At 39.2% G+C, this 144,179-nt stretch overlaps 3 protein-coding genes and 2 non-coding genes across 10 annotated transcripts; 1 reads left to right on the top strand and 4 right to left on the bottom strand.

Moving 5' to 3' along the window:
• Positions 1 to 41,669: 41,669 nt before the first annotated feature.
• RASL11A (RAS like family 11 member A) lies at positions 41,670 to 47,051 on the bottom strand. Its single transcript, XM_007441210.3, has 5 exons — positions 46,892 to 47,051; positions 44,659 to 45,558; positions 43,999 to 44,055; positions 43,217 to 43,296; positions 41,670 to 42,312 (listed from the first exon to the last, which is right to left on the bottom strand). Exons 2-5 carry the CDS (start codon positions 44,780 to 44,782, stop codon positions 41,860 to 41,862), a joined length of 714 nt encoding a protein of 237 aa, XP_007441272.3. The 5' UTR covers positions 44,783 to 45,558; positions 46,892 to 47,051; the 3' UTR covers positions 41,670 to 41,859.
• An 8,458-nt stretch (positions 47,052 to 55,509) lies between these two features.
• On the bottom strand, positions 55,510 to 60,234 carry RPL21 (ribosomal protein L21). The gene is made up of 6 exons (XM_007441211.3): positions 60,081 to 60,234; positions 58,133 to 58,211; positions 57,769 to 57,830; positions 56,707 to 56,819; positions 56,216 to 56,366; positions 55,510 to 55,642 (listed from the first exon to the last, which is right to left on the bottom strand). The coding sequence occupies exons 2-6, from the start codon at positions 58,197 to 58,199 to the stop codon at positions 55,553 to 55,555; spliced, it is 483 nt and encodes a 160-aa protein (XP_007441273.1). The 5' UTR covers positions 58,200 to 58,211; positions 60,081 to 60,234; the 3' UTR covers positions 55,510 to 55,552.
• Positions 56,507 to 56,638, bottom strand: LOC112542369 (small nucleolar RNA SNORA27). The gene has a single exon (XR_003086146.1). It is a non-coding gene; the product is annotated as a small nucleolar RNA SNORA27 (small nucleolar RNA).
• On the bottom strand, positions 57,255 to 57,336 carry LOC112542368 (small nucleolar RNA SNORD102). The gene has a single exon (XR_003086145.1). It is a non-coding gene; the product is annotated as a small nucleolar RNA SNORD102 (small nucleolar RNA).
• Positions 60,235 to 66,095: 5,861 nt separating the features above from the next.
• Positions 66,096 to 124,880, top strand: USP12 (ubiquitin specific peptidase 12). 6 transcript variants are annotated; one of them, XR_015796109.1, is made up of 13 exons: positions 66,632 to 66,757; positions 73,681 to 73,761; positions 74,747 to 74,960; positions 77,393 to 77,619; positions 78,886 to 78,962; positions 79,258 to 79,341; positions 84,040 to 84,237; positions 87,440 to 87,518; positions 87,815 to 88,044; positions 91,071 to 91,132; positions 94,444 to 94,516; positions 97,722 to 97,784; positions 124,080 to 124,748. XR_015796109.1 is itself a non-coding variant. In XM_088140688.1 (9 exons), the coding sequence occupies exons 1-9, from the start codon at positions 66,468 to 66,470 to the stop codon at positions 87,914 to 87,916; spliced, it is 1,110 nt and encodes a 369-aa protein (XP_087996814.1). In that variant the 5' UTR covers positions 66,096 to 66,467; the 3' UTR covers positions 87,917 to 88,069. The 6 variants fall into 6 exon arrangements, 2 of the variants coding, with proteins under 2 accessions (XP_087996814.1, XP_087996813.1); XR_015796106.1 differs by having other exon boundaries at positions 91,071 to 94,516; positions 124,080 to 124,880; XR_015796107.1 differs by lacking the exon at positions 124,080 to 124,748 and adding an exon at positions 121,701 to 123,216 and having other exon boundaries at positions 91,071 to 94,516.
• The last annotated feature ends 19,299 nt before the right edge of the window (positions 124,881 to 144,179 follow it).

Genomic DNA, 144,179 nt, shown 5'->3' with positions numbered 1-144,179 from the left:
ACCTCTCCTCTCCCATGGATTCCGTCACTCCCCGTGGTTTATGGAGGAGCAGGGGGAGATGAAATGAGAGAAGAGATGTCTAGAGCGTTGCTGGCGCTCACCCAAGGACAAGCTCGACTGGACATGGGTTAGAGCCTCCAATAAGGCCTACCTTGTGGCGGTAAGGGCGGTGAAGCAACTATACATCTTTGACCCGGCAAATTAAGTGATGCTGTGGATGCCTGGAGGCTGTGAGAGTCTGGATGGGGAACAACAGGCTTCAACTGAACCCTGGCAAGCCTGAGTGGCTTTGGGTTTGGGGTCCTGCAGGTTCTGGGACTATGCCATCTCTGGTGCTGGATGAGGTGGCACTGCCCCAGACAGACCCAGCGTACAATTTGGTGGTCGTCCTAGACTCATGACTCCTGCTGAAAGAGCAGGTGGCAGTTGTGGCTAGGAGGTCCTTCACACAGCTTTGTGTTGTGTGCCAATTGTTCCCCTTCCTGAATCGGGAGGCTCTGCTCACAGTCACTCATGCCCTAGTCACCTCCAGATTGGACTACTGTAATGTGCTCTACATGGGGCTGTTCTTGAAGAGTATCCAGAAGCTTCAACTGGTGCAGAATGCAGCGGCACAGGCAGTTGTGTGTGCTCCCAGAACAGCACATGTTACACCTCTGTCTTGTGAGCTGCATTGGCTGCCAGTTTGCTTCCGGGTCCAATTCAAGGTGCTGGTTTTCACCTTTAAAGCCTTTCATGGCATGGGGCTGGGCTATCTGAGGCCTCTCCCCAATTACATCATCCCATTCCATTAGATCTGGGAGGGAAGGTATGCTACATGTTCCAAAGGCCAGGGGCTTGCATTTGGTGGGCCCCAGGAGGCAGGCCTTCGCTGCCATTGTTTCCTCCTTGTGGAACATTCTCCCTCCTGAAGTGAGGCTCGCCCCTTCCCGCTATTGTTTAGGAAGTCCCTCAAGACCTGGTTCTGCCATCAGGCCTGGGGGTCTTTGGGAATGGGAAACATTCTTAGATGGATCCACTATGATTAGCATTCTCTCTCTCCGTGAGGTTTGTATATTTTAAAATGTAAATTTTTAAACTTTTTGATGATGTTGTATTTTAATAATCACTTTTTTATCTTTTGTAATGATTGTTTTTATCTATTTGTTATTTTATTTAATTGTACACCGCCCAGAGTCGTTTTGTGTGAGATGGGTGGCTGTATAAATGTGATTCATAAATAAAAGAAAAAAAGAAAGAAACTGGGAAAGTGGGTAATGTGAAACATTAAGATATTTAAAGAATAACATGAAGAACAGCATCAGATAAATGGTACTGCATAATTATTTCTGAAAGTAGAAGGCTTAAGAAAAATATTTTTATTAAGTGAATCTTTTTCATGCAAACCTCTACCCTTAAGTTCAAATTTTAGCATAATCCTTGTTGTTCCAGAGGTTTTACAGCTATCGATTTGGATCCTGACTGAGTCATACCTACAAATGAACCATTTAACTCAAGGGAATTCAAATTAGTCTTGACTAACTAAAGTCCCGTTGATTTCTGTGTCTATTTTAAAAATGATTAAGGTTGGATTCAATCTCCTAACCATTTATAATATGCACATTCACATGCCTTCCTCACTCAGGCATTGTGAGGTTTCTTTATAATATATGACGTTGTGACATTCTCTCCTAGTGCCAAATCTCTGAAGCGTGCAGAATTTATATGAACAGATGACAATAACTTTCATTATCCAGAAGATGAAAGCCTGGAGAAATCAAAAGTTATACAGTCCTGCCTTGGATTGTCAGGCCACAGGGACATCCAGCTTTCCCCAACCTGATGCCCTTCAAATGTATTGCCCATAATTCCCTGACATGCAGATTTGTGCAAGCTTTCCTGAACTATTGTCTTGGAAAAGGGCATGCAAAATTAAAGTATAGGAGTATGTTTGGATCGTGGGAATAGACTGTAGATGCAGGTTTAACAGTTTCCCAGTTAAAACTATGGTTCAGTCTGTCCATGTGTTGTGAGATTAAGGAGTTTTCATCATGTCTTCTGACTGCTAGTTGGTGTTCATGGATGGGCTCTGCTAGTCTTCTGCCTGTCTGTCCTACATAGTGTTTGTTACAGTCCTTACACTGTATGTTGTAGATGACTCCTGTTTTTTCTTCTTGTGCTACTGGGTCTTTTGGTTTACTTAAGATATTTTGTTGGTTTGTGTGCTACAGAGATGCCATGTGGCTGTAATAGTCTGTTGGTGGTTTCTGAGACGTTTCTGATGTATGGCAGTGTGATCCTTTTCATAGCTTGTGTAGGTTGTGCTGTAGTAGGTTGAGTGGTCAAGCACTTTTTGATAAAGTTGCGTGGATATCCATTTTATTGGAAGATGTTGTATAGGTGTCTTTTTCCTTTTTCTGCTGTTCTGGATTGCTGCAATGCGTTTGTGCTCGTTTGAATAATGTTCTTACACAGCTCCTCTTGTGGGAGGTAGGGTTGTTACTTTGGTAATGGAGTACTTGATTGGTGTGGGTTGTCTTCCAATAAACTTGGGTTTCTAATTTACTGTTGTTTCCTCTGCTGATGAGGATATCCAGGAAGGGTAGTGTGTTGTTTTCTTCCTCTCTGGTGAATTTTATTCTTTTTATTCCTTTGAAGATGTTGTTAATGGTTTCATGTGTCTTCTCTAGTTGTTCCTTTTTTACACAAGGACCATAGTTTTAACTGGGGAACTATCAGCATTTTAGACCAAGCTAAATCCAAAAATGCAAGAGAATTCTTGGAAGCTTGGTATTCAGACAAGGCAGCAGTTAACAGACACATAGAGATAAACAGCATCTACATACTATTCAAAAGAGACAAAAGACCAGAAGATCGGCTCACCAGCAATCATCACCCAGATAAGCAAAGGTTACCACCAGACACACAATCAAGCAGTAAACATATACTAATCAAGGCTACCAGAGGAGCAAAACAAAACCCCCACCCCCACCAGCACTGGCAAGGCATGCCACAGTATATAAATAGAGAGCAAACCCCATCCTGTTTGAGCACTGAATATGTTACCCAGCCAGGTAATGAAATGTTTTTTAAGATCTCTTGGCTGCATTTATATTATATTTAATTTTTGTACTGTTTTTAATGTTGATTGTTTTTATTGTTGTTAGCCGCCCAGAGTCACTGGTCTGAGGTGGGCGGCTATATAAGTTGAATAAATAAATAAATAAATATTCTCTACATTTCAAACATCAACATAAAGCACACTTCTCATAACTGGGGGGGGGGGATAAGGAGGTGCTAGAAAGGCTACCTTGCTATAAATTTCACATGCAGGATTCAGCTGTTGACATGATTGCTTGCTTTTTTAGTTCAATTTTCTTCAAGAATTTGCATAGATTTAAATAATAATTCCTTCATTCCTGCATATCTGATATAATGTTAAAATTTAATTCTTTCTTCTGTATCAGTTCATTGGCTGAAGCAGAGTTCAGATGTCCCTTTTCTTCCCATAGATCCCATGCAGCAATGCTGTTCTCCAGTCTGTTTCATAACCCTAGTTATTTTCATAGCAGAGTCTTCTCAAATAACTCAATTTCACAGTGCAGATAAGTTCCCAATCTGATTCTCCCTTCTTATATGCATGCCACAGTTTTCGTATTAGCGCAGCTTTGAAACATACTAAACTAGCACAAAAAAAAAAAGCTACAATAGCACAAAAGCTAAGCAATCAGTGAAAAAGGTTTGTTTAAGGAAAATTGGTTTTGAGCGTGTATCACCTGTTCCATAAAAGACCAGGATTGTTTGGTCTTTAAGTAATTAGTCCAATACTTAACCACACCATATTGGTTGATCAGTTGAATCAGAGAATAAGTAGTAGGGAAGGGTACTAAACTGTTTTGTCTATATCTTCTGTGTTCTAAATCGTCCATCATTATGCTGGTTTCCCCCCATGGTGTTCAAAATATGTTTTAATTTGTGCAAACCCAGTACTCTGCCACTTCACTTTATATAATTGCATCATTATTATTCTGTACTTGAAACCATTACACTACCCTACTCTGATGTACCTTGTGACAACCCATAAGAACAACCCAAACTGAATTTTAAGTAATAATTTTGGTGTTGCAGCTCTAACATTGTTATTAAAGGCAACATTTAGCCTTGCTTCAAATTCAACTACTCAGTGGCCAGCTTTTATTATTCTAGTTTCCCCCCAATGTGTTGAACTTCAACTTCCAGAAATCTTAGCCCAATGTATCTGAATGGGCCTGGTTAAGGAAGACTGTAATATGGCATGTCAGCTTTTGGAAATTATCCTTGAATCTTGGTCTTGCCCTCATCTTATGGATGTGTTAAGAATAGATAAGTGAGAACTCAGTGCCAACCCCCAGTCAGGCTAAAAAGGTGTCAGCTTGCAAATTGAGATGTTTCTCCAAAGCAATCCTTCAAAACTGTTGCTTTCTGTTTTATTTTTAAAGCAGGCTCCAGAAGCCCTACCAAAATGATTAATGAAGGAAGTAAACTATCTGGTGGCGCCGTCTTGGAGGGGGTATCTGTTAATGAAAGGAAAAGACAAGGTGGAAGGTGTCCTTTGACACCACTCACGACTCTCCTATCAGCTCTGGAAACCAAGGCGGGCCGAGCCGCTTGTTTAGGGTGGGATATTTGCTGACAAAAGTCTATGCAAACAAGAAGCCCTGTGAGAACGTGGAGGGAATAGCTGTTCCCATCTGGCAAAGGTGAATGCCGTTTGCAGAGCAAACTTGTCTCTAATTCAAGCAAATACTGTTACAAGTGCTGCTGTACCTAGAAAAGAAAACACAATTAATGGGAAGTTAGCACAACTTGAAATGAAGATGAGAAATGAGACAGGAACACTCATATCTCATCATAAAAAAAAAGTTGTTTTCTTAGATCACAATTCTCAGGTACCTTACTTCCATTTTCTGCTCCACATATAATACCACATTATTCATCTGCTGTTTCCTAAGTTATCCTCCAAAGGGCAGGCAGCTTGTAAACTAACTGGAAATGTGACAAGATAAAATAAAATTGCAAACAATTAAAAGGCCATAAAATAAAAGGCCATTTTTAAGGCAACTATACCTTATCTAGTCCAAAATATGAAAGCCAGATTTTAGCTATATTGATTTGGAATTCTGAGAGTTGTAGAAGTGAAGATGCTCTTAGATCTCATCTAGATGACCCAGAATTAGGGCAGCATTGCTGTTGATTGTATGCTGTTGTAATTTTAGGCTTGGAAGTATAACCTGTCTTTGTGATCCCAGTGTTGCATTTGTGGATTGGGAAATCCCATTACAGCCCCAAAATGCCACTTCAAAAACATCAGAATTACTGGCTTACAAGTCAAAGGGTTTTCCAATCCAATGGATCTTGCTCCCAGGATAAACAGAAACATTGGAGGCATTATTATTATTATTATTATTATTATTATTATTATTATTATTATTCCAACTGTTTCCTCTCAAACTGCCTTTGCAAATATTTGTGCCAAAGAACAGACAAATGTACATAAATACACATGGAGATGTAAATGGAGCATGTGGAATGCTAGCAATTTCTCTTCTTCTTCTGAAGCAGTTAAAGGAATGTTAATTTCATCCCAGACTCAGGAGAACTAGAGGTGGCCGGATGAGATACAGTACTCAATTATTGGTCATCTCAAAAAGCAGGAAAGGGGCACAGCTGCTGGCCATCAAAAAGATTAGCTTATGATTCTGTGCAAATGGCGGGTTTGCAAACATATAGAGAGGTTCATAGTGTCCTGGTGCCCCAATAGATCTGCAAATAGTTAAAACAGGCTGGATCAATTGCAGCTGTGTTTAAACTGAACTGGGAATGATTAGGAGGTAGAATACTGATCATCTGGAAAATCTCCGTGGTGGAGAAGTCATGACCTCCAGCTTATTTCTCTCCTTTTTTCCTATCCATGCTACACATTCATCTAATTCAACGACCATCTAGTATCTTACAGTCTCTATCTCCCCATTCTGTATCACTGCCATTTTTGCTGGATAATCATACTCCAAGTGGTATTTCTCAATCTGTGTTCTGTAGGATGCCAGATTGCAGTACTGTACCCTATAAAATCTGCACACTTAGAGCTGCATTTGTTCATATTAAATTAAAGTGGGTATCTTGAGGCTAAGGGCCATAGTAGACCTTTCTTCTGAGTGGCAAGTTGGGGTCCACATGCCAAAAACTAGCAAGTGGGACCGGGCAAAAATGAATTTGAGCTGAATGAATTAAAATGGCCAAGGGGAAGGGAAAACCTCATATCCATATTAAGATAATAACTTTATTAGGTCATCTCAGTATCTTCATAATGATGCATGTGCTTGGGGCTGCTCATATGTATGCCATTTTTCCCCTTTGTTCCCTCCCACTCCCCCACCCCCAGGTGTGCTGGCATGGTGTGATAAATGTGCCCCAACGCAAAATTGCTGACATACAGATTGTTTGTAATGCAATGGAGGTTTGCTCCATTGATTAGAATTTGATCCATTATTGCCTTTTATTAGATATTAATAATATCTACATATTTAGATAGCTAAATATTTATTTTAGAATTACTCTCATCAGTAGCATGGTGACTGAGAGACTAAGGTATGAAGCAAAAAGATCCTGGGTAGAATTAGATTTCTGCAGTGAGTTTACTAGCTGCTCTTATGTACAACTCTTTCTGTCTTTCAATCAGCCTCCATCATCTTATACTCCATCTGCAGTGTGGGGGATAAAAATACTGGATTATTTCTTATAAAGGCAAAGTAGTTATTTCCTATACGCCAGCATTCACAAAGACAAGTAAAAGTGAGTTTCACACACAGGGATACAATATCTATGGCAGAGATTTGGAAAACAGGTACAGAAAACTCTAATTTGGTCATTCTTGATTTTTGCAGCTCAGATACGGAAGCCCTATGAACAGCTACAATTATATAAATGTAGTGGGACAGATACTGAGAAAATTTAAAAAAACACATTTACCACATAGCCCATATCCAAAATACAGTACTTACTGAAGAAGAAAGAACATATATTTCAAACGTCATTTTCAAAAAACATAGTAACTATATAACACATTATTTATCAAAATTAAGGAATGATGTAAGAAAAATTGAAACACTGAAATTCATTGAGAAGTCAGTTTAGTTTCCAAATTAAAACAATACTTTAATTATAAATAAAAAGAGCCCCCATATTCTGAACATTTTTGCTCCTCCACTAAAGTCCTCCACAAAGACTTCTGCTTATTGATGGTTATAAATTTTTTGTTACCTTCCCCCTCCACCAGCAAAATATAATTTCCCATTTCTAGCACTTAGATTTCATCTTTATACTACCTATTTGTTGTTCTGTCCAGCCCTTCCTAACGGATATCAGATCCAATATAATGTAGGGCATTGTTGTCACTGACTCCATTATTGATGAATTACTGACATTTTGTTTTCCTAGATTTGGGTTTTTTATAGTGTTAGTCAAGAATTTCATTGCCATCCTGTGCATATAAGTCTTGTTCAAGATGTGCTCAGAGCCTGATAACTTCGGGGACCTATATAGTTTTCTTAACAATAATACAAGAAGGGTTCACTGTTGCCCACTCCAGGATATTGTTTTTAAACTTTCCATTCTATGAGCTGGTATTTCCTGGTGATTCCTATCCAAGTACTAACTGGGATTGATCCTATTTAGCTTTTTATGATCAGTCAAGGTCAGCTAGGGGTTTCCATCAGACCGTACATTTCTTGGGCTCAGCAGAACTAGATTCTGAATAAACATGTGTAGTCTTGTGCTATTAGTTGCATCCAGTCTTGGCTTACTGGATCGGTCCTTTTGCCTGACACTTTTGCATGTCAGCATGCATGTAATTCCCCTATATTTTGTTATAAAAATAACACGGGGAATGACAAATATGGTACGCACTCTTTCCACCATGCTGTCCTTCTACCAAAAATTGTTTCAAGAAGTGGTTTATGAGACTGAGCATGCAGAAAGATGGATATTATTGAACTCAACAACCGTGGCATTTTACAAAAAAAGTCTAATGAAAGAGCACCACCTTGTGATTTCTTAAAGGAGTACGCAGAAGAACATTACTGCTGCAGATATGGCTCAGTTGTCCCATATTTACAGTCTCAGATTCCTTCTCTCATTTAAAAATATTTTAAAAATGCATATACATGCTACTCATTTGCAGCAGCACCTCATGGGTAAACATAAGGAGAAAAATTATGCAATCTGCAGTTCACAGACAAATGTATGGAATCATACAGAAGAGTGCATTTTTCCTTGGAGAGCACACATTCAAAATACTGGCTTTCCCACATATGTGATGCGTCCCCAACCCTTCTGCTATGCTCAGCCACCAAACATATTCTTTGGGAGTATAGTTAATAACTTAAACTGGCTGTCATCACCCTGATATTTTCCAGGTCTGTAAGATTATAATACCCAGAATGTTGAGAGCAGGTTGAAGGAGGTGGGCATAAATGAATAAATGTGATCCATTATCTTAAAATTCCCATAAATAGCATTATACCTGTTCTTAGTCCTTCATACTTCTCCCATTTCTCCAATAAATATTTCAAAGGGTTCTCATTTGTCCTACCCATCGGGGTGTGGGAGAGCCCTTGAGATTGTGGTTATTGAAGGTGGTTGGTGGGACTATAGGACAGTCCCATCTCTTCAGTAGGCCTACCCTACAAAATTACTGTGAGGACAATCTCATGAACAGACCCACTTGATTCCATTAAAGAAGGACAGATAGACATTCGACAGAAAATCTTACAAATTAAACATAAAAGCTTGATTACAATTACAATTTTTGCTTGAGTGGGTTTCCTTTTTTTTTATAAGAACTTTATTAAGTTATAAAAAGCATAAAGATAAAAGCAAAGAAGAACTAATAATGGAGGAGAAAAGTAGAGAACAAGAGAGTTAGAAATAAAGAAAGAATACAAAAGTGATGGAAAGTAAAGAAAAGGGAAGAAAGGAAAAATTACAAGAAGAATGACTTCCGACTTCTTATACAGCAGATACAGATAAATCATGTAATGACCTCTTACTCTAAAACTATATCTTAACATACATATTTTGTATAACCTATTAATTTAACTAATCATCAAATCCATATATCATAATTTCATTTTTATCTGTCTCCTGCAAAAAGTCCAAAAGGGGCTGCTTGAGTGGGTTTCCCGATTGTAACCAGAAAGCTCCATTTTATTTCTCCAGCGAAGCGCTGTCCAGTGAAGTGGAGGATAAAAGGACATATTTTGAGGATTTGGAGTCCCAAGGGCATTCCATTGTACCTCTTCAAATGACATCATTAAATTCAGCTGAATAAGGTTCTTGGTCCTGATAAATAGAGCTTGGCCTAATCTTAGCTATCTTCTCTAAACTTGTTGCATTGAGTGATAAGAGCTGAAAGGTGTGTCGATATGGAGAATCAATGCTAGACACTCAGGGCCTGGACTACACGGTGTTTTGTGTTCAACTTGTTTACAGAAAGGCTGTGCAAACATGATTACTCAGCCCTGCAGCCATTAATAATTAAGCTTAATAGCATTCAATTGATTTGGAGGGTAGTTTCTTTTCTTTTCAAGGAAAAATAGCAATATTTCATGTGTGCAAGATACATATTTTGGCCAGGCAGCGACTGAGACACATAGCACTTCTAGTGAGGTAAGAGTAAATCTACTATCATTACCTTTTATCTGTCTCCTCTCAGATGTATATGGAACTATGTGCAAGAAGCACTCTGACGCACACTTGCTCATGAGCAACAGACATGGTGAACGATTACACATTTGGCTGCCTTGCAGTCTGCAAGCTAGATATGGTGGACTTTATACTGACTGGAGGATTATGGGAGCTGAAGTCTATCACATCTGGAAGGCAGCAGGCTGGGAAAGGCTGAACTAAGGCTGAATATCCATTATCTGGGTCCCAGAATTTGGCCTGAATTTGGACTTGAGGACTAGAAAGTTGCCATAACTGAATTACATCAATGATGGCCAACCATATCTAATCCAAAATATGATAGCCAGCCTTTTGCTATGTTGATGGGGAAATCTGGGAATTGAAGTCTAACAACTCTGGGGAGTACCAGATTAAGATTATCTTTCCCAAGCCTAGACTTCAATCTATTTCTATTATTTTCTGATACATACTGCCCATGATTTATACTCTTCTACCACCTTCCAGTTCCTCACTCTCCCCGACCCTTCTCACCTGCTGCAGCGTAGCCTGGAATCTCTTCTCCCTGCCGCCCCCCCTCCCAAGTCATGTTTTGAATCCTTTTCTCCTTCCGTCTCATTAAAAATTACAATTTCCTAACTGTTTTTGGAGGTTGCAGGAGACATCAGGCTAGACACTTCTGAGCCAAGGTGGTTGCCACTGTTGCTGCTGTTATTGCTATTATTGTTCTCCAGCTCCCGTCTTTCTGCCCAGAAATCTCTCTTCCTCTTCCTTTGTCAGTTCAAATATTCTTTTTTGCTTATGCATATTAACAGTGATGAATCAATGGATTTTTATCATTTAGGAGATACCTGAGTAGGAATTTATGCTGCCATTTTTATGCTGGGATGCTCAAATGTTAGTGCAAAGACCATAGAAAATCTTTTGGACATTCAACCAGAATAGCGCAGAAAAGGATTGGACCAAATGCTGCTCTCCCACAATGTAGGCAATGTCCTTTGCCGATTTGGTGTCCTTCAAATAGTTTGGGCTTCAGCTTCTGTCTTGTAATAAGTATCCTATGGCTGAATCTGAACTTGGATGGGATGACGCAGTTTTCTAATTGCTTCTGTAGTTTTACAGATTTAATGACAACATCATCTCCAGAGCAAATGAGATTAAACAAGCTAAAACAAGCTAAAATGAAGTCGGCTAGGTCATGTGAATCCAAACAATATAATTGATTTATGGTTCAGTGTGCCGTTCAGACCCTTCCTTCCTTCCTTCCTTCCTTCCTTCCTTCCTTCCTTCCTTCCTTCCTTCCTTCCTTCCTTCCTTCCTTCCTTCCCCATCATCTCTCCCTCCCTCCCTCCCTATCTATCTATATATCATCTACTATATCTATCACATTTATATCCTACCACAGCGATACACAGATTGTCAGCCGCTATTTATTAATATTTATTAAGTAAAATGTTTAGAATTTATTAAGTAAAACACAATTTAGCCTATTTTGTAAACACACTTTTTGTGAATCTCAATGGAGCGACAATGACAGCCATCTAACCAATTCTGGGCATTCATAAATTCCATGCATTTCCACAGGAAATAAAATAATTTTGATTATAATGACTATAAAGGTAGACTTGGAGAAATATGTGAAATGCAAGATGAAATATTCATTGGCCAAGCAATTTCTCTTTTAGGCTGATATCCCTATGCTAAAAGGAAAAGCAATTCCCTTTAAAACCAGAATGGCTATAACCTTTCCTCCCTCCTTGACCGTGAATCACTGACTCTTGACTGTGGGCCTTTTAAAAAACATTTACCTAAAATTTACTTCACAAAAGCTTAACCTGCATTTAACTAATGAGATAAATGTAGCATCTTGGTAGGAGCTGAGAGTCATAGTGAGTAGACTCAATGGTTCTTGTTCCTTTTTGCCTGCCAAAAAGTTTTTGCCCAGCAGTGATTTTTGCTCACCACTAGATTATGTCTGCTCATTTTGGCTGTTTGCATCTTTTTTTCCTGCCAAATGGGTTAGAATTAGGGTTATCAATCAATGGTTGACAATTACCTCTGCAAATTTATGTATCAACACCATAATCACAACAAGGATATTGCACCAATCAATTACGTCCATGGTGGGCAAAAATATTTTGGACATGAGATCTGAACTTCAGTGGTGGGCAACAAAGGAACAAGAGCTGACTCATTGACATCAATACAACGTTATTCATGAAAAATTCACACTACTGTGGCTTTACTCAGAAAGTCAATAACTCTGGATGCAATCAATTATCTGCACTATATTTGGAGTAAGTATGTTTTAGATTTAACACATCAGATAACAATTGTATATTTTATACATTATATAACAGTGACACCTACTGGTTGACTTTGTTATGTCTCCGTGTAATTGTGGGTCCAGTATCTAGCTGACTTGATGATCTTCCCCATCTGAAAAAAACCAGTGGAAATATTCCCTCATTAACTCCTTTGGGATTTAATTGAAAATGTGGGAAGCAAGGGAACTGGAGTCTTCTGGAAAGAGTCATGTCAAGAGGACATTTACCTTGACTATCTCATAACCAAATTACTGCAAGGGCACCCCATCCCACCTATCAGAATTGTACAAAATTGTCTTCCCTTTCAAAAGACATTTCAAAAGCAAATTATATGTCATCAAATTGAATGAGAACTGTAAAAAAAAAATGGAGAGGGAATTTTTCTGCATGTCTCTGTTGTGTTACCCTGGTTACTTCTACACCAGCACAGTATCTAGGAAGAATTGTGGGCTGAGTTTCTTGGGCAAACTAAATGACTTGGGTAAACTAAATATCAGTAAACAGATTGGCATTTTATCAATCTCAGGTTGCCATTCATGATGTCAGGAAATTGAGCTGACTTGCAGGGCCACAGAGATAATGACTTTTTTTTTAGATTTTTAAAAATCTGCCTTTATTATTTTTATAAATTAATCAAGGTGGTGAACATACCTAATACTCCTTCCTCTGCCTATTTTCCCCACAACAACAACCCTGTGAGGTGGGTGGGGCTGAGAGAGAGAGAGACTGGCCCAAAGTGACCCAGCTAGCTTTCATGCCCAAGGCGGGATTAGAACTCACAGTCTTCTGGTTTCTAGCCTGGTGCCTTAACCACTAGACCAAATTGGCTCTAACTAAGTCAGATTTGCATCCAAACTTCTCTTCTGTGAGTGGAAAGCGATCATGTTTATAAGTGACAGTTCCTCACTTTCCCTTTGCAACCTCTCAGCATTCTTGAAAACTTGTTCCTGAGATCTGGGAGACTTTTAGGAATTATGTCTAATATTAGAGTTAATATTAGAGTTAACGTGTAGAGTTGAAAGACTGTGAGCACTGGAAATTAGTGCTGGCTAAAAAAAAATGTCCTACAGCGTTCTTCTACAAGGACAAGTTTGTGTGGTCCTGGAATAGCTAATGTACTTCTGCATCATATGTTATCCCATTAGCTCGGGGCAAATTTGGTAAAGGAAATTACTTGGAAGCCACAAGAGGGCGCAAAGGGACTATATTATATATTTTGCCTTCAAATGTTGACCAAATGAATAGAATTAATTTCAAGAGGATGGTGAGTTTTTTTAACCTTCCTTCCTTCCTTCCTTCCTTCCTTCCTTCCTTCCTTCCTTCCTTCCTTCCTTCCTTCCTTCCTTCCTTCCTTCCTTCCTTCCTTCCTTCCTTCCCCTTTTAGCCAATTTTCTCTCCACGTAAAATGATCAAACTGGAGAAAACTTTATATTTGATTTATTTTTAAATAAAAATTAAAACATAAACAGTGATGAAGATGATGGTGATGATGTTCTAACCACACTTAGGTTCACCAATTGTCAAAAATCATAATAGGATTTGTCTGGTTTGGGTTTACCTTGCTGACGGATCACAGACATGCTATAACAGAGATGGGAAACCTAGAGTCTTCCTAATTCCTGGTATTCCAGCTCCCAACAGCTAGTGAAGTCAAAGGAGGTTCATGGGAATTGTAATCCAAAACTTTTGAGGAGCACTAATCAGTTAAGATAAATTGCAATTTAAAAACTGTACTTGTTTATCTATTTATTCCATTTCAAGGCTGCCCAACTCCTCAACAACTCTAGGCAGCTTGCAATTAAAAAGAACAAGAAAAAACAACATAAAATCAACTGGAAGACTAACTCTATATCATAGAATACATAGGGGCTCCATAACCATCCCATCCCAAGGCCTGGGAAAACAACCAGGTTTTTAATAGTTTTTGAAAAATCATTAAGGTAGAAGCAATATGGATCTCTTACTTGGCAATAATCATACAACCAAATCAAGTTGTATTTAGTACATTACTAGTAGTGATGATTTTATTAATCATCAGTAATGACTGATAACTTCACAGTAATACATGTACTACTGTATTTACAAGGCAAGTACAAAGAAAAAGGGGCAGGATATATAGGACAGGCTATATAAATATGATAGATAAATAAATAAATTCCAATCAGATTGGAAACACAATATCAGCAATGAGCATATTTGAGGACATGTGTTATAATATCCCTGAAACAGAGGTGTCAACAGAATGGTAGACTTCAGTGAACAGCAGCAAATGTTGCACCAAAAGCTTTTTACAAATCTTTTTTGCCTGAAGTCTCAAGAAATTGTCATTATTTTAATGACATGTCCAAAACATTTTTCACAATTCTGCAATTTGAATCAAATTAGGACTGATTTGCACAGAATCAAATTAGGACTGATTTGCAGGGTACAGTGTAGTCCTTAATTCGGAGTTTTGTTCCTCAGCTCCCATAGTATTCAACTGAAAGCTTGATCAAGCTCACCATTTGTTTCAGCCAAACACATTTTATCAGTCCTTGTGAACTGCATCTCATCTAAGCCCAGCAGTTCATCACCCAGAACTTTCAGATCATAGTTCCAAAAGTCCCTCCCCCAGTATGATTTCTGAAGCCTACCTTTCACTTGCACCGTCCTTTCACTTTTTAGTCCTCATTTGTGGACCAGAAGAATGAGTGAAAACACTACCTATGTCTTTAGGTGCTAGAACTTCATTTCTATGACTTCAACCATGGTGATACAGCTGTGATTACTTTGGGCAGTAACATTCGTCTCTGTGTAAATTAAGAGGTAAAAGGAATAACTGTCAGTGGATTTGATTAGTCCTGGAAAGTCTGGCCACAGACCTGAACTCTATGCTGGCAGATAGCACACTTCCCAAACTATATAAAGGATATAAAGGGGTATTTGTATATTCACGATATATTTATTTCTCACAAATTTCAGGTTTTGTGCATAAGTAATACAATTACAGTAATTATTTAGGAAGGCAAAAAGCTATGTCAGGCACTCCAAAGTCTCTCAGTGACTAAGGAATGGCTCATTATAGATTACTGAATTAACAGAGTTTCTGAAATGACTCTGAAAATGACCAAACCATCTGGGTTATTTAGGAAATACAACCAAATATTTTGTAAACAAGGCATCTTGAGCAAGCTGTTGAGCACCTTCCTATTCATCCTTTGATCACAAGTTCCAATTTTTAAGCAAAACACATGCAGAAAACTTGGGTCCTTCAGCTCATAGGTAATTTGAGAGACTAGCAGATGTCTGTAATATTTGGGACAAATATTTGACTTTGCCTTCTTAATTTCCCTTCAGAGAGAGAGAGAGAATCTGTATATTTTTCTTGTTTTTAACCCAGTTGTAGTAAAGGCAATCATCTTTGCTTCTTCAAGTACATTGGCTAATTTAGTGAAATTAATTTCAGTGCAATTATTCTCATCTTCTCTTAGTATGGAATGCACTATTTTACTTAAACGAACTGCTTTAATCTTTGTCCCAATGAAGCTGCCATGAAGTGTTTACATCTCATACTCTACAAGCCCAAAATATGTAGTTAGCTAATGTTCTGAAACACAACATGCAAAGTAATTGTAGGTTGTTTTCTTATGTATGGATTTATGTATTTATTTCCAATTTCATAATTACACATCTCTGGTCAATTTACAAATCAAAACATCAAAACAATCAAAACCCTGAACTCTAAAAAAAATTAATAAAAGTAAAAATAGCTCACTGCCAACTGGATAGGAAGCAAAGAGGAGCCTCTTTGATGCTTTCATTGCTTTTGGAAAGATGGCAAAAGTGGAGCCAGCAAGATCTCAAAGGAGCATATTCTAACACATCTAACAAACAACAGCTATTCCAGCAACGGAAAAGCGTTGCATCTGGCCCCACCCCGTTCACCTCCTGGTCTGAGGGAACCTAGAACATCTCCTCTCAAGCAGAATGGCGAGACCGCCAGAGTAGATATCCTGAGCTTTTGCCCCTTATGGTTTAGTAAGTTAAAACTAGCCCCTTGCATTGCACTCAGAAACTTAGTGGAAGGCAGTACAGCCCTGCAAATTGTTATATTAACTAGTACCACACAATCAGGAAGGACCAGAACTGAAATAGTTCTGATCATCTTTGCAGTCATTTAGAATTCACTACAAGGGGTTTTAAAGGGCTAAAGCAAAAGAGAACAGTATAAATCCGTAGAATTATTGGTCACAGTGCTCTGCAAATGAACTTGCCTCTGATTAAAATGATTCCTATCAGGCCAGAGGGAAACAGTTTTAAAAATGTATTTTCTCTTTCCACGTTGGCAGCTTCAATATAAACATCTCTCTCTCTCTCTCTCTCTCTCTCTCTCTCTCTCTCACACACACACACACACACACATACACACACATACATTTTAAATCACCATTTTCAAACATTCTTTAAAACAGTGTTTCTCAAACTTGGCAACTTTAAGATGTGTACACTTCAACTCCCAGAATTTCTTAGCGAGGTTTGCAATAAAATATTGCGACATGTAATATTTAAAGTTCTAGTTAATACTGTACAGAAACAAGGCAGAGAACCTTGGCTCCTGGAATTCTTTCCAATCCCTTTGTTTATTTACTTACTCTTTATTATCAGCACATATAATCTGATTCAATCCTGATGAACTCTGAATGGAGAACAACAGAAAAAAACAAAAATTACACGAACAAAACTTCCCAGAATAGTATAGTACGATCTAGTACGGTCACTTTCCTGGGGTGACACCCCTAGTCAACTCAGGCTAAAAGCAGCATGAAGTAGGACTGATTTGCTTGTGAAATACAAGGAGGATGAGGGCAGATGCCATTCAAGGAGAGAGAGTTCCAAAGAGTAGGGCCTGCCACAAAGGACATCTCTACCCACAGTGGCCCTCTGTTCATGTGTATGTGGGCACTAGGAAGAAGAAGCCATCTCCATATGGTTTGCTTTAGATCGCATGACAAGAATAGAGGTGGGCTTAGAATGGATGAATCCCCAATATTCCATGCCACTATCCACCTGTCTGTCCCAGCGGGATGCATTGGGGGAAATTTGGGGAGAATTTTTTTCTCCTCAGCCCCCAGCCTGATTTGGCCTAGTTGCAAACTTGATCTTGCCTTTCCTGGCTTTCCCCCCCAAACAACACATTTGCTCCCATTTTGTTCAGCTTTTAGACAGCTATTGTGCTGACAGACAGACAGAGTGACAACCCCCTTTATATCATTTCTTTCTAATATTCCATGTGGTTGGAAAGAAGAAAATCTGCATTTTTCCTACCAGTTCTGTTTCAGTCTGATGAAAGCAGATTAGCTTTTAGAATCTTCTTCAAAGAAGATAATTTGGGGAAAAATTTCTACGCTCTCTGCATATGGGTGGAATGTAGGATTCTTGCACTAATTTAACTGCAAGGTGGTCCAGAGAGATGTGTGTGTCTGTGGGCGTGAACATATTTCATTGCATAATCCTGCAGCCTCCCCTGCTTCTCACACGTCAATTAAATCCCAAGGAGAGACATCACAAGAGATCTTCTCCCATTGGGCTTTTGAAATTGGAAGACTGTAAAGTAATAAGTGTAACAGAAAACAGCAGTAGCCCCTTCTATCATCTTCAATAATTAAGGAAGTTCAAAAAACCCAAAACCAAATTCTCAAACAGTTTGAGAATAAGAATTAAAGGCACATTTTAATCTAGTATTTGTTCCGGCTACATTATTCTCACTTCGGTTTTCCACTTTACCTTGAATAATCTGTTCACTTTCTGTGGCCATTTGTTAGCCACATTCCTCATCTCACGTTTTTTTCTCTCTAAAATCTTGCTGAGCTCCTGCAAGTTTGGGATTTCCCAAAGATTGCTGCTATTTCCTGTTAGTGTGTGTGTGTGTTTTAATTATGACATCACAACCTAAACATCAGAAATATAAGTATGCTTACAGTAAAGCAGATACTCAGTGACTTCTGAAATCAAAAAGTGAACTCAGTTTATCTACACGGCTTCCAGAACTTCTGTTGACTTTTCGAAATTGAAACAACACAGATGTACATGCTTTGTTTATATGACCTTTATTAAAAAAAAAATCACCTGAAAAAAGAGACACAAGCAAAATATGAGATACTTGCCAGTTCTAGCTTAAGTATCTTTTCTGAAAGATCTCCCTCTGTTTTCAGTTCCAGTAATTCAGTTTGAGCTATTAACTACTTAATTTTTTTTCTCACAACAAGTTTTATGCAAACATCAGTGCAGGGGCTTAGAATTCCTGTAGGACTGGGGCCAAGTTCAAGATGATACATCTTCATTTGGTTTTGGAAAACAGACAGCCTCTTTAAAAAGCCTGCTGCCTAAGGACAGTGCCAAGCAGCAAAGCCAAAGGCAATCTCTCATCATCCTACTGAGGCTGCAGAGCCCTTATATAGTACAGACGTTACTGTTAGATGTAGCTGTGGTTAGTAGCTCTCCTGCAATCATTCTTAGCAGCAATCTTCCCTAACGCAAGTGCCTTCAGGGTGTTGTGGGATATCATATAATGTCATCATCCATAGGCAGTATTGCTGGCAACAAGGAAGAGACTTTGCCTTACCATTGCAGCCCCTGGTAGTCCAGAAGCTGGGGTGACCCTTTATATTTGAGGTACAAAACTTGCACTCTGCCTGGCCTCAAAGAGCCAGTCATCTCAATTTTTGAAACTCAGGCATGGAAGCTCAAGCATGGAGCCCCAATAGGAGCCATAATCAAAGAGTGGCATGGAAGGAAGGGAAGAGCTACCACTCCCACTCCCAATCAGCTATTACTTCAGCAGCCACAGCATACAGGAGAACCTGAACCTTTGGAGGCCCATCACAGCTTCCTTGGAACCCGCTGCTGGCCATTTCTCACATTCTTCCTTTTCCCTGCTTATGAAGGAACAAGAGGAGAGAGTGAATAGCTGTATCATTTCTGGACTACAAAAATCAAGGAGACCATCAGATTTCAGCAAAGCTGTGCATAAATTTGTAGCTGCTGCTATCTAGAGGTTGTTTGGATTTTTTCAGCCTGGATCTGGAATGCCTAATAGACAAAGACTTTCAGGCAGCCAAGTTGGAGGGGGACAGGTTTTCCAAAGAGAGGAGGCATGAGTGATGCACCTACTGTATTTGAGGCTGTATTTTGAATGGGAAAGAGGAGGTCCTCCTGTATGGTGTAGCGGGAGGGGGTAAGGAGATAGGGGAGATCTTGTAGAGCTCCAGCCCACAACAAGAAACGATGTGACCTTCTTCCCTTTCTTCTGTCTTTCCTCAATAGCCATGGAAGTTAGAGCTTGCATCTGAGCTTATCAAGAATGAGAGGTGCATCTGAAAGGTTTGCCTTTGGGCCTAAAATCCTCGATTTATGCCCCTACAGAAAATAATTATTCACCTAACTCAGCCATATCTATTTTGATTGGAAATCACTCTCCAAAATCTCCTATCTGATGCTGGGCTGTGATACTTTAACTAGAGATAGAGAGAGCGCAGCAAGTATTTTATACATGCAAAGAAGATTATGTTGTTCCATTGATCTCTATCCTCCATGAATAAAGCACACGAAGAGCTGCTTCCTCTATAAATGAGGCTATGTCTAACTTACTATGATCCAGCCCTTCCCAATCTGATTTTTACTGATGTGATCAACTACAACTCTCAGAATTTGGAGTAATAAACCCATTGAGAATGGAAAGCTGGACTAGTCTGTAAGATTCAGATTAAATGTGCTGTTGGTTAATAGCTGGCACAAGAAAGGATCGAATCAATACCATGGTGTTGGGGAGAGTTGTTGTCTTAAAAAAAGCCTTTTCTTCTTATTTTGGTGCTCATGAGAATCAGCCGTGCTGCACTGCTACTTTCAGTGGGAAGAAAGCTCATACTGATGCACACAGAAGGAAATCTGAAAGCAATATAACCAGCGGCAGAGGCAAAAGGTGGCCCAGGAGTATCTGCAGGGTATGGTCAAAAAAGTCAAGATGGCAGCCATGATAGTACAATTGAAGCTCAGCCCATATTTGTGCGCAATACACACAAAAGCAGGCAGAGATTCAATCACACTGTCATGGCTGCCATCTTGACTTTTTTGACCGTACCCTGTGGACATCCCTGGGATGGCCCATTGCTTCCCCACCAGGGTTGTGACTGGGTTCCCGTTCTCCTCTTATTTTTTTTTTTAAACAATCTATGCCAAACAACTGTATGAAAAGTATCATTTTTAGTCTCAGCCCATAGTTTAAATTTATCAAGCGTGTTAGATATTTTTATAAGACCCAACGTTTTCCCCAAAACTAGGGTTGTTCATATTCTGTGTGAAATTTGTATGTGCTGTTGTGCTCTCATGTGTCTCATGTTCTCATCATCTCTGTTTTTATTTTTATTTTTTATTTTTTTTGGCAGTGAAAAGGCAAAAGAGAACATTTCTTAAGAAATATGGGCTCATTGTGTTTTTGTATTTTATTATTGCTTCATTTGTCAGAAGGAAACAAAAACTACAGCTGGGATTGGGGGTTGTCACAAGGGGATTTCGTGCTGAAATCCATTTCTGGCTTCTATTCCTAGAGTTGTTAATAAACTCACAAATTTCTCCTCTGCTTCTTCATTCTACATTAGACTTAATCTCAAGGAAGATGTATATGAAAGTGATATACTGTGCTTTAGAAAAGAAACTTGCTAGAGAATGTTTCTGTTATAATTATTGTACACAGCCAATGAATGATTGCATTTTCCTTCTGCCTTATAAATAACACATTGCATTCCTGTGATACATTTCAGTATTTGAGGTTTTTCAGCCATTCTTATGGCATTATCATGAAACAGATCAATCTTAATGTCGGGAGCTAGAGTTTCCCAGGGCAGAAGTGCCAAATGTGCTAATAACCAATAGCCTCTTCACACCATGAGAAAGACAAAACAAGGTCTACTTTAAGCCATGGAAAAGATGGTAGAAAGAAGCACTGTGGATGATATGAGAAAGGACGGCACCTACATTTTGTCAGAGGACAATCAGTTGCTTTCAATGGCTCTAGTCTAGTATGCTGTAAAATTTCTTCTTATCAAGCATCTGGATGGCTTCAGCCAGCAAGAAGAGAGACTGACAAGTATTATTATTTCTCTAATATGGATACGGGCTAAAGCTTTAGTGGCTTCACTTTTCTCTAGTACTAGGCCAAAGATTCTTCTGCATTGTAAAAATAATTTTACTTCAGGTTGAATGGAAAATTCTTACTTTGTTTTTCTTTTTCCCAAAGAGGAAGAAATTTTAGAGTTTCCTGTTCATTTCCCCTAGTTCTGAGGTGGTTGGATGAGTGTGTGAGTGTCTGTATGTCTCCTGTCCAGGAGGCTGCAGAATGATGGAAAGAGATGTAACAGGAAAGACAAAGATCACTATCATCTGCCATCTTGCATCCATAAACTCAGATTCTAAACTATTCTGAGCATGTGGTAAAAACACAACAACAGCAACAACCAAATCTCTTTTTCAGGGAAAGAATTTTTTTCTGGAAATTGACTATAGGAACACTTGAACTAAGGTACTAGTCAGCAACTTTTTCCTGCCCCTGAACATAATTGTGCAATGTTATGTCATTCATTGTCTGGCATCGATCTCCTTCATTAAAATTTTGCAGGACTGCTGGAGTATCACAAGCTCTTGCACAAGACCACCAAAGTCTTCTGTAATGCATCTGTAAATATCCAAAATAAATGCTTCACCAAGTCTGTCTGCTTTGAAAGCTGTCCCTGGCTGCCTGAGTATGTATATGCCTTCATAGACAATACTTTCACTGGAGCCACTGGGAAAGTAAAGTGGATGTGCTGGTATCTGTATGCAGAGGTAGCCATGGACAACTTTTGAAACAGCCCTGCAGCCCATGCAAAAAATCAGATGGCATAATGCTTCAAAGAGGTGATTTTTTCATTTTTGTGAAGCACTGTTTCAAGGGTTTGGCATAGCCCTAATTCTTAGTCATATTGTATCCCCTCTTTTCTGCCTGGTTTTGGCCTGATCCAGCAAAGGTCTTCTTTGCACTTATACCTATGCATTGCTCAAAGAAGATTACATTCAATAATTGACCACAAAATGACCACATCAATAAAATGCAATAGAGATAGGCATGATACGTCCTGAAGTCCACTCTAATTCAAATTATTGTATCAGTTGTTTGATTGGCCCAACATTACGCTTCTGTTCTATCCTGACACAAAGGCACAGAGATAATGCTCAGACACTGCAAATACCTATACTGAGCAGTGCATCTTATTCTTGGAAATCTAGAGCTCAGGAAGCGGATGACAGATGCAAATGGCTAGGTAAAGTACAGTAACCTGGTCACTTCTCTAGAGAAATTCCATTCTGACACTGCTACTTCCTTTGAGGCAATGTGGTCCACTGAGATTCATACTAAATGAGTTCCCATTATTTTGTCATGCACCCCCTTAAACTGTCTCTTTCCTGGTTTGGTAAGGTCATAGGGCCTTGAAAAGTGTCACAACAAGAAAGAAAGTGGGAAGAAGGAAGGATTGCTCAGAGGTAGACCTGGAAATGCGGCAGGCAAACATCAATGGGCTCAGATGCCTGTGCACCAACTTACAGGGTATGGGGAACAGACAGACAGAACTTAAACTCCTGGTACAGGAGGACAAATGGCACATGGTTGGTATCACTGAAACCTGGTGGGATGGAACTCAAGATTGGAATATAGTAATGGGAGGATATAATAGACTCAACAAAGTCAACAAGAAGGGGTTCACATTATACATACAGAAAACTACACCTATATGGAAATTCATGACACCATAGATGAAAACCCATCTGAAAGTGTCTGGTTGCAAATCACTGGAAATGAAACAAAAATGCCACTGTTGTGGGCATATACTACGTGGAAACTAACAAGCAGAAGCTATACAGTAGATAAAATTGTCACAAATCAGATGGCCAAGGTGGGCAGAAGACACACCACTGTGGTAATGGGGGATTTCAACTACGCCAATATCAACTGGAAATCAAACTCTTCAGCAAGTGGGAGAACCAACCGGTTCTTGGCAGGCCTTGCAGACAACTTTATTGTCCAAAAGGTAGAGGAGGGAACTAAGGGATTGGCTATACTGGATTTAATACTTACTAACAGGGAAGAAATGGTTGAGGAAGTAGAATTTGTAGGAATCTTGGGAGAAAGTTATCATGTCATCCTAGAATTTACCATTCTGCAGGAAGGAAGAACTTGAAGGGCTGTGACAGGAAGACAATGTGGATTTATTCTCCATAGGGTAGGACAAGAACCAGAGGAAGAAAACTCCAGATAAGGAGGAATTTCTTGACTGTGACAGCTATTATTAAACAGTGGAACGGCCTGCTTCCTGGAGTTGTGGGTACTTCAGCCCTGGAAGTTTCCAAGCAAAGATTAGGCAGGAAGTTGGACTAGACAACTTCCAAGGTCTCCCCAACTCTATCATTATAGAAAAGATGAATGGATTCTATGTTACATTAGAGTTGTTCAGATTTTTGCAGCCTAGATCTGGTAGCCCTACTTCTGAGTTACGGATTGGTCAATAGATTCCATAAAAATCAATGTATTTGGTTTATCTTTCCTTCCTCTGCTATTCATTCTTCTCTCATTGCTTTTACCTCTGCTCAAGGAATCCTCTAACACAGTGTTTCTCAACCTTAACAACTTTAAGCATGCTGGCTGGGGAATTCTGGGAGTTAAAGTCCAGACATCTTCAAGTTGCTAACGTTGAGAAACATTGTTTGAACAAATCTCTGTAACACAGCAGTGTCATGAAGCATCTGGTAAATTGGTCCTCAATATATAGAATTCATCTCTTGTTTACCCCAAAGCGTCTCCCATATAATCCTCCTTAAACAGTGGTATAAGCAGTGAAAACTAGTCAGCATCTTTATCATTCTACCACAGAAATGTCTGGAAGCTGGCTCCAGGCATCAGATATTTTTCTGATTGGTACTGTTGTGACCAAAGCATTATCCCTTTGAACATGCATGTGACATTGGCAAAAGGGGCAGGGCTTGGTTGTGATGCTACAACCACCATCTTGCCTGTTTTCACACACATGGGTGAAGGTGAAGTCCTAGGTAGAAGGGTAAGACTTTCCCTGCTGAACAGACTAGGTATGTCAAGAAATTCAGGGTCACTGGAGGCAACCTATCATAATTATATTTTACTGGGAAACTTGGAAGAAGAAATCTGACAGTGAGGTTTTAATTATCTATCCCCCCCCCCATCCCACCTTGTATTAATCTGTATATCTTTCAGTTTGTCCTCCTGTAAATCTTTGTATGGAGGTATTGGTTTAGTGGAGTGCTAATGATTTCTAGCAATGAAATTAGTGGGTTTTCACATATTTGGGTGGTGTGCTGAGTTTTTATTGTTGCTTCTGGTCTTATTATTTGAAATGTCTTTTAAAATTATTTTGAAAGCCCCTTTTCAGGTGTTTTTGTGCCAAGTCACGGAAAAAGACAACTAGATTTAAACTGCAGGGGATGCAGTATGCCCTCGCCTGTGTTGTATTATATGGCCAGTGTAGATATTGCATTATTTAAAAACTGCCCAGGTTTAGTCTGTAATATAAGATTAAGAGTAATTTCTGCTGCTGCCCTTGGAGGGTGGGTTATCCATGTTGGTCCTGACAAGAGAATGGTTTCTGCTGTGTTTATTTTGTCCACACTAGAAACCAAAACCACAGTCAGTTAAATAAGTTGCAGTTGCAGTACAAGCTGATAAAAAGCTTTGCAAAAAAAATAATAAATGCATTGGTGCTGATGTCTCCTTTGGTGCAAGCTTCAGGATACATCAGTGTTGGGATTTTTTTTTAATTTTTATTTTTTGTCATTTCATATACATAAGTCATCAGTGACACATCTCAGGCCTAGTATGCATATTTCATAGACATTCTTCCCAGCACTATTACAGAGCAAATTGACATCAGATTGGCTTGAAGGTCACCAGTTTGCTAAATAGTATTTCCCTTTTTGAACTGAGAGATGATGTGTAACCATATAAGGGGGAGGAAAAAATGTAGCAATAGAAATTTTAATAAATAGATTCAAGTGGTGGTCTACTGATCTCATTCTCATTGCCTCTCTTCTCCTTCCCTTCATTGTTCCTGTAGTTAATTGTAACTATTTTTTATAGTCATATTTGTAAAGCAGCATTTTTAGTAATCTAATGCAGTCCAGGCAGAATATTGACCTTCTGGTCATGCAGAAAAATTCATTCACTGTGCCAGCAATTTTATACACTGTACTGGGGGTGACTCATGGCTTTGCGTAAGTGATGCATCTGTAAAAGCTTTGATAAACAGTGAAGATAGGTAAACACTTCTTTCTGAAAGATTGCTCTGTGTTGTGGCACTTTATAAGGATTTTTCCTCCCAAGAGGAAAAAGGAAAAGCTACCTCCATGCAAATACATAAACAGATTTGAAGAGATTTTTTTTTTCAATGCAATTCTAATAATAGAAGCATAGAATTGGAAGGGACCCTCTAAGCTAGTGTTTCTCAACCTTGGCAGCTTGAAGATGTGTGGACTTCAACTTCCAGGGCTGAGAAAGACTGGTAAGCCATCCTTTCTATTCTCTCAGATGTGCCCACAATGGTGTGCAACCCTCTCTTCAGCCAGACAATTTTGTAGACATGCAGATGTCTACCTAAATGTGTGCCTCTGTGGTCATCAGCTGCATGCATGTGAGGTCCACCTCTTTGGATGGATGTCCCTTGTTGGAAAAAGATGAATTTGAATAAAACTTGAGGATTCCTATACCTAAGGCTTCCTGATGCTATAGAGCTGTTCTCGTGTTATCTGTGCAGCAGGCAGTTTCACATGAGGATTCTGCATCATTATGAAAACAGTCAAGACTTCTGTGTTCCTATGAGGAAAGCAACATTAGAGAGCTGAGATTATTTATTTCCAGCTCAAATTCAGTTTGAGCTCAGATAAATAAATTCAGAGGATTTATTTCCAGCTCAAATTCAAACCTTTGTAAGGCTGTGACTGTTTCCTCAGCGTTTGCATCCTACCCCATCCTCACCTCTGGATCCTTAACTTTGGGTCCTATGCTTAACAGCTTCTCAGCAGTCCACACAAAACCAGCAGGGAAGGAATTGACAACTTGCTTTTCACTTCCACACCATGCCAGCGGGTGTGTAAAGAGCCAGACTACTGTATACTGGTGTCTTTTTCTTTTTTTTCCCATTCTACGTGGAATGGGGACGAGGAGCTTTTCTTTTTGCTACACAACCTGCAACTTTCAATTATAGGGTGGAGATTTTAGCTGATGGTTCATTTCAAGATAGCAGAAATACAGTTAAAGGCAATCAAATTATATTGAAACCGCTTCTGAGGACACTTTACACAGTATAGATTCCATTCCCCAGTTCTGCGCAAATCATCATGCTCGCCTTGAAACAGGAAACCTGCTCAGATCACGATGAGCACTTCCCCTGACCAATACAAACATGCAAAAAGCATTAATTCCCACACCCTGAACTATAGCAGCTCCGGTCATAACAATAAATCCATTGTGAAAACTTCAAAACAAAATAAAATTATAAAAATGGTGAATGGCCCTTCTACCCACACACAGGGAATGTTGCCTTTGGTGTAACACCATCATTCCTCCTACTTTTAAATCCCATTGAGAGTTATGCTGATGAAGTGACAAGGACAGGAAAGGTGTGCAGAGCTTGGCTTTCATCCCACATCCATGCAGTTCAGAACTTATGGACATTTGGTCACTCAGTCTGAAGGGGCATTGCTAGATGTCCTGCCATCCCCCTCCTCCTGTATTTAAAAACCCAGTTAGAACTTAAAGACTTGAAACTAGGCACTTCTCTTTAAGGCAACAGTCACGACAGTGATAGAAACAGCCAGGCAGCTGCTATTTTTGTCAAGCAGCCAAACATGGAGGAGGAAGAACTAGACTGGAGTAGAACATCGCCAGTAAGATGGAGGAACAGCAGGCTCTTGCCCTCTTCTATTGCCATTCCTACAGCTTCTGCCATACTTTCTCAGCCAACAGTTTAGTCTCTCTCCCACCTTTTTCCATTTTCATCTCTCATTTCTCCTTTGCCTTCTTTAGTATGGATAGACTGCAACAAAAGCCAAGGAATAATGCCTTACTAGTGCCCAGGAGCTAGGAGACATGGTAAGGCCAGAGTTGTACCAATAGAAAAAACAGACAACTCATAAGCTTTGGGGTTGCAAACTGAACATAAAAAATCTACAGCTCTTGAAAGACACTGGCAGCATGTAACAGGCCCAGATCTTCTGGACTGGCACAAGGATTCTGTGGGGAAATGCTGAGAGAGTTTGGGAAATGAACATGGTGGTGGTGTGGAAGGGCTTAATGCTTTAATGGTAACTGAAATGCAAAAGAGAAATGGGATGTGAAGTGTTTTCAGAGTATATATTTCAGACCTGCTTTAGGCTTGCATGTGAAAATGGCCCTGGCATCTGAAAGCTGTGGGTGCAATATTTCCGCCCATGGAGACTTCATGTTTGTTGACACGTATCGGACTGCATGGTTAGCCAATGGCAGCATTGCACACAAAGATAAGCCAAGAATTTTTGAAAATTCCAGTTTGTTGAATAAACTATACATGGTCTTGCAGATGACAACAGTAATCCTAGCCGTTCCTTATTCGATTTCCTTCCAGTTTTAGCTACCCTTGCTTTGGTCCATATAAGCCATGAATGGTAAGCCAAAAAACTCCCTTGATCTCAATTTGTGATGTTACCCACAAACAAACTATGGTTTGTGATATGGGGCACATTCAGGCATTGAAACAAGCCATGGGTAAGAAAAGTAGACCTTGGCTTATCATTATTTACAAACCAGGGCAACATTTAAACAGCAGGTGTGAAGAACTTGTAGCTTTTCTAGTATTATTGGACTTTACTCCATCATTATCTAATGGAAGAGATGTCTGGGCAGGTCAAAAAAGTCAGTATGGCAGACATGACTGCTAAACCAAAGCCCCATCCCTTTTAACATGCATGAAATACATATTAAAAAGGGTCTGCAAATTCCCACCTCCAATGGATATCCAGTGGAAAAACATCTATCATTTGAAGTACATGAATTTGTTAGAATAAAAAAGTTGTCAAAATATGAAATTAATTTCTTGTTTTCTTTTAAAAGTTTTCTCTTAATTTCAGGCGGACTTCACTCTTATATCTTACTTTTGTGGCAGGCATCCTCTTGGCCTCTTCAAACTTTTCTAATAATAAACTCAATATTCCAGTATTTTTAAAAGGCAGGGGAGAAAGCCAATCGAGAAGCAATAAATTGAAGGAAGGGCCTTACTTATTGCCTTTTATGATCCAAGGATCAAGAATGGTAGTGACAGAAAAGCCATTTGTTGCAACATACTGTATTCTTTTTGTAATCATTAAATGACTGGAAACTGCGAGGCATTCAGCCACTGTGCTCTGCTTGGCTCGAAAAGAATCAATAAAGAAACAGCTTTATAAAATAAAACACAGAAGATGACAGATTTATAGTATTTCCCCCCTCCCCCACTCCTCATAGCTCAAATTATGCAATGTGTTTGGCCTTTTCATTGCCATAAACGAAAGCCCATGTTGCAAGGACTTACTGGAGAGGCATAAAAGTAGTTTAAAGTTTCCCTTTATGATTTTTGCTTTTAAAGAGAGATTCTTCCAAGACTCATTCTTTTCTGATTGGTGAAATGATTAGTGTTCAAGCCCTAATGATAAGATTTTTTCCTCCTTTTTTGTTCCTGCAAAAGAGAGAGAGAGAGAGAGAGAGAGAGAGAGATCAACTTGTTTTCGACTCCTAGCAACCACATACAGTAGATAGATTTTCTCTATCAAACACACACACACATACACACACACACACACACATACATACTGTACACATACATGTACCTTCTCACCCCTATGGATGGTATGTGTCTTCCTCAATCTCGGGTCCTCTACCGAGGTCTGGGAGTTTGAGGGTTCTGTGCAGTATCTTAGCTGTTCCCAGCACTGCACTCTTCTGGACAGACAGCTCTGATGTTGTTCCTGGGATCTGTTGAAGCCACTCTCCCAGCTTAGGAGTCACAGCCTCCAGTGCTCCTAACACCACTGGGGCCACTTTGGCCTTTACTTTCCACAGCCTTTCTAATTCCTCCTTCAGGCCCTGGTACTTCTCCAGCTTCTCATACTCCTTGTTCCTGATTTTGCTGTCACTTGGCACCACTACATCTATCACCACTGCTGTCTTCTGGTCCTTGTCTACTACCATGATGTCTGATTGATTAGCCAGTACCTGCCTGTCTGTCTGGATCTGGAAGTCCCACAGGATCTTAGCCTTGTTATTCTCCACAACCTTCTGTGGAATCTCCCATCTGGACTTGGGAGGGTCTAGTCCATACACTGTGCAGATGGTCCTGTACACAATGCCAGCTACATGGTTGTGCTGTTCAGTGTATGCTGTTTCTGCCTGCATCTTACATCCTGCTGCTATGTGTTGGACTGTCTCTGGGGCCTCTCTGCACGGTCTGCACCTTGGGTCCTGTCTAGTGTGATAGACCCCTGCTTCTATGGATCTGGTGCTTAGTGCCTGTTCTTGTGTTGCTATGATCAGCGCCTCAGTGCTGTCTTATAGTCGAGTCCTTTCCAGCCACTGATAGGATTTCCCAATGTCAGCTACCTCAGCTACCTGTGGATGGTCCATCCCATGCAGGGTCTTGTCTTGTCATGGCACTTCCTCTGCTTGAACTTCCTCCCATGTCTGCTGCTGCCTCAGACATTCTCTCAGCAGCTCATCTTTCAGTGCAATCTTACTGACGTACTCCTGGATGCTCTGGGTTTCATCCAAGACAGTGGCTTTGACACTCACCAGATCCCACTCACTCTCTTTCCAACTGGTGTAATCTCTGGTGTTGGACTCGGGGTGGAAACCTCCATACATTGTGAGGAGCTTCCAGGTCTTCGCATCAGCAGTCTGCATGTCTTCCTTTGGCCAGCTCACTATACCGGCAGGGTATCTGATGATTGGCAGGGCATACATGTTGATGGCATGGATCTTGTTCTTCCCATTGAGCTGGTTCTTCAGGACCTGTCTTATCCTTTGGTGGTACTTGGATGTTGCTGTCTTCCTTGCCTCCTCATCGTGGTTCCCATGTGACTGTGGGATACCAAGGTACTTGTAGCTGGCCTGTATGTCTGCTAGGTGGCCTACTCCACCCCATCAGCCTTAACTACCTTCCCTCTCTTTACTACCATCCGGCCATACTTCTCCAGTCCAAATGACATCCCAATATCCTCACTGTAGATCTGTGTCAAGTGGATCAGCAAGTCGATACCTCGTTCACTTTTAGCATACAACTTGATGTCATCCATGTAGAGGAGGTGGCTGATGGTAGTTCCACTCCTGAACTTGTATCTGTATCCAGTCCTTGTGATTATCTGGCTGAGGGGGTTTAAGCTTATGCAGAACAGCAGTGGGGACAGTGCATCACCTTGGTATACGCCGCACTTGATGGCCACTTGTCCGAGCTGTCTTGAGTTGACTTCCAGTGTTGTCTTCCACAGAAGACATGTTCTCTTGTCTCACAAGACAAGAGAACAAACAAACAAACAAACAAATAAATGGCATGTTGTGAGAGCTGTATTGGATATGGATACAAATTCAAGAGTATTTTGAACTTGTTAATTCTTCCAAGTTTTCCACAACACAGACAAAACAATTGTTAGTGCCCCACAACAATGTCAAGTGTTCAGTGGGGCCCCAATGGCCTTAAATTTTGCAACCACACTCTGCTGTGGAAGACTAACAGGTTTTATTTCTAATTTAGTATTTTATGATGTTTTTAAAATAACTCCTGTTCACTGTTGCTGGGGTTTTGTAGAAAGAGGGCATAATAAAGTTTAAATCAATCAACCAATCCTTGGTTTTGTTAATATACAACTCTAATTTATCTCTACATGTGTTTCTTTACCTACTATGGAACCTATGTGTTTTATTTAAGAATGGAAATAGATGTAGCATTTACATGTATATTTTCAGGAATGGGGCGGGGGTAAACTACTATTTCCTAGCAATTCTTGAAAAAGTCCTGGATGCAAAATGAAACCAATATAGCATCTAGTAGATTCTCATCTGTATATCTGGAACCTTCTCCCACATTTTATTTTAATACTGTGACTAAATATAGTTTCCATGGTATCAACCAGCATCAATTTCCCACTCTCCCCCGACTCTGCTTTGTTTCATATTTTTCTTTAAAAAGCTCTCAAAAGCCCAGAAGTGTGCATGTTATTTTGTAATGTTTCATTTTTGGAATACATTTTGGCTTAATATGGATTTTTGAAATTTTCATATGAGCCATCACAATTAATGTTGTTGTTGTTGTTATCTAGATTTGTTATATTGCCCCACTTCAAAAGACTCTGGGTGGCTTACAGCATCCAATATACAACTGAAAACAATTCAAAGCACAACCCCAAAGCATAGCAGCCCAGACAAAAACAGCCATAACCGTAAAAAAAGAGAAAAAAACATAGGGCTTAACCCCAGGCCTGGGAACAGAGCCAGATCTTAAGAGACTTCTAGAACCCTAAGAGAGTGGGCACCATACATATCTCTGGGAAATGCTATTCCAGAGGGCAGTGCAACAGTCCCACAAGATGACAATATTTAATTGAGGGGACCTGGAGCACAGGAGAACCCCAACTTGTGCATCAGTCTCAAATGGGGAAGTGCAACTCCATCCAAGACCAATGATGAAATATCCCCAACCCAGGAGGGCCAAACAACCACAGCCACTCAGTCTTGCCAGAATTGACCTGAAGTCTGTTCCTCCCCATCCATACTCAAACAACCTCCAGACACTGGGTTAGTACATTGGCAGATTCCCTTGCATAGCCTGACGTTGAGATGTACAGTTGGGTATAATCTACATACTGATGATACTGAACCCCGAACTGATGGATGATCTCACCCAACATCTGGAGGTAGAAGTTAAACAGGAGGAGGAAGAACATCGAACCCTGAGGCACCCCACACATGAGAGCCACAGGCATGATCTCTCCCTTCCTGTCAACACTGACTGGAAATGACCACTGAGGAAGGAAGTGAACCACTGCAGCCCAGTTCCCCCCCACACAAACTCTCACAGTTTGTCCAGAAGGATACCATGGTTGACAGTATCAAAAGCCGTTGAAAGTTCAAGGAGCTCAAGGAAGGATGCACTACCCCATTCCAGCTCCATCAAAGTTCATCAACAAGCGCAACCAGTGCTAGCTCTATACTCTACCCTGCTCTGAAACCCAACTGAAATGGGTTCAGAGAATCTTCCTCCAATATCTTTGGTAGCTGCCATCTGACCACCTTCTCCACAACCTCCACAAAGGAAAGATTGGAAACTGGATGATAATTATACAGGATGGAAGGATTCAGCGATAGCTTCTTGAGAAGTGTGGGGGGGGGGAGGGGGGAACCATCGCTTCTTTCAAAGCTGGAGGGACCCCCCCCCCACTCAAAGAGGACAATACCATTGCATGAACCCACTCTCTGGTGACTTCCAAGACTGTCTTCACAATCCAGGAAGAACCAGGTAGCTGAACTTACAGTTTGGAGACTCTTGTCCATTTCCTTGGGAGTCACAGAATTCAACTCGGTCCAGATAACCTTACTAGTCTGTGCCCTAGGCAACTCACTTGCACCTGCCTAGCTAGAATCCAACTCCAAATGAATCTGAACTTTATCTACCTGATAGCATTAATACTATCAGACAAATAACAGTGTTTCACCACCCTTATCTCCACAGTGTAGGCCCAAATATGGACTCTTACTTGTTGCTCATGTTCATTATTGTTCATTACTCTTATCTGATGTTCATGTCATGAATCAGCTGATGTAGATTCATCTTGAGTTTCAAGGAAGTTAGTTTTGTTTCTTGTTATATCCAAGCTTGGATGACTTTTGATGCTAGGCTCCCTGGAATGTACACGGTTGCTTAAATTTTCTTCTGAAGTGACTATTACCTGCCACCTCAATTCTGAAGTGCTTTAAAGATTTTTTGATGGTGTGTTAAAGATTGTTACACTAAATAATAGTCTAAAATAGGAAAGACAGCAATAACAGTAATTTGAAAACAATTATTTTGAAACTCTAGAGTGGCAAAAGAGTTCTGAAAGAATGGAATATATTTGTATTCAGGAAGGATTATTTTAAAACGTTTAAATCTAAAAATTGTATAGACAATTATTTAAAAAAGTGATTCACTCAGCCATTATAACCAAGTAAGTAGTCAGAGAATTACACTTCAAGTAACAGGATATAGTAAGTAAAGAAGTGCTTGTTTTAATGTCCAGTATATGGTAATATATATTTCTAGCCAGCTCCTAATTAACCAGGAGCCAAGCTCAACTTAAGGGAATGTTGTTTTTGTTTTTAATGTACTTGTCCTTACAGCTGTAATGGACAGATGATGAAGTCCTTTTTATTTAGAAGGAGTGAAGGAAGGAAGGGGTCCTTCCCTCCTCTTGACCTTTCTTTTCTTAAGTATCTGAATTTAAGAAATATTTTAATGGGGCTGCAAATGGAGTGCTGGTAGGTGTCTGTAGTGTACAGAGGGCCTCCAACAAGTTCTCATAGGTCAGTGTGTGGAAAGAATCTTTCTTTTTCTCTTAATCATTTTCCTCACAGTTGGCTTGTGCAGTAATAATAGAAATAATAATCAGGTTACTGAAGTATATATTGGGGATGCTTGTAGTAAGCTTGACTACTGAAGATCTGGAAGGATTTTTTTTTCTTTTTATTCTTTCTCCTTTTAAATTTTTTCCACATGGGGTACTGAAAAAGCTATCTTACTGAGTTTACTGACTCCTAAGATGCACACAGCATATATCTTTTCTTCTACTGTTTGCTTATAACTTTAATTATTCCTTATGGAATTTTCTTTTGTAATATGGAAAGTTGAGGAACTGGAATCACCTTCTAAGCATAGGCAAGTGTTCGCTATGTTTTTAAATATAGGCATTAAAATGGCGGGGGGGGGGGTCACAGAAAACTCATATCAGTCCGAAGAAAAAATGGTTCTTACCGAAAGCTGGGGGTGGGGAGGGGAACAGGGGAGCAGGTTGTGTATATATGTGATAATTCTAAACATTCAGCAGTCAAGTTTCTGAACTGTTTCATGAAGAAGAAAGATGAGATGAATGAGATCTGTTGTTAGATTGGGAGACCAATGTCTAATATTATTAAATTTATACAGCCCAATCATAGTTTCTCCAGAACTAATATGTCATTTTTTTCCACATGTGTAAACCAAGTCAGTAGATTATAATGAATAGAATAGAATAGAATAGAATAGAATAGAATAGAATAGAATAGAATAGAATAGAATAGAATAGAATAGAATAGAATAGAATGTTTTTGAATTAAAAAACTGGATTCTCCTCTCAGTTGTAACACCCTCTCCCATCTAAATTGTATTCTCTGGTCTATAACGTTTTGCAAGATTGCACGTGTACGTTTCATTTAAATTTTTTTGACATTCTATTAATCTTTCCCAAAATGAATACATTTTTCTTTCTATTGGGCATAGCTGTTTTCATTTTAATGAGGCTAATTTCATGTTCTTTAAAGCAACCTTTCACTGATTTACAACAACAGGAAAACCAAATGTCAAGTACTTCATTAATATCAATTTCATCCAACTCCTTCAGCATTTTATCAAATGAATTACTGGTTTCAGAGCAGGTTAGGCAGGAATGTTATTGATTCCTACATAACCTCTAGCAGATATGAAACTTGATGGCCGTCCATTAGGGATGCTTTCATTTGGGTTCCTGGACTGAGCAGGGGTTGGACTCAGTGCCCACTGTCTACAAAAGTCCTTCTAACTCTATGATTGTATGGTTTAGAAGAATATTTAGAAAATTCCTATATCGTTAGATTTCATGGTAGAATAAATCACTAGTCCCAAATATTTAACCAGATTAATCAGGTGTTTAGTTGGTGCTGAAATGAAATCAAGGGGGACAGTCTTTTGCATCTGCACAAAAAAATGAATCAAAGAGAATCCCTACCAGAAGATTTTAGTACTCCAGCAAGCAGTTATTGTTGAGATTGCAAACTGTTAAAGATTTTGAACATTGTCACTAATAGCTTGAACAGAATGCATTAGTGATCACCTCATGCAGTTTAGGATTAAAAGATGCAGGGGAAACGGTCAGCATAGCACTAGCTAGGCTCAGTGGACTTTTTAATTTCATCCGACAGCTGTCTGGTTATGTTTTGGAGTTAACTGGTAGAGAAAACATGTGTAGATTATTTTCTCAGACACCAATGTGTGTACTGAATATAAAATCTACCCTGCATACATATAAAACAAATTAAACTAGTCTATATTTCTATTTTTCTTAATATTCTACACCTGAAATGTGGGAAATAAATGGGATACCAATCTATCTGTTTAAGAAAGTGCACTAAAAGCCTTTATTAAAAGAAGTATATATCTGTTCCCAGTTCTGGAAAGTTGACTGCCTAAAATCTAATTCCTTCTTAGCTTTATTTCAAGGCTGCCTTTAAAAAGAATGTAGTGGAAACATTATCTTTGGCTTCCTGGATTAAGGACTTATTGGAGATTCAAATATTTTAAAGCACATTCTTCTTTGATAGACTGCCTCGATGTATACATATTTATAGTTCATTATTTCCAGGAAAGAAGAGGCTATGCTTTTGCTATTGGAGTAAGTTAGTTTTGCATAGTAAACATGGGAAATTGGGGCAAACAATGTTTTTCTGTGTCAGAACCACACCTTTGGTGTTTTCTAAAAAAAATTATTTCATGAATTTATATACCTCCCAATCACAAGAATGATTTAAAGGAATAAAATATAAAGAATCCCAAATCCAAAACTTCTCTTAATTCCCCTGTAAAATCCAGAAGTTTGGGGTAGCACCTTTTCTGACTAACACATTTAATTTGTTTACTATTTTATTTCATTTCATTTATAGGCTGTCCAACTCCTAAACAACCCTTGGTGGCTTACAATTAAAAAACATGTTAAAAGAAATTCAGTTTACTAGAAAACAAAGTACCAAAAAAACACTAAGACAAAACAAATCAGATCAAAACAAGGCAAGAAAGGAGTTCCACAATCCCTCTCCCCAACACCTGGGAGAACAACCACATCTTCAGTAGTTTCCTGAACAATGTAAGGGAGGAAGCAGTGATATGCTGGAATTGGCTTGTGCTAGCTCGCAAGAGCCGATTGTTAAATTTTCTGGAATCTTGCGAGCTGGTTGAGAACTGAGCTGAGCCCCCATGCCTAGCATCCCAATCAGCCGTTTTGTGGCTAGTGGCCTGGCAGCTGCAACTGAGCCAGCAGAACTGGTTCCTAAACATTTACCAGCATGCTAGTGGGAGCCACATGAATCTCTGGAGGAAGATCATTCCTGAGAGCAGGAATTGCAAACAAAGTGGCATAAACTTTTGTGAGCTGCAGCCCACTTCATCAAATGCATGGATTGTAACTAAAATCCATTAAGACCACCTAAGTGATTAATGATTATCATTAAATTAACCTTAATGTAGCAGTAGACTCTACTAACTCAATCTAAAACTTAACTAGAATTAAAACCAATCAAACCAAAAAAGCAGCCTAATGCTACCTGTAGCACCTGAATGTCTTTTGATAGAGGGTTGTTTTTATTTATTACCACTTTCTACAATACTAGCAGGGTGGGGTCAAATGAAGCTCAGGGGCAAGCTGTTCTCCAATGTTGGGGTCACTACTGAAAAGGCACTGCCTCCTTGACTCTAACCTTCCCCTCTCAGGATAATCACATTCATGGCCTATGAGCTGTGAATTACCCACCTTAACTAGGTGGTTTTTAGTTCCAAGAGATGATCCTGAAGGCATGAGAGGTATCTCTCACACAGTTAAGAAGTCTAGCAGCCCTTAGCAAAACAATCAACAGATATTCTTCACCTTTACAAAAGCGGCAAGATTTTATGATGGGGTGTGTGTATGTCTTTGAATCAGTCTTTACTCCTGGTGACTGCCTGGACAAGTCCCTGCAGTTTTCTTGGCAACATTTTTGGAAGTGGTTCAAGTGGTAATCTGGATTTTTGCAGCAAGGAATAATAAACATGTCCCTAAGCCCAGGTAATGCCTCCCAGTGATTGTTCATATTGAGAAGATTGGGGCTCAAAGCAACAGGGAGTTAAGCCACAGGGAAATGCCATTTGCAGTTATATTTCTCACTGTGGAACAGCCAAGGCAACCACACCCCCAATTCTGAATTGAAATGGGACATTTGGAAAATATAATTCTTCACCGCAAAGGAGGACAGTAAGGCGTCATGAATGTAAAGCAGTTATCTCATCTTTTATTATTGCAGAGAGAATGCACATGTTTCATTCTCTCATCCATCTTCAGCACTAAGAACACAATTTCAGTGCAGGAAGAAAAGTGGGAGAACACTTCACCCAGCACAACCTTGCTGTTAAGGCTATGATTACACCCCAGTCAATTCCACCCCATGTTTATTCTTCTCAGAGTTGCTTTTAGGCACTTCACAGATGCTTAAAAAAAGGTTAGAAAAGACAAACAACCCGATATATACAAACGGTAATGAAGTTTTGATTTCCTTTTTTTTCCTTTATGAAAACTAATTTAGGAACTAGCATTTCTGAATGGAAGAGTGTCTTCTCATATTACCTCTCTGTCCTAGTCTGACTTCTTAACTACTACAACACCATGACTCTTAGGAAAAGTACTGGAAGTTGGGGAATGGCAGTGTCCCCTCCCAACCCCCAGCAAAAAAATCTGCACTCCTTTGCTATCCTCCTATTCCTTACATAGCCCAAAGCAAACAAGGACAGGCTTCCTTCGTTCTTTATAATTCTGCAGAGGGAAGGAATTTGAACAGGGGCTACTTGGCATGCTAGGTTTCGTCACCCATGTTCACTCCCTTCAATATGTGCAACAAACAGGATTTTTGTTACAAGAACTTAAGTACATGCAAAGGATCTGTTGTAATAGCAAGGCAGAGGAGTTGCAGGTATTTCTTGCCACTGAATGAAACCTGACACTGGCAATATCTGTTGCTGACTAATACATTCATTCCACAATCTCCATCTTGAAATAGATTATAAAACGGCAGATTTGGCTTGAAAGATCTAGCTTTAATTTTATCTTTTTTGCCTCTTCTCCATCCTTTTCTTCTGAAACATCTTGACTGATGACAAATTCTGAAGAACCTGAAAGATTGTTCACTCTTATACCACTTGTTGGGGTCTAACAAAGGTAATCTGGATTTCCAACGTTTTTTCTCCATGGACCAGCAAGGCTGATTTTGACTTTTTTTTTTTTACTGCTATGGACCCAATCCTAACCCAAGACCTAACCATGGAGGTCAAGTGGATGCTCTTAATCTGGGCACTTTATCTTCTCATGCAAGTCTCAGGTATGATTGGGGAGAAGAAATTTTAAACAGTGGCATCATTTCATTGTGTTCAGGATCACCTTGTCCTTTTCCAAGCCAGCCAATGAACTGAAGCCTCTGGGGCAGTCCTTTCTTTAAACATATGAATTGCTTCATAATTCTAACTTACCTTTTTTGAGGTGGGGAAAGGCAATGCTTTTTATTTTTACATGAGAAATATAAGTAAATAGGTTCTTTACCCTACACCATATCCCAAATTAGTAAATGTTTTCATCTCTTAAGATTTGATTGGCAAGCAGCTATTAAGGCAATGAGCGCTGCTGATAAAAGGATGACAAGGTCAAGCAAGCACCCTCCTTATTTCATTGTGTGCAAAATGCAATGTGTTAGAGAGTAGCTACAATGCTGAAATCTGAATGCGTATTCAGGGAATTTATTGATTTATTACAACATTTGTATAGTGCCAATATGATTCCCAATGATTTACATTTAAAAACAATAAAAAGCCCACTGATTGACAAGAGCCATTGAAAATAGCAAATTAAATAACACCCACTGGTGCTCAGTCCCAGTGTTGACAATTACCTCTCAAATGCTCCTCAGAACAGTCCTGTTTTTACAGCCGTTCCAGGATGGGGGTGCCAGAGGGAAAGGGCTACAGCTGGAAGAAACCTGCTTCCAGGGTCTCCCTGAAGTTCTTGAGTGGTAGGATCTTAAGCTTCACTTTCTAAGATGACCATGTGGAACAGGCTAGTTCTACTTGAAGGAGGCAATCCAGAAGATAGCTGGGAACCCACACCATGAAGGGCTTGAGAGATTAAAACCAGCACTTAGATATGTAAACCAGAAACTTATTGGAAGCCGATACAGGGCCCACAAAACTGGTGAGTTGTAATAACTCTCCCTTACCAGTAAGAAAGAAGTATTTTTACATCAATTACAGTTTCCAAATTATTTTCAAAGGCAGCCCTATATAAATACATTTCAGTAGGCTAGCTTCAAGAAGCCAAGGCATTAATGTCTGTTAATTCTTTGAGCTATCATTCAGTACCATGACTGCTACACGAATTTGTTAATTAGTTACATATATCTCACCTCTCCTTTAAGATGTTGCAGCTTAGTGAGAATGCAAATAGTCCTATATTTAATCTCTGACATGTCCAGTGATGCCTACAATCATTCCTATCTGATACGTTGAAGAGCTCTGCCTTTTGGTATAGCCCAGGTTAGGCAAACCTGTGGCACTCCAGATGTTGGTGAAGTAAACCTCTCATCATCACCATCCAAATATATTAGACTATAATTTCCATAATTCCAGACAGCAGTAATTGGCCATGTCTCCTAAGGATGCTAAGAATCATAATTGAGCAACATCAGGAGCCAGTTTGTCTAACTTAAGACTTTCTAGATGTCTTATAAACCAGCTGTGTTAGATTAATTCCTATTATCCCAGGCAGCAAGTTGTCTGGGGAAGATGGGTATTCCAACACATCTGGAGATGATAGATAACTAGCTGCCAAGAGCAGGTGTTGAAAATACTGAGCTAGAAAGATTAGTGGTTTGATTCAGTATTCACACACAGTTCTAATACATGGTTAGAAGAAGAAAGCACTGTTGCCTGGATAACAGGTAGTGACAATCTATCCCACTATGGTTTAGAAATAACAATGGCTAGAGTCACATAACACACTGAGCCATAACCAAATTAATCTCATTATTGTTCAGAGTGATTTTTTGAACCAGGCTATTGTGATTTACATGCCATGGTTTACGGCTTTAACATTATGTGCTTATTCAACTATAGTAATGACAAAGCAAAACAAAACACTACAGCTTTCTCCTGAATTTTGCAAAGCATTGTATACTTCAGTGAAATCAACCAGCAACTGTGGGAATAATATTCACTGTACAATCTTATACACCTCTACTAAAAATAAGTCCTACTGAATTCAGTGGAATTTACTCCTAGATGATATATCTACATCTAGTAATTTTGCCCACTCATCTGTCCCCTGGCTTTGTTAGTTCCATTTTTATGGTATACATAAACAAAAAATTAAAAATTAACCCGGCAAGCCTGAACTCTTACACAAATATGACAAAACTGCCTTGTAAATGAAGCAGAGACACAGAATATAGCTCATTGAATCAGCTGTAGAATATGCATCACGGATCCGTGACTAAGAACTTGATTCCTGTGTATTTTATCTTGGAAGTCCATCAGCCTCTGCCTCCGCTAAGTGCACTCATGAACTGCAATCTTAATCGAGTATCTAAAATCTTTACTTCAGGCCCACACAGTTCTAGACTTTTTACCCTTTCAGAGCAAATGCTCTCATTTGTGAGGCTGGAAGGCACTTCAAGGTGTCATTTAGCCAAACCTACAAGACAAGAAACACTATGACAGATGTGAAACAGGAAAAAAGCAGGAATGAATTGTTTTTGAAAGATTTGTTTTCAAAAGGTTGAGTTTACCATTGGGGGTGGCTGTTGGACAACTACGAGCCCAACTCTGATACAATATGCTAAAGTTTCTGGAAGCATTTCATATTTTAGCATTTCAGTAATATAATCATTATGAGATGGAAGTGATGTGCCAGTGCCTTTTTTCAGGAAGTCTTTTTCAACTCCCCAGATTCATAGACAGCCCTGGGTTATCCTGGTTTTTTCTGTCCAAGTGCAATCTTGCAATCTTGCTTAGCTTTTTCACAATTACCCAAGGACAGCTAGGGGTTACATTCAGAGGTCCCATTAGAACATTTGGCAAAACAAGTCATGTTGCCATTTCTTTCTACATAGGGAGGAAGCATCTTAGTTAAAGTATAATCAGTCAAAATAAATGAGTTATAAACGTATTTTTGAATAGGATGAGAGAGAGAAATAAATCCTACTGGCTATCCAGTGAAACTGAAATACTAAATCCTACATTTTGGGATTATCAAAATTTGACACAAGTTTAATTGGAGCAGTTAAAGCATTGAAGAAAGAGGAAGACCCACGTTCTAATCAGTCAACTATGGAAACTCACTGAGTGACCTAATTTGGTTACTATTGAAAGAGAGAGCCCCATGTAAGCTGCCTTGAGCTCCTAGAGAAAAGCTGGGATATAAATTTAGTAAATAAATAGTTTTCTTCCCTTATTTAAACATAAAATCTCTATGGAACAGAAATAAAGCTTTGAGTTCAATCTTTTTTTTAAAATTTTATTTTGTTGCAATTCAGTATAGAAGGTGGGGGAGGAGGAAAAATTCATATGAAAGTAATTCCAAGGAAGTTGTGTATTTTCATCTAGATAGACATCAACAGCATCAGTACAAAAATAAAATCTTCTTATAAACGTGTAATTAATAAAACAGTTTTGATCAAAAGGCCATTTCAAGTCTATTTCACTTTGGATGAAAGAGCCTGTTTGAAACGTCTCTTGAGGTCTTGCACGTTTGGTGATTTGGGACGTGGAATGATGGATGATCTCCTTTTGTCTCGACTGCCACAACTGTGCTGTTTGCTAACTTCTTTACACAGGTATTGAAAGACATCACATACACCTTGATAATTATCACTCGTCGAGACTTCTAGGAACACAGCACCCAGTTCATTGGCCAACTGTAGGCCATCATTTGCTGCAACCTGTCGGGAATGCATCAAATCCCCTTTGTTCCCTACAATGATGACTGGGATTTTAGAGTCAGGGCGAATCTTCTGGATGTGTTGAAAAAGCGGCCGAATGAACTGGTAGCTATGATGGTCTGTAATTGAATAGACTAAAAGAAAACCATCTGCCCACTTGAGACAACCAGAAAGCGAATCCAGCATCTGTGGTAAGTCTTCTTGGACCTGAAAGGAAGAAATGGGTTATTTACAAGCATTTATAAAGAACAGAAAGGGTTTCAATTGCAACCATAGTTTCAATAAAGAAGCTTGTCTCACAGTTGAGCTATTCAGCTTTCAACCCTGACCATCCTAATACAATCCAGAAGTACCATATTCTTTATCTACTTTGGATTACTGGGTGCAACAGCCTTGAAGCATCAAAAGAAATAATGCTCTTGTGAGTGCTCACACTTAATCCCAAATGAATCATTAAAAGGTCAAGTGCATTTCTTCTACACCAGATGCTTCCAGCACTAACTAAAACTATGTATAACTATAATTCCTATTTATGCTCCAACAAAATGCAAGCATTTCTTGCAGAGAGCACAGGAGCTTCGTACATATTAAGCCACACATTTTAAATGGCCTGAGAAGAGGTAAGATATTCCAGGGTCTGCAGTCCTAGGAAGGTTGACCTGGGATATGGTACTTTAATCACTGTGGGATTTCTTTCTAACATGCCTAGGATGTTTGTTTGCAAATTATATCCTGAGTTGACTGGAAATCCCAATTTATGGGATACTTCAGACTGAAAGTTCTGAGAACTAACTGACAAAAGCTACTTGACTCCCTAGTTGTTTGTTAAAGCAGTAGGAAATATTGCTTTAACAGTGTAATGCTGCTTTAAGCAGCAGGAAATACTGAATAAATGAGGCAGGATGATTGCATAATAAAAGCCTAATCAGTTTCTTCCTATATTTGTTTTTTCCTTTATGGAAGTAATTTGCAGCAATGAGCAAATTCAATAAACAAATGTGCAAATACTATGCTACAATAGCTTGACTACAGCACACTGTGCTTCTGCAGCACAGAGATAGCAAATCCCATTTGGTCATCAGAACCAATGTATTTTAGGATTATTTTGTACCTCAATATATCCTGGTGTATCTTGGATCCGCAGGAAAATTTGATCACCATCTATATGAACAAGTCTTGAATAGAGATTCCCTGGAAAAATGAACATGAAAGGGAATGGTAAACTGGCGCTTATGTTGGTAGTAGGAGATAACCAGAGAAACAGGACAACTGCTAGTCTCCTTCATGTTGGCATACCACACCCCAGAGGTGGGAAGCCCAGCAACTCAATGCTGATTGAGGCCCTCAAACCCACCTATGACTAAGCTTGCCAACAATTGTATTGGTTTAATTGCTCCCCGTTTTGAGATGTGGAACATCTGAAAACTGGTGTAAACCTTAGAAGAGGGTTAACTAATTAAAGATATGAACAAGAAAATTTCCCAGATTCCACCCAAATCTTGGGGAAGGGAAGGAAAATCCTAGTATCACTGTTCTACCTGCTATGGCTCTTGACCAACCCTCAAAACATTAAGTGCAGCCCCCAGCCACCAGAAAGTCGCCTCCCAATTTGGACAGAAAGATCAGTGCAGTGTAATGGTAAGGCTAAGCTTCAGAATGGGATTCTGAAGCTTTAGCTAGCTGGTAACAGATAGATTTCTGGGCCTTGTTTCTTCTTCCTTCTCCTTTCTAGGAGGGCTAGGTGGAAAAACACCTACACTCCCAGGTTTCCCTAGAATGACTCTCACAGCCCCTAACGGAAGGGGTCAAAGCAGATTCCTTTGTAGATGCTGCCCTCATGCAAACCTCACAGCTGGCTTGTGTGAAGGGAAAATTCTTAAGAAGAAAACTCACCAGTGTTGGGTTCATAGTCTCCAATAAACCTTTTGGTGAGGAAGCGTACAATCATGGCTGAAAAGAGAAAGAACCTTTGGTCTGTTAAATGAAGACAGCTAGGGAAAGACTAATCAAGCCACTTCACCATTTCTAGCAAACAGCATGGCTTCCCAGGGAGGTGACCCGGGGAAGGTGACTTGGGGTACGGCATCTGGGTTAGGAAGCCAAACAAGAGAGCTCTGATGCCTGTGGACGAGTGCGGGAATGTTCTGCTTAACCCAAGACTAATTTATGTCCTGCTTGAAGACGAACTCTTTAATCCACCCAAGCAGTTCACGGCTCCCATTTGCCCATCCCTAAGCCCTTCCAGACCGCTGGGTTTCCACCGGCATCCTAGCTGATGGGCGTTGCATTCCTCCATATCTGGAGGGCATTCCGATGGGAAAGGCAGGCAAAATTTCACATATCAGGGTCCCCCCCCCCAAAAATCCTCCTACCCCTCCCCGGCTTCCATGCTTTCCACAGAGCATCATTCTTTTATTATTTCTGAGCCACCATTTTTCCTCCTCCGTCCCCTGCCCGCGTGCCCCGATCCTAATCACGGCGCGCGACCCTTCCTTGCCCCCTTCGCTCCCCCCCCCCGCGCCAGCAGCTGGGTCTCGCTTCCTCGGCACTTACCGCTCTTCCCCACGCCCCCCGTTCCGAGCACCGCCAGTTTCACATCCTTGACGAGGAAATCGGAGGGGCATTCTTGGATGGGCGCTAAGAGATAATTTTGGGACATGACCGACGAGAACCGCATGGGAAAGGCGGGCCCCCCAGCTCCACAGAGAAAAAGAGTCCGGGATCGGCGGCGGCGGCGGCAGGAGCGTTTGCCCCTCTGCTCTCAAAGCGCGCAGACGAGGAGCCGGGGCAGCATCCCAGCGAAGCGCTGCTGGGGAGCCGCGGAGCGCGCGGCGCTTTTAAAGTCAGCCCAAGTGCGACAAAGCGCCACCTCCGCCCCCTCCCCTATTTGGGAAGGCCCGGGGCTGCGTACGCACAAGGGCGGCGGGCTCTACGCACTCGCCGGGTCTGAGCGCCAGCAGCGCTACACAATGGAAGTAGCCGGGGTTGGTCATGGGGTGGCGGGCGGCTGATTTATGGGGGCAGCAATAACCGCTTGCAGAAGGATTTCACCAGTGCATTTGCAAAAGCCGGGCTTTATTTTATTTTAGCTGGCTTCCGGTGGGGGCAGGAGAGGGTGAGTGACACTCGATTGGCAAGCCTACTCCGAAAGACACCAGTTATTTTTCCCTTGCCACTTTATCCTTTCCTTTTCCATTATTGTGAAATGGGTGGTGTTTTTTCGAAGGATATATACAGTCACCCTATTTATAGATATAGATATAGATATAGATATAGATATAGCCCGTGTAGGTTCTCCCTTGTAGTCAGCACCGCTACCCAGTTCACATAATCGCTTGAGTACTTCCGAATGAAGCTTTGGGCGTGAAATGGACCCGTTTTGTTCACGTGTTCTATTGCTTGGCTATGGCGACATCACGGAAACGGTGTTTTCCGTCTTCGATTCCCTCCGATCTTAAGAAAAGGAGAGAAGGTATAGCGCGCTTTAGTATGACTCTTCCGTGTTTTATAAAAAGAATGTCTTTCGCCTCGTGCAGAGATGTGTCACCCGGGTAATCTTAAAAACCTTTCCTTTGCATCTTTTCCCTATTTTTTTTTTCATTATTGTAATATACGAATTCTATAGCAGTAAGAGCCTAACTGAATACAGTGAAGTCAACATCCCTACAAAGGTTAGAGTGCCTGGCAGTGGCTGTACATTAACTTTGCAAATACTGTAATTGCCATGGAAACAATAGTATGCATAGCTTTAAAAGGCCCTGGGGTGTGTATGTGTGGAGGGAAGAGAGGTTACTCAGAATGCCATTTGTACACCAATTAAAAGCACAGTAATGTATTCACGCAAGGAGAATCTTGCTACGATGAGAAAAATGGCAGGCCATTCACAGAAGCATTTTTCTAGCACCTATTACCAAAAAGCATATTATCAAATGGATTCGAACATTTATACTGGGGTGGGGCAACCCCTGTTTATTTATTAATTTAATATAGTGACCATATTTTCTTGGAAAATCTGAAAGAGGTTCATAAGGATTAAAAAAAATAATTGTTTATGTTGTAACTTTGCCTTACAAAGGAAAATTCAAGAGCAAAACCAAGAAATACAAAAATACATATTCTAATAAAAATATCTAAAACAAAACAGTATACTGTATGTAAACTGATTTTAAAAAAGACAATTCAATTTCCATATTTTTCACACGAATGTGAAAGACTGTGCATTAAGTGGTACCCTTTGTACAGTAAAAGTTAAGTGACCAAAATAAAGGACAAAAGTGAGTTTTCGAGAAATAAACAAACCTAAAGATTATTCTGAAATAAAGGACTGTCCTTTATAATAAAAGATTCATCAACACTGTATTTATAGACCACCTGACTCCTAAATGACTCTGGGTGGCTTACACTTAAAAAAAAGCCCAACATATAAAGAATACAACCGACTGGAAGAGAAATGACATGAATAATTAAAAAATTATTTAAAAACGCTGCTTGTAGTTGAGTTATTGCTGATTGTGGTATCAGGTGAACTGATATCACAAGTTAGGCTGACTGAGCTGTTACAACCTGGAATGCTGGTTGTGATATGATGCACAAAGTGTCCCAGGTCATGTCGTCTTCATTGTGAGTCCATCGATCCTGTACAGTGGTAGCCTAGAGTCATTGCTGGCACCTTCTCGAATCTATGGGCTTTTGCATGTTCAGAGATGCTGACCTTTTTCTCACACTGGCAGGGCATTTGCCCTTTTATGCTGCCACATGGCAGTCATTTCCGCAAAATATATCCCACCTGACACACACTCCAAGATTGCTTTACTCAAAAGACATGCGTAACACTCCAGTTGATTGAAGCTGGGAAACACAACTGCATTTTCTGCTGCTTGTCACTTCTTTGCATCCCAGCATGACCACAGAGTCTGATTTCCTGCCTTTGAAATGGTGTGGGGAAGTATCTGATGGGGAGAGAAAATTGCCATTAAAATCTGGCCCAGATGTCCATGTTGTCCTAGAATTTATAAAATAGGAGTTTCTTTGGCTTGGAGTCTCTCTGAAGAGATTGTGTTCTCATTCAAAAATTCTGAAGAGAGCAGCCCCAAAGAAGAGTAGCAGTGGTCAGGTTCACACATGCTAAGTCATAATATATGCATTGCATGAACATAGCCTTTATGGCTTGCAAAACATGGTTTAAAGACTAGTACTGTGTGAAATCCAGCCAATCCTATGCTGTTAGTGTCTAACAGAGAAGGCTGCATCTGGCATTCCTTTTGCCTGAAGTAACCTTTGTGCTTACAGCCTGAGGTCCCCACGCAGTTGTCCAGGGTAGTGTTTTAACAAGGGCACACAGACATCACCTTACACCCACTTTTTGTTTAGTGACTGACTTCTGTTCCAATAACCAGGTTGTTAAGTGGAATGGTCACTAAGTGAACACATGAGAGAGAGAGAGAGAGAGAGAGAGAGAGAGACATGCTGCAAAGATCACTGGTTGCTGCTGTCTCATTCAAATAAAGTTCTCTTGTACAACCACACCACCATTACTCTCACTCTGGCATGCATTGTTGTCAGGCACACAAAATTTGATTGTAAATGTATGCATTGGTCAGAAAATAATTATTACTGTTTATTACATCATATTTGCAAATGGTCACTAACCGAGGCAGCCACTAAATGAGGAGTGGGCGTACTGATATCTTAACAGTTTCCTAGGTTTATTTTTGTACTGGATTTTGAGGCCACCCAACTCCAAAAAGACTCTGGGCAGCTTATAGTATTTAAAAAGTGTAACTAAAGAAACTACATCAGTAATTAAAAAAAAAAAAAACTCAACAGGACCTCCACAAACACCTAACCCTCGGGAACAAATTCCTTTTTACCTCTTTTGCCTTCCAGCCTTTCCTTTAACCTGTGACGTACAGAAGCTCTTCCTAAAACATTTACTTTCTTAATTAGCCTAAAATTCTAATGAAAACAAAAACAATGTCTTCATCCCTCTTGGATAATTATGATGAAACAACTGAACCAAAAATTCATTCTGTAATTGTCCCTTAATTTTTAAAGCAATGCATGTTTCAATTAAATTAGGGTGGGTTTCGGCTAGTTTGTGGACTGTGGTGCTTTCAGCTGGATCTACATCTAATGTCCTGGAGTTATATTATCCTCTTCCTGTTCAGCCTTTGATTTGATGTCTAAGGTAGTCGCAGCTAGTAGCTCATCATGCCTAGAAAGTTTTCGTCTTTCACCTCCACTGCCAGCTTTCAAATGGTAGACCCTCTTTCCCATCGGTGACAAAACAGGGAATCCGCGCATCTGGTTACAGTCACAGGATTTTATCAAGAGAAGTAACTGTGCCTGTCCCCTAGCTGCCCTTCTCTTTCTGTGATCCCCAGCTTGTCATCCTGAGATGGCTGGTGACCTGCAGGAATATTATAGGTGATCTATAGTGACAATGACCACATTTTCTTGGAAAAAATAAAAGGACAAACCTGAAAAAGGGGCAAATCTAAAAGAGGTTCATAAGGATAACATTTTTTTAATTGCTTATGTTTAAAACGTTGCTTTACAAAGGAAAATTCAAGAGGAAAACCAAGAAAATAATTAATTAAATAAATCTAAAGGAGAGTTTTCTGAAATACTGTACATGCGATTCTGAACAATGGCAGAAATCTTACAAGGTTTTGGCATCTTCATCCAAAATCTTGAAATATTTCAGGTGGGGATACTGAAATCTCAGAAGATTTGGGCAATTTTTAAAAGAAAACAATATATAATTTGGGGGTCCTGGGAAACCCTCTAAACTGTGTTGCCATCCCTCAAACGGGGTGTCCCTCGAAGCTTTTGATAACAATAATGATTAGATCTGTCTGAAATATTATTCTTCTGTCCAATGCACTGCATTATCTTGACTCCCCCTCTGACAGAAGCTTCAGGGGGCTATGGAAGTTTGAAAATCTTGATGATATTGAATAAAAATAGAGGACAACCAGCAGCAAGGTGGATGGACTCTGTTACAATGGTGATGGGTGCAGCATTGGAAGACCTGAAGGACCAGGTTAGGGACAGATCGTCATGGAGAAAATCCATGCTCCCATTCTAAATTGTTCTGTTCTAGTATGAACTCAGTGTTTTGGCTATGGAAATTATGATAGTAGGCCACAAATGTGGGATGTATTAGCAGCTGGCAGAGAAATGGGGGGGGGACCTTTCGAGAGAAACAAGAAAACTGTTCAACAGAATGCAGTATGAAGTGCTCACATTCCAGATTCTAATGAGTAAGCCAAGTCCTCTTCTAGGGCTCTCCAAGCCATTTCCCCCTCTTTGGTTTATTCTCCCAGCAATTAATACTTCATGGCCACTAAGCATGCCCAATTTTCACTGGACTAAATCAGAAGTATAACAACCTTTTTCAGCCCAAGGGCCACTTTTTGCAGAGCATGATTGCAAAATACAGTAGGATTACTGTACAACCAGCATTTCATGGATGTTTAGTTTTAGGGTCTGCTCATCTGGCACAGAATATGAGAACAGCTAAAATATTTGGGGTAATCCCATCATGTCCACTTTTCATGCTCATGTGCCATCCCACTGCTCTTTCCTTTGTTCTCCTGGCTCTGCTTCCTCTTTCTACCACCTTCAGACCATCTCCAATTATTGTGTTCCTTCCTAAACCTGAAATCAGGGCTTCCTACTGGTTCATGCTCTTAACTGCTCAGTCACCTAGTTCCAGTGTGTCTGGCCCAAAAGCAGAGCCAGCAATGAATCTACTGCACGCTGTGGTTTTAAGTTTCATTATTCCAATTTGTTATTTAGACATTGTTATAAAATGGTTGCAGAGTGTTTTCTGGGTAGACGAAAGAAACAATGGTAGCCTATGGCAGTGTTTCTCGACCTTGGCAACTTTAAGATGTGGTGACTTCAACTCCCAGAATTCCCCAGACAGCATGGAAAGGCCAAGCTTATGCCTGTCTACTGTGGTTGATTATCTTAACAAAGGCTTTTTTTCCACTTGGGAATAGATTATACTTTTTGCCTTTACATGCCTTATTCATAGCAAAGCTACCCTAATGCTATGCCAAAATCCATATTACAATTTCTTTAAAAAATTCTTCCCCTGAAAAAGAGGCATCTGTTTTTCTGTCTTATTCTCTCAGGGCTTCAGAGGATCTTATTAATTTCCTTTAGTGACTTTTTCCCCCCCCAATTGAGCTGACTCTTATTTTTGGAGTAGCAGAAGGTACTATCCGTTAGTATATACACATTATCCTGAGGCATCATTGGTTGCCCTCATTTCCTAAGCTGTAAGAGCGCCTAATGGGAAGCATTCTCTTACATTTTCCCTTGGGATTTAATTGAAGTACGGAAATTCAGAGAAACTCTGGATTCCTGAACAAATAAGTGACAATGAAAAATCAAATATTCTCATACAATGTGAGAAGGGTAATCTTGTAACACAAGGTGTGGTGTAATATAAGAACTCCACATTTCCACGTGAGTATTTCACCAAAACCGTCTTCTTTGAAAAATATTTCAAAAGCAATTTCTTTTATTGGACTGAGAGCCAGTATAATAGTTAGGTGTTGACCACACAAGCTAACTAGAAGTCGACTTATTTTACCAGGTTCTTGTGAAGAAAAAATACAGGAGGGAAGACTGTGTATATTATATAAAAACTAATACATTGGTACATAATCTGGTGGGGGAAAAGCCTTTAACTCACAAGTGGGTGACCGATATACAACCATTAGTTGCTCTCTCTGCAATCTACTTTTTTATGGTTGGTCAGAATTAGATTACTATTTTGTTATTGCTCCTAGCAGTAGTATAACAATACCAGGAGAGAAACAGCCATATTGTAGAAGAAAGAGGTTTTAATGCCTCCAACCCAAAAAAGCTTTTTACAGCAAAAGAAAAAGAAATTTTGATCACTATTCCCAAAAGCATTTGGACTGCCCAACCACAGGACACTGACCCACTTCTGTACCATGGCAGAAAGGTCTGAGCCACATAGTTTGATACTGATTTTATACATAACTTTCATATTTATTAATCACATCAATTTATGTAGCCACCCATCTCAAATATATGACTCTGGGTGGCCCACACACAATTAAAAACAATATAAAAACACCAAAGCAATTCAAAAACAATTTAAGAATAAAAATATTTTAAAAATACTACAAAATCCATAGTCGAGGTATTCTCACATCCATCAATAATGCTCAATCCAACCACTATGGAGGCTGTGCCTTGCATTGCCTTGCAGAAGATAACACAACTTTTTTTTTTTCTCTACTGCTCTTTCAAGTCGCACTTCAAACACCAAAGTATAGGATCCATTTAGTCAAGGCTTACAAAAAAGATAAAATATCTCCTGTTGTTCCAATCGATCGAAGACAAAAAATTATTGCCTCGCTCTAGCTGTGAGAGAAGTACTCTAGCTGTGAGAGATTAGTTCAAGAGACAGATGGGCGCTTATGAATTATCATCCTTTTCTCAGTTTAGTCAGCACCCACTTGCCTCTGCAGAAACTACTCTCAGCAAGCAGATTCAATATAGCTTGTTACCAAAGATTAAAGTCAGATGGCCATTTTGCAATCTTTTACTGAATTTTATGTCAGAAGTTTCCAATACAAAGGTGGTACAGAAATATCTTACTTAAATCATCAACATAGACGCATCACATGAAGCCATGATGCGGTTTGTTTAAATTTGGCTTAATGTACATGAATGTTGTCCAAGCTCAGTAAATCACGGCTTAATTGGTGAACTCTGGTTAAGCAACCCAAGGCTTGGTGTGCTATATGAACACAGCCTTTGCACAGATCAGATATACTGCATCATGCTAGCATTGCAGGAGCTCAGTTAATTTTGCTCTAACCACCACCAAATAATATATCTAAGAAGGAAGCCAATTCTATACACTAAGTTTAGATTGTAAAACCTTGTTGTTCCCTGAGAAAAGCTGTTCTATTTTACAAATACCTTTGGCTTATTTAGTCTCCCCTACTTGATCTCAGCAGCTGCCTCTGTAAATAGATATTCCTGAAACATGCATAGCCCAGGGAAAACTGCCTTTTCTTCTATTGCTGTTTTGAACTAACAAAATTAGCTAGCTGTTGTATGAGAAAGAACAATGACTCAAACTCAGAAAAAGGAGTTAAGTGACAGATGTGGGGGTGAGAGTAAGAGCTGATACAAAATGAGATGAAATATACAATAGGAACAAATAAGGAGGGGCCTGTGAAGATACAGAAACATTAAAAAAAGATGTGAAAATATGAAGTTCAGTGAAGAATACAAAAGGAATATTCGTACAGAGACAAAAGCCTGCAAGTGACAAAGTACACTCTCAACGTTACAAAACATGACATTGTTCAATGACTAATCATAGCAAATGAAGTTCTCCTGCAAGGCTCCCTTACAGCTTCTTTGCAGTCGCCACTGTGCTCCCCCAATTTTCACTAATGATTCATGCCAATTTTAGCAATTCAGAAAAAGACATCTCAAGCAACTTCTGGATACTTCTGCTGATATTCCAATTCCAACCAGATCAGTCTTACTGAAAAATGCTATTGTTGGGAAAGGTGCAATGGTATCTTAATAGATCTGTGGCTCCAGAATGAACACTTGGACCCCTCTACCCATAACTCAAACAATTCTGTGGCATTTGTTACCACATGGCAAAGCAGACAGAAATTCCTCGAATCCTTATATCTAAATCATGGGTGTACATCAAAGGCAAATCTTGAAACTGATCAGTTGTCCTAACTGAAACAGAGTTCATCTGAAATAAACCAAATACAAGCCTTCATGATCTTGGTTAGCGTCCTGGTTCACACAACATACTGAATACATAATTCAGTTTATTTGATTTGGGCTTAAAATTTTGGGTGAACCCAGTCATCGTGGTTTCTGAACCACAGTTTATGACTTTGTACTGAATAAAACCCAGTGAGTTGTGGCATACTCCATAAACCATGAGTAACACCAAGCATTATGCACAACCTTATCAAGAACATTTACCATCACTCCTTAGTACTGCATTTTTTGTGGCTTGGTTGCCCATTGATTAAAATGTAATATATTACCATTTCTTGTAACTTCCAAAATCTTTCATGTTTTATTTCCTAGACACAATTATGATGCATATAGTTTTCTTACAAATTGTATAAACACATATTTAAGGAGGAGGAAGAGAAGGAAAAAAGCACTTCTTTCCCCACCCTCTGAAAATGAGATTTTCCATTTTTTCACTGTATTTAAACCTTTGAACTATTGTGGGATTATATCACTTCTATGCTGTTCTGACATTCTCCTACCTGCTCAAAAAACCCAAACCAACTAAGCAAACCCTCAGACTTTAAAGCCTGCTTCAAAACTCATTCATTTTAAACTCAGCAGGTTTATTCCCCTAAAAGTTGCATCAAATTGTCAAGTAGTAATTTGTAAAGGCCATCAAAATACCATAATTTAAAGGCACCAAGCACAAAACACCTGCATTTATTTTGTCTGAAATCTGGCAAACTTCATACTGAATGAAGCTTGCCTGATTTCAACAAAATAAGATTCAAGATCAGAAACCTTTCCCAGGTCTTATGCAATAGAAATAAAGGAAAGCTGAAATTTGTGTGAAGAGGATTGTGTTATAAATTTTATAGTTTACAGTCTGGCAGAGGGCAATGTCAAACCATTTCTGCATTGTTGCTAGTAAAATTGCAAGGATGTGGCCATGTAATCACCCAGGATCAAGGGACTTTCTATATTCTTCTTCCCCCTTCTGAAAAAGCTTCCTTTGCCTCTTTTCATTTTCATCTTTGAAATATAGAATGTGGGATCTGAATGTCTTCTGCGGTTCCTTCCTCTGAGTGTACAGAAACTAGTGCAAAATGCCTGGTTTACATACAAATCACTAAGGCATAATCAGCGGATTCACACATTATTGTATGCAGCATGAATCAGGGCAAACACATGTGTAGTTTAACTATACAGAGACTTCAAATTGAGCTCAACTTTATAAAATTACCTAAGTCCTTTGTCAGCCATAACAGAGGCCTTCTTCTGGGTATATTTTTGGCTTCCCAGTCTAGTCTCCATACTAACATTTCCTGGGAGGGTCTCACATTAAACTACTAACCAGCTTTGGTTAATTTTGAGATTTGTGAAAATCCATTAGGTGCTGCCACACGTTTTTTAGCTATCATGAAGGCTTTGGCTTAGTTTGTCTCAATACGTTACCACAAAGGAGAGGAATCTTCTTGAATGTCCGTCCCCAAATGGCCTATCAAACAACGCTGTCACATTTGACATCAAGTGTAACAGATGCACATGATTTCTTGACTACTAATTCCTAACCACACTTTCTAACTTACATTACAGAGATCTTATCCACATTTTTCCTTGAACTGGGCAGGCTTCACTTTCTCAGGGTTTTTTGTGCCTGCTAATCACAGGCACAAAAAAACCCCTAGAGTTGCTTGTGGGCTTTCAATGTTTATCAATGAGGGGTATGAAGCTTTTAATGGGCGGACACCTTTGAGAACAGAATACAACTGGACAGTCTTCAATTTGGTAGTTCTTCAGTCAAATTATTACTTGTGATCTGAATCTTAGGGTCAACACATATCCCTAATTCTTACTACTGGGATCCCCTGACAGTGGTGGGCCAATCTTGATGGGGGTGAAGATGAGGTGGAGGAAAGAGGGGAAAATATTTTTAAAAGCTCTTGTGAACAACAGAAAGCCATTGTGACAAATCACCAAGACTGGAGAGTAACACATACTTTACTAGAAATCCAAGACAAGAATTTGAGAAATTTGCTGTACATCAGAAACAATTTAAACAGGAGACAGGCATGTTTATACAAACCTCAGATTCTTTGGATATATATTTCCAGTATTTTCTATCTCTAATGTATTTTTGATTCAGAAGGTACAGTACTGGGGACTACTGGTAAGAATACATGTTTTATATATATCTATTAAAAAAACTAATCGCAGGCTGCTAACAGACTTTAATGGTATATGGAAATGACCTTGGGAGATGGGAAGGGAGAGATGATCAGATAAGAGAGGGCATAGCCTGCAGCTGCATAATGGACAGAGAAAAAGACTCAGAAAGGAACCTCGCTAACTTCTCAGGCAGTAAGAGAGATGGCAGGAGATTTGTACTATCAGACTTGCAAGATTCTGTTAATATAGCCTTACAGTAAAGTAGAATTAGCTCATCTGGTCATGTTTCCTGTCTGGTCTACCTAGGAAGACTGCAGAGACAATAATTCATGGTTCACAGAAAAATAGCTGCCTCTTAGGTAGTTTCTGCCCATAATTAATTGTGCCTTGAATTATAACATACATAATTAATAACAGGAATACAGTACTTGCAATTCAGAAATAATTTTGAATACACAAACATGTATTTCAATCCTCTTACAAGGTATTTTATTTTGTTCACATACTATGCCATGAATTCATAAGGAATTGGTTCCAGCAACTCTGGCTCTTTGCCATTGGTTCTAACAAAGTGAGCTTCTCTTGGAGGAGCAGGCTGTAAACAGGAATACAAAAGAGGCACAAGTTACAATAATACTGCAAGAAACATCAGAGACTTTTTTACAGAGGGTTTTATATCACTGCACACTTATTGAATAGGCCATTTGCCTTTCCTCAAAATTGGGAACATATCTTAACAGCAAAGACCAAAAAAAAAAAATTATAGTCTTTTACATTTGACAAATTAAGCTAGTTGTAGATGACTGACAACTCAACACTCAATTTTTCTTTATAACTCTCCACGCTTCCTTTGATCTTTTTCAGATTTAGCTTGTTATGACAGTAGAGAATAGATTAAGGCATGCAGTAACATTTAACTAACACATAGCATTTCAAAGTTTTTTAAACACCATAAGAACTAAACACAGAATATTCAATTTATGTCAACGAGCCCTCACTAGTGCTGGGATCTGACAGGGATATATGAAATCAGATAATCTATCATTTTTCTTTTGCTACAAATTTAACCAAGCCTCAGCATTTTAGCCTAGCTATATACAAGGCGTTTCTCAAAATAACTTTAGATTTGCTTTAGCATCAACTATTGAAGATATATTCTCAACGTTACCTGGCGTTTTAACTCAAACCAAGTGCCCTTTTCCTTTGCTTCCTTTTTCTTCCTTTCATTTTCCTTCACACGCTGCAAAAAACTGTCTCTGCTCTTAGAATGCTTAATATGTTCAATACGCACATTGATTCTCTTAGCAAGGATCTTGCCTCTAGGGAAAAAAAAAGATGGACAGAGTCAGAGTTTTTGTGTTTTCTTTTAATGATCAAGAACTGCATCACTGAGATCAAGTCAGTAAAGCTCTGTTATCTGACAGTCCCAAACTGCACATTGTTGCAGAAGAGAGTCAGCATCTGTTTCCTCTGACAGGATCCAACCCAATTAAATATAATCTGGTTGGGTTTTAAAAGGATATTTGCTGTACCCCCCCCGAATGGCCAATTAAGACAAGAAATGTCTAACTGGTAAAGTGAAGGGGGAGACATAATAATATTCATAACACAGTAATATTCAGTAACAAGAATGACATCAATAACAAGGAATGCACTTACTTAACCTTCTTGTTCACAATAATGCCCACAGCATGCTGAGTAATGTTGTATACTCTTCCTGTCTTGCCATGATAACATTTGTGGGGCATGCCTTTTTGAACTGTTCCTGTGCCCTGTTAATACAAGAAAGTTACACCATAGTTATAAATAAAAATGCTGGGAAAGTTTATTAGGAAATTCTTGGGAAAGGGCATCATTGAATTACAGTATTTACAAGTGAATTCCTGTGTTCTTAAACCCATTAATATAACTGCTGCTCTGCCCCACAATATAAGCTTCTCTGGTCAAACCAGAACAAGCTTGCTTTCTCTTTAGGTAAGGTACTCAGAATGATTAGACCATTTCCCATTTTAATTAAACCCCAATCTTCCAGTAATCTTACTATACAGCTGCCAAATTATGAACAGTATAGGTATAATTTATGAGCCCAATGAATCACACATGGTTACTAATCCATATATCAAATCAAATCTTTATTACAGTTATATAATTTTATTTGCTTATTTGAGGTTCTAAGTTTCCCGGAGAGCTAGACAATGTCTCTGGTTTGCTTTCAGTGCCGGTGAAATGTTTTGTTCAATTTGCTTTGGTTATTACAAAGCAATCATAGGAGAGAGTCATCATCAAGCACCAGAGCATTAAAATAATAATGTAACACAATATTGTTACAGATCATAAAATCAGACATTCAAGTTAGGCTTTGCACCTAGAGTTCAGCAAAATTTTAACATACACCATTTGATTAAGTTTACACATATTGGAAAAAACATTGCTACAGTGTTTTCTGGATCCAAAATTATAACCAATCTCAAGTGAAGTATTGCACATCTGAATACAGATGTTCCATTATGTCCACACAATTTTTAATTAAAAAATTGCATCTCCTTTGTGTATTTTTTATGTTATTATATGGTAAAAGATATCAGAGCATATAGAAAACTCAATGATTTCAAGACGTTTATCTTTTTATATTATAGTGTTTTACACTTTTACTTTAGTAAAGTAACAAGAGTTCTGTAAGCTAATTTTAGTTTCAGGATAGTAATTTTTAAAGAAAGATACCTTAATGTCAACGATATCACCCTTCTTATAGATACGCATGTAGGTAGCAAGAGGGACAACACCTATTTTTTTAAAAAAAATACAATAATTACTTTTATTTTAGTTAACTTAATTTTATGCATGTTAATACTCCAATCCCTATTACTCCTGAAGAATTCTCTTTCCCTCAATAATGATCAACTGAAGGCATCAGACAAACCTGAAGGTGAACTTTACATTCAGGTGATATTGGTAACCATTTAACTATAGTGCATGTTATATAATTCACACCCCAGCGGTCACTCTTCACACAAGTAGGGATTCAACAAACACTTTTATTTCTAACTACTTATTAAATTTAACTGGCTCAACAAATATCACTTACCATGTTTGCGAAAAGGTCTTGAGAACATATAACGTGTCCCTCTCCTCTTTCCCTTTGTATTTGTCATCTTGACTGATCACTACAAGAGTAAGCAATATACAACATAATTCAGAAAAAAGAAATATAAAGATCACTGTGTTAAACAGATTTAAATGGAGTGTTTTCTACTAAATACTGAAATAGTGATGCTTCCTTGTCATTAACCACATGGTTACAAGCAAGAGAATTCATGTCAGAAGAACCATTTTCAGCAAGTGAAGAAAGTCTTGTTAAATTAGATTGAGCTTAATATTTTGTATGTGAAATAAGCAAGCCCTGCCAAAATACAGCTCACACACAACATCCTTTAAGACAGTGTCAAATTCTAAGGACCCCCAGCATGACTGAGCATTATTTTATGGCTTTCTCAGAAAGCGGGGAGGAAGCCTATTGTAAAATCAGACCTAAACTCTTGCCTACTCAGCTAAGATGGACGTGCTATACACATGGGATTTGCTTGTGACAGCCAACATTAGATCACTCTTCCCCAACTTGATACCCTGGACATTTGTTGCACTACATCTCCTATCATACCCAGCAGGCAGAATGGAGTAAACTAGCCTACAAAGCAAGTATCTCAAATGTTCACAATCTGTTCAAGATAACACCGTTCAAATTTTCATTCTCTCCACCCCAAATTATCCAATTCAATACTCTGAAAGAGGACAAAGCTTAATAAAATTCAAAGACAGAAAAACAAGTATTTGCTGAAGTAATCTAATTGTAGCTACTTTGATGTATAAATAAATAGCAGAATTGTAGCAATAATTAGAATTCCACTGAATGCAACAGGAGCAAAATATTTCTGAAATTAAAGTGGCAATGTTCATTCTGATTTAATCTCATCAGAGTACAAGCAAAGGATTGTAAATGTAACCTCTATCTTAAGGAGAAGGAGCCTTTATGTCCTAGAACAATATTATACAGTATTAGAAATGTTTCAGTTTTGTCTTTTCTGAATGTGATAACTTCCTATGTACATTCCTTCTTGTAACGTCTCCCCCCCCGCCCCCGGAACAATCCAGAGAAGAAATGGCTTCTTATATTGGCAAGAGAACATAACTAAACTTAAAGGAATGCAATAGATCACTGATTCAAGCATAGGTACCTCCACATTTTTAGTCCAATATTTTAAAATGTGATAGATCACTTAAGATCTAGAACGGCCCTGCATATGAGGAATACTTATCTCCAAGTGATGCCCTCCCAAATAAGCCACAACCCAACGCATCTAGAAGGAACCAGGTTGGGGGAACCTATATTAAACAGACATAACTTCCAATAGAGGCGAATATGTGTAGAACCCCAAGGACTCCACAGACATCACTTCAAAGAAAAATATACACAAGTCTACCATGCCTGAGAATTGACTCAGAACACCGATCGTGTTTATGCAGACAGAGATTTCTAACCCCCAGAGCTGCAGAGGAGATCTTCCCCAAGCCCCCTATTCAAGACTTCCTGAAGGCGGAGGGGGCGATGACTGTGCTCCGGGCCCCGCGTATGCAAAGCACGTGCTAAAGTTACTAAACTGCATTATCTGCCCAAACGCCGGACTACCGAAGGGGAAGAAGAGCAGGAACTACAACTCTCTCTGGGCCTCGGCCACGTGCGCTTGGATGCCATCCCTCCCGCCGCCCCCCCCCGCCGGACTTCGCTTCCGGCCCAAACCAAAACTCGCCCTTCTCTCGTTCTTCTACCCTCCTAGCCCCCACTCCCGCCGCTCACCTCCCTTGCCTCCCTGTCGGCCCCCGCACGCTCCTCTCCTGGCCCTCATTCCTCCGCGCCACGCCAAGCCACGTTTTCAAAACTGCCCAGGCCCGCTGAGTTCCGCCGAGCCAGGTTTTCTTCCACCCACTTCCCCGATCAGCCCCGATGCTCCTTTCCTCCCACCAGAGCCTCCGCATACCGGAGCCGACGAAAAAGGGGAGCAGCTAAACTCCTGCGGGTACCCGCAAAATGGCGTCGGAGGCCAAAAAGAAAGAAGGCGGGGCTTCGCGAAATCTCCGTGCCTTCCTTCCGGCTAGGGTGGGGGCCTGCTCGGACCCGCGTACCCAAAAAGAGCCTGATCGGAAAGTGGTCAGCGTTCCCCGAAATGCCTGGCCGAAAAACTGGCAATATTCGCACAGCAAGTTAAAGAAAACAGGAAGAAGGCGAACATCTGATTCTCCTCAAAATAAATATTCCGGGCTTTCTTAGATGTTATGATACTGAACTGGAGCAGGCACTGTTTTTGACAGCTTTCTAAGAGGGCCCCAGGAGGCTGAGCAAGAAAAGCGGAGTGTTTGTAAGTAGTAGGTGGAGCTTTGAGGACAGCCTGGATGGGGTGCGATCGCGAGCAGTTCTGCAGCCTATTTCTTGCGTAGTGGGTTAGGTTGAAGCTCTCTCAGACTGGGTTAAATAAGCTGGCACCTGAATGTTTCTTCTATCATAATTAGCTGTAAACCATGGCGTGCAAATTGCAATGGCTAGATTCATGCAATATGCTGAGCCGAAGTCAAGTATGGTGTACTGTAATGTGTGAATCCAGCTTAATACAATATAGGCTTTTAGAGCTTGAAAGTTGGAAGTTTTCCTGGATTCACACAATATACCAGACCCTAATGTAAGTTTGTTTTTGGCCTAGCATGATCCAACAACGGTAACTTGTAAGCTGTGGCTTCGGATTAATTTGAATGAGACTGCTATGCCTTAATTGACAAACGATGGCTTAGTGTGATTTGAATCCCCAGTGCATATATTTTACAGCAAGTTTGGCCAGAAGTTCAATTAGGGTCTAGCAGTAGATTTAGTGTTTAGATAGATACTAAATAATTTGCAATAACTTGATATGCTGGGTGGACTCCTAGTTTAAAAATAGTGTCAGGAGTCTTCTCTTTTCAAAATTAATCTGAGGAGAGTATTAAAGATTTGTATTTCTATATGCCTGTCAAAATTCACAATTGGGAACGTTCCACAAAAAAATCATAGTCCCTAGGGAAATCTTAATATTTTGCAACCTCATAAATTTATTTAAGTTACATATTAAAAGGAATATTGTTCATTTCATTGCACCCAGTTGTCTTATTAATGTAAGCTATTACCTGGATTCATATATAATGTGAAATTATAAACCATGTTATATAAATGAAATAGTTGGGTTCACTTAAAATATGAAGCCAAAATAAACCACATTATGGCAGTTTGTGAATCAGTCACTGCCTTGACTTACTGAAGTTTTGTTTAAATCAGTTATAGATCTACCTTAATTCTCTTTACGTATTCACTCAAAAATATACATCATCCAATGAAGCTTTCTCCCAGTTCAATGTACATGGGAGTATGTAGCCTCAACTGTCTTGCTTTTAAACAATTGTTTCCATGCCTAATATTAAGATATTTAACAAATGTAACAGCTTCACCTGACTAAACAACTCAGTGGTCATATGATGTTGGAAAATTTGAGTTGGTTTTATAGCAAGTCCATGAGCATATCTTTCACAGGGAGCAGCATTGATTAAAGTTCATTGTAAATCTGTAGTTGATGAATTGCTTTTACAAATGAATAATACTCCAAATTAATTTTGTCAGTTTTCCTTTCCATAGAGAAATAATGTTCATATCTGTCTTATATAGGGTATTTAGGAAGGAGAACTGAACTTGTTACTTCATTCAAGGATTATCCTTATATACGGAAGTAAAAAAAAAAAAGGCTATATATTTTTTGCTTAATGTCTTTCAGCCAATTTCAAAATCCTTAAAATACTACAAAGAAAGAAACATATTAATAACATTTCACATTAAACAATTTCATTGTGACTCCCTAAAATATTTTAGAGACCTATTTGGTGTAAATAAGAATTTGTACAAGCAATACCTATTCCTTCCAATCAGTGTTTTGATGGTCTGTCATTTAACAGTAGCTTTCGTGGTACAGATATGTGAGGAAGATTCAAACAGATGGAATCTGATCATCAGTGGTGTATTCATAACCCATACAGATTTTATCCTTGGATATAGCCAGATGGGAAGTTTAAATTAGCTGACCATCTGCAAGTACATTAATTAGGAACAAAACTACGGCAGATTTTTTGAGGGGAAATAGTATAGTGAGAAAGGAAGCCAATCAAAATTACTGTTTTCTACTTTTCTTGATGACAAAGACAGCATTGCTTAAAAATTGATTGCAGCATAAACATAATAATGGCTGAACAATCTGCAAAGAAGAACAAGTTACTACTAACATGTTTTGTGTCACAGGAAAAATTATGCCAAACATCAGCACTGCATCAAAGTAGGAAGTTTTACTGAATGTATAGCACAATCCTAAGTATGTATATTCTGAAGAAATTCAAATAACATGTAAGGGGAAACACATGAGTATATAACTCAGTACGTACTTTGCTTAGTGGAAGTCTGGGTAGCAAGGAGGAATATAAATTAATATTAGTTGCAATAATAATATTCAGTTACTGACACCTCCAAATAGGGTTAAAAAATCCTCAATGCTTTAAATTAACTAGGTGCCATCAAGTTGAGTTGACACCTGATGATTCTATGGGCAAATGCTCTCTATGCTTGTTAGCCTTTCCAAAGACATTCCATCAATCTTTTGAACCTTTCCTCCATCTTATCAATAGACCTCCTCTTATATTTCTCTCACTATATATTTGCTGATCATCACTTCTAGGAAGCAGTTGGTTGGTCCAAATGGTTGGTTCAATCATACTTTTTTCCTTGCAGTCCATATATCCAATTAGTAATTCTCTTCAAATCCATAAATTCAAAGGTATTTATCTTCTTTGTCTTGCTCTTTTCAGTGACCAGTATCCACAATTATACATTACCACTGGGAAAACAATTGCATCCTTGTTGTCATTGAAATGTCCTTATCCTTCATGATCTTATCTAAAATTGTCATTACTTTTTTCCTCTAAGATTAATCTCTTTATTTCTTCAGCATGCTGTTCATCTTTCTACAGCCTCAAAACCAAAATTATTGCTAACTGCTATAAATTCAGTAATCACATAGGATGACATTATCTTTGTTTTCTTAATGTCTTTAATATTAACATTTTCACTTACTTTCATAGCGAGCTATCTAAAAATCTTTACTTTTGGATAACAAAGTGCTATATCTCAAAGTGCATTTAAACCTTTTGTCACCATTCTATTTATATTCTATAATATATCTCTATTACATTTCATTATCTGATTTCAGCTCTGTCTTTTTTGGAAACCTGCCTGTACATTTCACATTCCTCTCTCCATGTATGCCTCTATTATTTCTTCATAAAATCTTAAGGAAAACTTCTGTTCCTCTACAATTTTGTTTAAAAGAAATTAGTATAATTATTTGATGATTTGTATATTCAGTTGTGTCTCCATTTTTAGTTAGAAAAATACTCTTTCCCCAATTTTTAGAACATCCTGTCTTTTTTATATTTGACAAAGAACAAATATAGGTTTTATTAACAAAAATAGATTTGTTGATAAATAAATTAATCTCTTTCTTTGCAAGTTTAAATAGTTCAGTGGATATCTCTACCTGGTGCTTTCTCATTTGAAACCTAATCTAGCTTGTCTTACTTCATTTTCTAGATAGAATTAGTTCCTGATGGTTTGTCATTTCATATACTTTTTTGTAAAGTGTTTCATCTTCCTTTTTTCTCATCTGCCTTTATCAGATCTCTTGCATGACTACTCTTGAGAGTTCCTACCTTAACTGTAAATTTTCCTATGATACAATTGATCTTCTTGCAAAGAGCTCTCATTTTTCTTTTCTTGATATTATCCTCTATTTGTTGACTTTTTAATCAATATATTTTCTTTTTTGACATTGGAAATCAGCAGTCCGTTCATCTTGTGTTGTTTTTGCCTAAACTATAATCTGTAAACCAAGCTCCCATTGTATCTCTCCCTGCACATTTATTCTATAAAGTACAATACCGTGAACTTCCTCGTAATATATCACTAGGGCTCAATAATATTTTTATCTACTTTGTGCTTAGAACAACACAGGTCTACAACCTAAATTCCAATATATTTCTTTATACAGTGACCTTATTCACATACTACAGTAAGCTGGTTTGCTTTACAATGGTTTGTTGAATTATCAGCAGCTGGTTTTTCACAGCACACCAATTCATAAGCCATGATTTACAGATCACACTGGGAGGGTTTAACAATTCATTAGTCAAACCAAATAAACCAAACCCTCCCCATGCTGTCCTGGATTAAGACCATGCCCATCTAATTCCATGCTGACATCTTTGGCAGCTGAGCTGATTTATGTCCAATTTAGCTGCAATTTACTGAGAATTCTTTAAAGCTTTGGGCAGGCCATTTTCCTATTAGTTGGAACCTCCCAGGCTTTCTCTACTCCCCACAGATTAAACTCTCAGAAAAATAATTTCTCAGCTGTTCTAGATTGAACAGAGGTACCTACTAACTTTGCAACCCCCCCCCCATTGTAAAATCTCAGATTTTGGGGGGGGCATGAATTAAGAATGTGGAAGGAGACACTGGTTGGCTGTTTTTTTTGTGTGCATTTTGCCCTCTTGGTGAGCTGAGGGGTGCACTCATTACCTCATGTGGTGTTCTTTCCGTTTCAAGGTCAGTGATGGTGTTTCTGAGAGTTGGGAAATGAAAATAGGGGTACTGCGATATGGGAACTGGGCAAATGCAAAACTAAATGTGGATTGCCTCAAAAGAAGATGAAACTAATGTAAGAAGAATGGGGCTGCCAGTGGCTATTAGCCTTGCCTGTTTAGATTTTAATTATTCCTGAAATGCACTATTAAAAAAAAACAACTTTTTAAATATTTTTGCCATATTCAGAGCTGTATGGCATTACCTAATTCATTGCCACCTTTGAAGTTTCAGTCTTCAACTCATCCCCTCCCAAATAATTTCCACTTGTCCACCCATAGCGTTATCTAACTTTCACTTTTTAAAAAACTCTACATTTTTTACATGCTTTCCACTAGAATGTTCTGTATATTGTATACAGAAAAGTTTGTTTTCAATACAATATTACTAGCCATTATTGTAGATCACAGAATCTGAACAATACTCAAAGCTGCTCCAGAAGGGAGGGAAAATGGAAAACCTCGAGGGACAGAAGTGCAGTAGGAAAGCAGCATTTGCATTTACGCAACTATTCCAAATCCACAATAAGCATGGTCCTACTGCCTTATTCTATTATCCTTTAAACATTAGGCATAATTATTTCCCAAACGTTTTTTAAAAAAACTTAGTATTTTAAATATGCTGAGTTTCTCTATTTTTTTGTATTGTTATATACTAGATTTTACTGTGTCAGTAGCTATAAACCAATGACTATAGGTGGTATAAATGTCATTTAAAACCTTCATATTGCTAAACTTTAACTAGGATTACCTGAAGCTAACATCCTATCCCTGTCACCCACAAACTTGCCTTCTAAAGACATATATGAATATGCATATATTAATACATGTATTCCTGTTTGATTAATCAGAAGGTTTAATGAAGCTAATTAATAAGAATTTGCCCTGAAAAGGTAGCTATTATATAGTATTGCTGCTTTGCTTGCAAGAAATCCCATATACTGAGAGGACTATAGTCAAAGCTATATGGATAAATATATGTTTGGCTCTGACAGAAGTGCTCCTTGTGAGAATTTTACTGGCCGGCATCTTTCATCGTGCTAAGCCATGGTAAAGTAAGCCGCAATTGGATCGTGTCCCACAACATATTAAGCCATAAAGCGTGGCTGGGTTCACGTATCCAAGCAAATCAGGGCACAGCTTGATGCGTGATTCCAGGGGTTTCGGCAGCCCTGTTGCCAATAAGTAGGACCCAGCAGCTGGAACCGGGTATCTCTAAGACCTAGAAGAACAGGACCGGACAGGGGGAGCGCTCGTGCGCGAATGGTGAAACCTGATTGGTTGAGTTCGAGGGCCAGCGAAATCTGGGTACAACCCGCAGAGGCGGCCCAGGCGCGCGCGCGTGTGTGTGTGGGCGGAAGAAGGGCCGGTTCGCGCAGTGGTGCGCGCGCGGATCCTCCAAGAAGCGAAAGCGGGTAGGGGACGGTTGGTCCCGCGGGCAGGACGGGAGCGTAACTAGCGCGTGCCGCTCGCCCTTCGGCGGTTGGAGCTGTGACGGATCGTTTCGTTAGGCGGGCGGAGCCCTGGTGGGTTCCGCTCCACACAGCTGGGGGTGGCGCTGCCGCCGCCGCCGCCGCCGCCGCCTGGCTGCCCTCTTCCTCCTCAGGCGGGACTCCCCCGGCCCGGCTCGACGTTGTGATTGGGTAGAAGAAGATGGCGCTGCGCGGATGGAAATCCTAATGACAGTCTCCAAAATAGCCTCCATCTGTACCATGGTGAGTGTGAGGGGAATCGCCCCCGTCCGCTCGCCCTCTCGGGCCCATGCGCGATCGCGGGTGGGAGGCGGGGCGCCGGGCGGGGGAATCTGGGCGGAGCTCGGGCGAAGGTGTGCTTTTCGCTCCGTTGAGACGGGAATGGGGAGCGTATGCCGAGGGGAGATCCGTCGGGGGCCCTTCTCCCTGAGAAGGATTGCTTCCAGGCAGCAGAAACGGAAGACTTGTGGCCCGAAACTGTTGTCGTGCGTATTTGCTCACAAGCAAAGCCCATGGAGTTCGGCCAAGTTGGCATGCCTGTCAAAGGGCACGTTAGGACTTAATAGTCAGAAGGCGATCCTGAAACAGCCGTGCAAAGAAATTTGGTGGGATCTAACACCTGACCTTGACCCAAAAGGCTTACACATAAAGGAATCTAAGCCTGCGAATTTGTATTGAGCAGCAGAACTGAACGGATCTTTCAGGATTTCCTCACCTAACTCCTCTCTTGGAATTTAATTTCAGCCAAATAAAGGCGGGGGGCAGGGAGAGAAATAACTTCGTATTAAAATTTGGTTAAAAAAAAAAAACCTCTTGCTGATGTCTTGCAAATTATCTGGAACATTTCCCCTGAGATGCAGATGTAACTTCTGCTCAGTGCTCTGCAGATAGTGAAGGGGCAGGAATGAGTCAAAAACAGAAAAACTTGAGGAAAGGAAAAGGATTTTGGAGGTGGGCCTCATGAAAGGAGAGCTTTAGGTAGAACAGATATAACAGATGAAGAGGGTTTGTGTAGCAATATGGAGTTAAAACAAAAATGGTGGCGGGTTTTGTGTCAACCTGTTGAAACTGGTCATGTAGTGCAGCAGAAAAGTGAAGTGGTCTGTGTTATTATAAGCATTTGGGGATTTTTAATGAGACCAAATTTTTTTAAAAATCACTTGAAAGTCTCTTCAGAGATTATCTTCTTCTGAAATATGATTTAGAAGGGATGTTGATATTATGTATACCTTTGGGTGTGCTGATTGTGCTTTTTTATTTCATCCTTTATGTTTGGCAGCTTAGCTTAAAATTCTTATGGAGAGGGTGTTTAGCGCCATTATACTGCTTCTTTTAGTGTAATGTAAACACTTCTTTGTGAAGCCAGGTTAAAAGCCCTTTTTCTCAGAAAACAAAATAGTTATTATTTTACAGAAGTTTGTAAATCATTATCTGGATCCAGTTGATTCATAATACATTTACCTCATAGCCCCCTATTTCTGAGTCAAATTACTTTGTCTCTTTTTCATTCTGCCCTTTAAACTTCCGCAATGCAAAAAAAAAATTTTTTTTTTGATAAATCCCACACCCTAGAGAGGTTCCAAGAACCATAAATGGGATGCATATAGATTGTAGGTTGTGTGCCCTTCACCTAGATTACTTTTTCCAAAACTCAAATGAAATAATTATTTTTGTTAATATTAACTATCTTTCCCAGACTAGCTGAGCAATATCATATCAAAATCACTATTCTGAAGTCAGCTTCTTAACTAAAGTAGCATGTAAGTTGGTATGTTGAATTAATTATCCCTTTTCTGTGGCTATATGTAAACTTCAGAGAACAGTCAACCGAAGAATTGGGGTTCTGGCTACCTATAAAACAAATGGAATACATATCAAAAATGCACAGTAAGCAATCAAGCAGATAGGGCTAGCTACAGGTGTCAAGTGAGCTAACAGGAAGAAGGAAAGAGAATGACTGCAAAAAGCTATGAGAGATTATGTGCTGAGCTGTGAGGGACTGTGAAAAGGTGATCTCTTAAATAGCTGTGGATTGCAAGGAAAGTGTCCTGAGAGCTGCTGATTGCCAAATGTGGTGGGTTGAATGATTGTTTCCTGTTGAATTAGCAGAGACTATAATAATAATTTAAAAAGGCAGGTTCCAGAGGGTGAGATCACTGACTGAGAAAACAGAGTGAACTAACAGCAGGTGGGTGGGAAAGTTTAAGTGGGGAGTTCCTAAGAAAATTTCCCTCTAAGTCAAGAGTTTGTACTTGGTTAATATGAGAGCCTGCAAAGGGAAAAAGAAAAAATAAAAGCCTTTCTACTGGGGTGTCCTAAAAAATGGTGAAGATTAATGTATATGAGTATGTAGTTGTGACCTATAGAATACAATTGGCAACAATTCCAATGAGAAAAAAATGGAGGAGAATAGAAGATGTCAGTGCGGGTACATAAGCTTAATGAAAATAAGTGATATTGATTGGGTGTCCACAAGGATACATTTTGAGTGTGCTGCCATCAATAATTGTGTTAGTGACTTGGATTAAATGAATGCTTACTAAGTTGCAGATGATACAAAACTGAAGGGAATGGTTATTAACTCAGAAAATAAAACTCAAAAGATCTTATTGGGTTAAAGAAATGGACTGAAATAACATAATGAAGTTTACCAGATATCACTACAAACTTCTTCATATAGGAAACAAAATGAAATATAGGATAGGGATAATTGACTTAGTAATAACACTAAGTAATTGTTTGCAAGCCAAATATGTGCTAATAATGTGATGTGGCTGCGAAAGAGAGAAAGAAAGAAAATGTAGTTCTAGGCTGAATTAATGGAAGTATAATTTCCAAATCATGAGAGTCACTGGGAGTTGGATGGCATATAAATTTAATAAATAAGAATAATTCTATTTCATTCTGTTTTGGTTAGACCCCAACTTGAGTATTGTGTCTAAACCAGTTTTAAGATGGATTCCTTAGGACAGTTGGAGGAAGAGATGGAGATCACTGCATTCTTCAATATCTTGAAAGAGTATAAATTAGAAGGTCATACTTAGTAGTTGGGTTCCCTAGGCTTGTATGTACAGCAAACCTGGGCTACCTCTATTCCAGAAATTCTCAAGAAGAGGTGATTACCTTTTCTGTCTTTTTCCAGAACTCAGGACACTGAATATTAGATTTAAGTTACAGGACATCAGATTGCAATTGAGTGTTAAAAGAAAAAAAAACTTCCTAATATTAAGAAAAGTTCAAAGCAAAGAGGATTATTCATGGAGATGTTTAATAAGCTATTAAAGTTTTAATGAAAAATTAATATATACAAATATGCAACATTGAAAATATAGAATTTTCATGTAGAAAGAGAGCACTTACACCACTGGTGGGCACAGCCTACAGTACTTTGCAATGACACACAATTAAACTGAGCCAAACTGAGAAATGCTGTAAAACGTTGCAAAATGTAGCATGTGAGACCTCCTTTCTAGAGGCATTCATAGAAAAGAAGGAATGTTTTGTATTCAATTTGGAACAAAAACCAAAACAGCTTGAGCATTTTGTGTTAAAACAGAACTTGAAATGTATTAGGATCCTGACTATAAAAATGGAAACTGAAGGCAACTTTATTGCTCCCTTTTTTTGAAACTCAAATAGCCATTCAGTTTTAAAATTACCGTAATTTAATAAGGCATCCAAATATATAGTCCCCTTCCCTTCCCTTCCTTCCCTTCCCTTCCCTTCCCTTCCCTTCCCTTCCCTTCCCTTCCCTTCCCTTCCCTTCCCTTCCCTTTTCTTGAGTCAGTATTGACTCCTGGTAGCTGCCTGGACAAGTCCTTGCAGTTTTCTAGGCAAGATTTCAGAAGTGGTTTGCATTGCCTCCTTGCTAGGGCTGAGAGAGAGTGATTGGCCCAAGGTCACCCAGCTGGCTTTGTGCCTAAGGAGGGACTAGAACTCAAGGTCTCCCAGTTTCTAGCCTGGTTTCTTAACTACTACACCAAATTGGGTCTCTGTAGTATCTTTACTATTGTTTATTTCTATTACTACTATGTCTACTGTGACTGTCCTGCTGGTATATATATATATCAGTTATGTTTTGAAACTTTGTGGAAAAAGTTTGAAAAATGCAAATGCAAGCAATTTTAGTATGCAGACAAAAGAGAAGTAAAATCTTTGTCAGGTTTGTGTAGTAAATGCTACACATTTACAAAATCAATTTTTCACATATAACTCTTCAGTACTGATTAAGTAACTGCAATTTCTTAGGTAAAGAACTTCTATCCAAAATTTGATCAAGGATTTCATTAAAATCTTTACTTATCAAAATTTTATAAGGCAAGATTACTTAGATAAGGATTACCAACATTGATAATAAATATTAACTATTTTTTTCTAAAGATCACTACTCTTAAGTAATTGTCTTCTGTACAGTGGTACCTCTAGTTACGAGCGCCCCTACTTACGAATTTTTCGAGATACGACCAGCTCCGGACCCAAAAATTTACCTCGACTTGTGAACTCGCCTCGACTTACGAACCGGATCCGCGGCCATTTTCCGCCTGTTCCATGTGGTCCACAGCCATTTTTCCGCCCATGCCACGTGGTCTGCAGCCATTTTCCGCCCGTTCCACGTGGTCCGCGGCCATTTTTCTGCCCATGCCATGTGGTCTGCGGCCATTTTCCGCCCGTTCCACGTGGTCTGCGGCCGTTTTTCCGCCCCTGACACGTCCGCGGACGCCGGAATGGATTAACGGTAATTACATTGAACCTTATGGGAAAATTTGCCTCGTGTTGCGACCAATTCGAGTTGCAACCAGAGTCACGGAATGGATTAAATTCGTAACTCGAGGTTCCACTGTATCTGCTAATACTTGCAACACAGAAAGCACGGTATCTTTATTAATATGATCATTTTCCCTGTCTCGTTAGTAAAGCTGCAAATACAAATAGAGGACCGTAGAGTCATAGAATATAAGTGGAAGTGATCTTGGAAATGATTAAGAGCAGTGTTTCCCAACCTCAACAACTTTAAGATGGCCATTGCTAAAAATTCTAGCACTTAACGTCCACACATCTCAAGCTTGTCAAGGTTAAGAAACACTGATTTAGAGAACCTCCCTGCCCAGTGCAGGAATCTATTCCTTTTCCCAGCAGATGGGTATCCAACTTCTGTTTAAATATTTCCATCAAAGCAGAGTCCACCATGCCTGAAAATACTTTGTTCATTGTTAAACAGTTCTCACTGTCAATTCTCACTGATATGCAACTGAAATCTACTTCTTCGTAATTTAAACTGATTTCTTGTCTTATCTTCTGTAACAATTCTGAACAGTTCTGCCTTGCCTTCTACATGACAGTCCTTCAGATATTTGAAAACAACTACAGGTAATCCTCGCTTAATGACAAGGATTGAGACCAACAACTCTGTCGCTAAGTGACATGGTCATAATGCTCAACATCACATGACCATGTCGACTTACGATGGCAATTGTGGCAGTTCCAGTTGCTGTCATTAAGGTAATCCTGCATGTCACAACATCCCACAGTCACATAATTGTGACCTCCTGTTGGTTTCCCCATTGACTTCGCTTGTTGGAAACCAGCAGTGAAGGTTGCAAATGGCAAACACATGGGTGTGGGATGCTGTGACTGTTGTAATTATGAGACAGTTGCTAAGTGCCCAGATTGCAGTCATGTGACCATGGGGATGCTGCGACAGCTGCAACTATGAGGAAAGGCCGTAAGTCCCCTCATTCAGCACCGTTGTTACTCTGAATGGTGTCTGAACAAGTGGTTACTGAACAAGGACTACTCTATCATATTTTCCCTCAATCTCCTCTTCTCCAGGCTAAACATAGCCAACACCTTCAACAGCTTCTCTTTCTAGTCCCTTTCATATTGGTTGCTCTCACCTAGACATCTTCTAGTTTATCAGTGTCCTTCTGAGAATGCAATGCCTGGAATTGAGTCCAATATTCTAGGAGCGATCTGACCAATGCAAAACAGAGAAGAGCAATGGTTTCTATTGGCCTTGATGCAATACCACTGTTGATGCAGCCTAGGATTTTATTTGCTTATTTTACATGGGAATCACACTGTTGGTTCATGTTCAGGTTGTGATATATTGATGAAGATTCTCGGTCATCCAGGTGGAATTATCTGGAGGTGGAGTCATGGCAACTGGACTTCTTTTCTTTTGGTTAGATACATTTCGCTGCTTGTCCAAGCAGCTTCTTCAGTCTAGAAAGTTGGCTGGGGGGACCCCATAAATGTCTTCCAGGGTATATCTTTATACTTGTATAAGTTAAAATGTCTTGTGGTTTAATGATGTTATCCCTATCAGCTGCATTATGTGCTATATATAATTCTATACTTTCTTCTTCCGGTGTTCAAACTTTGGATTCTGATTTTTATCTTTCAGCTTTATAATCTAGTTTGAGGGTTGTTTTTTTAAATTTTAGAAAAGCATGTACAGTGGTACCTCTAGTTACGAACTTAATCCGTTCCGTGACTCTGGTTGCAACTCGAGTTGGTCTCAAGTCGAGGTAAAGTTTCCCATAAGGTTCAGTGTAAATACGGTTAATCCGTTCCGCCCTCCGAATTTGGTCGCACCACGAGGCAAATTTCCCCATAAGGTTCAATGTAAATACGGCTAATCCGCCCTCCGAATTTGGTCGCACCCCGAGGTAAATTTCCCCCATAAGGTTCAATGTAAATACGGCTAAACAGTTCTGAAACATGCATTTTATTTTTAAACCTCAAAAACCTTCCAAACGCCACAAAAACCTTCCAAACGCCACAAAACACACCACAAGCCTCACTGAACGTCTCCTTGCTACCGCGATCTCGCCCACAGGAAGCCACGACCGCGTGGCAGCAGGGAAAATGGCCACGGATCCGGTTCGTAAGTAGAGGTGGAGTTCGCATGCCGAGGTAAATTTTTGGGGCCGGAGCTGGTCGTATCTTGAAAAATTTGTAAGGAGGGGTGTTCGTAACTAGAAGTACCACTGTAGTCTGTTAATTTTAGGTATGTAGCTGATAGGAAATCATAAATTTATAATAGTAAAATTAACCATAAATGTAGATGCCCGGTATAAGATCCCCTACCTATATACCCATAAATGCTAATTACATGGGTAAACATTCTTTCTATCATATTTAATATTAGCAATTTATGGATTTGTATTAGAATTGCAAGGAAAAATTAAACTGCAAATAATGGCCAACCTAATTTCCTTTTTGGTATACCACAAAATGCCATTATTAATCAAATTTTATATATTATAAATGTTATGCATTATACCCTTATTCTTGCTTCACACATCTTATTTAGTTGTTCTTAGTAAATTACTTAATTTGTATGGTCAAACTGTGCTATAAAATAGTTTAATAATTGCTACTAAATACTATTTGTTTTTCCTCTTAGGGCGCTAATGCCTCAGCCTTAGAGAAAGAAATTGGTCCAGAACAATTCCCAGTCAATGAACATTATTTTGGTTTAGTAAATGTAAGTTTCATATTTTGCTTGCTTTGAAAAAGAAGTGGAATGAATAATTTAGATAAGAAAGTTGCTGAAAAATTGTTTGCCAGGATGTTAGAGATTGATAGCTTAGAGAAAATAATAATAAAAGTGGCTATAATGTTGAATTAATTTATTTCATGTACTGAACAATATTGTTCAATTTATTTAGTTTTGGTTCAGATCATAAATTATTCATACCTGTAACACTGAATTATATGTATAAGATATGCCCAAATTGATAGACGGTGCTCCTGTAGATCCAGATTCAGTACTGTCAATCTCTTCTCTAACAGTGGATATGTTTATTTCTTATCTCTGTCTCAATAGCAATTGTTCCTATCTCCCTTCCTTTATTGATTTTAACAATGGCTTATATCATTTATACTGATATTTACCTTTGCTTACCCTAATTATAACTCTCATGTAAATAAGGAATTGAAGAAGGTTTGAATATCTGGGTTTGTGTTAACTATCTTTAGCATCAGTGTAGTTGCAGTGACAAAAAACATATTTAATGTGACAAGAAATACAAGGAGGAATTTGCTCCGAACAGTAGAAGAATCTGTTATTTTCTTTATTAATATTACAAAAAAGAGACACAGTGGCATTTTTGACAAGAAATTTATATTGTGATGAGAACTTCAAAACTGAAGGCTTTAGTATTATTGTATATGATACAAACAAAACATAAAATAAAGTTTTCTAATGCCTTTTAAAATAATTTCATTAACAGTGCATAGATCACAGAAAGGTATGCGTTATTGTTGGTTATTTCTAAATATAAGTAAAATATAAGCCAGATGGCAGTAAACAAGTGCATGTTTGCTGATCATTATATTTATCCCAATTAATCGACTATGTTATCCTTCAGAATCCAAAAATCATTAATATGCTTTAGCAAATTTCTTTCTGCATACCATTTACTTAGTGATCCTTGTTAGTCTAACTTAACTGACAATTTGTTTTCTAGTTTGGAAATACATGCTACTGTAATTCAGTTCTTCAGGCACTTTATTTTTGTCGACCATTTCGAGAGAAAGTCTTGGCATACAAGAGTCAGCCCAGAAAAAAAGAGAGTCTTCTCACCTGCTTAGCTGATCTCTTCCACAGTATAGCCACCCAGAAGAAGAAAGTTGGAGTGATACCTCCTAAAAAGTTCATAACAAGACTACGAAAAGAGAATGGTAATGTTTTATTTTGTTGTTGTGAAGGCTTTGCATTTAACAATTTAATCACAACATGGGCATTTTCTCTCCATTATTCAATTATTCTTTCCCAGTATTCTTAGTTGGACTGATCTTCAAAACCCAAACCTTTGAAATTTTGTCATAAAAGTACTATTGTATCCTTCAAGTCCAGCAATAAGTCTTCCTTGCAACCCATTTATTTTAAGCAAATAAGATACTGCCTGATAGCATCTGATTTCAGGAAGTTTAAGAATTGCATAAAGACACAATTTGAGTAAAGTAGCAATCAGTAAAACTATAATAAGACTACAAAATATTAAATTTGATTAGCACAGCTAATATAAAGAAAATGTTCTGGTAAACAAAATGAGTTTTAACCTGGTATCTAAATGGTAACACAGAAGACAACATGTTGAAAATCCCTAAGGAAGCCAAAGTCATTATAGTTTACTGTAAACACCAGTGTTTTGAATTGAGTTTAGAAATGGATTTGTAGATATTGAAGATTTTTTTTCCTATTAGTGAAATACGATTGCAATTCACAGACCCAGAGAGTAATTAAATGTAATTAATTAATTAAACTGCAGTTTGCAAAAATAGCCCACTGAATAACTTAGTTAAAATAGGAGCTCACAGATATAGGTTGCTCTCTCCCTGCCCAAGAAAGCACAGCTACCATACTAGTCTGGATACCTGTATCCACTACAAGTGAAACACCATCATCCAAAACACTGGGATCATTCATTCAAAGAACTTCTGTTATCTACTGATTCTAGGCACCTATTCAGCTTACTCTAACTGAAATGAAGATGAAATAAAACTTTGTGTTTTTAGCTTGCCAATCTCCAAATGACCTTTCCAGTAACTTCACACAAGTATTATTAAGCATGAGAGACAAGATGAAACTATGTGGTGCCAATAACAGAAGCATAAAACTTTTAAAAAGCATATAAATTTAATAAATAAATAAATCCTCCAACTTCTTAAAATAACTCTACAAGTAGAATTGAACATTTGTTGAACTGATTGAGAAAGATACTCTGGTCATTTATTTTATGCATTTGCAACTTTCTCCTTTTGTGAATTTCTTCAGTTCTGTCAGGATGCAAACTTTTTTTTTTTTTTTTGTACAAGAGACCAGATGGAGACCTATTTGTCTCTCTGGTTTGTTGTTGCTCAGCAAATACTTCTGCATCATACACAAGTTTTGCATGGAAGAAGAAACTCATTATTATTTCATTTGACCAACCCTTGAACAAGTCATTTCTATCTGCAGGTACACCTTCTGTTTTATTCCTAAAGAATTCCATTTTAGTAATTTGATTCAACATCTGATTTGTTAAGAAAAGGACATAGGTGAATTAGAAAGAGCTTCTTAAGTATTCAGACACAATTTTTAAGCTCTTAGTTGTGAAGAGTAAAACATAAGGCATCAGTTACTGAAATAATTACAATTTAAAAGAGCCAAAGAACCCTCTCACAAGCAGGAACTTGTGTTTTTCATTTGGATTTTTAGTTACACCTTAGTTGTATTTTAGTATGGAATCAGGTCTGTGCAGTTTCATACTATGAATCAAAATGAATAGTGCTTCTGAAAGATAAAGTATTAGTCATCTTTACTTTTTAGGCATTTTTTCTTAAATATATCGTTAAATACAAGACACTTAGAAAAACATTTCAAGGTCTTAGCTTTCTGGGATCAGTGTTCCACCAGTGGCCATGTTGTATGTTTAATATACCTTTCAAAAAATATTATAAAACTATCAAATTGCAGAATATTCTCATAAGCATGGGGGCTGTGCAGTGTTTGGGATTTGATTCCAAATTCCAGACCTTTGGAATATGGAATCGAAAAATTATAGTACCTATCTGTAGCTCTTCAAAGCAGCCAACTCTTTTCCTGGGATCATACTAATGAACATATATTTGCTATTGGGTAGAAGCAGGCTTGTGTACTGCAGATACCCTTGTCTTTTGTTTGCAAAAGTACTTTCAGTCCCTCTTCAAGATGTTCCTGTCACTGATGCCAACAATACAAAGTCAGGAGCAAAAAAAAACCAGTTCTTGAAAGTTTAATCATGCATAGGACCAAGTTCCAATAACACACCTGAAAGAATATAAAGTACTAGAGTCCAGAATATCTGTTCCAACCTGTTTGCAGTTGGTTCTAGAATATTTTGGGTCACACTAAATATATGATGGAAAGTTGCGAGAATGTTAGAATGTTGAACACAGCAAGAATTCAACTGGATAACCTCAAGGCTTATGTAACTCAACCCTCTGTTTCATATGATGGCAAACCAGATGCTACAGAAAGTCAGTTATGCAGGATGTGTACAATAAGTTTCTGTCACTGCTGGTTCCCAGCAACTGCTTTTTAAACATATTTATCTACCCAAGAAGTAGACTAAATGTATCATTTTTTGTAGAGCTTTTCGACAATTACATGCAGCAAGATGCACATGAGTTTTTGAACTATCTGCTGAATACAGTGGCAGATATTTTGCAAGAGGAGAGGAAACAGGAGAAACAGAATGGCCGTTTACCTAATGGCAACATTGACAGCGAAAACAATAATTCCCCAGATCCAACATGGGTTCATGAAATCTTCCAAGGAACATTAACCAATGAAACAAGGTGTCTCACCTGTGAAACTGTAAGCATCTTTTACAGATCACTCTTAATTTTCAGCATGGATGATGGATATAAAAACAAATACTGTTTTTGGCAGTGGATAAAAAAGCTGAATATAAAATATTGATACGAATTTGAGTTGTGTGGTGATTTCAGTAGAGTAAACAAATTTTATTTCATGGTTTGACTTAATAGAATTGTACAACAGCTGTTTATTTGTGTATAAGGACTTTTTTGTAGTAATTAAAAATTTTATTTTGAAAAAAAGTTGGGTGACTGGAATTTAGAAAGAGTGAATATGGAAATGAGAGTAATTTTGATGTAATAGTTTGGTGTAATAGTTAATGGTTAAGTTTGGTGTAATAGGTAAGGCACCGGGCTAGAAAATGGGAAACATGTTTTGCATGTCTTAGTTGACATAAATTTGGATCTTAAAAATAGGTGCTTGTCTATCTTCTCATATTATTGCATTCATGATTAATAAATTATCTGAGTTTCTTATCAGAGAAATGAATTTCCACTTAGCTTTTCCCAACTGATATGTTCCATACACATTGGGTTTCATAATCCCCTGTAGCATGGCCAGGAGTGAGGGATGCTATAATACCCTGGGAAACCTTTGTTTCTGATTACCTGTAATTTTTAAAAACAAAAGTACAAAATGTTGCAGGTTTTAATTTAGCAATATCTGGAGGACCTCAGGTTCCCACTGACTGTACTTAACATGTGTTACTAATAGTCTGTCCTTAAACTGTTTTATACAGAAGCATTAAGATGAATGTATCTTCAGTTGTTAATTCTGGTAAGAACAAAATACTAAGGTTGCTTTTCCAATTGTATTCTTGCTCTTTTGTCAGTATTTGCACTGTATATTTATATCCAGTTTTCTTCATCCACTGCCAAGAACAGTATGCAGTGAATTATGTTTACAAAAGATGAATTATATAGCCAAATAACTTATTTCTTGTTGTTCACTGGAGATATATGGAATTTAATATGTTCAGTACTGAACTCCAAAAATATATTGCCAAGAGAATTGAATCAATTTCTTCCAGTGTAAAAGGAGAAGCCAAGAGAAGATCCCTAAAACAATGTAGCTTTCACTGTACTAATAGAGAGATGAAAACAATAGCATTCTTTCTCCAACAGAAATGAATTTTGTTATATGTTTAGTTACCATTATTAGTTACCATTATTGCTTTCATTGTGTGTTCATCTATTGTTAGCTTGAGGTCTTTCAAAAATGTACATAAAATTGATTATTTTAGAATTTGTTTTTAACTTGCAGATAAGCAACAAAGATGAAGATTTTTTAGATCTTTCTGTTGATGTGGAACAAAATACTTCAATCACACATTGTTTAAGGTATGAGAAATAACTTATCACTGATTCTGCCCTCATAAGCATATCAGTTTATTTGAGATAAAGTAAGTTAATTTGTTTTATTAGACTAGTTTAAGATTAATAGACTTCATAAAACCTTTTGTATTGTTCCTTAATTGAATTTGAACTGTTACCTACTTTGTGTCATAGTGTCTCAAATATGCAATGTACAGTTCAGTGCAAAATATATTTCAATAAGAGAATTGAAAGTTGTTGGTCTTTCAATATAATTTATTCAAAAAATGGAGTTTTCTTTGTTAATATTCTCCTGTTTTAGGGGTTTCAGCAACACAGAAACCTTGTGCAGTGAATATAAATATTACTGTGAAGAGTGTCGCAGTAAACAGGAAGCACACAAAAGGTACCATATGCATATATTTTGGGCATTAGTAATATATATATATATATATATATATATGAATCTTCTCAATGCATATTTTGAGTTTTCGGATTTGGGGTAATTGCCTCAATAAACACATTGTCTGCCTTATCCAAGTTATTTAAGTTTTGTGGGATTGTTTATTTAATATGAGACTTTTGCTCAGTTGTCCATATCCATAATGTTTTAAAATTATTTAAAATTTTAATCCTGATCTAGAGTTGTTTTTCCATTAATTTCTTTCTCTATTGTATTGGATCTGATACCAGTGTTGGTTGGTTTATTTATTTCCACTATTCATATATTTCCAAATTATGCAACTCTGAGTGGTTCATAAGATTAATATAAAATATAATAAAAACATAAAGTCATGTTAATAACAGTCATAAAATCAAAGTTGAATAAAAATAGCTCACTGCCAATCCAGTGGTGTGCAAATGCAGATGTTGGTATCCAAAGGCTTGGAAGAAGAGCCAAGACATAACAACTTTCTATAAAATAATTAAAGTCAGGCCATCTGGATCTGGAGGAGTATGTGCAAGTCATTTGGGGCAGTAATAACAAACCATCCCCTTCAGGTTCCCAACCCCTACACTTCTCAAGCTGAGAGTACTCAACAGTGCCTTCCCAGGCAAAATAGACAGGTCAGTTGGAATTAACTTGCAGTCTATCTGCAAGTTGACAGTCCTGCAGATAACCAGATCCCATGCCCTATAGAGCTTTATAGTTAAAAAAAAGTGACTTGTACTTGGAATCTATTGGGAGCCAATATACTACCCATAATATAGGTGCTATGCTGCTAAACTAGCCTTTATCTATCAGTGTGGACTGCTGCATTCTCCAGCAGTTGTGATTTCCAAACAGTCTTCAGCGGTGGACCCAGTGCACTGTGATAATCTAATCTAGAGGTAGTAAGAGTGACTATAGCCAGAGCCTACTGCTCCAAGGATTGGTTCACCAAAGTATTCAAATATTTAGTGGAGTCAGCCTTGAATGTCTGAATTAAGCAATGTGAAATATTACTTATGCAAGCAGTCATTTTATCCTTCGGTAGAAACAGCTTCATGTATATTCATGTACTTAGATAATGTTTATGTATAGATATTCGTATATGAATTCCTTTTGTTCCCTTGGAGAATAACCTTTGACTGAAATTAAATTTTAGCTAATTACACAAACATTTATAAGGCTGTTGTCTACATTCAGGTCACCAATAAAATTATATCAGATCTAAACAAAAAGAACCCTTTAGAGAACTTTGGTTAGTAGATTCATAATCAGTTAGGGTATAATTGCTAATAACTGAGTATTCAGTAATTCCTTCTCCAGTGGTATTAGTGTAGTGTAGTCATAGTAACTTAAAAGTGGCAGCTTTCTTTCTTCTTTTTTTTTTAATAAAATTTTTTATTCTTTACAACAAACACAAAACATACATAAACAAACAAAAACATACAGAAGCATAAAAAAAAAACATCTTCCATTTTATACCGTGTGTCAACCAGTTATCAACTCGTTGGTGCCCCTTTCATAGTCTTAAATTCTCCTATCATCTATTCAAAATATACTTGTATACTTATCAATTGACAATTATTAATCATTCATAGCTAGTCTATAGAATCATTTATTACAAAAAATTTTAACTTTCAATAGGATTAGTAGTACATTTTTATCCATCGATTATATGCGTATATATATAATAATTAATATCAAATTTCTATTATAAAATTTCCTAATCCATTACATTGCTATATTTTCTCATCCAATCATTAATAAAACAAATCCCGTGTCATATAAAATTACTTATCTTCTTACTCTAATTTCAAATATCAATTTAACTCATCTCTGCACATTCCATAATTTTCAATAACTTCCTCCTGCATAGGTACTTTTTCATTCTTCCAATTCTTAAAAGTTACAGTTCTAACCACTATCAAAACATACTTAATTCTTCACTACATGTTTCAACAAAAGTGTCTCTAGTTTAAAATCTATGTGTTACTATATCCAACCATGTATGAATTTTAGTCTAATCTCTTAAAACATTTACAATCAAATACAATTCTTTACTATATATCTCAGTTTTATACCTTATTGCAACGCTTGCATAATTTTAAGTTCACCCTTTTCATTCAATATCCCAAAACATCTAGCTGTTTATTCCTTTTTCTATATTATTGGATAAGAGAAAGCAATAATAAATGTCCTTTCAAACATTCTGCTTTTTGAAGCTTCTGTCAGTTCCATCATTGTTGTATTACCCTCGTTTTTTCTTTAGGCATCTGGAGTAGTTTCTTTCAATATTGTTTTACTTCTTTTTATGCATTCTCTTAGTACGATTCTCCATTATAATCTTGTACAATCTTTTTCTCACCCTCAGTACCAAGAACAAGTCTGTCCCTCTTCATTTATCAGTTGATTAACCCTTTTAATTCTCAGTTTATAAGCCTCAAAATAATTCTGTTTAGTGTTTCTGATTTCTTGTGCTATTTCTTCCTTTTCCATTGATCCCGTTTTATGTTTAATTAAGTCCATTTTAGCTTTAATATCTTTTTTTTCTTTTTTTTGTGGGAATTTCTGCAGCTCTTCTTCCAGTTTTTTATAGTCATCCTTGATAGTTTAAAAATCTTTTTCTGCATTGTGTTTCTCATATAGTCTGTTATCTTGTATAAACCTTCATTAAGTCAAAGGATTCTTTATCTTTGTTCTTGCCAAGAGAAAGAAGAAAAAAAAAAGCAAAAGAAAAAAAAAGAAGAGGAGGGGAAAGGCTAGGTCTCTTTAAAAATCCAACTGGGGGGGGGATAGAGAGCAAAGCAGAGCTTCTAGCAGAAAGAAGAGCTACTGCCACTAATCAAGGCTCTTGTGACTAACTCAAACTTTCCATCTTGAATTATTTTCAAAGTCGCTTTCAACTCCGCTTTCTTGTTTATAGTTATTCGGATGGCACCTGTATAAACATGCACATCCCACTATCTTTTTAGAAAGCCCAGGGTCCTTGAGCATATGTCACAATGAAAAAAAAGGCACTATATCGAGCCTCTAGATGGCAGTGCAACTTTCTTTCATTTACTTTCTCTTAACCCCACTTTCCCCATTTCGAAATCAAAAGATATAAGTTTCTTATAACAATAGAAAAATCTTAGTCAAAAAAGAAGCTTAAGATAAAAAATTATTAAGTATTGAAAAGAAAAAGCCAGTCCAATTAAAAATATATTTTTTTAAAAAAGAAAAACATCTTGCCAATTCCACTAAAAAGGGAAAGTTAGAAAGAAAAGATTTTTTTCCCCTTTTTTTTATAAGGCTCAATCTCGCCGCTTAATCCACTTTTCTTCACTTTTAAAAATCTCTTTAAGTTACTTAAGGTGTTCTCTAAAAATAGTTGAATAGTAAAGGTCCATCTCACCCGGTTGATACCCCTCTCTTTCTTCTTCCTTTGGAGCTGTCCCGGCTTTCACAGTCATTAAATGGCTGCCTCTCCTCCGCCGGCTTCAAGAGCTTCTCCTGGGATCAATCTGGGACTTGCGGCATCCCTGAGATCCACGGAACGCGCCCTTTGCGTTCGCCATCTCTACGGGATGGCTTAGGTCCATCGGGACCGTCCGGGGGGGGAGATATCGGCTGCGATCCTGGGAGCCCAGGATCGCCCGCCATATCGCCGCGACGCCAGCTCCGCCCTCTCCTAAAAGTGGCAGCTATCTTAAACTTCTTGGACTTCAACTTGTTTGTGCTAAAGCTATTTTTAAACTTTAAAATTTCTATCACCAACCTGAGCTCCTGTACAAACAAATGGAATATAAATCTAATAAGTAAATAAACTTTTTAAGAAAAGAAAAAGAGGAAAGAAGAGAGCATAAAATGAAAAGGGAGAAACTTCTAGAATTAGAAAATTATATTTTCTAAAATGTTGTACCCTGCTACTGTATCATCTTTGAACTGCCATTTTCATTTTTAGTGAAATTTGTGTGGCCTTGCAAAATACACTGCATTTCCATATGTGATGTTTCTTTCCAAGGATAGAAAAGACTTCTTAAAGTCCTACCAAATACTTTATACTCCTGTCAACATTTTCATAGCTCCTGACCAGCTATTGGATATCACCTAGTAAGCATTATAACATGAAAATCTCATTTAACTTTCCAAATAACTTCCTTGGAAAGAATTGCAGCATCATGCTTTGTTGCTTTAGATGGGCTGCTCCATATTGTAAACCACTGAAAGGAAGAGATTGTTAGCTCAGGCATCTTAGTATCATAGATATGTTTTCTTATCTTCCTTATATGCACACCTGCTTGCAAGATGTTTGAATACTTTTGCAAAGAAATCTGAAAATTTATCAGAAAGGAGCAGTATTAAAATATTTGTAAGAAAATGTTTTATTTTCAGTTCATAATTTTGCAAGCTATACTGATTTCCTCTTTAGCAGCTCTGTCCCAAATCTCAAAAGTGTTTTTAATCTTGATGTATAATGGATAATGACTTGCTTTGAATCATTTTCACATAATTTGGGGGGGGGGGTGTCAAAGTTTTACTGAGTAAACATTTTTAGCTTTCAGCAAATGGTAATACTGAGATAATGTATTGATAACAGAGCTCCATTAATATTGTTTGATGACTTTGCAGACAGGCAGAAAAATAGACTTTGAAGTCTAATTAAATATGGTGATCAGTTTATTTTTGTTTCAGAATGAAAGTAAAAAAGCTGCCTATGATTCTTGCTCTCCATCTGAAAAGATTTAAATACATGGACCAGCTACATCGATATACAAAACTCTCCTATAGGGTAGTGTTTCCTTTAGAACTTCGACTGTTTAATACCTCTGGTGATGCCACAAATCCTGACAGAATGTATGATCTTGTAGCAGTGGTAGTTCATTGTGGAAGGTAATAAAATATGATACTATCTATTATTTTTTGTTGGCTTATTGGAAAATAGTGCTGTGTCTATATGTTAAAAACCCTAAACATAAAATTTGAAATTGATTATATATGTAGAGTTAAGTGGCAGCATTAGTGCTGAGTGTATAAATGAGATGCAGAAAGGCATCCATGTAACTCTATCCTCTTAACTTACTTCCCATTCTTATCTGAGTGATACGGGTTTATCCTCCATACTACCTCGGTAATGTGGAATGCAGATGTATTACATAGGTGGTAGCCTATAACATAGCAACTAATTGTATTTCTTCTGCAAAATTTTCCTCTTCAAAGTAATAGTAAGCAGTAGTCACGCTGTTAAGGCGGAGCAGAGCAACATTTTTATACAGGTAGTCCTTGCTTAACCACCATTTATTCAGTGACTGTTCAAAGTTACGACGGCACTGAACAAATGGTACTTACACCTGGTCCTCGAAGTTACAGCCATTACAGCACCCCCATAGTCACATGATCAAAGTTCAGACACTTGGCAGCCTGCCCGCATTTACGACCTCAGTGTGCATGTCAACTCCCCCTGCCTATCTTTCCCATTCTGCCTTCGAATGAAGTTGCCAAAACCATAGGAGAAAAGGGACATTCCTTGGGATGGCATGTGACCTACAGGAAATCCTCACTTGAGACCCTAATTGGGACCAGAATTTCCATCGCTAAGCAATGCAGTCTTTGGGCAAAACATCACGTGACTGCACTGCAGTTTCGGTAGTCACAGTTGTGGTCATTAGGCTAGGACTGTGCTGATGTTAGTCAGGACCTCACACTTCTCCTGCCCTGCTGCACTCACCTCCGCTTCAGCTTCCCCCAACCACCTATCATACCCCCATCTTTGCCCTTTTGGCTGCCCTGCACTCTACCGCCCCCACCGTCCTGCACTCTGCTGCCCTACGCACTGCCACCCCCACCACCCTGCGCTTCTCCCTGCACCTCCACCACCCTGTGTTCTGCCCCACACTTGCTGCACCACACTCCACCATCCTTGCCACTCCTGTGCTCTGCCCTGCACTTTGCCCTGCACTCTGCCACCCTGCTGCCCCTGCACTCTGCCACTCTGTGCTCTAACTTGCACTCCGCCACCCCTGCTGCCCCTGCCACCCTACACTCAGCCACCCCTCCTGCCCCCAGCTGACCTTTGCTGTCTTCTTCCTCCCACTGCTGATGAGGTGCACCTGGCAGGGGCAGTGGAGCGCAGGGCAGCAGGAGCGATGGAGTGCAGGGTGGCCAAAAGGGCAAAGATGAGGGGGTGATAAGCGGTTTGGGGGAGTTGAAACAGAGGTCAGTGCAGCAGGGCAGGAGAAGTGTGAAGTCATGGTCTAACAACAGTGCAGTCCTGATCTAATGACCACAACTGTGACTACCAAAGCTGCAGTGCAGTCAGGTGATGTTTTGCCCAAAGACCGCATTGCTTAGAGATAGAAATTCCAGTCCCAATTAGGGTTGTTAAGCGAGGACTACCTGTATGTCGCATGCCATCCCAAGGAATGTCCCCTTTCTCTGGTGGTTTTGGCAACTTCATTCGAAGGTACTGGTTTCTCTCCAAATTGTACACATCAATATCTCATTAGATTTTGACATTTTCATTTCAAATCTCATGAGACTTTTTTAATTAAACAAAAACATTGGTAGGTCCAAAAACCTAGGAGTAGATGCTCTAATGCCCAGAGGTACCATATTGCTGGTGCTTGTGCTGCTTAGGAATGGGGTGTTGATGAATGCTAAAATGGAACTAAGACATAATTATTTTTGCTAATTGTTGTGCTACTAAAAATGTTAATGTTTTCATTTTTACTGTATATTTCTTTCTATAGCTACTAGTATGACAACACTCAGTTCTTTTAGGAGAAAGATAATATATAAATAATAACTAATTTAATATTAATAATAGTCTTCTAAGATTCATCCCCAGCAAAGTTTATTTAGTAAAAGAGATATGCTTGTGTTACAATATATAAATAGAAAAAAGGTGTTTTATGAAAAAATTAGATTTGGGATGTTCTTCATTAAATTATGTTGAATAACTAATTCTGTAATTACAACACAAAATATATTCTGTATTTCCTTATTGACAGTATGCGTGTGTTTATATGTGTGGGTATATGTATGCGTGTGTATAGTTCAATATTATGATGTTCATGTTCCTAAATATTGCAGATTTCTTAATTACTAGACAACCTGTGACCCATTGGGTCATCCTTTGAGAGAAAGGTAGTCCAGTCTGATGTGACCAGAATGAACATTAAATTTTCCTGAAAGGTATTGCTATCGCTTTGCTTTGAAAATGACCATGGGCAGGCAAAAAAGCAGTGGGAGCGGAAGCTATTTCTGACTTCCTGCCAGCTTCCCCATTGACTTTGCTTGTGGGAAGCTGGCAGGGAGCATTGGAAATCATGATCACGTGACTGCGGGGGTGCTGCAAAAGGCACAACATTGTGAATAAAAGTGGTCTGAATATCCTGGAAATTTCAGTTCCACAGGAGTAATGGGTCCTGGATTTTTTATGCATTCTTTAAGTTAGCAGATTTTAGGTACCTACATTCAAAAATTGTTGCGGTATAATGCACAGTTTGGGCTAACTTGAGACTACAAACAGATAAACACAATGAGAATTTTAGTAGTATATAGATTATAGAAAAAGGTCAAATCCATTTCCAAATAGACTGTCAGTATGACAGAGGAATAGTTGGCAAGAAGTTCCACTGTTATAGGTTATGAAGCTGTTAAAATTGGGTGCCACTGGAGAGCAAAAATTATATCCTGCATTTTTTAATGATCTCATAAATATGTATTAGTGGGTAATTTTAATCCTCTATTTTAAGGGACTTTTATGAATGATCTTTTCAGTTGCCTTCATCTGAATATCAGTTTTTGCCTGAAAGTTGCATTTTAAAAGATGTTAAGTGTCTTCGTTTTGGATGTATAATTTTCTATATTTAACAAGAAAATTACATATTGTTACTTCTTTAGCTTAACTGTTCATCAACTCTTTTTCCTCATATAAAATCTTCAGTACACTTGCATAAAGATTATTCTAGTTTATGAAGAAAAAAAAGCAGTACTACTAATTAAAGATTCTCCTTAATATTATTTTATGTAAAAAACCCCACATAATATTGAATTTAAAGATGGCATAGCATTAATGACTTTCTTTTCACAGCGGACCTAACAGAGGACACTATATTGCTATTGTAAAGAGTCATGATTTTTGGTTGCTCTTTGATGATGACATAGTAGAGGTAAGAATTATTACGATTCATTGCTTGTAAAATGTATTAATTAAACTTATGTTTTTGCTATTTGGTTTTTAGATGACAAAACTAGAAATATTTGCAGCCAACTTCCTTTGTTGCTGTTGTTATGGATCTGCTATTTGCTATAAAAATTAATTTATGCATGTTTTTCTCAGTGATGTCTCTGTTGCTGCAAGTGACAAACAGTTTTATAAAATGCTGCTGCTAGAGTCATCTTATATTTTTGCTACAAAATTACAAAATATTTTTTTGGAAATGTATACCCTTCTATTTTGTTTCAGAAAATAGATGCTCAAGCTATTGAAGATTTCTACGGGTTGACATCAGACATCTCAAAAAACTCAGAATCTGGTTATATTCTTTTCTATCAGTCCCGGGACTGAATGTGTCTGGTAAAAAGTGACTTCCTGCCTCACTTCTTTTCTGGATACCATGAACATTATTTCTTTAGAAGAGAGAAAAGTGCAGAGGCAAAAGAATGATAATGCAGTTTGCACTGCAACAGACCCAGGTATTCAGAGAGGCTTTTGTAAAATCTTCATATTATGCTCCATGAATTTGCTCAGGGGTCATGAGGATGAAGCTGATGCATCACAAATGCACAAGGGAAGCAGATGTCAGCTACTCTTGTAAGAATTTCCCATCAAGCAAGTTGTATCTAGCAGACTTGATCAAAATCCAGTTCTGTGGATATATTTTCATAATCTTTGGCATCTTTGATTTCTTGTCAGTGTTGCATTGAATGCAAGTGCAACAAAGCAATATAAAGTTGGCACATTAATTTGTTTATTTGTTATTACTAAAAGTGCACATGATTCTTGATCTTGATTTTATCTATATTCAGTTTCTAAATTCTTTTGCACACATAAATAGAGAGTTAGCCTAACAGCTGCCTTCTTGGCTGGAATAAATTTACAGCATTTGGTTTTGAAACTAGAACCAAGAAGTCAAGTGTGTTTTGCTTCTTGTAAGAAGCTTACATTACAGTAATAAGTACCTTTATGGGAACAGTTTTGAGTTTTAAACTTTCTATGGGGAATAACTTGATTTATAATTATAATTTTATTTTTATTTATGCATTACTGCAACTTCTAGAGTTTCTGTGTTTTATATTTCAACAATTTTTGGAACCTGGATTTGTATATTAGATTATATTGGATTTAAATACTCTTTTACATTGTTCATCTAAAGATTTCTCAGAAAATATACTTTCAAAACCTAAACTAACCAGGGGAAAGTATGGAATTTGCTTCTTTAATAAGGAGCCAGTGTCTTTTGCTGTATGTTTAATGTGTGTTATTTAAGGAATCCGAAGTGGTAATTTCTCTTACAGTGTAAAACAGATTATGTGTTTTATCACTGTAAGATGCTAGGTGGAATACCATTTTTCTTTCTTAAGCCTTCTAAACATTTTGACTGCAATATAGGCCAGGGATGCCCATGCTTAAGTAGAACCAGGGTGGCAAATATATGTCATTTTGGACTTCATTGTAGCATTAATTAAAATGTAAAATAGCTTCAGAATATTTCAGTTTCTGTGAATGCAATGGATATGGATAGCTGAAAATTCCCAACAGTCTTGTGATGGTTTTATCCACTAAAATTTAAAAATTAAGAAAATGAATATTTAAAATTTGGTTATTTTGATCCTGAAAGCAAGGGATCTCTACATCATTGTTATGTCGTCTGACAGTGGCTGAATGTAATTTGATGAAATAAAGCTAAATGCACATTTCCAGTTAGAACAATTATGCCTTCATATTTTGGCATTCCTTTTCATCATAGTTTTGTTTTGCTGGCAGTGTTAGTATGAAACTGTTCTTTGTCTGCTGCTATAATTAATGCATTCAGTTTACCTATACAATTTAGCTCAGGAAATTAACGTCATCAAACTGAACAGATTTTCAACAGTAGGTTGTCTTATTTAACTAATGTGAAAAGATCATGTTAAATTGTAACGATTTTTTTATTAAAAAAAACTAAAGCTTTGTTTCAGTTATTCTGTCATGTTGCTTGGGCAGAAAAATACCACTACTACAAAGACTTCTATAAGAACTCTTGAGGACAATGGATATTCATTTTTAAAAATGATTTATATAAAAGCACACATTGTTTGGACTATTTGTGAATGTCATGACTGCATAAAACTTTGAATTTGGGCTTACTGTCTTTCTTTGGGTGGAAACACTAGTACAAAGGTAGATAACTTACTGCTTTTTACATGTTTTGGAATATAACAATTATCATCCCTAAATATTGGCCATACTAACTAGGAGTATGGGGTTGTGATTCCAATTCTATTTTATTTTATTTTGTTGTGGGGGGGGGGGTTCCTTTGAGTCAGTGTTGACTCCTAGTGACTGCCTGGATTAGTCCCTGCACTTTTCTAGGCAAAATTTCAAAGGTGGTTTGCCATTGCCTTCTTCCTAGGGCTGAGAAAGAGTGACTGGCCCAAGGTCCCCCAGTTGGCTTTGTGAAAGCAGGACTAGAACTCACAGTCTCTTGATTTCTAGCCTAGTGCCTTAACCCCTACACCAGACTGGTTCTCTTGTGATCCTAAATATCACACACATACTGCTTATTTCTACCCAATAGGCCAAGCCATTTCCTAGCTGGAAATCAGAAGATGATTAACTAATTTTGGAATGATTCAACAATTTGATTTTAAAATGCTATGATTCACACAAGTTTTATCACTAGACATATTTAAAATTAGTTACAGGTACTTTTAGGACATTAGATACCCCAAGATGTATCAATATCTCTGGTGGGATGGGCGGTGACAAATTTGAAATATAAATAAATAAAAATAAAGATGTAATTTAAAATGAAAGGAGTTCCTGATCAACCCATGAGAATTCAAGCTGAAGGCTTACTACTGTTTATCCAGTTAATTTTAAATTCTAAGGCTGTGCAGTCCTTCAGGTTCAAAGGGAAACATTTGGAACATGGATGCACATATAGCACTTAACAGAAATTCCTTACAATAGATGCCTCTCTCAATTTTATTTATTTTATTTACATGTAAAATGTTTAAACCACCTCAATCTTAAAAGGCTCTGTGTGGTGCACAAGTGCAACAGCGACAATCCAATGCAATAATAAATTCATAGAAATAGAATAATTTGAAAATATCTGTATACCTGGCTCCAATGATTTCCTTCCAATCAGGGCCCAAAGGCTTTCCAGAACAGTCATGGTTTTACTAGCTGCTGGATGGCCATAAAAATGGGAGCCATCCTCACCTGGGAGGTGTAAGGAGAGGGAGCTGTTCACAGGATGTTCATTCCTTCAGAGAATGCCTACTTTTGAGTCCTCTCCTGCCATACTTCTCATTAGGTGAGAACCAGGAGGCACTCTGTTCACTTGGATTGGGCAGGCAAAATCTATTTGGCTTAGGCAGATACAGGTAGTCCTTGTTTAGCAATCGCAATTGGGACCAGCAACTCAGTTGTTAAGTGAAGTGATTGCTAAGTGAAAAGTCACATGACTGTGATGGTGCGTATGATTTTACTCCAGCTTTCCTTTGCTTTACAGCATCAAAAGGATACAACCCCAAATCGGAAAGGTTTCAGGAACTCAACTCATGAGGATGCCAGGTAAAAGGGCAAGTCTTATAGCCCTTTTTTCCCACCCCCATGCCCTTTGGAATGCTCATCCCATCTCTGGGATAATTAGAAGAAGAGAATTGATGTTAATTCATTGGAGAGGAAGTGATTACAAGAGAGTAAGTAGACACACAATGAAAATACAGATCACACATACACAAAAATCATGAATGGCTCCAAAAACAAGATATGGCTAAAGAAAACATATCCAGCAGGGTCTCAACCTTCACTCTACCCCAGTGCCTGGGAAAATAGCCAGGTCTTTAATAGCTTCCTGAATATCATCAAGGTGAGAGCCATCCAGATCACTGAGAGGATAACATTCCAGAGGGCAGGTGCTCTGACAGAAGGCAAACTTCCTGGGTCCTATGACACTGCTTTATTGATGGGACCCAAAGGACAGACACTCTGCCTGATTACACTGGGTGGAGAGAGAGGTGGTCCTTCAGATAACCAGGAGGGTTTCATAAAACCATGAAGGGTTTTATAGGTGATAACCAGCACTTTGAATTGCACCTGGAAGTCAACTGGTAACCAGTGCAGCTCTCAGGGTAGTGGGATCACATGGGCATAATGAGGCATGCCCAACACTGCCAAAATCATTGCCTTCTGGACCAGCTGTAGCTTCTGGTTGGTCTTCAAGGGCAGATCCACGTAGAGCACATTACAATCCATTTGTGAGATGACTAGGGGTGAAAGACTGTCTGAAGGGCTTCCTGATCCAGGAAAGGGCACAACTGGTGTGAATGTCCTCTTGTCAGCAGCTGCCACCTACTCTTTGAGCAGGAGCTGTGAGCTGTGAGTCCAAGATGACCCACAAGTTGCATACCAGACTTGAATTGAAAAGTGCAATCCCATCAAAGATGGAAGATCCCCAGAGCCCAGATGCCCAAAGATTTGCGGCCACTCAGTCTTGTCAGGATTGAGCCTGCGTCTGTTCCTCCCCATCCAGACCTGCACAGTCTCCAGCCACTGGGACAAGCCTTTGGCAGCATCACTTGGTCGGCCCAGGGCCAAGGTATATTATTGGGTATCATCAGCACATTGATGATACCTGATCCCAAACTGACAGATGACCTCACCTAATGATTTCATATAGGTGTAAATAGAAGGGGTGAGAGTGTTGAGCCCTGCACATCCCACAAGTGAGGGGCTGTGGGCTCAATCTCTCCTCACCTGTTAACACTGAAACCAGCATGAAGAAAGGAGAACCATTGTAAATAGAAATAAAATCTGTATTCTCTAGTCAATGATAGTCAGACATTGTGCAGACCATCCCTGATACTCCCTATGTAAATTAACATATTAGTCATGGTAATTATTACTGTGAATATTACACACAACATTAGGGACAGAAGGGAAGAAATATGAAGAATACCTAGGAATGATGCTAGTAGAAAACAAGAAGCGAATGCAACTAAACAAAGGTATGATCTCAAATTTGAGTCTACTCTGTAGCAGTAAGGGTAGAGAAGGAAGAAAGTAAGGGTAGAGAAGGTGTAAATAAAGCCCAGCAGGCTTCCTCCTGTGCTCCTGGATCTGGTCTCTAGGATGATATTGGAATTTCCTCATCTTTAGTGCTGGTTGAATTCAGCCTCTGTCTTAGGGGCTAGATCCAAGAAGGCTTGGGAGGCCCTGGCCTCCATGGTGACCATGGGCTTTATCCCAAATGATCTTAAGCCTGATGCTTGATGCTGGCATATATTAGACTTTTGTGCTTCCTTCAGACAATAGTCCAGTGATTATGTGAAGGACATAGAATCTAGCCTTTTGCTCTGGTCAGATCATGTCCTGATGTGGATGAGATTGGCTGCTACCTGTGTCCTCTACAGGGCAATGGGTCTCTTAGAATTGCCCATCCCATGTATCTGATGGATCCAGTAAGATTCCACTTAGAGAATTTCCCAGCAATCTGATGGGCAGTTGTATTGGCTGTCTGGTTAGCCACTGGCAACAGGAGGCAACCTAGGCTCTTGATGTGATTGCTGTTGAGTGGCCTGTATCTGCCAATCACGGTTAGCTCCTTGATTTACTGGTAGGTTTTATTGGTTTGTCATGATTGTTTTTATTATTTTTTGTAACATTGTATTATGGATTATTTTCCTCTGCAAACTGCTGAAAGGTGCGTAATTAGGACAGTTAAAAAATCAAATAAAATTGCAGCTTCTCTAAAGAGAACTTTTTTCTGCTACTTCTGGAAATTGAATCACGTGTAAATTGGTTAGTGAGAATGAGATTCTTCATACATTATGTTATGTTAAAGGCAGCCTTCAGTAACTTAATTATAGACATATCCACAGATTTATCACAATTTTCCAACTGAAATACCCTGTTTAGAGATGCATCTAATCTGGTACTTACAGCATTAAGTGTGATATTCTCTTTCACCTCCAAGAGAACTGTCATCACATATTTCTCAGTAGCTGCCAACATTTGCCTTACTAAAGTAGTAGTGGGGCTACTCCATCTCCAATAATCAAAACAGAAAAACATCTTCTGTTTTTGTTCTGACAATAGCAATTAACATAACAGGCTATAAACAATCCTGATGCCAATTGAACTGTAAGGTATTCCATTTGTAGTTGACCACACATGATATCGATAGGGATTTTATACTGTTCATGGTTTGCTTAAGCACCAATTGGCTTTGTTTACTCATGAGACTATGCCCTAGTTCAGTGTTTCTCAACCTTGGCAACTTTAAGATGTGTGGACTTCAACTCCCAGAATTCCCCAGCCAGCAAAGAATTCTGGGAGCTGAAGTCCACACTTCTTAAAGTTGCCAAGGTTGAGAAACACTGCCTAGATCATGGATTACAAATCACAGAGGGTTCACACACCGAGCAGAAATTAAAACATATTGCAGGTATTAAAAGCCACTCTGACTCTTCAGAGGTTGAAAGCCCTGATCCATCAAGCACCAACCTCAGGAGCCAGGAGGCAATTTTCCACCTGAGGCTGACTCAGCCAGACCCTCAGCCAAGAGCAGGTGTTGAGGAACAGACCCTGGCATGGCACTTAGCCCCAAGACTCAGTGACACATCTGAAGAGCAGAGCAAGGAAGATCTGTTCAGCTCCTCAAGAAGCAAGGACTCCAGTGCCCCTAAATGATCTGGGCCTGCAGCTGGGCTATTTAAGGGCAGCTGCTAGAGACCAGCCTTCCACTAGAAACAATCACCAGGGCTGGACCTGCATTCCTGTATCCTTGCTTTCTGCTCGACTTTTTGGCATTGGGTTCCTGGACTACTGCTGTCTCACCCTGTTTTCCTGAACCTGCACTACATTGGCTGCCTGCTTTCCAGCCCGACCCCTTGTCCCCTTCAACTACAGCTCTGAATTGGACTGTGTACCAGCTGCACCGTGCTCTGCTAACAGGTAAGACATTGCATCCCTGTATAATTCCCGGGGTGTGTGTGTGTGCATCTGCTTAGCTGGCTTTCTTCCTGCTTTGGTGTTTGCTGGAAGTTGTCAGTAAACCACTTGCAACTCACTACAGTGTGTTTGCTCAGCCTGGAACAGAACAGTGGGTTTGTGCAATTATGAACCCAGCCATTGGCTCATCCCAGATGGAACAGAGCACCAGATGTTGAGCTGTAGAAATTCTGTTGCCTTTACTGGCCTGGATTTGCGGAAAGACACTCACTTTAGTTACAACAAAATACCCCCTAGGTGTAAATGAGAAGTGTAAGCATATCCACCAGAACAAACCTATGTTAGCTATAGATAGGCGGCATACAAAATGAATGAATGAATGAATGAATGCTGGTCTTTGACTGTAATGAAGATTTGTATTGTATTGTATGTTAGATATATCTGTTCTGACCAAAATATATGACCTATATAAGATACCGTCTATACAAGTAGGTGATTACAAAAAAGAAAAACAAAGGCAAAACTCCCTGAGGATAAAATGTGAAACAATGCAAGAGAGAATAGATTTGTCACAATACTATGCAAAGCTCAGATGAATCAAAACCTAGTCATGTATACAGGATTCATCTGTGATCCACCTTGAGTTCATAGATATAAATTGTTCAAAGCAAATTTTCAAATACAAGACCTTGTCATGTTCCCCAGTTTGTACATCATGTTATGCCATAAAATAATTTGTTGATTAAGCCATTGTTGATTAAACCATTGTTAAATTTAGCATTATGCATTAACTCAGTCATAGACTGAGTTTTACACTGAGTTTTGCTTCTGGCAATTTAGGGAGGTAGTATCTATGCATCTAATGTTCATCAGTGAATTTGGTAGTGAATGTTGAATAAGATGGATAGCTTTGTAATCATTTCCTTTAATTAGGTCACAAGTGAATATTTAGTTTCCTCCTACCAGGACTCTGCCATGTTTGCTTAACACTGTCTATATCATTGCTACACTAGCAAACAGAAATCTCCTGAATTAACTGACTGTATATCTAAACGTTATGTTAGCATGTTTCTGAAAACTGTTATTGGCATCTGTGCTTTGAAAAGGCATCCACTTCAAAGTAAAATAAAGAGTGCCTCCTACAACATAGTTTAGGATAACATTGGGGGGAGGGAGCTGAGTATTGAGGCATGAAAAACAGGCTAATTTTGTGGATGGTGTGAAGGTTTTGGTGTATATTAAGAGTGACTCTGCAAGACATAAGGTACATATTTTGCTCATTATGACCTTCTTATCCAGCCCCACAAAAGGACTGAAAACTTTGGCTTTTGAACTTCCTGAGATTGCAAAAAAAGGACGGGGCACAGCCATTTATGGCTTAAGATGAAGCATCATATTTCAAGAACAATGGGCTGCCTTTTACTTTTAAGTAAATTTCTCTTAAAAATAAAGAAATAGGGTGCCCCTCTAGGTGGTTTCTGCAGGCATACTGATGCCAATGGGTGCCATGTTGAGTACCCTGGCTGACTGGCTGTTAGTTTATGTATACCAACACTGCATCTCAAATTGCACATTGTCAACACTGGACCGTGAATTGATAGTAGATTTGTCCTCCATACATATCATTTGAAATAGACTGACCATTTATTGCTACTTAAATGCAGAACAAGAGTGGGGCACCCTCAATTTACACGGAGCCTCCATTTTCAGCAGCAAAAATATATTGACAGTGTGACTTTTCCCCCTAACATTTCAGCTGATGTTTTTAGCTCAACTCACTCCAGTAACATTATTGCACTATTAGCCATGTCCTTTGTGACCTTCAGCTACCAAAAATAGTTAAAATGTGTTCCCCCAGTCCCCCCTCCCCCCCCCACCAAGTCTTCCTGCTTACGTTTTAGAGCATTAGAACTGTTAAGTGAAAAATGGTGCATGCCAGTGTCATTATAATGTAAACCATGGAAGAAACTCAACTGCTTCTGGTGATGCAATCAAGCCATGAGGTGAGACATCATTCAGACAAAACAGACACAATGCTGTGCAAAGAATTTCCCAGAAAGACAGCAAACAATTTACAGAGATGAGTTGACTCCTAACACTTGCAAGTAATGATGACTAAATAATTTAGTAAAGTTTTTCCCCCAATGCCACATTCTTTTTTTCTCCCAAATGGAAAATTGCTAGATTTATTCACCCCTATGATCACAAGCAGCAGTTTCGCCCAACACTTAATTTAAAACAATCCTCCAAACAAAATGACAGAGGTATTTAAAAAGGACTTTTCTTTTAGAAGAGATCTACATGTCATCTAACTTGCCTCATGCTAAATTTCAAGCAAAGACTTAGTCATGGCTCTTTCTATTTTAGAATTGTTTTTTCTTAGTTTGGATAAATGAACACAGATTATGGTATGCTTTTATCCCTGGTGAAAAAACTGCAAGTGACTGAAGGGATATGGGGGGGGGGCTCAGAGAGGGGTACATGAGTGCAAAGAGATGGGTAGACAAGCTCAGTGTGCCAATGCAGAGCTGACAAAGTGCACCTTATGGTCGACCTACAACTTGCCACCAACCTTCTTGTAGCTCCTAGAGCCATCCCAGAGTGGCCAAACATTGCCCTGCTTGGCATTTTCTGGCATGGAGTAGGGGTACCCATTCCAAGAATGACTATGGCTCCCATCCACTTTAGAAGTATGTCTCATGAAATTTGCTCAAAGCCTAGGGCACACTTGAGCATCAGAAATTGTCTACTACTCTTTTAGTGGGAATGAGGCAAACAAGAGAGAGTCCTGCTTTGTCTGTGACTCCTTTTAAGTATGGTCTACTTCATGTAAGCATCAAAGGTAATTTAAACATCCTTGTATTAACTAAAAGTTGTCACTTGTTCATTTACATCAGAAGGGTTAAAAGCAGGGGTATCCACAAGGGGGAGTAAAAAAAAGTCAAGATGGTGACTGCCACCACGCAACTTAAGTCCTTTTTTTACAAATGTCACGGGAACCATCTTGACACTTTTTTTTCCTTGTGGACACCCCCAGTAAAAAGTCCAGTGTCCAGACCACATGTGGCCTGGCAGATGGTTAGATGCACAAAAAAAATGAGAACATAACCAACTTTTAAAACTCAAATACAGGAAAACTAATTTGATTTAATCTGTCAATTTGCTTTTTAATAAACATCAACAAATCTGGATAATTTCTTTGTTTTAGCTCTGCATGAAGCAGCTGAAGCAAAATAGGTCATCTCTCTTGAAATACTACAGTACATCTGAGGTGAGTAATCTAGCAGACCAAAGAGATTTCTTCCCCCAACTTTCAGAAAACCAGTGGCATGTAAAGAGGGCATTAGCTATGGAAATTTGGCTTATCCAAATGAAGCTAATAATACCTTATAATAGCTGTTGAGTTCAAACATTTTATGAAGCCATAAATCATTTGTTTTTAATTTAATATGATGTGCAAACAAAGCCAGTGAATCCACCAAATATTGTTTTAGGTCAGCAAGTCCCACTCCGAATCCATATTTGTTGTTGGCTTCTGATTGACTTAGTGGGATACCCAAACTGGATTGTATGGCTTCTTTTGATTCCTGACCCTGTTCCTGGTTTATGTCTCCCATCAATGCCTCTAACTCAGACATGTACGGCCTTTAGGTGTGGTTCCCAGATCCCTTTCAAAAGTTGCCATGAATTATATTTTTATTGTGAATGATAGGGGCAGTAATATTAAAATACAAGGAAGTCGTCTCATTGAGAGCCAGTTTGGTGTAGTGGCTAAAGAAGGAAACCAGAAGATGGCCTTAGGCACACAGCCATCTGGGTGACCTTAGACCAGTCACTCTCTCTCAGCCTTAGGAAGAAGGCAATGGCAAATTACTTCCAAAAATCTTGCCAAGAAAGCTGCAGGGAAAGTTTAGGAAAGTGCCAGGGGCCAAAACTTTGGAGTCACATGCTCCCCAGCACTCTAGCCAGAAGCTGCGTGCAGCCCTTGGCTTGAAGAAAGTGCAGATAGGGGGAAGTCTGTCAGTTTCAGTTGCTGGAGAACAAGTAAGAATGGAAGATACCACCTTTTGTGAACTGCCCAGAGACACTTGGCTTATTAGTTTCAGGAAGGATGGTGGGATCAGGGAATTTGTAGATGTTGGAGTAGAACACACATTGGCTATATCACCTGGAGCTGAAAGGAGTTGCCATCCAGCAGTTTCCCATCTTGGCATTACATGGACATCTTACTTCAGTAGGGCAACCACTGGTTTGTGTATTATATTACAGTAGTTTTTGCAAGGCAACCAAGAGAGAGGTCAAGCTCCTTTTTTCAAAGTAATGAGATTCTGCTATGTTGAACACCTGGTAAATGTCATTTTAAAAATCTGGGAAGATAAACAGATGGGCTATTCCCCAGTCATTTTTAGTCTTCTCTTAGGAATATTGCGTCTCCTTTCATTGTTTAAGAATTGCACAAGCAGTAAAGAGCAGTTTCATCTTAGGTGGGAGAAAGAATGCAGTAATGATTGGGTTGAGGTCAAGTTAAGCAATAGGAAGAATGTCTGAATAACTATTTCAGTGAACAGGAAGAAGCAGAGAGGCTCGAGACTGATTTCTAAGAAAAGGAAAAAACGGAAACAAATCATGATTGTAAAGGCAATACATTCCTCCCCCTTCCATTGAGATTTGACTCATAGCTTATTGAAGTCAAGAGATGAGTTTCCATGGTGTAGAAAGGACTTTGATGAAGGCTTCAGCTGCTATAAGGTGGTTACAGGAAGAATTTGAAAATAAGTTTGCCTTAAATGGATTTTGCTCCAGGTAACCTTTAATCATTCATAGAAAGGGACAGTAATTTGTCAAATATAAACCCAAATCAAGACTTTTTCAAAATTGGTTTGTTGAACAAAATCTGTAGTAGCAGCTCAGAGAAAAGGAAGAAGGAAAATCTAGGTCAAGAATGAAAGGGGAAATCAAATGGCCTATCAATTATAACTGTCATCTCAAAGCGCTCCATAAAACAGTTAGGAGGTTTCGTAAACATAATTAAAAATCCTTCCACTCAAAGAATGATGTAAATTACTAATAATATTTAATAAGAAGAAGCACAGCCACAGCACACAGTTAATTGCACATTTAAAAATTCTAGTGCGTTTGTCATCTTCTTCCGATTAAGCAGTAATTCCAAATCTGCTATTCTATCCCTACTTAAATCCCCTTGATGAATAAAGCAGCCATTTGTTTACAATCATCCTAACTTTATTTGCTGCAATCTTTCATATATGCAATAACACCACCTATGATTATCTGGCTTCCACAGTAATAACACAGTATGGTACTTTTTTTTGTTTTTTTAAGAGAGAAAGAGATCAGGAAACCGTTACTGAGAAATTACACTCATTATTTTTCCTCACAGTTGTTATCACTCATATTATTTTCCAGCTTGGATAAATTCCACGACCACCCAAAATGCTCTCTGTGCGCAAACGCTTGTTTGGGAAATCAACCAAGGAGCTGCACTTTATCATTCCAGCTGGGGCTTGTACAGCTGCAACTGTAGAAAGCTGCTAATTGCCTTGGCTTCATTCATGAAATGGTGTGCAGAAAGCAAGTGTTGTTAATCTTTGGGGTGGGAGCAGGTTGACACTGCAGTGTTCTTCAATCTGTTCTCTTCCATGTGTGTTTAGATTGGATTCCCATAACTCTCCAACCAGGCTAGTTTTGACTATGGGGAAGTGTGGGTGTGTAAGTCCAAGCCAACTGAAGGGGAACTGATGAGAAAGGCTACATTGGAAGATAATCTTGGTTTTGTTGCCAGACTATGGTAACAAAATACAATGGGATGGTCAAGTACTGATAAGCCTGTTGGGTTGCTTCTTTCTTTTACTCTGTTTTTTCTTTCCTGCTTACTTACACTCATTTGCTCTTACTTCCAACAGTGCTCCATGACCTCACCACTACTGTCATTATCATCATCTAGCAAAAGGGCCTTTCTTGAGTATGACACGAGAGACTCAGGGCACAATGTTTGTCTGAGCCTCACTGCCTCACCATCCCACTTCCTTCTCAGAGCATCTTGCATCAGTGTGTCTCTTTCTCTAAGGCAGTGACCCATGAAACAAGATTACGCAGGGAAACCCAACATTCCTAAATAATTCTCATTCATTCATTCAGTTTAGGCACTGCTGGACTTCAGACTGACTTGGGGTGGCTCACAGTGCAATACAATTCTTGAGATTATAGATGAATTAGTATTATTATTACCATGAATTAAATACAGTGGTACCTCGGTTCACGAACTTAAATCGTTCCGCGACTCTGGTCGCAACCCGAATTGGTCGCGACCCGAATCAAATTTTCCCATAAGGTTCAATGTAAATACGGTTAATCTGTTCTGACCCCTCCGAATTTGGTCGCGACCCGATTTTGGTCGTGTCCCAAATCAAATTTTCCCATAAGGTTCAATGTAATTACGGTTAATCCGTTCTGAACCATATGTATTTTTTTTTTAAAACCGCAAAAATATGAAACAAAATACAGTACGAAGAACCTTGCTCGACGCGACTTCTGGCGTGGAGGATAGGAAGGCGGGTGGGGAGGCGGTTATTGCTTGGAGGGAGAGTCCCCCTCCCTACAGGAAGCCACGACCACGTGTCACGGGAGGGAAAATGGCCGCGGATCCTGTTCGTCACCCGATCCGGCGTTCGCGAACGGAGGCAAAATTTTGCGAACGGAGCTGTTCGTGACCCGAATTGGTCATGAACAGAAGCATTCATGACCCAAGGTACCACTGTATATTGATCCATTAAATCATTTCAAATACTGAACCATATGTTGGATGAGGCCACCTCCTTCCATGGGGCATTGTCACTATTCCACCTACCTCACCCTGCCACCAAACTCCCTATACCAGTAAAAAGACGCAGGGAGGATGATGATCCTTTAAGATGACTTCACGCAGAATGTTCTAAAATATTTCACTTAATAAGCCAAAAAATAAGCATATAGCATGTGGTAGCAAAAATCTGGAGAATAGTGATTTGCTTCTAGGATTGCACTGAAAATGTATTCTCACCCTGTATTAAAAATATAGTTTTAGGTTCTTTTCTTACTCCTCCCCCATCTCCAAAAAACTGCCTTTCAATACCTTGATTTTCTCATACATTTTCTATATAGTGTCATGCTTCCTGTTCTTTTTTCTTATTCTTTTTCTTATTCTTTTTATAAAACCACACAGTTACATCAAGAAAAAAATACTACACTGGCAGTTATAGAGCTACTTTAGAGCCTGTAACAATTTAATCTTAAAAATGCCATTCATTGTTTTGCCAAGTGACCTTACTTCATAGAAAGCTGTATCCTGGATTTCCTCTTCTAAATTCTTTGTTGTTGTGCTCCAAGAAGTCATTCTTTGGATAAAAGGAAGCCATTTTTCATATAACATGACATTTAACTATGGCATTCACTACCACAGGAGACAATGATGGCCACCAACTTGGATGGCTTGAAAAGGAAGCTGAGAAATATTATGGAAGCCAAGACTGGCAATGACGATCATGCTTGGAATACCACTAAATGAGTGATTATGAAATCCAGATATTTGTGGATGTATTTCATAATGTTAAGAGTTACATCCGATTTCCTTTAAGAAACTTAAGTGAAGATGATATATGTCCAAGCCAATGTGTCCAGGCCCACTGCAAAAGTTGTGGTTTGGGGCACTATATGGGCAGTGTGGCTTTGCGGGTCGAAGTCCTGCTTCATTTCAGAAAGAGGACGGATTTTTAGGATATGCTGTGCTGATCTGCAGGGACAATTTCATTGTAATCAAAGGACACTTCATTAAGATTAAATTAACTGTGCCATCAGCAATATACAAAGAAAAATCAACTTGATCCAAGAAGAGTATGTTTCAAAATTGTTATTAGAACAGCAGCTTGCCCAACATTAGGCTAAAACTGAGATGATGAGTAGTACATGGCTCAGCATCTGCAGTTCAATTGTGAGAATGCAGCCATTGTTTTAGCATGTTGGGTGAACCAAGTCATCATGATAAGCCCTAATAGAGTTTATTTTAGAAGATCTATCATGTTGTGTGACCATACAACCATTATATTTTCATCAGGTTTACAGCTTAGCATGTTGGGACTCTACACGCTCTGTATGTCCCCTCTCCTCTTCCTCACACAAGTGAGCATGACATTTGTTTCTCTTTCTGAACATTCCTCCCATGGAAGCATATTATTTAGCTTGGAGGTGCATATCCAATGACACTGACTCTTCAGCATCCCATGACCTACTGACCACAATGGTGTGGGGGATGGGGAGAAGGCAGGGGGTGGTAGAAAGAGTTAAATTGTGTCCCCTCTTTGTCTCTCACTCTGTGTGCTCATTGTCTAAAAGATTGCTAAAACATCCAAGCATTTAAACATCCATCTATTTAAACAGAGACAGCAAAATGTAATGATTCAGGCAGGTGTGAGCAATACTTAGACCATAAGTTACATGTGGTGACAAGGCTTTGGTAGAGCCCAGCTAGTGTAGACTCCATAATCTGATTAGTTTAACCCAGTAAGAATCACTGTTCAAGACAAACAGGATGAAATTCTCCCATTTCTACCCTTAACCCTTCCCCCATCCCAATTTCCAAAATTGCACCACCCAAGGTTGACCAGTTGGCTAATACATTTCAGTCTCACAGTTCTGGACCATTTTCATATCTTCCTAAAGCAGAGTTTCTCAACCTTGGCAACTTGAAGATGTGTGGACTTTAACTCCCAGAATTCCCCAACCAGCATGACTGGCTGGGGAATTCTGGGAGTTGAAGTCCACACATCTTCAAGTTGCCAAGGTTGAGAAACACTGTTCTAAAGGGTAGTAATGGGAGTGGATTGCCTCTTAGAAGCTTCCTCCTTCCATTCCCACCTTTGTCCCAAACAGTCTTCCAGCTAATCAAGGGAGTAAGTTGTGGCCCCCAACCAAGGGGTTTTGCCTGTCCATGGATTAGATGAACAAATAGCCTCTCATGCTGTAAGGAGGCTTCTCAATAGCAGCCTCCTTCTGCTATTTTTCATGAAAACAAATACATTTCCTCTCACATATATTTGTTGCATATTGTCATACTCGGCCCTAAGCTATCAGCCTGGATGAAGACATGATAATCACACCCTTCCTGTTATTGTATGATGAAACTGTCTTCCAGTAAGGATGAAAGGTAGCTAGAGACATCACAGATCTGTCTCACCATGACATATTTATCTAACACAAGGACCTCTTGCTGGATCTGTTCTATTTCACAGTCTTACAAAATGATTCATCTGAAATGCTCTCAAGTCCATGGTTTCGTACTGGTTAAGATAGCTGACTGAGGATAGCTCCAAGGATCTATCACAGAGCCACTAAGAAGCATCAGGGCTTCTATGAAAGATCTAGACCACCCAAAACACAAGGGAGGAAGAGAGGGAAGGAAATTATCTTTCAGTACTCTTGATAGCTATTAAAGGGAAGAATAAAAAAAATGAGCAGGGAATACTTATTTTTAATATTGTTATTTAAATAACAGATATGATGCCAGCTGTTGTGAGAAGCAGTATTCTATGGGTAAGGAGATTTGAGGCTATGCTTGTGAGGTGGTGCTGAATGGCCAATTGATATGGCTCATTCTAAGCACTGGATAGATCTGGAGAATTTTCCAACAATTTTCCCAGCGATCTGGAGAGTAATACTGTTGAGTTCCTTGTTAGCTTCTGGAACACAGAGGCAAATCGGACACTGAGCAGGATTGCCCCTAAGCAATCTCTCCCCACCCACTGATCCCATGCAGCTCTTTTGTATTCCTAGGAGTTCCTGAAAATTAAGTGGATGCCCAGATCAATGCTGGCAAAAAATTAGAAGCAAGTGTGACCACACATGGGTACAAGTTCAAATTCAAGTGTACATTGTGGTAGTAAGGACAGTGCTGTGCAATCACTTCTCCGTCCTCATTGCATCTGAGGAACGTCAGCCACCTCCACTATTTAAAGTGTCCCAGAACAGGCTGAAGAATGTGTTAGTGTAAATTGTGATTGTCTATCTGAGCATTTCATGGATAAAATCATTTGCATTCACTTTGAGTTAGAAGTGGGATGGAGGGACTTAACGGATATGGCAGAGGTGAAATCTGGTGAGCTTCCCTGGGAGGTTTTTGAGACTGTAAATCTTGAGGAAGTGGATGGGGTTCTCTGTAATCTCAGCTTTGCCACCTGTGGAGTGGGTCCCTGCTCCAGCTGACAGGTGAAAGCTAGGGAAGGGGCTGGGAGCTGGATCCAGGATGTAGTCAATGCTTCTTTGAGGGAAGTGAAGGTCCCAGCAGCCTCAAAAAAGGCCCTGGTCTGCCCAGTCCTCAAAAAGCCAGGCCAGGAACTAACAGAAATGAATAACTACCATCCTATCTACAACCTCCTCTTCTTGGAAAAAGTTGAGCATATGGTGAGACTGCAATTACAGAGAGCTCTGGAGGAAACAGATTATCTAAACACATGGCAATCTGGTTTCAGACCTGAGCATGAGAAGGAAACTGAATTAGTCAGTCTAACTGGAATGGAAGGAACACAACCTTCCTTGTTTTCCTAAATTTCTTAATGGCCAATGATACTGTTGACCATGGTATCCTTCTGAGCCACCTGCAGAAGCTGAGAACTGAGGGTTCCTGAACAGCCAGTTGCCGAAGGAACGGGAGAAGTTAGGCCCTTGGATTCTCTGTTATGAAATATGCTCAGCTTGCCCTTTTCCCTGCCCTGTTTAATATCTAAATGAAACCAGCAGGAGAAGTCATCTGTTGGTTTGGGGTGAGGCATCATCAATATGGTACAACACCACCCTTGTCCTAATGGGAGATGCCATGGAAGTTCTGATGACTGGAGGCTGGATGTTGTCTGGATGGGAAAAAGGCTCAGACTCCACCCCAGCAAGGTAGAGCAGCTGTTAATTTAAAAAATCTGATCCTGGCATTGTACCATCCTTGATTCTTGATGGGGTTGTAACTCTGCAAAACAAGAACAGGCCCACAATTCATGACTCCTGCTAGGCAGCAGGTGGAGGCCATGGCCAGGAGGGTCTTTGCCCTGCTTCAGCTGATATACCAGTTATAACCTGGCTGGGAACTGGATGTGCTGAGGAAAGTCATTCATGACTTTGTCAACTCCTGGTTAGCTTATTGTAATTCAGCTGGTCCAGCCTGCAGCAAACCACATACTGGCCTGTTACGATACTGCTACCTCACACTCCTGCCGCATGAGTTCACTGGTGGCCAGGGTGTTTCAGTTCAATTCAATTTCAGTTCAAGGTGCAGGTCCTACCTTTCAAGTTCTGTATGATTCAGGGAGGGGCAAAATGTAGATACAGATTCTGGACAGCAAGACAGCACCTACTAAATGTCCCCACTATCGAGAGAGACAGTGGAAGAAAGCAACTCAAGGCAAAAGTCAAAATGGTGTCATTCCACTAACTAAAACTAGTTGCACACTCAGATCTATTCTCCAGCACATTAGCACTCCAATGTCCAGCAAGTTCTGACTAGGTACCTGTATCATGCTGGCTAATGGTAGGGCTGGCCCAAAGCAAAGTTTTTTACACATTAAAAAAAAAAAAAAGCTATATATTAAAAAATGGCCCTATAAGCAATTTTTCTTTTATCTATAACTTACAGTGCATGCCATGTTAGTATGAGAAAAACCATGTGTTTTAGTCTTGGTTCATTTGTTTACTTATCAGTATTTACATATTACCCCATTCCACAGATGGTGGATAGTATTTATTTTTTGTAAGGAACTAGCTTGGATGGATGGATGGATGGATAGGTAAGATGATAGCTGATACAGAGAGAGAGATAGGCAGGCAGGCAGATCAGTACTGAACAAGATCTAGACTGCTGAATTCTATTGCTTTTCTGCCTCCTACATTATTAGGATCAGAAAAAAATAAACTTAGTAATGTAGATCAGGAAAACTCTAAAATGAAAAGTTACCATTGCACACAAGGTTGGAAGAAACCTAAATGTAATATTTTGTTCTAGTTTGATTGCTTCATATCTCAATCTTCATGTAAATTATAAAAAATAGGAAGAATGGTATTTTAGAGCGCCCTTCATTAGCATTCTGGTAGTCCAATACTGCCCTCTGGTGGCGTTTATATTACTTACAGTATCTACAGATTTTTATGCATTTTCACTCACTAGATTCCATTTCAGTACAGTATTCACAATTCTCAAAGTTGCCAGTCCAACATTTCCTGTGATACATAATAAGTAATTCAAATGTGGTAATGCTGTGAAGAGGAGGGCAACTTAATTTCTTTATTCCAGTACCTGACAATTTTCATCTGCTAAAATTACTCTCCATGATCGTTTTCCACTGAGCAGAATATTTATTATTCAGAATTTTGGGGCAGAAAAAAACGTTAAACTGACCCAAGACAGTTTGTTAGAGAGAATGCTGGATAGAGGAAAAGTTAACCTATATGTATAACATGTTTTTCCTGTAAATAATTTTTAGTCCCAGCTATTACATTAATATGAACAACAAACCCTGCATATTATTGCAGACTGGAATCATGCACTGTTCAAAATTCAGAGGCAGGGGCTGAGACCTCACAACTGGATGGATTCCGGCATCACACCAACATTGACGGTGGCTGGGTTCTCAGAGCATGCTGACAAGGTCAGACAAAGCTTGGATTGGCGTAGCAGAATGTGTACCCAGCTATTATGATTTTCATGGCCCCAGAAATGGAAGCTCCATGATTCTGCATATGCTTCCTGAATCAGACAGTTAACCCATCTACCACAATATTTATGTATTTATTAGATTTATACCCCACCTTTCCTTCAAGAGCTCAAGATGTACATAGTGCTCCCTCCTATTTCCCCTCCCAACCACTGCCCTGGGAGATAAATTGGACTAAGAGAGTGATCAGCATGAAGTCACCTGCTGAGCCTCCATGGCTGAGGGTGGACTTGAACCTGGCTGTCCTAGGTGCTAGTCCAACACCTTACAGTCTTACATGTATAGCACATGTATCTTCACTTATTCGTCTACCACATTATCTCTAGGAAAGGAAGAAGACTCAGTCAGCACCCCTCCACCCAGCTATGCATTTTATGGCAATGTTTTGCTTCTGTGTAATTTACACCAATGTACACAAAAGCCTTGGGGCAATCCGCAGAGCCCTTCTACAAGCTGTCCTTGATTTCTTATTTTTCAGGTAATATAAAGATGAACTAATCATAGAAATAGTATTTAAATACATAATCGTTCATTCAAAATTCCATTTTGACATTGTCAGTGGTAGCACCCAGCTAAGGACCTGGTTAGCATTTGGATGGAAGACCAGAAATCCCAGAACTGTAGGCTAAACTGGAAATTGGAAGGCAGTAGTAAAGCACTGCTGTATTGTTGTCAAGAAAACCGACATTGATGGTCCCTAGGAGTCAAGATCAACTTGAGTTTTTATCCTGCTGCTGCCTATCTTTTCTGGTATGATTCCCAACCCATCACTCAAATGCCACCTGACCCATACACTCTGCAGATGAGTTAGATTTTGACCACATAGTTCTAAGTCAGCATGGCTGGCAAAGGTTTCAGCATAGGACTTTCCCAGACCTTCCTGGATATGGGCAAATTCATGGAGATCAGCATTTGAACATGCTAATCTATATAATATTAAGTCCATCCATCCAATTTCTGCATCAGTCTGCAAATTTAAATTCACATAAATACACAATCACATGCATGTACAAAAAAATCATATTTATTTCTCACTGGTTTTGTTACTGAGAGAGAACAAGGATGGGCAGTGAGGCAGTACAATTTGCGCCAGCATAATTTTGCCTCTACATGAACTGGAGGATAGCATGGTCCTGTGCCCCTCCAATTTCACACATCCCTTGGGTTTTCTAGAAGCCTACCCACTGAACAGGAGGACACATGCACTATGATAGCATGTGGTCACCCATGGCTCTCTGTTGTATTGTCATGTTTACCCCCAGCCAGATACGCTGTTCTTTTTAGCTGATAGCGGACCCTGAGAATGGAGCATGAACATGTTTTCCATAGGAAAGAGGGGCTGCTACTGAGCAGGCAAGAAGGATATGAGAGAGCGGGCTAGCAAACCAAAATGCCTTCTAGATAGTGTTGGCTGTTGAAGACTTCTTGTTGGTTTCAGGAGAGCCTGGGAGAAGACTCTGGAAGTGGAGGGGGGATGGGGGAAGTCCACTGAAAGAGGAAGAGGTGCAATGAGGAACAGTTCAACTCATCACTTGTGGCTTCTGTGGGAAGCTGGGGGGGGGGGGCAGATCACATTCTGTTAGTTGGCAAGAGAAAATGCTGGCCCAAGAAAGAAGCAGCCAGCTTACTTTTTAAGTACCTTACTTTAGTATGAAGTAAGAAAGTATTGTAGAGATCAGTGTTTCTCAACCTTGGCAGCTTGAAGATGTGTGGACTTCAATTCCCAGAATTCCCCAGCCAGCATGGCTGGCTGGGGAATTCTGGGAATTGAAGTCCACACATCTTCAAGCTGCCAAGGTTGAGAAACACTAGTCTAGATGATCCCTGCACTGTAACTTGTAACATGTACAGTAGAGAGAGTTAATTTTCAAAGACTTGGCTACATCTGTGTCAATCAAGCCTGCATAATGCCTTTTCCTGTGGCTTATCCTAGGGGGGTGGGGTCAGGGTGGAAAGGAATTTTAGTGCTGATGCTATTTCCCATGCCTGAAAATGAAACTAAGGTCTATAACTCTGCTTGCTGTGATAATAAAAGGGGGGGAAATCACGAGAAGATGTGTTGTGTGCTGTGAGTTGGATCACAGCCCATTAATCTTATCTTTAGTGAATACATATGGAGATACCCATGCATCAGGGCTGACTTCTTCATGTTGCAAGAAAATCAACCAACTTCAACCATCCCTGCGGGCTTAGTGAATGAGGGGGAGTTAAAATCCAGGTGAACAGAAGAATTTGATGTACGTATGATGGACGAGAGTTTCTAGAACTTGGGCGCCATTAGAGGTCAAGCACCAAAACGTCCAAATTAAGCAGCCATATACACCAAAACTCAGACTGTCACATTCTGAAATGCAGTAGGATAATTATGTGTTTTTTCTACTATATCTTTAACCACAAAAGCAAACAGACTTGTTTGTACCCTTCAAACTTCCACAGGGAAAAAGATATATTATTTTACAAAAGAAAGGCTAAAGAGTTAAAGATTTTGTAATGGCAAAATTTGGGACTAGCATCCATTACCTGCCATCTTAAGGCAGCTGCTGGCGCCCAGCCTCCCCCCGCCCCCAGGTTTTCCCTTTAGCTCAGACTGGTCCCTCATTTAAATTCCCACAATTCCTCTGATTTAACCGTATTCTGGGGCATTCTGGAAATGTAAAATATGGCTCAGCAGAGATGCCAGCCTCTGCTTTGAGCACTGTAATGACACCATGTAAGTTCAGCTGCAGGAATACTAAATGGACCCTTTTGTTGACTTCCTGGGGAAGATGGCAGACTGAAGACAGCTCCGTGTAAAGCAGGGCCGATGTCCGTGGACTTTAATAAGGAGCTGATTAACATATCAGCTCCTACAATCCTATCTGGATGAAAGAGAGAGACGGTGAGATTGCCAAGCTGTTTCTCCTTATGATTTTTCCTTTTCCTCACAGAGAGACTGCAAGATAGCAATCTCACATGGTGGGGCGGGGGGGGATCAGGAGACGGGGGAATTCTCCATAATTGTCCAAGCCACAAACGGAGCCTTTTTTCAAAGGACACTAAGTTTTTCCCTTGCTAATACCTTCTAATTGCCTATTAACTGCTTAAAGAAGTTAGATACCTGTAAAGTGACAAGGCTGGAAATAGCCTGTGAGTGCCTTCAGTCCTTAATATAAGAATATGAGGATTTATTTTTTAAAAATTTTAAGAACTTAAAAAGCAAGACAACGTTTTGGCTAGGTTTTTAAACGGATTAAGGGCTCAGAAAGTGTTGGAAATTGAACTTTGAATATCAAGACTGAAATTACTCTTAAAGAATTACTGCATGTTTGCGGGAAAGAGAAATTGTTTTTGAGACTGAAGACATAATAAGACAAGTAATTCAAAATGGCGTTTAGAGATATCTTTGAGGAACTGCATTGGGACATTGAATCAATTATGTCAGCTATGTTGTTTGTTCTCAGAAGATGTTATAGAACAAGATATGCAACAAAACTTACCTGTGGAAAATATGGATGAGAATCCAAATAAGAACTTTTTCACCACACACAAAGAAAAAACTGGATGAGAATTTGAAAATTAAGAAGGAAATAAACATGACAATCCTAGAGAGCAATTGAAATAATTTCCTTTTGTTGAAGTCACAAGACAGATTGTTTAAAGTACTGAAGAAAGTTTCAACAAAGGTCAACTACCATCTGAATGGATTACAGAGATTGTTCTGTATAAAAGCAAAAAGGAATATAAAATTGGTTTATTCAACCAGGGATAAAATGGGATGTGCTGTTATTCTGACTGGTTCTTTTTGGATATGCAGATAACGGGGGGGGGGGAGATGTGGTACACTGGTTTTTTTTATACTTAAGGTGTTTAAGTTCTTTCCTTTATTATTTTATGTATCTTAACTTCATAGTACTCAAATTGGTTTTGTATTTAATTGTCTTTTTACTTAAAGTAAGTAAGTTTGATCTTGCTTTCTTTAAAGGAGAAACTATTTCTCTCTGTTATGCTAAATTTCAGTCTTTTGTGAATTTGCTTATAGTTTAGAGTTGAGATATGAAATGTTTATCAGAATGGGATAAGTTGTTATTTAGGGTAAAAATGTGTATTGGAGCTTGTCTTTTGTAAAGAAGAAATTGTTTCTTTTTGTTATGTTAAACCTTTCTTTAACTTTATACTGGGATATTTGGACCATTTTATGCCTCTTAAATGGGATTTGGTTTTAGCTAAGAATGGAGATGTGGAATTTTATATATGTTAACTAATGTTAATATTTTAGAGCTCTGTTTGGACTTTTTGCTGAGAATTGGACAGGAGAAGAGGTTTATTTATTTATTTTATTTATTTATCATATTTATATAGCCACCCATCTCACACAAAGTGACTCTGGGCAGCATACAACAATTAAAAAGAATAAATACATAAAAACAATTATAAATACAAGTGAAAAGAAGAAGAAAAGGAAGAAAACTAAAGTAAGAAAAAAAAAAAAACCCTCTCCCCTAAAAAAAGCAACTTCCCACCCTCATTGTGACAAGTATAAAGAATTCCATAATCTCTTCCCCTTTCTAAAGGTTATTATTCTAAAAAGAATAAATACATAAAAACAATTATAAATAAAAAACTATAAAAGTACACAGAGTAGGAAGGGATAAAACTGATAAGGGAGCCATCGCAGAATCTCCCCGGTCCCCTACGGTTTCTTATTTGATTTGCCTATTGTTAAGAGATGGGTTATGGGATGAAAAGTTGTATATTGGCAAAATAACAAAAGGTAAAGAGATTGTGGAATTCTTTATACTTGTCACCATGAGAGTGCGAAGTTTCTTTTTTTAGGGGAGAGGGTTGTTTTGTTTTCTTACTTTAGTTTTTTTCTTTTTCTTTTCACTTGTATTTTTTTTTTTTAATTGTTCCATCTAAGACTCTTAATGAAATTATTGGGGGGGAAAATAAATGGACCATTTTGCCTATATTCCTTGAAACCCGAAGTCAGCCAGACAGGGGCTGTCCTATTTTCCTTATGTGAAATGTGGGACGGTGCAGCAGAACCAGCACTGAGCTTGGAAGGAATCCCCCAGGGTCTCCTCCGAGCTGACTGAAAAAACAAGAACGTGAGTCTAGGTTGTGTGAACTGAAAATAGATGGCGCGGCGGAGTACGTGCCACTACAGTGTTTACTGAGGTAAACTCCCCTTCATCTGCATGCACGATATAAATATAAATATGCCATTTATAAAATTATGGCCTTTTTATGGGCATCTGCAGGTCAGATAGTGAACCTTGGAGCGGTTACGCATTGCCACTTATCTCTCCACCTTAATCTTTTCAAATGGCTGAGTGAACATAAAAGATAAACTACAGATAAGTTAAATTACAGACTGAAAGACGCCAGGGGTGTAGTTCAAGTTTTTTTTCCCCCCTTTTTATTTTAAGAGGAAGTGCAGTTTGTTGGTTCTCTGTGCCCTGGATCACACTGGGTCACCAGTGTGCTGTTCAAAGAGAAGGCTCTGGCTTGGCAACCTCACTATGCAGAGGGACTTAAACTGAAATGAAATGCTTGTTAAACTGATACAGCAGATAAACTGTATTAAATCTGCAGTTCTTCATTCACACTGGCACTATGTAACAGGGGGAAAAGAACCTTAATTATACAGGTGACTGGTATGGATGGTGGAAGAAAACTTTGCAGCCCCCCTGCTACAGGCTGTACCTTTCATCTTCGTGTTCAATGATAAAACTCTGCTCTACATACAAAAACTGCTAATTGCAATTGCCAGTCAACTTGATTCTACCAGGTGAGGGGTCCGCATCCTCACCCCCAATGCCTATGTTGCTGTTAATTAGTTTAGACCAGCCTGCTACAATATGTTGCTCTCTGGATGTAGAATATTTAAATGTAAAAGTTGGAAGGGACCTTGGGGAAAAAAAATGAATCCTATCCCCTGCCCAGGGCAGGAATCCACTTACCAAGTGCCTCCTTTAGTGACTGTTCAAAAATGGTAAAAAACATAGCTTTGTGACCAATTCTCACATTTATGACCTTTGCAGCATCCTGTGGTTATATGATCGCTGTTTGTGTGCTTCACAACCAGCTTCCGACAAGCAGAGTTGATGGAGAATGTGGAAGTAAAATCACAAGTTGCGGTCATGTAATGTCTTGCTTAACAACCTCGGTGCTTAGCGATGGAGTTGCCGGTCCCAATTGTGTTCGCTAAGCAAGGACTACCTGTATAGCATCCCTAACGCGTGGCCATCCAGCTTTTGCTTCAATTCTTCCAGCAAAGGAGAACCCACCACATGTTGACCCACAAGTCTTGGAATTTCCAGCCAGCATCACACTAAGCCATAATATGATTTGTTTGATTCTGGTGTAGGTTTATAAGTGAACCAAGCCACTATGGCTTATGAAAGAAACCATACATTTGAAACAGTTCTTCGCTTAGGCTTGTTCGCTAAGCCATAATGGGTCCAATTCTGGCCATCACATTTTAAAAAGGATTCTGAGAAATCAGAAGAGGTTCACAGAGGGGCAACCTTGATAAACAGAGAGCTAGAAATTAATCCCATATAGAAAGATTGAAGGTTGACATCTAGCCTTTTAAAAAGATGGCTGAGGGGGGATATGATAACACTCTTCAAATTGACTGATTGATTATGTGGCATCAAGTTAGTGTCAACTCCTACCAGCCCCATAGATTTTCTCCATGACAGTCTGTCCCTAACCTGGCCTTTCAGGTCTTCTAATGGTACTCTTCAAATACATGAAAGAATGTCAAATAAACAAAAGCTAAAAGTGCAGGATATGGAATAACAGGTTTAAGTTACAGGGAGACAGATTCCAGCTTAATGGTTAAAAAAAACCCCATCTTATTAATAGAGTAATTTGATGGTAAAGCTAATTACTCAGAGAGGTGGTAGGCTGGATATTTTCAAGTGGATCCTGAACAGCCATCTCTCTAGACCATTGTTTCTCAGCCTTGGCAACTTTAAGATCTGTGGACATCAACCCCCAGAATTCCCCAGCCAGCATGCTGGCTGGGGAATTCTGGGACTTGAAGTCCACAGATCTTGAAGTTGTCAAGGCTGAGAAACATTGCTCTTGACACTTTAATCTGGATTATTGCACTGAGCAAGGGACTAGACTTGATGGCCAAATGGGACAATCTACTTCTAGAATTCTATGAGTTTATGATCACCCTGAGTGCCTCCCTCATCTTTCCCTCACAGGTAGGAGAGCAGATGATGAAAGCACATAGGTTTGAATAATGCTCTCATGCTTTCAAGAACAAATCATGATTGGCTACTATGACTGCATGCAGAGAGTGTTTTTTCCTAAGTTATTTATTTATTATATTTATATCCAGCCTTTCTTCTTAGGAGGAAAACAAGTATACCTTGTTCTTTCATTTTATGCTCCCCATATCCCTGTAGGGTAGGTCAGTCTAAATAGTAGTGGATAACCTGAGTGAGCCAATCAATTTGACAGTGGTGACTTGTTGTTGTTGATGTTGTTATTGTTGGTCACACAGTCAGCCAGATGTTTAGACTGGATTTGGCATTTTTGTCCACCTATCAAATCCTTCCCAAGGACCTGAGATAAGCAGATGTTGTTTGATGGTGTTAAAGGTATCATCACAAGATGTAAGCTGTTCCAAGTAAAGCTGCCTTTTGCAATTGACTGATGGTGATCATGTTCAAGTGGTGCTCCAGATGTATTGGGATTGGACCCAAGGGACATGTTACTATTGGTACTATCTTTGCTTTCTTTTGCCACAGTCGTTCTATTTCTATTTGCAGGTCTTTATACTTTGTGCTTTTCTCTACTTCTTTCTCTTCTCTTCTGCTGTCTCCAGGTATTGCAAGGTCCACTATCCAGACTTTTTGATCTTTCTTATCAACAATTGTTAAGTCTGGGGTGTTGTGTGGCAGGTGCTTGTCCGTTTGAATTCTAAAGTCCCAAAGCACTTTGGTTTCTTCATTTCTATTACTTTGTCTGTTTTGTGGTCCCACCAGTTCTTGCTCAAAGGCAAATGGTATTTCTTGCAGATATTCCAGTGCACCATTGTTGCTATTTTGTCATGCTGCTGTTTGTAGTCAGCCTGTGTGATCTTCTTGCAGCAGCTGACTAGGTGGCCCCGTTTCTTCAGCTTCTTTGCAGAAGCAGTACGTGCTGTCTGTTGCTGTCTTCTCAATTCTGGCTTTGTACGCATTGTTCTTAAGGCTTGGCCTTGTGCAGCCAGAATTTGCCCCCCCTGTCTGTTTCTTGCTGGTCTTGTTGTTATCTGCTTTACCTGCTAATTTTTTGTACATACTGGCTATGTATGTCTCTTTTCTATTCTTCATTTGGCCTTTCTTGTAGGCCAGTTTGGTCTCTTCAGGACTGAGTAAGCCTTCATGGCGTACTAGCTTCAGTGCATCTTCTTCACTGTCCTTCAGATATTCTTCCAATACTCTTTTTTCTTCTTCAACTGTCTGGTGTACTTGCAACATTCCATGCCCACTCATGCTCCTTGGTAAGTAGAGTCTGTCAATGTCGCTGTGTGGATGAAGGACATGATTCATTGTCATTATTTTTCTGGTCTTCCTATCCAGGGCTTCTAGTTCGGTTTTAGCCCAGTCCACTATTCCAGCTGTGTATCTAATGACTGGAATTGCCCAGGTGTTTATTGCCTTCATATTATTTCTTCCACTGAGTTTGGACTTTAAGATCTTCTTCACTCCCATGATATATTCATTCCTAACCTTCTTCCTGACTTCATTGTGCTTGATGTTGTCAGCTTGAAGGATGCCCAGGTATTTGCCGTGATCTTCTTCATCCAGGCTCTTGGCTGTACATTCGGACAGTTTTCAGCAGCGATTCTATTTCAGATGGTGTTTTTCCATACAGCTTAAGATCGTCCATGTAAAGGAGGTAGGATAGCCTGGCAGATGTTTTTGATGTTTGATAGCCATGGCCTGACTTGTTCAGTATTGTTGACAGAGGAATCAATGCAGTGATAAACAGAAGTGATGATAGTGAGTCTCCTTGAAAGATTCCTCTCTTGATATTAACCTATCCCAATTTATCACCATTGACCAGCAACTGTGTCTTCCATTGTGTCATTGATGTTTGCTTCGGATGTTTCTACTGACTCCTGTTATTTCTAGGCACCATGTGGCAGGGAGTCAAATGCCTTCTTGTAATCCATGCAAGCTACATTCAAGTTGGTCTTCCTTTTCTTGCAATTTTCCAAAATCATCTTGTCAATTGGGGCTGATCTTTTGTTCTTCTGCTGTTTGGGCCGTTTCTTTTCTACTCATATGGAAAGAGCTTGTTTTCAACTAGATGCTGTTGGACTGCATCAGCTACCACACCAGTTAGCAATTTGAAAGTTGTTGGTAAGTAGATAATTGGCCTGTAGTTGCCTCGTGCAGCCCCTTTTGTTGGAGCTTTCATTATCAGGTAAGTTTTGCCAGATGTTAACAAATCTTCAATTTCACCTCCTTGCAGTATGTTGTTAAACTGCTCGGCAATAAGTGGGTGCAGACCAGTCAGATGTTTCAACCAAAAACCATGCAGTTCATCTTCACCTGGTACTGACCAATTCTTGATCTTCCTTGCCCTTTTCTCCACCATTACTGCTGGTATTACAAGTTCTTTCATTTCAGCTTTGTTTTTATTCTTATCCACCTTCTTTATCCAAGCTGCATTCTTGTTGTATTTCTTTGGGTTGTCCAATAGCTGCACCCAGAACTGCACTCTTTCTTCTTTGTCAGGTATTGACTGGTTCATTGCAGTCTTTCCATTGATATTTCTGATTTGACTGAAATTGAAGATTCTGCCTATAGTGTACAATTTGAGCTTCATATCTGCTGATCTTCTTGGCTATGGCTGCTATTTGCTGCTTTATTATTTCCAGTGCTTCTTTGATTGTCCTTGTTTCTAGGTGATATTCTTGATCAGGTATTCTTTGGTCTTCTTGTTCTTCAGCTTCTTTTCTTTCATCTAGCTTGCTTGCATCTGATCTTAGCATGCTGATCTTATTTTCCAACCTGATCTTTCATTTTGGTGGTGCAGTGTTTGGCTTTTTTTCTTGTTTGTTGATTTTGCATCCAAGGCATTCAGTTATAACTGCAGCCATGCTATACATTAGTTGGTTTGTTTGCTGCAGTGAGCTGGTGCTTATATTTGATTTTACAGCATTGGTATCTTTTAGTACTTGTGCTAGCTGTTTCTTCATAACAAGGTTCAGTGCAGGCAACCTTATTCTTTTTGTGTTGTTCTAGATGCTCAGTTATTCTTTGTTTCAATTCCTTTTGATTTTTAGTTACAGGGCCTTGTTCTTTCTGAGGAGAAGGCAGAGGAGAGGGTGCCTGGTTTGGGAATGAAAACGATTCAGTAGCTATGCTGGCTTCCTCTACTGCCCTAGTTTGCCTTTACAGTCTGAGCTACTTCTGGCAAGGCTTCGGTTTCTTTGCCTGGGTAGTCCTTTGTAGTTCTTCCAATTCTACTTCTGTGAATACTTTATTTCGTATTATAAATTGACGTTGATCTGCTAGCCTCTGCTCTGTTATTTCTGATTCTGGATGTTGTTCTTTCCAGAACTGGTGCATTCTCTTCAGGTATCTTCTTCTCATGGGGCTTGATTTGTGATTTATCATGGAATAATTGATCATTATTTCTTTGTTTTCAGTCTTCATATATTTGCGACGGATAAACAACTTTACTTCCAGTAGTCTGCAACTGCTGGCTCTGGTTGCTCAGCTAACAATCCTGAGTCCTGTAGCACACTTGTCACCAGCTGTCCAGGGACTAGAAGACCTAGCATGGTCCCTGCTGACGTGGGCGAGAACCAATCTGGTATAGGTTTCTGTAAATTACGTCTCACCGTATTGTTTATGGGAGAGACACTCTTCCTCTGGCTCCTCTGATGAGACCTGTCCAGTATGGTTGAACCTCTGTCATAGCTCTCATCCTCCTCGGAGTGCACAAGCCCCACAACCACGTCAAGGTATTGCCTCACTGGGGGTGGTGGTGGTGGTGGTGGTTATTAGATTTTTATTCTGCCTTTTTTAATATATAGCTCAAGGCAGTGAACATACCTAATACTCCTGCCTTCTATTTTCGCTGCAACAACAACCCTGTGAGGTGGGTTGGGCTGAGAGGAGAGTGACTGCCCCAAAGTCATCCAGCCGGCTTTCGTGCCTAAGGAGGGAATAGAACTCACAGCCTCCTGGTTTCTAGACCAGCCCCTTCACCGCTACACCAGACTGGCTCTCTAGTATTGGGCAGATAAATTATCCTGCATTTTTGCTGAAAGAGAGTTTGATTTAGATCCTCTCTCCAAGGAGAAGAAGTTGGGAAAATTCTCGCAGATGGAGTGTGGTATTCTTACATTTATTCACTCCCACCTGGCCAAGGGCTATATGTGACTGTTTCTCTTTCATTGTGCAATTCTTTCTCCAGCAGTCTGCAACCAACCAAGCTTCCCATGTTTCCATTAATTCCCCAAGGCAGATATCATGATGGAATTCCTCTCATAGGGCTTTTTAGTAACGGTCCAATTGCCACCACTTTGGGGGAGGGCTGCCCTTGAAAACTGTTGGAGGATTTCTCCTCCTCCTAAAGAACTTCAAAGAAATTGTCAACCCAATTTCTCCACCCACAAATTTGGTGGACATTTCTGAAAAGCCATTTGTGCCCATCTTTCATTTGTACTTGAATACAGGTTTGAGAACAATTTCCATTCCAAAATCTGTCTTTAAGTTGAATTTCTACGCAAGCCGGAACAGTGTTATTGTATAATACTGTATAAGTAGTATTGTGTAATGAACTTGAACCACTGTGTATTTAATTTGAATCATTGTGTATTTAACTCGAATTTTGCTACAATAGGCTCCATTCTTAACTATGGGTCATTCTTAAACTGGGCGTTCTTAACCCAGAACTACCTGTACAGTATCTTATTCCTAACTGACCATTCCAGCTCTACTTCACTTCATGCTCACGCTGGGTTCTCCTACAGTATTTATTTCAAAGAGGGTTGTATACTCTCCAGTGGATGGTGCCGAGGAGCATCACTGATTGAAGCAGATTTGGTACAGTATGTTTTCCAATCTTCTCAACCCAGAGCCCTCCAGATATGCCTCCCTGACTCACATAATTCCCAGTCAGAAAGGCCAGGGTATCATGACCTAACATGTCTGGGGGCATTAGGTAGAAGAAGTGTCCCATACATTTTTTTTTACAAGCTAAGCATCACATAGGCTTTTTGAGAGATTATGCAGATCATTTTTAAAATCAAACTTTTCTTATTCTTGCTAATGAGAAGAAAGCAAGCCTAGAGGCTTGTGTCATGCCCTGTTAATTATTACTAGTCAAAAGGAGGTGTACCTTTTGAGCTCTCTGACCTTTCTGCAGTTCTGGAGGGTTTATTATAGTCAGCACAACCTTGGCTGATGTTTGGATTATGTGTTGAAAAGCAGCCAAATTGGCTGTCATTCAGAATTTGGTGATAGGCTCAATTTCTGCCAATCTCATGGAACTCAAACTTCTGCTTCTCAAGAGGCATTCAGGGGTCCTCTGGACTTAGCATGACACAAGGTTCTGCATTGGCTAACACATGTCAAGACTGGGAATCCATTGATTTCTTACACCTTTCCCCAACTCGTTGCTCTCTAAATATGCTGCATTACAGCTGTCACAGTCCCCAGCCAGATTCTTGCTGAGTATTCAGGGGCTTGAACTCCATTACACATGGAGTTAATAGTACCAAGGTTGGGAAGGCAAAAATAATAACATCATGTCAAAGCTTTGTATTTGGCCTCCAAACCCCTTCCAAAATTTGCAGCCAATTGTAAATACAGCTAGAGTAGACATGTGAACTGTATTTGATTACCATTTAATTTAACTGAGTTAAAATTAAATTATATCAAAATTAGGTTTTGTCCTGTTCCCTACTTTTAGGATGTAGCTTACCAAAGACTAAAGGCTGCCTTTAGTAAAAAGAAGTTGTGCAGCCTGCCATAGGACTGCAAAAGTGCAGACAATTTAGAATCCGTGTTGACAACTGAGATTTCTTTAACTATACTAGCAGTTCCTTGCCCTTGCTCCTGGATGCCCATTTGACTCTGAGGTAGAGCAAGGCACATTTCACCTCCTGGACCTCCAAAAACCTAGATCATCTTCCCCACTTCTGGGGTGATTTAAAGAAGCACAATAAATACCTTTAGCCACCTGTGTTGCCTTTACCCAAATCCCAAGAAATGTGTTGACCTACCCATTCAGGGGCACGAATGTGTCGCTGGCCGATATGTCAAGAAAGAGCAATCCCAAAGCAGCCCCAGGAGTTTTGTCCACCTCTGTTCAGGACTTTTGGGCACACATAAGTCTGTGGAGTCCTTGGTGTACTCTAAGCTCGGTTGTTTTCTTGCAGACGTTTCGTTATCTGACTAGGTAACATTTTCAGTGCAAGTGTCTGCAAGAAAACAACCAGACTCAGAGAACACCAAAGACTCCACAGTTCAACCCTGAGCTACATATATTCTCTTTTATTGGTGAGACATGAGACTTTCCCAATACAGTGGTACCTCGGGTTACGAACTTAATTCGTTCCGTGACTCTGGTCGCAGCCCGAATTGGTCGCAACCCGAAGGAAATTTCCCCATAAGGTTCAATGTAATTACTGTTAATCCGTTCTGGCGTGGAGGACAGGGAGGCAGCTATTGCTTGGAGGGAGAGTCCCCCTCCCTATGACCACGTGTCAGGGGCGGAAAAATGGCCACGGACCATGTGTCAGGGGTGGAAAAATGGCCACGGACCATGTGTCAGGGGTGGAAAATGGCCGCGGACCGTGTCACGGGAGGGAAAATGGCTGCGTATCCTGTTCGTACCCCGAGGCGGAGTTCGCAAACTGAAGCAAAATTTTGTGGCCGGAGCTGGTCGTAACCCAAAAAGTTCGTGAACAGAAGCATTCGTAACCCGAGGTTCCACTGTACTGCCTACCTGATCCACATTCCCCTGCTTGCTCATCTTAGGGCCATAGAGAAGAGTCTGACTTCTCTTTACATTCCTTTGTGGGAAGGAGGGCCTAATTTTTTGTTCTGAAATATCCCCATGAAAGTCAGGATTGAGATGTTGACCTCTTTTGCCTTCTGAGAGTCTGGGGCAGGGGGTGGGCCAGATAATTTTGCTACTTTCTTTTCTTTTCCTTTTTGGAGGGGGGAACTATAAAGAATCATGCCACTGAAGTTTTGCATTTTTGCCAATTTGGGGGTGCTCTGGGGCCAGAAAAATAGGCAGAGCTTTTTTTCAGAGAGACCACAGAATGTCTACCTGTGGTTTAAATAGTTCATTTTTAATTGTATTGCTGTGGATATAGATTATGCTTTATTGAAACTCAATTTAAAAGGGACCTGTGTCTTTCCCCCTTTCCTTTCTGTAAAAGAGGCACTTGAAACTTCTGGATAACAGCTGTATCTTCTTTTCAGGCATCTGTGGGAGAATCCATTTCCTTTCCATTATTTTTATCTGGGATGTATGTGCAAGATATATGCTGCCATAAGGGGAAGGATACTGATTTGGACAACACTTGCCAAAGCAAGTAATCATAAGGCTCTTTGCTGAAAGATCTTTATGGCCAGGTGAAATTGCGGGAGTTCTGTTTGCTGTTTAAACAGAGGCACCTTGGTGTGACGGGGCTCTTCGCTGAGAAGCTGCTGACTCCAGAAAGCATCCTGTTTCCTTATCAACACTCTTTATGGTCGGTTTTGTAAATGTTTTATGAGCCGCCAATGATTGCGCTGGAGAAGAAGAGGCTAGTGAGGACACAGTGGGGAGGGCTGTTTGTCACTTTCTTGGTACTGTTGACAAAGGATCAGAGGACAGATTATCTTCATGATAAGATGGGTAGAGAGGAGCCCAGGAAAAGCCAGCAGTGGCTCTTTGCACATTTATTGAGCTAAAAAAAAAAAACTTTCCTGCAGAACACGCCACAAATCTGGAGAGCCTGATTCACTCAGCCCATTTATTTCATCCCCATTTTCTTCACATGGTGGAGCTAGGCCCAACTGAGCTGAAGATAGTTATTAACTCATTTTGACCTTCAACAGTGACTCCATGGACCCTGAATACTGAGTATCTAAATAATATCGTTTCATTCAGTAATTATCCATTACTCCAGTCAAATCAGGATAGAAACCCATGGCTGTCTAGGTCTAGCTGAACTATAACGCTCAGCAATCCAGCCAGTGTGGTCAATGCTAAGAGTTTACGAGGGAAGTTTAATCATGTAAATATTTCTGTTGCAATGCAAAAGATTGTGTAGTGTTTATTTGATTAAATGATACTATACATAATAAATAAATATTGTTAAGATTATAAAAACTAAGTGGGTTAAGGACAAAGATGTACCTGAATTCCATCCCTGAAGCCACAGAATTCATGCATAAATTAAGATCTTTCCAGCAGCATAAATATGGGAATAATAGAGTAAAAACTACCTAGGGGCCTGCGGGCACATGTAGCCCCACAGAGTTCTCCCTTGCCACCCACCCCTTGCCTCATGCTTTTAATAAAACTGATCATGCAGTGTAGGACTATCAGACTTGTGATGCAAGACATGTGAATGAAAAATCAGCTGTTCCTGCACCAGTTCCTGGGGGCTTCCCTGGTTATCCTTGTTGAATGCTGTCTGTTCTTTCCCCTGTCCCGCTTTGTGTGTGTGTGCATGCGTGTACGTGTGTGTATGCGTGCATGTGTGTGTGTTTATTTATTTGAATATGGGGAAAGAAATAGGCATGCCATTTCTGGACTGCCAACATCTGGATGACCACTAGATGGCAACCAAAAACTATAGAAAACACGAACGTTTTGCTACCATCTAGCAGTTGTCTGGATTTTTGCATGTCTATGAGGGTCTACCCTAAATAGGAAGGTGAAAGGAGGTCCCTCCTGAGTCTAATGCTCCCTCCAGGACAATGTTTCTCAATCTTAGCAACTTTAAGATAGGTGGACTTCAACTCCCAGAATTCCCCAGCCAGCATGGCCGGCTGGGGAATTCTGGGAGTTAAAGTCCACCTATCTTAAAGTTGCTAAGATTGAGGATCACTGCTCTAGGAGGAGGGAATGGATACTTTGGGTGACTGAGATGATGAGAGATCGCAGAGGGCTAAGACTCTCCCTCTCTCTTTCTCTTGTCACGGGTCTGGACGTAATAGGGATTGAATCTGGAATTTTGGGCATGCGAAGCAGGTGTTCTCCCACTGAATTATAGCCTAGACCCACCTGAAAAATGTGGAGAGAGGATTCAAAGATGCTTCGTTCCCCAGTGGATCCAATCCAACTCCACCACTGATCCCAGTCTTGGGACTTCTTTTTCCCCTTCCCTTCCCTGGTCCAAAGAGTTGAAAATACTGGAAAATGATGGGCTAAAGTGCCCTGCAAAATTCCCGCCTCTAGCTCTGGCCAGCAAAGGCAAAGGAGATAATGCAGTTTGTCTATCATTCCTGTCTTTGCTATCATAATTTATCACAAAGTATAGGCCAACCATCTTCTGATGCACTCTGATTATATTGAGATTACAATATAATTACTATGCTAGGTGGGAATTCTGGGAGAGAAAACCCCAAAACACCTAGGGGACTGGATTGGGAAAGTTGCTTTAGGTGTTTACTTATTTATTTTAGAAGATAAAACCATCATGATGAGAACAGTGGATTGTGTTCTGATGTACATGTAGCATTTTTACCATCACAGGGCACGAGAGTTGCTTGCTGTTTGGAGTGGATCAATCTGGATTTAGAAAGAGGAATCAAAAATATCATTTCTATATAACAAACCAAACAGTACATTATGTCATTTTTCTCCAGTCAGGTGTCCTGCAGAGATTGGACTACACTTTCTATTGGCTATACTGAGAGGGCACCAACAGGTCTTCAAGTGGAGATTATTTAAGTCTATAATTTTGCTAAATGTATAACTAAGATGATGGAGTTTCTCAGAAGAATTATATTCATAATACTGTGCCATGAGTACACAAAGGCAGTCTTGATTTCTACATGTTTTGTTGGAAGTGGGAGAAAAGTTAATTGGAGAGAGAGGTCCTGGGAGTTATCAAAGTTTAAGCTGCATCTGTTGTCACAGCCATCTGTTAAATTATTTTAATAGCAATCTTAAATGCCACTGAACTCACAGATTGGAAAACTATCTGTTGGCATATATTTAGTTGTATAATTAAAGAACAAATAAAAGAAAATTAATGGTATATTTTTAAAAATCAGGAATCTGCTCATGTGTGACGTTAAGTATTTTTGCAATCAAATTCTTTTACTAATTCCTAAGGCTTTTAATTTTCTTTGTACTGGGAAAAATCCAAAATCATCTTGTTGACTAGATGACCACCAAATTTGGCTTGTCTTACATGTATATTAAAAATCTCAACAATTATGTATTGTTTTATATTTACAACAAAAAAATAAATTTGACCTAATTTAAATGAAACTATTTACACTCATTTTAAATAAATAAGTTACAGTTAATATTGCTGTTCTTCATGCATTTAATAATTCTCGTCTTCTGTCACATTAAAGAAATCAAGTTGCTGCTGTCTTTTAGAAGAGCAAATTCTATGGGCCACCTGCTGTACACCTTGAGTGTGGATAAGACTGACCTAGATGGATGAATAGTCTCATTTAAAAACAAAACAAAACAGGTTTTTATGTTCCTTTATAAGATGGATTCATTGTTTTTTCAATCCTTTATGTACTTTAGGTACTGTAAAGCATTCAGTTGGTTGAAAATGGGCATAAGAAAAGCCTTGCTGGAACCTGTTTCCATACCAAATCCCACTGGATACCTCCCTCCCAGCACCTTTATCCTTTGTTGTTTCTAAGCAACTAGTATATGGAGGGTTCCTGCTCCTTAATGTGGCAGCAGAATATAGCCAACATCTAGGTAGCCATTTGGTATAGTAGTTAAGGCACCAGGCTAGAAACCGGGAGACCGTGAGTTCTACTCCCACCTTAGGCACAAAGCCAGCTGGGTGACCTTGGGCCAGTCACTCTCTTTCAGCCCTAGGAAGCAGGCAATGGCAAACCACTTCTGAAATCTTGCCAAGAAAACTGCAGGGACTTGTCCAGGCAGTCGCTGGGAGACAATGCTGACCTGAAAGTGCACACACACACAATCAGCTCTCCTCCTCCTCGTAGCCATTAGTAACCTTATCCTCATACGGCGATACCAGGGGATTGAACTAGACATAATTTGTACCACTACTGATTTGCAAATGTTAAGGTTGCAGACACTTAAAAAGTATTTGGAAGAAATGCTTCACACCCTGCATGAGCACAGCATCTGTCTGCTCTCAATTAAAACACCTCAACTTTTTTTCAGTCTCACATGGAAGGTGTGTGAATCTGAAAAAAAAGACGCCACAGCTTTAAAGAATCTATTTTATTAAATTAGCATGACTCTTCAAATAGCATTACCGTTTTTCAAACTGACACAGAAATCTGAAAAAATTTGGGTTGTTTTAACAAATAGCAGAGAGGTGCTATGCTTGCACACAGTCAGAAGCATTTAATAGATGTATCAGAGTTTGTAGTATAGGAAGCATTTCTCATATTCACGCACACTTAGCTTCTTTAATGTCAGATAGGTCTGCACGAGAACACCCCTTTCTACTAGCTGCCCTTCATCTTTGCATTCAAATGATCCGGGTCATTTAAAAAGCATATAAATATTTAAATGTTCTGAACCTATTCTGTTGATACAGTTCTGTAAGTCCATTAAATAATCATCAAAATCATCTCTCTGGACCCAGTCAAAAGATCTGTGGTTCTTGGTTAAAATAATGCTCTCTGATCTCTATCAGTATCTAGAGAACATCAGCCTCCAAAGTGAGCAATGTAATCCCTGGGCTGACATTTCTGAAGTTAAATTTACCAGACAACATAAAGACTTTTTGCTCTTCACCTGTGAGGTGATAGTATATAATCCTGTGCTTTGTTGTTAGCAGGGAGATTAAAATAGATTAAATTTAGATAAACAGACTAACTAGCCCAAGGTCATTTGGCTTCTCACCAGTACGTTCACATGGCTTTTGCTTAGGATATTTTAACTAAAGCTAACCATGAAGCTCTTTTAATAATCCAAATTTTGCCAATTTTTGATGAGATTTTTGCCTTCTAACTCTAACTACAATGGGCTTTGTAAACAAGCAAGACTGGGATAATCACATTCTTACCTGGAAATAAATCCCAGTGAACGAACTGAGACTACCTTCTAAATAAGCAATCAGAAGATCAAGGTCTTTGCAACATGTTCCAGCTTCTGTCTCTTGAGAAGTGAGTTCCGCTGAGAAACATTGGACTTACTTTTATGTAAGAAATATAGTATTTTAGTCTGAATTCATGAAAAATTTTTCAAAATCTTCTAAAAATAAAGATCAAGATGGTTTTTCAGTCATATTGAACATTTGTGACATGTTGAGACAAAAATCAGTATCAGTTATTGATTAAAGTTATTTTAAAATAATGCCAAATTTCTAAAGCTTATAGATCAGAAACATTTGTGCCAACGATTAATGAAATAGATTTTGTTAAAAGTTCATTCTCTTAATCTACTAGGTATCCTGTCCTAACAACGCTTACAATATGCTTCTTTCCAGCCAGTGGGGACCTGGAATTTATTTAGTGCTTTTAAGCATATAAAACTTTGCAGACAAAACAAAACATAGCCATCTTATTTCTCTAGAACACTACTATCACCTATCTCTAAGGGTATGTTTTTATGATTCTTCAATAAGACGTGCACATGATTTGCCTCTAATTAAGTCTGGATTTAATAGTTTCCTAAAGAGTATAATTTAATTGAGATGTCAACAGTTGTCACCTCTTTAAATTAAGAGTAATTTGCTTTTATAGCACTGTATAAAGATATCAGCTGGGAAAGACCAGGCCATCAATGGTGCTATTTTCTTCCCCTTTATCTATTGATATAGCCCTAATTTGACACTTCTGTGCTGAACAAGCTTGTAAAGAGAGTCGTCAGCCCTGTAAGTTGCTTACATTTAGATTAGCCTTACGACTCACTGAAAGGGCCAGTTAAATGACAAATTAACTGATGCAGCTGCAAACATTCAAGTATATGAAATTAGCTTTATGCTGACTTGTGTCAATATAAACCCATTAATAGTTTCTTCTCAAAATAAATATTGTGCTTGAGAAGAATGTGGCATCTTCAGCACTGCAAGTATATGAGTTCTGGATATAGTCTATCTCCAAACTAATCCTTGTAAGCTGTAGAGTTTTTACCAGTCTTCCCAAGCATAGCAGCCTCCAAATGTGCTGGACCACAGTCCCTTTGGCCATTCTGACTGGCAAGTGTGAGAGTCATAGTTCAGCACATCTTGGGGGCATCAGGAGGGGGATGACTGATCTAAGGAATGAAAGACAAATTAATGCTTCTGAGGCTTCAGCAGAGTTCTTCCCCTCAGAGCCATGTTTACAGGCATTCCAGCTGGGTTCAGGGATCTTGAGAAATCCATTCCCCCCCCCCCCTTCAAGGAAGGCAGGAAGTGGCTGAGATAGTGGTACATCACAAGTCTGAAGCAATAAGCCATGTGTACAATAGGTGAAGGGCTCTAGATATACTGACTTGATCAAAATACGCTTCCTCATAACCATGTAGAAATTGATGCCAAGTGTGAGTAATCTGGAGTGAATGTTGTTTTGAAACTTTATGATTTCCATCCAGGCAACCTGGATGCTGTCCAGGAGATGTTGTTGATGGGAAATTTCCAGGCCTCACCTGCTTTCCCTTCTTACACTCATTATCTTTACACCAGGACTTGGGTAGGCTACCCAGTCAAATAGAGCAGAAGGTGCAAGCTGTTTCTAGCTGAAAGGCCACACGTGGCCTTTGAGTGGCAACATGCACGGAATAATTTCTCCCTTCTATCACATTAAAATTATAACTTGGAACAACTTTTGGTGGTCCTAGGGGTTGCAATCCAAGGCTTTGGGGGCCCACATAGGGCCCTGGGGCTCCAGAATGGAATACATAATGCCTCGAAAATAATGATCATTCAGTGGCATTTGGCCATACTGTCATTAGCTAGACTAATCATGGAGAAGGTAGGCCACATAGGATGCAAAGGGAAATGACACTTTTAAATCTCTGGGTTGTCTGGGCTGTCCAGAGACATTCTCTTGACTTGAGCTTTTCCCCTGCTCACTTTCTTCTCCTTTTTTTCCATTAAAGGCAAAGAGCCGCAAAACGGATAGTACAGAAAAAACCCAAAAAATGAAATAACTCTTGGCACTAACTGATGACTTTTACTATCTTGAAGAGAAATGTCAGTCCATCTACTAGACTCAAATACAAATCCATATTTTGGATGGGGACTTCTCCATGTGTGGAGCTGGACAATTGTGTCCATATGTGGGGCTCTCCAAGTTCCACCCTCCTTTCTTCCCATAAAACCTAAGACAGGGTTGTTAGGAATATTAAACCAGGAATAGGGGAGGAGGAACAGGCACATTGCCTTGAACTCTTTGAAGAGACCCTGAGGCCAATGTGATAAATAATTAATTTCAAGGGGATTAAAAAATTGATGCAAAAGGTTTCCGAGTCAGTGTACTAATATATTTTACACAATATTTTGGAAAGCATTTCACAGGTCCAGAAACAATGTTGATTTCATGATGGTGGTGGAGGAGCAGCAATCATTTTGTCCCACAATATTTTGCGTCTGCTACAATAGGAACCCAGACTGTTCCAAAATCTATCTTAAAACCTGTTTCTGAAACATCATTTGAAAACTGGAAAGCCAGCAGATTTTTCTGTCCACTTGAAAAAAAAGAAGCGGAGAGGCCAGTCCTTCATCTATTATCTCTCTGTTTGCCCAATATATTACTCTCTTTCTGATTTTAACAGCAGGGAACTTTAATTCCTTTCAGATCTTGCCCTTTAGGTTGAAAACTTCCTAAAGTGGTTAATTTACAGACATATAGCAATACTGCCATCTTTTGGTGAGAGAGAATATTTGCACTAAAAGCTGGTCAATAAACAATATGTTACATTAAAATAATGAATAAATGAATAGATTTATCCTGTGCATATGAACTCAGAAATAAATCCCATTGATTTCAACTGTTCTTACCTTTAATAAGTATGTATAGAATATCAGCCTAAATCATGATCTCCTATCTTTGTATCCAGTGTTGATATTAAATTAATTAAAATGCAGTTAACATGCATGATTTTTCATCATTTTTATTATTTGCAGTTAAAATTAAAACTCCATTTCTGTAAACAAAAATAAAAATAATTTTCTGTAAATAAAAATTATAATTAAGCAAATATGGTTAGGGAGATTTGGGGGGCTACATCCACAGCTGGGTGAGTACCTGTGGCCCCAGAGGGCACCTCTGTGCTAGAGTGTTCAAATCAGGATCAATCTGTGGAAAAAGCTTATCAAGAATCTTTTTTGGAGGAGCCCTTACGAAACAAAATTTGTATCTAAAGTTTTTATTCCTCCCAAATTAATTGACAAAAGCAATCTTTCATTTTCTTAAAAATCATTAAGAAACTTTAATTCTGCTAGCCTGTATTTCACAAAACTGAGGGCTTCTTCATAATGTTTCATCGCAGCATTCTCTCCAGCAGACAACATGCATCTCACCTCTGTTTCTCATTCTTTCCTTACCATATATGATTTTTCACCATGATAAAAACCAATCAATGGGTGGGGGGTGGGTTGGCAAGGTGGCAAAGAGAAGCCAGAAACAAACAAACAAATCGTGGTAAGGTGTTATAGTGCTTTTTCCTGAAGAAGGGGAAACTCTTAGGAGCCAAGAGTTGAAACAAGCTAAGAGTTCCCATCAATAGGAAACATTGTGCTAGCAGTTGATCAGCTTAGTTTGGGAAAACTTCTCCAAGCCCCATTCAGTCATAAGGACACAGAGGGAGGTTGCTGATCTCAGATCTGCTCTGGGCTAATAGGTGAAAAGACCAAATTGCAGATGTAATGAAAGATCACCTTTAAGAAGGAATCTGCATGTCATTTTTAAACGATATTGCATGAAAGATATTAAGAAAAAAGTTACATGCATAAATCAAACAGAATTTCATTTTCAAATTATGATAAATTATTTCATATTTTGATCTACAAGAACAGAATATTCCAGCTTCTTATTTTAGCGTTTGTGTAAACAGTTAATGTCAATTTCATACACTTTCTTCAGCTTCTTATAAAAGTAAATTACTAACTTAGGAGCCTCCATTGATTCCTCCAAAGTTTTTAATAATTGTGGAACTTCAGAGGCAGTGGTGGAATCAGAGCCCTACAGCCTAATAAACCGTTAAGTTGATTAAGAGCCCGTCTTAATTAATCAATCAATTAAAAAGTAATTCATTAATTAATTAAAATTAGGGGTTAAGGCATCAGGCTAGGAACCAGGAGACAGTGAGTTCTGGTCCTGCCTTGGGCACAAAGACAGCTGGATGACCTTGGGCCAGTCACACTCAGCCCTAGGGAGAAGTCAATGGCAAACCACTTCTGAAAATCTTGCCAAGAAAAGATCAGGGGTCAACCTTGACTGAAGGCACCCTCCCCCCACAAAAAAGGTTGAATAAACTGTCAAGAAGCATACTTGGGTAAATCAAACTCTGCTTAAAGTTTTGAAAAGGTTTTAATCAAAAACAAGTTAGTCCAAAATAATCATGTTACAAAAAGCCCCAAACACAGATTTACTAGCTATTTTAAAATTGTTATTTTCCTAGAATAGAAGCTTTTATATATAAAATGGTCAACATTACTGTACAACTCAATATTCTGCATATGTATCATGTGACATTAAGTACATGTATTGAACATGACACCCATACAAATAAGGATCTCAGTACTTGTCACAATTTATCCAGTTTACACCACAGTTTTCAAGCTGAGGCCAAAGAAAAGATGAAGTCTGATATTACTTATTCCCATTAATGGCCCAAGCAAATATGAATGCCCAGTAAGTCTGAGAATGTAGGAAAATACTTCTATCTTTACTAACAGGTAACTGTAATTTATATCATGAAAATCTTGAGGGATGGCCCTGCTAGAAGAAGTTATTTAATATCCTGTAAATTCACTTGAAATGGTGTGAAAAAATAAAAATAGGGAAATCTCTTGAGTTTTATGCAGACTCTTGAGTTCTTGGAGTTCGTCTTCATCACCTATCTCTTATCCAAATGACCAAAAGGAATACTAGAATCTGTTTAGATGTTCTTTCAGAATTGGGAATAAGTTTTGGATAAAATCTCCAAGGAAACATATTAAGAAAAGCAAAGGAGTCAAAACATAACCTAAACTTTAATAAGTATATATGTTAAAATTCCCAATGGCATCAAGACTGATTTCCCCAATTTATATAGTATTAGTGAAATGAATTTAGGTATGGGTATCTATAAAACATGGTATATCATATAATATAGCATCCTCTGCCTTCTCGGATGTATTCCTTTTAATGCTTTCAGAATTTTTAAAGCACAACCAGGAGTTTATAAAATATATTTAAAAGAAAAGAAAGAAGGTATTCTTCCACTGAAGAGATGACACATCATTCATAATCATTTGTGGTTCAAGGGTCAATCCAGAATTTAAAATGTTGAGGAATTCTATGATAAATCAAAAGCCACTTCAGAAACTTCCAAAACAAGTTACAGTATAATCTACAAGCCAAAACTGTTGTTAAATCTTAGCATCCATATTTATCAAAGAAATAATTGAAAAAGATAGTCAGTTTCTTACTTGGGAAGGACTAGAACATTTGCTTCATTTAAATTAAGGAGCAGCAATCTATATGAAAATCCTTTAATACTTACCTCCAATAAAATAGAGGTAAAAATCTGTACAGTATACTTTTTGTTAGGGCTACTGGTTCTGAACAGCAAAATTCCATTTGACCATTAGATGGCAGCAAGGGGATGTAGAAACCTCCAACTCTTCACTGCCATCTAGTGTCTGATTCCATCTTATTTTCAAGATGATTCAGCTTCTTCATGCTGTTGCTGCATACGTTGATGTTTGTCCAGGCCAGAAAAGAAGCTGCAGCTAAAACCTAAACAAAGGTCAGTGATTCGGTTCATGTAACATGCAGTGCCTGAAGAATTGAACCATATTATGGCTTAAGGTGATAGCTTGATGCTCGTCAGATACTAGGTCACTGGCTGGGATCTCACAACATTTTGAATAACAAATTACCCAATTCTATTTTACCCTAGTCTAGCATGTTGTGTGAAACTATGATTTTTGCTGATTAATCATTATCAAGATAATGATTTATAACAAGGGAATGGTCTGTTGATCTGTCACCAAGCTACAATTATACTGACATGTTTTTAATAGATTTTTTTAGACTTCTGCTTTTTCTTTACACAACAGCATCAATCTCCTTCTTGGAGGTTAATGTATTCTGTATGTAGATATGAACATTCCCGAGAGTGGGAATTTAACCTGAACAATGATTAGTGAAGTAGCTTTTATAACTACAACAGAAAGGAGATTTATTTATAGGAAATGCATTATAGGTACAAAGTCTATGTGACAAGCTGTCATTCAGCCACATCTTCCTGCTGTGTGCTAGTTTTGCTAAACGGGAAGCAGAGAGTATTTAGTTTAGATTCTCACAGGAGATCTCACAGGGATAGGAGGGTTTACAGATATTGTTGGGGTGGGACTCTGGAAAGGCGAACTGAAATAGAAGACTGGGAAATGGCTGGTAACTAAAATAGACAGCAACGCCTGTTGAAGATGGATTGTTAGCTTTAATAAGGGACTACATGGGCTGGTAAATCAGAATTAGATTGGGCTATGTATGCAGTACTGAAGAGAATTGTTGGACCCAATCTGAAGAAGCATGCTAAAGACCGGAATAGGCTGAAGAACACCAAGGGACAATGATGGACTGACGCAGTGAGAAAATTGCCACTATTCTGTGCAAGTCCTTGCTCAACTTTAATTTAGGAAACAGGTGGGATTAGAGTAGTGCACAGATGTGTTAAATTCACATCATAATTTGCAAACACATATGCTTAGAGATGCTTTAGATTTCTCTAAGAGTGCCGGGAAAAAACACTTATTGTATGGCAATGTTAAAAAATCAAGCTGCAGGAGAGGGGGCAGGCAGGGAGAGCTGGAACAATCTTCCTTTATGTATCTGTAAATAACCTTTATTATCTTCTGCTAGAAGAATGTGTCTGGCTAAAAATGAAAATAATTGCTGTGTGTTTCATCAAGTCTGTGTAATTAATAAAACCTGGAAAAAAACCTGGAATACTGTTTTGTACTGAATTTCAGTCAGATCCCAGCTAACTGCATCATACCAGGAGGAGAGCCCAAGAGCATGTGCTCTGTGTATGGGTGACTGGGAAGAAAGGTAGAAGGAAGTAACTTCAGATTACCAGTCTGTTGAGCAGGCAAAGTGATAGTCAAAGAAGGACTATTCTTAACTATCTATCAACCCCCTCCTGCCCCCTTGTGATCAGTAGATCATGAGACTGAAAGTCAGTGTCACTGGATTTGGACCTCCAAGCCCCTTCCTCACTCGCTCATCCACAACTCCCATAATCTCTCAAACAGTTGTGTCATTCTCTTGAGAAAGGCTTGGGAATGCTTTTGCCAACACCTTTTCTAATGGGCAGAATTTCAGTTCAGGGAGTTCCTATTCTTAATCATCTTACACATAGTGGGGACTTGATGTTTATGTCCTTCAAACTGCTTTCCTGCAACCTTTCTCCATTCATTTCCTTCAGGGGCTGATAACCTTTCAGTGTTCTTCTATGTGCAAAGTTCTTCCATTTACTCCTTTTGCAATTTAGGAGAGCCTTCATGGTAGAACCTCTGTGTTGGACTTGTTGAAGTGACTGGGCTATGGTGCTTCAGTTTCCCCTTCTGGTTGTGCTATGTAGTCAACATCCAGGCATGTGATAAAGAACCTCCTTGGAAACTTGTGGTTTCTACCGTTTGTCTGGAACAAAAATGGACACCTTGTGGTTATTCTCTTTTTCTCTTTCATTAAAATAAGCAACATTGTGTACTTTAACTGTGTGTGGCAGCATCTAAGATCCTTATCCCTTACAGTATTGTGAGTATCTAACCATTACTTCTTCCAGTTCTGTAGTTTAGCTTGGTTTTCTTTCCTTTTAGCACATATGCATATCCTTTAAAACCAAATACATCTTAGCTCTGTGGCACTGTATCTATGGCTTTCATTGGGAACCTGTTCTGCAAATAGTTGGATATGTTAAGGACTTCCCCCCAGTACTGATCTGCCAGTCCTATGCCCTGAAGCATGCATCTCATCATTTTAGTCAGGGAACAATTGCTCCTCTCTGTTACACAAGGGGTATAGGCCATTTTGGTTTCATACAATCCCTTGCTTTTCCAGGTACCTTTGTATGTTGCCGGTTGTATATTTACCCTCTATGTCCGTGCTCAGTACTCAGTTTGGATTTTCAACACTTCTGAAGGGGAGGGCAAGGTTTTGGACATTGACTGACAATCCTATCTAGCTAGGATTGCCTAAGTTATTGCTCCTTGAGAATCAGAGGTATATAGTCATGCCAGCCGGTGTCTTTCATGAACTTAGAAGTCCCAATGCACAGAAGGGTGTTTACATGGATGCCTCTGAATGCTTTCCCCTCTGCAGTCTCAACGGGGAGATATAAGGAGAACATCTTTGTCCTTGTAGGATTGGACAAGTAGAGGCAGATAAGCATTTCCTTTTTCAGAGTTTACTCTATGGAAAAATGTGTAATACTTTTATCTCCTTGATATTGTCAGGAGTGCCAGAGCGCACTGATCAATGGCATATTTACAAATGCTATTGATGGACTGATGCTATTGATGGGTTAATATCCCTCAACAACAGACAAAATTGCTTCCATCTTGCAGCTTACAAAATTTGCCAGGATGTGATTAAGAACAAGAATGAATAAAGTTTGCAAATTCTAAGGTAATACTTCATAGACTTCCACACTACATAAACTATAGCTAAACTGATACTGGATCTCTGATTAAGATTTAGACATAGAGTTTATTAAATAGAACAACAACAATAATAATATCTTATAGTCAATATTTTACTGCTTTGCTACAGTAGTTTAATATTAGCATTACAGCTTCATTCTCAAAACTTAGAGCTATAATAAATTACAAGGTCAGCAATATCAAGATACTACGGATATGGCAATAATGTTTGTGTCTCTGGTCTGTGTCCAGAATAAAGATTGTTGTTGCTGAAGGGAGCTATTGCCTCAGTGCCCTGTTTGGGGACTTTTTCGGCACCTGCCTAGCTATTGATGGAATCAGGAGATTATGCTGGGTGGCAACTTAGGCTGTTCCCACAGGGCTCTTCTGACATATTTAAACAGCTCAGCTTGCACTGTTGAAAACTCCATGAGTTGTTGCTGTTGTCTTTTAAAGTGACTTTGGGTCCACCTTTATGTCCCAAGAAAATCCCCCACTAGGTATTTTTAGAGGGCATGTCCTAAAGATGCTGCTTTCATCTTATTTTGTCTTACCACAGAAGCAGCTTGCATTCATTTTTAGCTGTTCTGGTGTTTTCCTCTTCTCCTGACACACACTCTGCCATATAAACATTCTATAATACCTCATCGACAATTAGCAATTTATATACCACTCAGTTCCCAAAAGTCTCTCAGCAGGTTACAATAATTCGGAACTGAAATAGGAAGAATTAAAAGGAAAAATCAACAACCTCAAAGCCAAGGACAATCTATTTCCTAGCCATGGACACACTGAGGAAAACAGGCCTAACAACCACCACTGCTTACTGTAGGGAAGACAGCTACTATAACATCAATTCCTCATGGTTTTCCAGACAGCCAGGCCTTGGATGCTTCTTAGTGATGATGTGACCAGAGGTGGGATATAGCCAACTCTTGCTGGCTACTTTTGCTGCAGCAGGTACACTCCCTCTGCCCAATGGCTGGCACTGCCCTCCATTGAAATTTTCGCTGGGACTGCAGGAGAATCAGGCATCTGGCTTCTGCACAGGAATTTTTCCATATAGTGCCAGTCAGGCATGACACAGGTCTCTTACATACACAGGTGTAGCATTCTTCCAGAAGACTATTTTCAGCCTACATGTAGTGGTCATTGGAAAAAAAGGATCTCTGGGTTTAAGAAACAAGAGTAGCATTCTCTGCATAGTAGATTGACTTGAACTGGGAAAGTTTTGCCAACTGTGTACTACTGGTTATTTCCCTAAGGACATACTTGCGAGGAGGAAGGATTTTGAATATTCCATGGGATACTTCCAGGGGCTGCCAGCTCCAGCCATGTGCTGCCAGCACTGCTGTTCCCATGTAGCAGTTGCTGATTAAAGATATTTGGGAGCTGGCATGAATTGACAAAAATTCTGCCAGTTTCTCTTTCTATCCAGAAGGATAGGAAAACTGGTAAAGTTGGGTCCAAAAATATTCTAGCTGACAGGTCAGTGGGAAGGATGAAGGCAAAGGCAGTGTGTCAGGGTGCTATGTCGGCTTCTTCCTGCTTCATCTTGCAGCCCTCCTCCAGCCCATTGGCCTCTCAGTCATGATGTTTTTTGGCCTGAGTCAAGGCAGGTAGATCCACGGTCAGAAATAGCCCAAGTGACAAGTTAGCACCCTTGCTGATAGCCATCACTTGGACAGCTTGAAAGGTGGCTATCCTAGGCACCTGTTCCCCCTTCCCAGCACACTTTAAGAAGACTGATTGGTAGGGTTTTCTCCCCCACCAGCTGACGATGCTGAGTGGGAGGGAAACACAACCAGAGGAATCCACCAACTGTTGCCCTTAAATTGCCCTGCACTAAAGCTGTGAGTACTGAACCACTTGTAAACCTTGCTACTGAGTTAAGAGTTCTTTTCAGCCAAAGGACTGGAGGAATGCACAAAGCCCTCAAGAACAGCCATTCGGCTGACGCATGACCTATGGAATATATTTACCGCTAGAGGTTGCCATAGTTCTCTTCCCAGTAGAATAACCTCTATAGCACTTAGCATGCTGTACAGCTGACTGCTGTCTCTCTGCAGAAAGATTTCCAGTCTGCTGTGAAATCAGGCTGACAATGGAATAAACTTGGTCAAGCAAGCTCTCAGATAACATATCACAAATATCTAGCACACAGAAGAAATGTTATTCAATACATCTCATTTTCCCTGTTCAGTGCAGCATGGACCTACAAACAAGTGATAGAAGATTCAGAAAAAAGGAAGACATTGTTAAGCATATAAATACAGCTGCTCTCAGAACATGAGAAGGAAAATCTATATCCAGGCCAGCAAATGGAACGAGAAAGATGGGTGCTTAGTTACCCAACACTGCAGACTCCAGGGTTCTTAATCTGAGGAGGGCATTTTTTATATCAGGTAGCAACCCCTCCCCCTAAGCCTGGCACCCTCTGGAGTGTTGCAGTTGTGTGTACTCTCACAAAATGACTGCCATTATGGCTGTGGGCCATTGGAAAATAGTCATTTACCAGAAGTTGGTACCCAAAGAGTGAGTACATAGACCTCGTTTACTGTTTCAAAGAAATGGTCTCTCAGTGCACAGAAACAGCAGGTTGACCAGTGATTTGAGTACAATCTTCCTGTCTCTTCTAAGGTACTGTGGCATCTAAAGCAATGAAATACCAGTTGCAACAGCAGCTTTGCTCTGATGGACACTGAAAGGCTAACCCAAGAGAAAAGGAAGGGGGCTGAAGAAAGGTCAGAGGAGAAAATACATGAATCAGAAGAACAGAAATGTGGAAGGAATGCTAAAGTGGTACCTGCAAGAAATGGGGAGGGTTGAACATATAGGGCTAGGGGAGGGTAGAGGACATTTTAGTCAGGATTATTCTAAAATAACAACCAAGAAGGAAAATAGAGGAAGAGCTAGAGGAAGCAAACATTTTCATACTTATGATGATTCTCACAGTGATGAAAATTCTCAAAAGTAATGCAACATATCTTGGTTGCCATAGGGCTGCAGTAGCAGAAGAGGGGGGCAACCTTGGTACAATGTTCTGTATTGCTATCACATTTTCTACTGTTATCAAGGCAGGAGAACAACCACGGTTGCACAATCTGTATCAACAGCCAATTGCAAACAAATTCAATGTGAAATGTTATGCCAAGTCCCTAACTGGATGCTGAAATGTGTCTCCTGAGAAGTTCCATTATGTTTCATCACAACCTTAGCCAGCAGGCAGATGGTATTCTTGTACTTCTTCTAGGTCATCAGGAATCACTTGCTGAGCCTCAGAATTTATGCCCAGCTAAGCTGACTTTTACTGAGGCTGTTGCTGCCAAATGGTGTAAGACTCAGTGACCAAAGTGAGATTTGGCCTAATGCACACATCTGAACAGGAATCATCTGAGGTTTTCAACCACTAGTTGCTGCCAATTCTTCATGCACTGGGCCACATCAGAGTTATTGCAGAGAGAAAGCATTAAAATTACTCTCAGACATATTGCCAATAACTGGCATTGGATTCTGCAAAGGAGACAGACATTTTTAATATATCTTCTTCTCTTGGGACACAAGAATGTGCCTATAGTGATTAAGAAGTTAAATGTGCTGTTTAATAAGAATATCAGAAAAGCTGGGGAAGAGTTGCCAATAAATCCCAAAGCATGGAAGCAGCTAACACTGGAGAAACCTAATCAATCAGTTCTAAAAGGAGATCTTGAAGCAGATGTGCATTCACCATCCATGCAGCCATGCATGGGTGGCTGCAGGGAGCAGAAAAAAGGAAGGCAAGTGATGTCAGATGCATTACAACACCATTGTACTTGGGATATTTATGCAGTGACATCCTAATGACCTTGACATCTTTATAGCTCGTACCAGATATGTTCATGCCTTAAACTGAGGGCAAGAAAGCTTATGAAAACCTTTTCTGAATTCCTTCTTTGACACTGACAATCAAAGGAAGCATGGGAATATTAAGGAAGGGATTATTATTTTTATTATAATATTATATAATTGTTATAAGTTTTTATGGCTGTTAGTTCAGCATATCAGATGTATGGAATGACAGCCAAAAAGGGGTCTTTTTATGTCCTTACAGTTGTTTGGGAACTTTTCTAAGGAAAAGGTCTCCAACAACCCTAGGAGTGGATAACGTCTGGCCTGCACGTGGACTCTAGCATTTGGGGGGGGGCAATCCTAAGGGGTTTTAAGGGGAGAAAGGGTACCTTAAGTTTAAGGCCTCCACTTTAACCCTTTAAAAAATGCAGGTAATGGTTCTTGGAATGCGGGGTTAAGGGGCAATTACTATGCACAACATTTTCTCATAGGGGTATCCACCTGATTTCATTCTTGATCCCCAAATTATCCTCACCCACACAAGGGTAATATATATCAGAGGTAGGCAATGCACATACTGTTCAGGCTGCGGGAACATGGTAGCGAAATGATATCACCAAATTGAAACGAGCCAACATTTTTTCCCTGTTTAACACAAAACAGATAGTTTTAAGTTAATGGACACTTTACAGAAATATTGTTGCTCTTGTTTTATTGAAAAGTCTATAAAAATATTAATCAAAAATCAGTGGGGCGATCTCAGAGGGTATCAGGGTAGCAAAATAGGCTGGGACCTCTGGTAGCCCCACAGCTAACCTGTTTCTATTACTGTACAGAGCAAAGTTGTGGAGGAGCATTTGAATTCCTCTATGTCCCTTTACCGTCTCTGGCTCTGAGCCTTTCCCCACTTGTGCCTAATCATAGCACAAACAGGCCCTGGCAATAAACTTTTTTCTGTTGTGTCCTCATGAGGTTGCCTTCATCTTTTTCTCCTGTGCATGGATGAGGCAGGCTTAAGTCATCCTCAGCTGCACTAGTGTCTACAAATGTCTATATCTAACCACAATGATGCCAAAGTGATGAAACATGCAACATGACATCACGGTGCTAGCCCTGCCCTTTCGTGCATGTGACAATGCATGTGACATCCCCCCTTCCGCCTCCTGCTCCTGCAAATGTGGATGCCAATGTAAAAGTACCACTTCCCATCTTATTCCAACACTATCAAGGGCAGTTCCAAGCGTGAACAATCTGTTGGGCTTTGTCACCCACAACCTTGAAGGAAAGTCGGATGATCAGCAGTGTCTGCTACAGAAGCAAAAGAAGGCCACAGGGAAAACAAAATAATTTTTTATGCCAGCTCAAGGATATATGTTGAGCCTTGAAATTCAGTAATAATGATTTTTTTTGGTATCCTCTTCCTCAACCCTGACTTATTAGAGGATGAAATCAAAATTAAAACCACATCCAGAGGTTTTCTCTTAATAGATTGGCAGGGAGAGGCTGTGAGGACTTTTCTTTAATTCCTCAAAAATAATGAATTGTTTAGCCATCGGCGCACACAAATCAACTATCAGAAAGAACCAGCCTTAAACTACCTGCAGCTAATGAGGACAGCCCTGATTATAAATAGCCAAGTGGCAGCTCACTGAAGATGCAACTTCTAATAATAGAAACACTTTAGAAAGGTATTTGAGGAAAGTATGACTCTGCTAATTTTTTGTCGATTTGTAAGTAGGTTTCCATCCAGTTATGTCACCATTTTTGGTGGGTTCTGCAGGATGCAAAGGAGTTAGACAAGCTGCAAAATTCTCATTAAAAAAACACCAATTGTATAATTTCTGGTGTTCAAGGTTATTATTATTATTTACATCTATCATATACCACTTTTTGCTATACAAAAATGAATACCTTTTGAGATTTTTAAATATATCCTAAGGATGCTTATAATTGCCGTTTTCCTGCTGTTGTAGTAACAAACAGCAAAATGACACCCTGTAAAAACAGAACAAGAACTGTATAAAGACAGGGCAGGAGGGAGCCAGGGGAAATTACGTCCCAAACAGACGGTTCACAAAGCATGATAAATTGAACATTAAGGTAAGACTGCAGCTCTCAAAGTTTATTTTCTTGTAAAGTAATTCTGGGGCTACCAAATTGGGCTGCAGAAATCCAGGCAACTGCAGCAAGCAGATACAGAAAACTCCAATACTACCCTTTAGTGGCTGTCCAGAATTTTGCAACCCACATCTGGTAGGCCTGATTTAGGGTGAGGCCTATTTCTCTGCAGAGACAAAACTCGCCCCATCTTAGAAATGTTACATCCTAAAAAAACTCCACCACCAGTATTACTATTACTTTTTTCTTATCCCTATGAAGAAAAGTTGCACCAACTAAATGGCTCTTTGAGGCAGCTTTGTACAGCAAGGCCTGGTAAATTGTGGGGACTCTGGGCTTAGTTAAACTACATGTTCTATATATAATTTAAGTGGGAAACCCCTAGCTCAGGGGGTTTTCAAACTTTTTCAGGCCAAAGAACTGTTAGTTAAAAACAAAATCTCCAGCCTCTTCTGATCAAGAGGCAAAGCTTTAATGATGGAAAATTGGCTGCCTTCAAGTGACCTTTATTTTTTTGTCCTTAGTCTGTCATAGAACCCCATCAAGTTTTTGAGGAACCCTGGGCTCCAGGAAAGGCCATCTGCAAAACCCCACTCCAGCCTGTAGATTGCACGTAGGTTGGTAGCCCACTTCTTCTACAGTTCCCAGAGCATCTCCAGACCACACAGCTGAAAATGAGTGGCAAAATTTGGCTATATAATCTGAGGCAATTTTTAGCAAATATAAGGATGGAAATGAGTGCATTAAACCTATGTTATGCAAAACATCATTATCACCACCCAAAAGCGAAAAAACAAAACAAAAAACAAAGCAGCACAGCACAGAACAGAACAGAATAAAAATTCTTTGAATCTGCTCTACTCACCTTGTAATATCACTATGTCAGCTGGCACGTTGAGCTGACCGCATCCCCAGCCACAAAAATGTTGTCCGCTGCTGATATAGAGTGAAGCAGCAATTTAATATACTAGCAGTAGTCTGCCTTTAGTATCTGGATTATTAACTGATGTAGGTTTAGTCCTCTTGGGGATGTGGTGAGAAGAGAGCCTTTCATTGTCCAGTATCAATCCTTTTATATATGTTACTAGCCCATGGGTTCATATTAATCAGCCACATTCCAAACAGTACTTGAAGAACCTGAAATAATGTATAATCCAATACATATTGGAGGAAAGGGGTAATAACAAATATGACAGTGCTACTGGGGAGCCTACTGAACAGACCTATAGCCTTACCTCCTCCTCCATTTGTGTCTTTAACTGTGTAAAAATTCAGCTCTTCTTTTCCACCCCTGTGGCAAAGATACAGATCCATAACTAGACAGGATCTACATTAAAGTTCCTTTTGGTCGAACTCAATATTTTCTCCAAAGCCCAAGCAGCTGCTGTTTAGCGAGCGTATGCTAAATGAATCCAGACAATAACCACTACATTCCAAGCGCCACGTTCCAATTCAAGGGATAGTGCTAAAGTTTTGTGAGGACTTGTGGGCTGTGGGTTTTATTATTTGCACGTATTTAATATGATTGAGTGATCAAGCAACCTGCGGTACTACAATACTGGAAAAAGCACCAAACGTGCTGCTATGTCAGGTTGCTTTTCAAAAAAAAATGTCAAGGTAGATTGAGAAAATTTATAGGCTGCCTCACTCTGTCATGACTCTGGACAGCTTATAAAATAAGACAATAAAAACAAAGATGTACGTAACCTAAAAAAGAAAAAGGTCTGGAGAACCAACAACCATCTGATAGATTGAAACATCATCCAAGGGGTCTATCACCACTCTCAGTCACTATATCTACCATTCAAGAGTTGTATCCAGCTACAGGTGGCTTTGAGCAGCAAAGCTTCCAGAAGAGACCAAGAAGTATGTTTTCACAGTATTCACTGCTTTAGTTTCCTTTTCATTTATTCTGTTGTATTAGATTTTGTTTTTAAAGACTACTATCTATATGCAGCACTACAGATGCACAAAGTATGAGCTCATATATCATATTACATGGTGGCTTAGATATCCATGCTGATTGTATAAAACGCAATTGGCTGCCTTCACAAAATACTTTAAATCATAAACCTAGCTTTATAAACCACTAAGACAGAGCACCAAGCCAACGTCCCTATTTTTGGGGGGACAGTGGACACATTTGCAATTCTGAGAAGATATTACAGTGATTTTCATAAAAAGCTGCCATAGAAGATATAGCTAGCAATATGTGACAAACCCATCATTTTGGCATGGCACCATGGTGCCTCTTAAAGCATCTGAGCCTGAAACTGAAAGCATCTGAAACAGGCCCGTGTTGAGACGACAGAGCAGATGGAATATAGTGTTTCTTCCCTAAAAGAGCTTCCTCCCATGTAATCCCATGTATTCAAAGACAAACTACAAGGGCCATTGGGAAAGTGGGTTTAGCCTCAAGTGCTAATTTGTTAGCTAGATGCATCATTGTCCTTGACTGGCCAAAGCAGCAGTCAGTCTCCTCAAAGAAGCTGGCTGCTATTAATCTACTTACTTTCTATATAACGGAGAGTTAATGCTCAGGAAAGAAGAACAAGGAGAATGAACAAGGAAGGGCTGACTACAAACATCCAAGCACAAGGCACAAAAGATCTCTTTCCATTCTCTCTGAATGGAACATGCACTGAAACCCAAGAACATAGTCAAGGAGGTAAAAAGTAAACAATTTTGCTAGTCTGGCTGCAATTTATCTGGAATTACTTGTTTGTGATTCTGCCTTCTGTTGCTTTTCTTATATTTCTCTTTTCCCAATAAACACCCTTTTATATCTAGAGATGTGGCTGTGTTGGTTTCAGAAGGGAACTTTTCTTCTAAACCTTCCCCACATACAACACTACCCAGTTGCATAGCTTCCCCTTGTGTTTCAGGACTAGCCCAAGATTTAATTCTCTATTTAGGACCTCTAGGCAGAAAGATCCACAGCGCTTTCCTTTCTATTTTCGTAGAGCTGATCTGAAGAGAGAAGTTCTGAGCAGAAAGGCTAAGAACT

The sequence above is a fragment of the Python bivittatus genome, unplaced genomic scaffold, assembly GCF_059951505.1.
Source record: "Python bivittatus isolate LINGU-HERP-01145 unplaced genomic scaffold, Pbiv_v1 ctg000340_np1212, whole genome shotgun sequence".
NCBI lineage: Eukaryota > Metazoa > Chordata > Lepidosauria > Squamata > Pythonidae > Python > Python bivittatus.
This window is presented reverse-complemented; position numbering and strand designations above follow the sequence as displayed.

What these genes read in the sequence shown, in the direction of transcription:
- RASL11A (XM_007441210.3), bottom strand. Translation starts at nt 44,782, where the DNA reads ATGCGGTTCTCGTCGGTCATGTCCCAAAATTATCTCTTAGCGCCCATC. An exon ending in GGGGGGCGTGGGGAAGAGCG is followed by an intron (nt 44,056 to 44,658) that starts GTAAGTGCCGAG and finishes TTCTCTTTTCAG; the next exon opens with CCATGATTGTACGCTTCCTC. An exon ending in ATACACCAGGATATATTGAG is followed by an intron (nt 42,313 to 43,216) that starts GTACAAAATAAT and finishes TCTTCCTTTCAG; the next exon opens with GTCCAAGAAGACTTACCACA.
- RPL21 (XM_007441211.3), bottom strand. Translation starts at nt 58,199, where the DNA reads ATGACAAATACAAAGGGAAAGAGGAGAGGGACACGTTATATGTTCTCA. An exon ending in GTGATATCGTTGACATTAAG is followed by an intron (nt 56,820 to 57,768) that starts GTATCTTTCTTT and finishes TTGTATTAACAG; the next exon opens with GGCACAGGAACAGTTCAAAA. An exon ending in ATTGTGAACAAGAAGGTTAA is followed by an intron (nt 56,367 to 56,706) that starts GTAAGTGCATTC and finishes TTTTTTCCCTAG; the next exon opens with AGGCAAGATCCTTGCTAAGA.
- USP12 (XM_088140687.1), top strand. Translation starts at nt 66,665, where the DNA reads ATGCCGAGGGGAGATCCGTCGGGGGCCCTTCTCCCTGAGAAGGATTGC. An exon ending in TGTGGCCCGAAACTGTTGTC is followed by an intron (nt 66,758 to 73,680) that starts GTGCGTATTTGC and finishes TTTTCCTCTTAG; the next exon opens with GGCGCTAATGCCTCAGCCTT. An exon ending in GGTGTCTCACCTGTGAAACT is followed by an intron (nt 77,620 to 78,885) that starts GTAAGCATCTTT and finishes TTTAACTTGCAG; the next exon opens with ATAAGCAACAAAGATGAAGA.